Source organism: Strongylocentrotus purpuratus, unplaced genomic scaffold (genome assembly GCF_000002235.5).
Source record: "Strongylocentrotus purpuratus isolate Spur 01 unplaced genomic scaffold, Spur_5.0 spur5_scaffold_15, whole genome shotgun sequence".
Lineage (NCBI taxonomy): Eukaryota > Metazoa > Echinodermata > Echinoidea > Camarodonta > Strongylocentrotidae > Strongylocentrotus > Strongylocentrotus purpuratus.
The window spans coordinates 12,863,636-13,007,814 of NW_022145600.1; the positions used below are offsets into that span (position 1 = coordinate 12,863,636).

General features: G+C 36.2%; 2 protein-coding genes across 2 annotated transcripts; both read left to right on the forward strand.

The window, feature by feature from the left end:
* The first annotated feature begins 34,745 nt into the window (after positions 1-34,745).
* On the forward strand, positions 34,746-85,972 carry LOC115924030 (Kv channel-interacting protein 4-like). Its single transcript, XM_030985606.1, has 7 exons — positions 34,746-34,868; positions 59,469-59,538; positions 67,165-67,235; positions 71,826-71,933; positions 78,147-78,251; positions 80,124-80,186; positions 80,677-85,972. The coding sequence occupies exons 1-7, from the start codon at positions 34,767-34,769 to the stop codon at positions 80,722-80,724; spliced, it is 567 nt and encodes a 188-aa protein (XP_030841466.1). The 5' UTR covers positions 34,746-34,766; the 3' UTR covers positions 80,725-85,972.
* A 5,500-nt stretch (positions 85,973-91,472) lies between these two features.
* LOC115924031 lies at positions 91,473-105,979 on the forward strand. The gene is made up of 7 exons (XM_030985607.1): positions 91,473-91,905; positions 92,464-92,944; positions 95,374-95,555; positions 96,268-96,424; positions 96,849-97,031; positions 103,322-103,454; positions 103,948-105,979. Exons 1-7 carry the CDS (start codon positions 91,586-91,588, stop codon positions 104,166-104,168), a joined length of 1,677 nt encoding a protein of 558 aa, XP_030841467.1. The 5' UTR covers positions 91,473-91,585; the 3' UTR covers positions 104,169-105,979.
* The last annotated feature ends 38,200 nt before the right edge of the window (positions 105,980-144,179 follow it).

Genomic DNA, 144,179 nt, shown 5'->3' on the forward strand with positions numbered 1-144,179 from the left:
GGGACAAAATAAGGCAAGACTTGTGACTAGAGAGTGCAGAGAATAAGAGATGAGTTGAGAGATTAATATAGCAAGGGGTACACAGTTTGGATGTGGTAGTGTCATGCTCAATTAGAGTATCAGAAATCAGAAATTAAAATGCAGAACTTCAATTAGACTTTTTATCTCATTTTTTGATAACCTGATCAAGCAAATATTTATATTTCAACTTTCACAAATTTATGCCTTATAAATAATTGTTTGATTCGTTTACTGTATGTGAGGTGCGGGTAATTTCAATAAATCTGTCTTTTAATAAATCTGTAACTCCAAAAAATATTTCAAGAAATCTGTCAGGAAAGATCCATTTTAGTAAATATTTTGTCAGGTAAATGTTTATTATCAAAGTAAAACTCCTACATCATCAAATGCATAACTCTTAACTTAATTCTCTATGTGCTTTACATTAAAAGAGTATGCTTTACAATCTTCATCAACATATCTAAGTGGACAAGTACCACCACTATATGCACACCGACATATCCAAACAAGAATTGTTACACTACTGTAATACAAAGTGTAGGGGTTCAACCTGTTGCATGACACAGTCAATAGCCTCATGATGGTAAGTGTTGCCAACCAGCAAGCAAATGTAAATGTATTCTGTGATTACCAAGAAACCCAAGAAGATCGAGTGGACTTGAATATCAGGAGGAGGAGGCCTCACGTTCCTAATTCTGTAACTCTGTGATAGTTCTGGGAAAAACTGAATTGCGTTGTTGCTTAATCTCCATCAGGATTAGCATGAATATCCTTCCTTGTTTGAAATTTGAGATATTTGAGCTACTATACTTGTTGCTGAAATTGAATGATAATGATTTTATACGATCAAGTTTGTGACTAGAAATAGAACCGTTTTCAAGTGGTGACATGAAGATAAACTTGACAGATTGCAAGATGTGCATTCTGTTAGTAATTGCCATATGCCCTCACTGTTAACATATGGTAGGAATACTTCCCAGGGAGTGGAGATGGTGTACATTGTCCGTGATTAAATCCGATGACCGGGGTAATATCTGTAAAGCGCTTAGAGACGATATTATGTATTACCGGTAAGCGCTCTATAAAAATATAAATCCAGATTGTTATTATTATTATTCTAGTTCACAACTTAAAAACTTTTGACAAGCCTTTTCTGGACTAGAAATTCAACTTTTTTTCTTTAAATAACTACATAACAGGATTGCAACAATTTGAAAATCAACTCAAGGCAATTCAATGGTCTCACATTCATCTTTTTAAATATGCGACATTACGATGACATGTTACGTAATCAGAATATGATTTCTATGAGACCTACAATAGGGTATGGACAGGTATGTGTGAATGGGATATTGAATTGCACCTGAGTTGAATCTTTGAAAGTAGTTGTGACCGTGTTACATGTAGTTGGAATTAATAGATAACATGGAGTTCCTAATGCTATCTAGTTTATGTCCTTAGGAACTTATTCAACGCTCTTGCAGTAGGGTACAAACATTAGGGCAAATTGAGCAGATGGAGAGTGTAGTTATTTAAAAAAAAATGTAAGTCAGGGTTCTAAACATGAGGAATATGACACACTACTCACAAATGCAACAAGGAATTCAGATATCTTAGCTGATATAAACATTGGCAACAAACAATGGTAGTTTCTTGAATAGATAACAGCACGACATCATCTGCGAGAGCTAGAAGGACATTATATTCATAACAAGGACCAGTGCCCTTTGGATATGATGAAGCAATATGATATAGTTTCTATCTGTTGCTTCGATAGAGAGTGTGAGCTCTTATTCTTCTTCTATTTTTTACTTGTCATCTGTAAAGCATGAAGCAGCTTATCCCGAAGATGTAATTGAAAAAAAAGTTTGTGATTTCACATAATGGGGTCTATTCCCTGGGATATTGAATAATTCAATAATTAAATCATTTTACAAAGCAAAGCAAAAATGAATTTAGAACATGCCAGATTATCATTTGTGGATGACATGAGCTAGTGCATGGAGTCCATATTTTCTTATGGTTACTGGGGACATGAAAACTTGGTAATAGATTTTCAGGGAAGGTGTTTTTATTGCCACTTAAGATTTCATTACTTGGGTTCCAAAAGCATTGGGAATTGAATTGAGCCAATATTATTTTGGAGGTGTAACCTAATAATATAATGTTGATGCAAGGCGAGTTTGAGTTGTATAGCAGCAAGTCCCTTGTGATGGTGATTAGACTGAAGCTTATATTGTGGTGATAAAAAAGGCATTAATTCATTAGGGTGTCCATATAATTGTATCCTTTGGAACTTTCTGGGGCTCCCCCTCCCCCCCCCCCCCCCCCCCCCTCTCTCTCTCTCTCTCTCTCTCTCTCTCCCTCCCTCCCTCCCTCCCTCCCTCTCTCTCTCATCCTCCCTCTCTCTCTCCCTCTCCCTCTCTCTCTCTCCCTCTCTCTCTCCCTCTCTCCCTCTCTTTCTCTCTCCCTCCCTCCCTCCCTCCCTCCCTCTCCCTCTCTAAGTGATTAATTCTAATTTTCTCATTTCTTATCTTTGCCACTTTTTCCTTTCTCTGCTAATGTGTGTATGTCCATCTCTTTCATTTCTGATGCCCATGTTGCCCTCTACTTTATTTCAACATTCCTATTCTTCCACCCCCCCCCCCCCCCCCCATTTCTTTTAACGTACAATCCTCACAAGCTGTATGATCCAATCCTGTCTCTGAAATGTCAACTTTGAATCAACTTTTAAAAACTTTTGCATGATTTATCTTAACTGCTATAGGGAGGGAAAGGTTAAGCCTTTCATAAATAGATCATCCTGCTTCTAACTTCAATAACCCATGAATAATGGACTAAAAGATGATTCTGAAAAGATATTTGATCAAATGATAACATCTTTTCTTCACCATCAATCATTTAGCTCTATAAGCAATGACTTGCCAGGCAAGTTATTGCTTTTTAGATAATGTCATCATATTGTTCAACATTTTGATCCAGCTTCATATCCAACATCTATGTATATAAATGGGACTGAAAGCACTGCTCAGTTGTTTGGGAAATTATCAGTTTTTATTATTTTGCAATATAATTTGAATGAGTGATTTGTTGAGATTTGCAGTGTGGCTCATCCTTATATCTGAAAATGATATTTATATTTGGGAAATTCAGTCTTAAGTTCTTGGAGCAATTATATTTATCAGAGCTCAATCTCTAATCTACCTCATGTCTCCCTCAAACAAATGTTTCCCTCGTACAAATGCCTCTATCACTCTTTCACCCAATTTTTTTTGTTTTAACCCTTGCTGTGCTACAAAATTTCAAAAATTCATCACAAAGTATGATTAAAAAGACAAGTTTATAGGTCCCTTTTCACTTTTAATTTTGATACAGTGTTCCATCAAATCAACATGTTCATGCCTATTCTTACTGTGTTTAAACTTGACTTCAGCTTAAAGGGGGTGTAAGACTATGTGTCTTTCCAGTGGCCTAACTCGAGGTATAATTCAACTACGGACGACGCGACCTCAGAATTCACATGCGTGCAATATGCAAAACCAAAGTGTGAGGAGAACTTTGGTCTGACCATTAATCGAGTTCATTTGTTTACCTGCAGTTGTCCAAAAGAAGTCATACGATGATATTGACCTGTATTTGCTATGCTACACCCCTTAACTCAACTGATTGAAAAGTGATGTAATCGTGTATTGATATTCATTGCCATGTGGAATGTAATTAACAGATGAATTTATCCTGCATTATTATTTGAAAAATATTAAAATGATCATTTTCAAGACTGGAATGTATTTCTCTGAAAAGGATAATATATACTCTGTCTGTAGTCAATACCATATGCTGACCAGTTTTATTTTCTCTTTTCTCTTCCCTCCGCCATTTTGTTTCTGTCTGGATTCATCCCTGTGCTCAACTCACTTTCTTCATTCACAGCGGGTAAGTCAATACAGCACTTATATTATTTTTTATGATATGAAAGGTACCATAGTATTCTTTTCTCTGATACGTGTGATTAGGATAAATGTCATTATAGACTATAGACTTAGATGTCATGATTGATTTTCAATATCTTTTTTTTCCACATAAAAGATAGCATATTATTATCTATATAAGGCTTCCAAGTAGTACAATAAATCAGTGTATTCAATATCTTTAGCCCAGTACCCGGATGACTGACCAATATTGTTTTCGTAATGCTCAGTTATCCGAGAACTTCAACTATTGATATCACAAAAACAAAGCCATATTTACCAAAGTCAAGTTTTGTTATTTCGCTAGTCATGCAGTCTGATATTATTTTTTATTATTATTATTTTATTTGGCAGAAAACACATGATATCAAAATACAGAGTTGAAATAAATAATTAATAGCAAATCACACACAAAAAAGGAACACTGGGTGCACCTGGCTGTGCTGCCAGGCATTGGGCAAAGTTAACCAAATAACTATAGTCCGCAGACCGCCCTCACCTATATCTCAACCAGATGCAACCAGTGTTGCAGATTTATGTGACAAGGACAATATAAGAGATACATGTACCACATTTCAAATAATTAAAATGAATCAAGACAAAAACTTCAAATTTCCCCAGGGTTGCATCACACGCCAGAGACTCATGACCATACCAGCAGAAAAAAGTGGCACAATATGAATTATGAGGGGAAATTTTGTATCCGGAGTGTGATGCAAGCCTAGAAAATCATATAGACCTATACATACATTAAACATAATACATATATTAAAAAACATGCAAAATGTGACATTACAACAGTGATAATATTGCACAAATAAAGAAAATGCATATACGTGTAATTAAAGGAAAATTGCATGAAAGTTGAAAGAATCAACTCAGTCGAGGTTAAAATCACTGAATAGTGAATATTGTGTAGTGAATAGTGAATAGTGAATATACATGTATAGATAATAATAATAATATTGTATATGTCTTCGTCTTCGTGTGATTCAAGATTATATTGCTCTCGCTATGACAATATTGGACTCATCTCTGACTCGTTTAATATTGTCATAGCTCAAGCAATACATTCTTGTATCACACTCAAAGCTATCCAATAATATATAAGTTTTTTTCTTTTATCCTCCTGTGAATTTAAAAACCTGTCTTAAGTGGCTTTTCATTATATGTGAATTATTAAATGCACCAGCTCTTGCACAATATTTTTGTGACATGACAGCTACCATAGTATTCCTTTTTAGGGGAGTTTTAATCTGAAATCTCTAGTAATTTGCTTTACCGGGTAGACTGTTTTCATGTTAAAAATATGGCAAACCTTGCCCGTCTACAATTAGTTATGGTATCTAAGCTGCCATGAAAAAATGTTCCCCTCTCTAATATATTTTTTGGAATTGTACGGGGAAAAAGCTGATCAGAAGTGATGAAGTAATGTATGAATCATGATTCCAGCACTTCCATAAACTCTCCTGGAAGCTCACATTGGATTTTCATTTTCCCTCCTCACATTTCGTAATTGTAAAAGAGCTGTGATAATGGCCCTCACATTAAATGCTGATTTGTGTTGATGCAGCCAGGCAGCATTATGTGGATAATGATTGCGAAGGTTACCAATATGTAGCTTTAGTGATATGCTTTTAGAGAACAGGGATCAAATATACTTTTTTCCTTGTGTGTTTATCACATTGAGGTGTTGTAATATTACTCGTGCAGTTCATTATAGTTTCACCTATGTTGTGATGGATATATCAAGGGTTCGGTGACACAAAGACGTAACTCCGTATTTTGCCAAAATGAGTATTTGATATCAAAATGTTGAGAAAAATGTGGGCTTTCCAGGAAACACAATGACTTAACTCCACCCAACACTCCATTGAAGTCAATGACTAGTGAAACATAGACGTAACTCCTTAAGGCCCAAGTGCTCAGTGACACATAAACCACTTTTTCTCAAAATTGTCAAAATGGAGTTACGTCTTTGTGTCACTGACCCCTCGATATGAAAGGATTTCATCCAGCGGCATGGTCTCTGATGCGTTTTGTGTATTAATGTAGCACTATGCCGTCTGACTCGTGATTATGCACATAACATAGTGAACAAATTTTGTTTTCCTGTTCTCTTGTGCAGAATTGGTTATATCTGTGCATGCCAATTGTGATTTAATTTAGCAAAGCCATGTCATCATTAAACCAAATCATGACAATGTAATCTGTGGGTCATGTTCTTATGAGCTTCAGCTTAGTCTGCTCAGTTCATCACTGATGTGAAACCTCCAATGTATTTTTACCAGAAACTTGTTTTTTTCCAGGTGAGGGGGAAAATGTGGAATTTCCCTTACATTGCCTACAGTAATGAAAACATGAACATAGCTAAGAACAGATCTTCACATGCTTAAACTCCTAATATCGCCCCCAGCATCTCTCTACCTTTTCAGCCACCTACATAAATATTGTGCACATGCATGGTTCAAAAGCTCTGATAATAATCCTGATTTATCACTGAAAGCATGAGCTAATTGGTTCAATCCAGCTGAAGAGCAAACCTAATGGAATCAAAAAAGCTTTAGAAATATACCAGTAAACCCAAGATGTTTGTGTTTACTCCTCTATACATACTACCTAAGAATAAGACAATGTCGGTGTAAAATGCCTTAGGTCCTCTTAGCGATTAAAAAGGATTCAAATAAACCTTTTTGCCATGGCTGCCATAACTTTGGTAGATTCTAAACTTTGTGTTTAGTGTTGAAATACAGAATACAATCGGCATATGCTGATCAAAAATTGATAAAACTAGGGCTGTTTTTAAAGCTTTAAAAGCTTTTGACGAAGAACTTGAGTCAAGCAAAGAAATTTATTCATAAAAGAAAGAGATCATCATGGCATATCCAAGATAAACATGTTGAGGGAGGGGGTGACATTTAAATTAGCATTTTTATGGCACCCATGTGTTATCTTAACAAGTCTGCATATCAATAAGAAAATTCTCTTTTTTTCATGAGGAGAAATTAGCATTTTTATGGTGACAATTTGTGTATCCCAAGTCTCTAATAACTAACCCACTTTTTATTAATAAATTCTTCTTATCTTTGGGATTGAATTATTCATGATAGGCTTTCGGAAAGATGGATCCATCTTGTTCAAAAAGGAAAATGGTTCTGTCATTCATTCCCTGATATAAGACCTTTGTATTTACAACTGATGAACGTCTAAGATATATTTGGCTGTTAAGAGTCAGGAGGGTATTACATTGTAACTCTGTGTTAAAGTATATGAGCTAATGCCTATCTGGCTCCCAGAGATGGATTCCTGTGTGGACAATGAAGAGGCTGTTCTGTTGATGCTAGGACAACTATGCCCAGTACTACCATGCCCAAAGGCCTTCCAAACAAATATTCCATAGGACAACTAACCCTGGGATAACTAACCATGTGACAACCAAGCCTAGAAGAACCAACCCTGGGACAACTACCCCCGAGGACAAACTTCTTCATATATTGTAGAAGTAACCTCATGGAGATGGGTGATTTTTATGCAGATCTGAGCTCATAATCCACATATTTGTGTCTAATGTATCTAAGTTTGTAAGGAGGGAGTATGACATTACAAGCTTATGTGCCAAAGGCTTCATCAGAAATTCTAGAACATATTAACCAGAATTGTTTCAAATGAACAAAATTGAACTATGAATTAGTTAAAGTAAACAGAAAGAGCAGTTAAAAATGGAGTTCAGTTGAAATGATACATGCAAAATTGTGAATACTACCAGCAGAGAATATATACATTTAATCTCCCTCATTAACTTTTTTATACTTTTATTTATCTGATGTGGTTTACACTCTATACATGTATATACCTACTTTTTACTAGAATTCAATTTGCTTCCGTATGGCATATGTTTGACTTTCTCACCATGGCAATATCTTCTAACATGCCAGCACAAATATGCAATAAGGTCCCGCTGACTTGCCATTAAAAGAAACCTTTTATCATGCTGTCAGGAGCGAAGTAGCCTTCAAACATGATTCCACTTGTATGAGTGCCACCAACTGGCAGGAATGAGCAGCAACTGCTCTTAAGCCCTCTCAGGCTCATGTTCCAAACCCGCCCACGTTTGCGATATCACGTTAAAATGTTTGGCGGGTATTAGCAGCAAACAGTGACGCCGGAGATGCGAACGTCCCAGCCAGACGGTCACGTTTGTGCGACATCAACTCCGAACAAAGCGACGGATGGATTCACACGAGGTGCTGAAAAGTTAGGATACGAAATATAATCTGCCGATAATAAATATTTTAGAAAGCAGTTGTTAGAGCATGAAGATATGATTTTCACACTTTGGTGATAAAAAAATGGCTTTATGATGACAGATAGGTTTGGGGTAAGAGAGCTTCAAAACAAACACTCTTTCTATTTTAGATTCAATAAACACCTTTTTTACATATTTTGACAGAGAACGTAATTTGATGAGAGACATCTGTTTTGTTTTAACATGTTCATATATTTATATACATATAGATCAATTTGCACAATACAATACATTAAAAAAAATAAACATGAAATTGAAAGGGAAGGAGGGCCACTAAAAAGCAGAGCTTGTAGGGTGTAAGCCCCCCTGTAAAAGTAATTATTATGAATTATTATTTTATGAGAAGACAAAAAAAACAATAACGATAATAACTGATTCAGTAATATAAAAAATCACTTTTAAACGCAAAACATTGATAAATACATACATGTTTATAAAAAGAAACACTCAAAGTTGCATAAAGTCACACTACAAATTATATTTGATTGGGGAATGCAATAGCCTAGTAATTATTCAGGAGAAAGCTTGATTACATTTAGGGATATTAATGAAATTAGTTTCATGTTACCAAGCTGTAGACAGAGTGTTTAAAATTTCCTTAATATTCTTAACAGTGAATAGAGTAATGCTCTTCTTGTTACCCTATTTTTTTATTTCTTATTATAATTACGTTTGATGTATTTTGTAATTTGAACTATTAAATGTATGTTGACTTTTAATCAAGGCCCAAAGGAAAAGCAGTATTTTGTTTGATGATGCAGCTACCCTGTCAAAATCCAATCAAACCAAAATATGTTTACTGGTAGAGAATTTATTTTGAGAGACTTTCAAGCAGCTGTCTGATTTTTTGTATAGATTTTTTGTTGTTATTTATTTGTTTACATAATGTGTCATAGAATGTCACATTCTTGGTAAAAGAATCATGATCCTCCTTTTCTTTTAAAGACAATTTTCAATAAGAGTTAAAGGATATCAATACATACATGATCTCCCCTCTTTGTTTCATTTACCTATAATCAATATAGCTACGAGTTCCTCTTATAAACGTATTTTAGGGTTGAATGCTAGACATATATTTGTCGTAGAAATGATACACATGGATAGAAATAGAGCTTGTGAACATAGAATCGGGATGCTTTTACATGTAACTACTTCTCTTTCCGAGGAACCCTAGACAAATTGTATATCCATCATTTTAAATTGCTGTCATAATATCACACCCAATCCAAACAAATCAAATTAAACGTCAAAAGATGGTGTTTCAAAATCCCTCAGTTTACATCGTCAAGTGTGTCGCTTCTACCTCCTCCTTGTATCGTAAGGAGTGGCGTCAATGTTTATATTATCACAAGAAATGCTCCTGGATGAGATGCTGCTCGACGATGAGGTCGTTATAGATCAGACTTCTCTGCCTCGTTGAGGCCCCATCAATGAAACCCTGATTGAAAGCCTCAGGGTATATAGAGGCATTAGTTTAGAAGAGAACGTGATACTCAATGGAAATGAATGCATTTGTACCGATGCGTCCATTCCCAGTTTTTCTATGTTTTCTCAGAATCCATTAGCCCTATTCCATCAGAATTTGAGAATTTATAGATCAAACTAAGTGCAGTTTGTATTAAAATAAATACATAAAGTATGTTTTTACTGAAGGAATTACAGATTCTAAATTATGCATTGAGAGTCATAAGGGTATGACCTCTGTGTTTGGAATGACTTTTGTGCAGAATTTTTAACTCTCTTTCACTAATTTGATTAATTTCTGTTTTAGCAAGAAAAAAATTGTTGATAGAAAGTCAAGAGAAAATAATCCTAATCACACAAAGTATCTTCCTTACTCTTTACCATTTAGTTTGTTTCTACCCATATGGAAATCTTTTCTTCTTAAATCACCAAATGTGGAATTGTATTGATTTATTTATTAATCTAGTAAGCAATGATCATTTTCACAAAATCCTCTTCATTACTCTATCAATCATGTAGATTTTTGCTGTCCACATGAAAAAAATTTTTTTTTTGGGGGGGGAGGTATCAGAAAGCAGGGTTTTCTTCTTAAATCACCAAATCTGGATTTTTTTTTTTATCGAATCTGGTTAACAAATTGTCCCTATTTTCACGAAGTGACGGTGATGAATGAAAATCGCAAACAATTTGCGTGCGGATTTTCCTCACTACCGTCACTTCGTGAAAACAGGAAAGAAATGAGCATTTGCACAGAAGCCTCTTCTTTACTTTATCAGTCATAAACATTTTTGCTGTCCATATGGATGTTTTTTTCCTAACTTGATAAGGAAACATATAGATCTGGTTAGTTGAGAAAATTCAAGATTTTGTCTTAATTTGTCTTTTATTGAATCCAGATAAAAAGAGGTTGTGTGGATGCACTCCTGAGGGAACATGAAGAGTAACAAAGTTGCAATGAAACAAAATACATCTCTCATTGTTATCCCATCGCTTGGTTCGTGCATGCCTCTTGGGCATCGTGTCTGCTGTGAAAATGTCACAGCTACATTGGATGGTTTCTTCCCATTTCAACGATTCATCTTGTTTATGCTTTCTTCACTTCTTGATATTTATCCAGGAATCTTTAGAGGTCTTCTATCTTTTTTAATATATTCTCAATCTCTGTACATTGATATGTTGCTCCAAATGTACATATATTTATAATGGGGGGGGGGGGGTTAAAACTATTGACCTTGTTGAATTGTCTCAATCTTATAGGCTAAAGTCAGGAACACACTTTTCCCCGAAAGCAATAGATTAAATGGTTAAATTGGTATTCTTCTTTACTTCAATTCTTTTCATGTCTTGTGAAGCCATTTCTTTTACTGGGACCTGTGTAGTTATGCTATTTTAACCAATTTTTACAACATTTTTACATAATGTTGTATGCTTTCTTTCATTTCACACCATAAGTAGTTTCTGTTATTATATTTTCTTTTAAATCCAATAGCATCTGATCCTCTTCCCAACTCAACATATCTCTCTCTCTCCCTCTCTCCCTATCTCCCTATCTCTCTCTCTATCTCTCTCTCTCTCTCTATCTCTTTCCCTCTCTTTCTCTCTCCTTCTCTCTCTTTCTCTTTCCTTCTCTCTCCTCTCTCCTTCTCTCTCTCCCTCTTTTTCTATCTCTCTCTCTCCCTCTCTCTCTCTCTCTCTCCCTCGCTCTCTCACTCTCCCTCGCTCTCTCACTCAAACAACACACTCTTTTACATCTTGTCTCTTGTCTATACTATCTTTACCCCTCCCCCACCCCCTCCCCCACCCCCTCCCCCACCCCCTCCCCCACCCACTCCCCCACCCACTCCCCCACCCACTCCCCATACCCAGAGGCCCGTTGATGCATATTCCATATCTCATTGCAATTCTTTGGAAGATATGAACACATTCTAACATTTTAAATTTAGAAAAATAAAAATATATAGTTTCCATTCTACAAACGAGCCCATTCATCATCCTTCATTGCAGTCATAAAAAGACACAGACACCTATTCCAAATTCACTGACCCACTTTTATCAGTCAATGCTCAGTCTCAAGTGAGTTCCCCTAGTAGTGTCAAGCAACAAGTAAGGACCTGTTTCCCAATTTAAGTCATCACATTCAGCTTAGACTCCTTACTATTCCCCGAACACCCATCCCTTCCCCTACCTCCATTAATGACGCGATGACACCTTCGGAGCAAGCGAGGGCGCCTGCATGAGTGGCCACTCCATCAAGCCCACCTGGTGCTAGATTGGATAAGCATCCGAGCAAAGTCCAATGAAGGTGGCCCGTAATATGATTTGACAGACCGTCTTTATAAGGCGACGCCAGCAAGGGAGGGAAAATTAGTAGCAGAGAAAGGGATGGAAAATAGATAGATGGTGAGAATAGAGAGGAAAATAAAGCCAAGATAGTTAGGTTTAGAGCTTTGAGAAAATTTTCAAAAGGAGGGAAGAATTAGAGAGTGTATTCGTTGCTAGGTATTTTATTTTCTCGGTCTTCGATTTTCTTAACCTAAAATATACATCATCCATCCCCCCCCCCCCCCTCCCTTGCTGAAGAAGACTGATGGCTCTAAAATGTACCCTTACCTGTACTATCTAATTGTGTTCTGGCTGTAACAATATTACCCCAGGTTATAAAAGTAAGCTGAAAACCCTTGCGGCTGTAAAGTCCATAGACTTTGGAGAGATGTAGGCAAATTGTGATTCAAAAGAAAAGTTGAAGTCTGTTTCTATTCAGACAAGGTAGCGGGAAACTTCATTTTGAATAACAAGAACAACAAAATACCCTATTATATATCCCTTAGGAATCATATTCATATTATATAATTTTGGCACATTCCAATAGGTGATAGACAAGGCTGTTGCCTTTTGCCTCAGGTTGGTTTTTTTGAAAGCTTTTGTGACTGGGTTGGTAGAAAGAAATCACATCTAAGGCATCAGACATTAAAATCCAATTGAGTGACAAGGTTGTGGGGATTATCACCAGATCATTTGTTATAATAACAGAGATAATATTAATATTAGAGACATTGGTGGTTATCTCAAGTGCAAGACAAATAATGTGTCTAGTTAGTTTATTTATAAACTATCTTCTTGACAGGAATGATAACACATGTCATAGAGAAATGATAAAGAGAGAAAGATGAAGAGACAGAAACAGAAGAAATGATAAAGAGAGAAAGATGAAGAGACAGAAACAGAAGAATGAGTAGGAACAGAGGCATGTTGATTGACTGGTGGATAGACAGAAGAAGAAAGAAATACACTTGCCAAACATCTGCTGAGTGCCAGAAAGATGTGAACTCATAATAAAATGACACAAGTTGGCCCTTGAACAAGTTTGTGCTTTCTGCGGATTATACCGTAGATAATAGCTGATTAGATTAATTTTTCTACGTATTAATTTTTTTTTTAAAGTAAATTTTGATGCAATGTAAACATGCTATAAACACTCTAAGACAATAGGTTTTTATAGACAGGATACTTATGTCAATGAAGTGTATGATCTTAAGGCATCAAATCATTATTCTTGGCTTGTGTTAAAGTTGTGTGTTTTTAACAGAAGAAGCAATGAAGAGAATATGACACTATCAAACTCTGAAACCCCCAGAAAGCTTTTTAGGTTCTAGGCAGACGTCTTGTCTCATACTCATCATCTGTCTGTTATAAATGCCAGTTGCTATAACAACAAAGATTATAGATTTGGGGTGGGGAGTGGGGCGTCCTTTCAAGGTAGCCTAAGTGGTGTATTATTATGCCCGGTGGTTGCTCAAGTATTCTAGACACCTGCTTGAGACTAATCGCCAGACTTGGCTCGGTCGGTCGGGATTTAATTTAGATGCGTCGTCACGTTCCCTGTCTCGTTCAGATGTGAACATGTTATGGTTCCTTGCCGTTGGACAGTATATATCTCTCACTCCGAGACGGGAAAATAAACCATTCACGGGGAAATTACACTCAAGATATAATCATCGGAAGGCAAGAAAGCTGGTTAATGAAAATTGTATTTGTTTGTGTCAGATGTACTCCATATGTCCCTGGTTACATTGCAAACATGATTCCCTCTCTCTCTCTCTCTCTCTCTCTCTCCCTCTCTCCCTCTCTCTCCCTTTCTCTCTCCCTTTCTCTCTCCCTTTCTTTCTCTCTCAATCTTTTTCTCCCTCTCTCTCTCTCCCCTCTCTCTCTCTATCTCTCTCTCTCTCTCTCCTTCTCCCTTTCTCTCTTTCTATCTCCCTTCCTCTCTCTCTCTCCCTCTCTCCCCCTCTCCCTCTCTCCCTCTCTCCCTTCCTCCCTTCCTCTATCGTATCATATCTTTCTTTCTGTGCATGGTGCAGTCTCAGCCCATATTCTCTTTTTTTTTAATGTATTATTTCTCTCTTGTCAATATGATTCCTTTTACTAGTGTTTCCATTTTAACTTTTTTGTCATATTGACAGACGCTCTTTCTTCTTCTTGCTCATATTCTCTCCTGATTCATCGAAGTCATTCAGATCTTTAATATAATTTTCCCTTGACAACGAAGAAGGGAGGCAAGGTCCCTTATTTCAACTCTCAAATTCAGCACTTATGTCTAAACCTCGTTTAAAAGGACTGCTATGATGACACACGATTGTGAGACGAAATATATCTGATTGTCAAAGCTGGTAGCTGCGACATATCACCCTTTGTGATCATCTCAGCAATAGATAAAAAGTTATCCTCTTTGCAGCTATGTGGGCCCCTCTTTTATCTTAAACACCTCCCTCTCTTGGCCATACTTGTAAAATGTAAACACTCTTGAATCAGTGCTTATTATAATCCGCACACCATATGGAAAGCTTCATGCGTATACCAAGTTGTGATGTTTCTAAATCTTTTCTCCATTTCTCTTTAGTAATCCTCTCTCTCTCCTTCTATCTTTGTTTATGATTTTTCTACCTTTTTTCAAAGTTACTTCCCAGGTTTTGATGCTTTGCAATTTACATTATAATTGGCCACAAATCTGTGTGCTAAATCTTGAGAGTTCTTTCTGCGGACTAAAGCCTGTCTCTAATGTAAGCTGGAGAAAAGGATGATATGATTAACTTCTGCATTTTGAGCAGCCCTAATTATTCTCTCAAGAAAAGGTCATCTCAAATTGAGTTTGGTTTCAAACTTTGCTTAAAGGGGTGGATGTGTAGGCATGGCAGGATTTTCTGAAGTTTTTATATTTTTATATTTTTGTCTTTACTTGCATTAAAATTTTGATATATTGTCATATGCTTAAATGAACTGGAAGATTGTATCGTCACATGGCAATACTGTTTTCTGAAGTGTGCATATAAACTGAATAAAAACTTACAAATAGCTGATTTGAAGCAAGATTTGTTTGTTATCCGCATCAAACTTTAATTTTAACTCCATTCAAAATGGCAGACTTTCCAGGTCAGGCTTGCAAGTACTGTACAGTAATACACAGCTTATGCCTGGGGATAAAATCTAATCATATATCTCCATACAGAATCTGTATCTATGAATTTCAAGTGTACAAATTGTCATTTATCAGATAACAATGTTGCAATTCAGGCAAGATAATCATATACAAAATGCAGAATACACTTCTGGGTTCTTAAAAAGAGGCATTCCAGTGAATTTTCTTGTTGGTTGTGGTCAGCCCTCCCAGATGTATTTGAAATCTAATAAGAAGGACAGTTGTTCTGTTCCCATCTGAGTAGAAAGTGGGGGCTTTTGGAATTTCTTTGTACAATAATGTACAGTTAGCCCACACCTGACTTGGTAGAATTCTAAATTTATATGTTTTCAAATTGTGCATACAGCCGAAAGAGGAAAAGAGTCCTAGGGTGCGTTTAAGCGATTTTTTTAAAGCTAGAATCACAAACGTGAATCACTAATCAAAACACCGTTACAAAACACGGTTACTGTGGGAGATCGTTCAAACAATTTTCCATCAACGCTGATTCTCGCTCATTTCAAGACAAGCCACTACGCATCACACTGCGCAGTTTGACCTAGGAAGTATAGGTCAACTTCGCAGTGTGCTTTCTGAATTTGTTTACGGTCGACAGTCTGCCAAACCATAAGCAGGCCATGATAATGATGTCATGGAATCATGTTTGAGATCTCTGTTGCGTTCCAGCAATTTTTAGCGACCGTGATTCTGCAGAATCAAGATACAAAACAAATCTTTTTCAGCTTTTCATGTTTGCGTTGTGAACACTTTTATTTTTACGACCGACAAAAAATTGCTTGAAATCGCTTGAATGCAACCATGTTTTAAACTGAACGTCTTTGCAACTGAGTTTCTAGGGTGAAGAAGTGTCGCTTGAACGCAGCCCAGGAACATCATCCCATTCAAACTTCTTGAGGCTTGGATAACAAGACATATATGAAAGCATTCAGGTTGATTTGGGAGGATCAAACGTCCCTTCCAGGGGGGATCTTTGGAAGTCTTTAGGTGGAATCTGCATAATGTAAGGCCCTTCAGTCAAGTGATCTATTTAACATGTGTTATGTGAATACCTGCGCCCTTTTAAGATTATACTGTCAAACTAGAAACTTCATGTATGGAATGTTCGTTGATTTAGAGAGTGGTTCAGATTCACACAATTTTCATGCAATCACAAATTACAAACAACATTTAATTTTTTAAATTTGCAACAATTTCTTGCCATGTAAATGGCCATTCTTAATAATTTACAATAGCTTGTGGTATGAAACTATGTCTTTAAATGACATTATTCCTGCTCTTTAAGTGATTTGTGTAATGTATTACCTCGAAAGACAAGTACAAAGCAAATCTGTCTACATGATTGTTATTTTTTGCTTCAAAGTCCCATCTTTGATTGATCTGTGGTTTCTCAGAAAGTCTTAAACCCAAAAGTGTTTAGTCATGGATGTAATTACATTCCAATGCCTCCCGGTTTCGTATCCCTTATGCCTCCTTCATACATGAAGTTGTGAACTGCCTCAAAAATGACATGGTAAAATAAAATGATATAGGCAAGGTGTGCTCACATTTCTGTATACGTCTATGGGTGCGTTTATCGACCAAATTTTTGGCTAGAATCAGGTTTCTCAAACGCCTTTCAGGCAAATTTAGAAGGTGATAAACGCAAAGCCTTTTTTAAAGGTCTTTAGATATGGGCATATCTAAAGACGCAAAAAGGTGTGTTTTGAATGTGACATACAGTTTTGAACCCCACATACAAATCGGACCACCCAGGTTAAGGGTTCGGAGGCTAGCGCGCGCCATGTGTTGCGTACAAGCATGTGTGTGTAGTTGACCTCCGAGAAACTGTCTGCTTCCCGGGTCAAAACAGCTGCGCAAACACAAGGCCTTTATTTTAAATCGTGAAGAGATGATAAACGCGACATCCCGCAAATCACTTTCGTATAGTGAGGTTCGATAGTGGGTTATGATAGTGGGGTACGATATGTACATATCTAGTGGTAAGACCCAATAAACGCGCCCTTAGAATACACAGATATGTGGATATGCTATAGGACCTTTTTTTGCATGCATCTTCTTATTTCATTCCTACCAGTGGCCATTCCTTTACATATAATATGCTTTTTATGGGCCACTGTCGTAACCAACTTGAAGGCATATGTTTTTTTATTATTTCATTTACCTCTTACAAATATTTTGGATATTTCAATAATCAGAATGTATATTGCATATATTACATGTTTGTCTTTTCAAGCAATGAGATATGAAGTATTTGGAATAGGTGAATGAAATATATCATATTGAGGCACTTCACAAAGATGTATGAAATAAATTTGGTTTCATGATGAAAATGGCCTATTTTGTTACAACAGTAATGTAAGGTGGTTTACTTGACGATGTGTGAACGGAGCTTTAGTCCCTATGTGTGAACCAGGCTTTAATGTCCCGGGAGTCAACCCAATAATTGCATCATACGTCTTGTGCTAATCCTCGTTAGGTACCTAGGGTCAATGCCTTGTCTGCAGGGCTTTCAGGAGCGTTCAAAAAGATGCAAAATCCTTGATATACAAGCTCAGAAATGTCATGGAATACCAGCCTTGCTTTGGCATTGAGTGGATCTTTTTCAGTTTTTAAGAAAAAGGATTGAAAGATTAAATCATTGCATCAATTTAGTAATATTGAAAGTAGAACATTAAGGATTTTTCAACTTAAGGATTAATGATTGATATTCCATTTAATAGTGCATGGATCAGTTTATCCTGATTCTATTTAATCAAAGTTTCTTTAAGTCAAAGCTTTAGAAAAAAACAACTCACAGAATGGATGTAAATTTAAAGTTTTAGTCTCAACTATTTCTTCTCCAGTGATGTCATGCTGAAAGAGACTAGAATTTTGATCTATATTGGTTTACAATTCAAGAGAAAAAAGCAGTTTCAGATTTTGCCATATCTTTGCGATTAACATGGGGGCATCCATTTTGTTAATAGGTCAGAACTAGTTTGTAGTTCAGGTTAAGAAATTTGTATGTTCATCAGATCAAATTACATTTTGAAAGCTAATGTCAAAACAACTTTTTACTTTGAATTACAAGTTTCGATCAAAGTTTAAAATGCTCTTTTTGAATAATGTGAACTGAATTTCAAAATTGGTGCATCCGGCATTTGGAAATGCATTTATACCTTTCATAAAGGAAACATAAATTTCTAGGGCAATGGCATCAGCTTTCGATACTTGATACATTACCTCATATTAACAGATACCGTACACCCAAAATATTCCGTCTTTCTACATCATGCACATCTTTCTCTGTTTGATTGCGGCATGTATGGTATCCTCAAAATGTGTGACCCCAAAGAAAAACATCTCTGTGATGTGATATAAGATGCTATTACAGAGTGCGCACCTGGGGCGAGCTTTGCGGAATTGACATCCTATATCCCACGTAAACACCTGTAAGATGGCTAGCTTTCCTGGTGAATATTCATCCAACCAGAGGGTGGTTTAGAGTCTTAACCCAATTACTACCGAACTCTCTTATTTCTGTAGGCTCGATGTAGGAAATATTTGATTCCTGTAGGCAAGGGTTTAACGAATCTGAGACCGTCTCCTTAATGGATAGGAGAAGCAGTTGCTATATGGACTATATAGTAGTGATAATCTGATAAATACATAGTAGAAGTGTGTTATACGGTGACAGGATTAGTATATAGAACGATCTTGTCTACAAGATGGATTTTTGTGTGTTGAATTATGAAAGTAGATTGCCTATCTTGACGCCTTCATCCTTTAAGGCAAAACAGCCACAGTTCTCTTATGCTTGGGCAAGTATGTCGATGAAGAATGGAAATGTGTTGCATTTTGCTGACTGCCAAGAAGAAAGCCATTACGTTCATTAATAACACAAAGCTCTAATGGCCTTTTAGCAGGCTATCAACAATTTTGTTTTAGTGCCGCTTTGTGACTCACATTAGGCAATGATCACCCTGTTTTTACCAAAGATGACTTTAAAATGTTACTACAAGTTCCATTCTGAATATTTGACATTTTATTTGCATTTTTGTGGCATTAATGATTCATTTTGCCCTTAGAAATTCCTCTTAATTGATGCACATGCCAACCTGCTCCACACAGCCTAGATTTCAGGCAGAGGTGACTGGGTATAAAGTGGTAGAATTAATGTTTCACTGTTGCCAATTTGACGAGGAAGAAATCACAGATTCATTCAGGGCTTCAGGGTTTTTTGAGTTCCAAGGTCTCTCCCGGAAGTTAGTCATGTGTCTTCCATAGATGCTGCTACTGACTTGATGGAAAGACTTAATATTATGGAAGCAGGCCTGCCATTGATTGAGATAAAGGGTATTGCTGATTAGACATTGAGGGATAGAGAAGGAGATTCAGTCCTGCGTCTTTATCTCTTCACCCTCACATTTATAAGTATATTCACATAGTGTGAAGAAGTATGAAAAAGCAAATGAAGTTTTGTCTGCCGACCGTAAGAGGGATGTTAACTCGTATACTTTCACAATAAGTTGATTAACACCCTCATGACTTTGAATGCCCATCATAGAAAACAAACACAGCCACCTGGTTTTGAACTGAGGAACTTCCAAGTACCCAAACCACTGCTCTACCACTGAACCATCAATCCTGTTGCCATGATTAGCCATTTTTAATTTCAATCATTGCTTTTGTTCCTGTACCTACTTGAAATGAAAATACATTTGAAAAAACAAATTATTAGTCAAAGGAGTCATTTCTGTTACTTTTGATCGCATACCTTGTAGTCCTTGTTTTGTTTGTGCTCTATGTATTCTTAAGGAAAAGAAAATGAGTTGATGATCTACTGTGGAGAAGGTAGTAGAATTACTGCATGTTTTGCAATCGTTTGCAATGATTCTTGACCTTTAATCTCCTCTTTCCCCTTCCTCTATGTCTTCATATATTATTCAAAGGATGTGCATACAAGATACATCCCTGATTTGGTGGACTTTGACTAGGACAGGAAATTAAATTACTTCCAACCTCAATCAAGTGAATTAATTGCCTTGAGATCTTCCTTGCCTGCCTGTAGCAGTTCATTATGCATCTACAGACATGAGGCTTCATCCAAGAAAGGGTCACATTATAAGCAAAAGCATTGCATTTGAGTTGTTTCCGCTGACTTTTGTAGCTCTGCCAATGTTTGTTCCTTATAATCTATCAATCCAATTGTTTGATTAAAATTTGAGATCAAGTCTTTGGAGATTGGTTTACTAATTTGAGGATGAGATTGAAAAAAGGTTAGAATGGAATTAGCCATGAAGATCATCTCCTCTCTGAGGTCAGGTTTCTTGATTCTAATGAAAACCAGTTGGCCAGCTGAATTTAATGAATAATGATTTAAAACTGAATTTTATGCAGTTATGTCTGTGAAGAAAGTGAAATCACATGAGAAAAAATTGGATGTTCAGAATCTCAATGATGTGAATATTAACTGTAAATACTGTGGATTTGCTATATGTAACAAGGTAGAACAGGACATGCATTGCAACCTAATTCATAATCTATACTAATGTGTTATTATAGTTTCATTTACGACAAAATGAAGCTTCAAGGAATTGAAATTAGAGATCTTTGGAAGTTATATAAGATATTGAAATACTTTTAAATTTGATGCTCGAACAAATTAAAATAGGTTGAAACTAAAAGAATGGTTTCACTTCCATCAAGATGTAAAATGTTCCCTGTGACATTTTCAACTTTTAAAATGTGCTAAACACCTGCCCCCAGAAAATGGCCTATGGGATCTGAACACAAGCAAACCACTTTTCGTTGCCATGGTTACTCGCTTGTGTCTTTATTTTGAGGTTTTACTTCATTTCAGATGTGGTAAAGTAATGAGACATCAATTCCTTGTAGACTATGAAGCAGATCGACGGAGGACATATAGATAGCATTGTGTGGTTTGGGTAGACCCAATTTATTCCATTCCATTAAGATATACACCATGTCTTTCATGTAAGATGACGTTGTTTAATTGAATCGTAACGGATCATTTGAACCTTTTCAGTGCTATAGAAGGTTCAACCATCTCGCAATAAGTTCTTATAAAGTCTCTATAATTGTAATGGAAATATTGCACCAATGGGGACAGAAAGAAGCTCAATTTAGAGTCAGCCACAACTATTTAGATAGAAAATGGGTGAAACGAACCTACTCCTTATTTTGGAATTAAACATGAAATTTGTTTGATAAATTTGGATAAATGAACATAAAAATCTTTCAACAGAACTAATCTCTAGTCCTGTTCTGTTGTTGTCGTTGTTTTTTCCGCATTTGCTTCCAAGATTATTTAAACTCTAAATCTTAGTGGTTAAAAGAAAACCTATTAAATATAATTCTGGTTAAATTCATGTCCTTACACCTACTTTGTGAAAACTTTGTAAAACTTAATTCACTAACTTGTCATTATTGTTGGAGCTGGAATGACACATGCATTGTCTTCCCTTCAATGGCCATTGAGTTTTAGAAGAATAAACAGGTAGGTAGTCTAAAGTAGAGAGATATATATAATTACAAGCAAGAATGTTCATGAAAATGTCTTGCAATTTAGGAGGACCCAACATTTGTTCCCGGATTTATTTTGTCAAAAGGATGATATTTAGGGTTACCGTATATCAATTGGGAGTTAGTTTAGATGTAAGGTTAGTTTTAGGGTTACTTATAATGTTGGGTTCAGGGTTGAAGATAAGAATTCAGTTGGTGTAGGAAATCATTAGGGAGCATTAAGAGCTGATTCAATGTTATTTAATAGAAATCTGAAAGCAAAGCAAAAGAAATTTGGTTGACTCTGGGAGGTTCTTTTTTTAGCCAACACGAGTAGACTTCACACACATGTTTATGTCTTGTTATCGAGATTTGAAATTGCTTCTACATGGATGCAGTATTATCAATGTTGTTGTGGTTACCTTCTTGCATTTGGGTTGATAAACGATTCAATAAAAGGTTAAAGAGAGAGAACATAGATGTATATGTAAAAGAGCTGAAGTAAGAGACTGAGAAAATTAGTGGTGGAAAAACTGTAAATGCAGAAAATTTGTTATTGGTTGAAAAAAATCTAAATTGGCAGAAAAAACAGAAACAGAAGGTAGCAGAAAATCTGTAAGTGGCTTTTTCCAACTCTCCTGCGGTTGCAAATAGAATCGAGAGAAAGAGAGAGCTTGTGGAAAGAAATGTTTTGGCAATGGCAAAAATGGGGAAAAAACGGAAAAAGAGGCTATCAGCAGTGGAGGACTTGAATATTACATCTACGCTTTGCCACCCTTTGCACATGTGTTTACGTGCATTTAGGCAGAGCAGATTTGAGAGATTGCGATTGTGTATGTGTGTGTGTGTGTCTGTTTTGAAGGGGTAGCGGAACCATGCACTGAGGTGATGTACACACTACATCGCATACACAGTCAATACACACAGTAATGGAGAGACACGGGTAATAGCTGTATGCATCCAATTGTAAATCATATTAGTACATCTTTTTCTTGTTACTCCATTTTCCACATAAGCCTTGCGATTCCTGAAACCAAGATAGGAGAAGTGTCTCAAGCAAGAGGATAAGAAAGACACGTCATTACCATTGGATGTACCATGCTATAGTGACTTTCTTATAAGAGATGTTAAGATACTGAGGATTTAACCTGTACGAGTTTCTGTTGAGAAGACCACCTGACCGAAGTTGCTCGAGAAGACTTTGTTTTCGTCTTTTGGTCGGTCTCCCTTTTGAGGAGGTGACTGGGGGAAGAAGGAGCCATCCTTTACGAGGGGGGCTGGCTTGTTTGTTTTTCGTTGGTTGTTTGTCTGTAGCGGTCATTGTGGACAGCGGGCAAGGGGCCGGAACCGAACAGCCGACGGCCAGTTTCCTCCATGTAGTGAGTAAGCACGGCATCATGGGAGCATTTCTGGCAACGCTCGGACAAGGTAACTTATATTCCTCTAAAATGGCATGCTAGAACTTTCTGTTTTCAATATGGTAGTCGTGTCCAGCAGTTATCAGAATCTTAGTCGATTGTAGCGTGAGATTGCATGGTTTGTTTTGAGTGAGAGAGAGAGAGAGAGAGAGAGTGTTCTGTGGCACAGGCACATGTTGATGCAATATGGACATCATGTTCGAGAGTCGAGGAATAACGAGTATGCTGATTATTGTCTGAGGTCAAATGTCAAGGGATGTCACATGATATTCATGACTTCTTGATTCATAGCGCTCATAGATATCAGTCGGTATCTCATGCTGCAAAAGGCTCATCAACTCATTTTATAGGATGGTCCAATTGTTTTTGCTTACTGCATCTATGATAACTGTTTTTGCTTAGGCCTTTGCTATTGCTTTGAGAAAGCTAATTTCGCTCCCTTTTTTTTCTTGGTGATGTTTATAATAAACTAATGAACTTTTAATGATGGATAATTAGATGGAATTTAGATTCATTAAATGTTCATGATTCTGTAAAATACGGTAGATTTTACAAGGCCCATGAATCAACCATGCACAGCAACCCATCTGTCAGTGTAATGTAAAATATGAAAAATTTTGTTAATTATGTTATTGTAACAAGTTGCATACTTTTGAAACTTGATAGTGACTACACAGTTGTAAGAGTAAAATATTGTTTCTTCTATTTTCTTTATTTCCATTTGGAATTGAAACATAAAGATCACCAATTCAGTGTTTATCATGATAGAAGTAGCACCCTCTTCCACCTTTTCCTCTTTTATGTCCTCTTAATTTTCAGCCCCTGGATCCGAATATAAGTTAGATCTAATGAAGATATGAACCTAGCCTATGTAACATACATAACGTAATGTACACTTTGTAATATACACAATGTAATATGCACAATGTAATATACACTATGTAATATACACTAAGTGGGTGTGTGGTATGTTTTTAAAAGATACCAGTACACACATGTGATTTAAACTGGTACTTAGCATAAACAAAATCCCTAAATCATTTTAATTTTTTGTGTTGCTACTCAGCTTATCGAGCAAGGCCGCACTACTTTGTAGGCATGGCGATGGATGTGTACGCATCATAGAAATTGGTGTTGTCATTATTTTGCCATATGATGAAATATGTAAGATTAGGGGGCGCAGGAATTAAATGAGGGGGTGATGATCTATTATCAACAACTCCAATGGCAAGGCAAATTGGCTTAAGTTAAAAGGCATTGAAGGGATTTGCGCAGTGAAAATCTGAATACTTGTAAAAGGGCCAAAATGTTGTTTAAAATTCCTAAAATTATGCCCAATATATACATTATGAGCAAAATTACAGTCATTTTTCTCCTACTATGAATATTGCAGTTATGTACAAAAGAGAGCTTCAATTTTCACTCGCCACAAAATCCCCCCCCCCCCCCCCTTAACAAAATCCTGGCTCTACCCCTTTTTTCTGGCCCAAGAGGACTAACTGCTAAACTGCCCATCATATTATCTCATATTTTATCTTAGCTCAGCAAAACAGAGGAAATCAGTAGTAATGACTTCTTGGTTGTGCACCCGATTACACATATCTAACTTTAAAGTGCATCAGCCATTCAGGCGTGTTGAAATATTAAATCTCGGCAAAAATCAATGCAATATATCCTTATTTAGCGCCGACTAGAATTGATCTGTATATAAATCAGCTGCCTCGAACGAAAAGCCCTTCACACGCATCGCTTGTCAGGGGCTGTAATTTGTGCATTTGTTGAAAGCTGTCAGAAGCTACTCGGAAGTAAACTATTAAGGTACATAAACATGGACAGCAAGCAGCTGTATTGATTTTTTTATTGTTGATCTATATATACAACAACCAGGAGATTTCCGTTTATAGAGCTTAATTGAAGTAAATTGCCACCCCTTTGTTATTTGAAACAGTACCGCACCTTTTGACACCCGTTCTCGTAGGTTAAGGTGAGTCTACAGGTGTTATGATGCTGGATATGATGAGTATGAATGGAAAGGTTAAAGGTTTGATTCTCAAAATAAAGGGATGGTCAAATATCACTATTTGAACTTTACATGTTGATGTTTTTAAACCGAATAAATAAAATAGAATAAATAAATAAATAAATTGATTAGTCTCTGTAGAGAAGATAATGGATCTGAGAAAATTCATGGTTTAGAGTGTGTTTCTAACACAAATTGATACATGTTGTTAGCCGTTCGCTTAAGTGTACATTAGGTGTCCATATGCAACAAGTATTCATTTAACTCTAGTTTTAATGTAACACAATGAAATACTACTTTGATACATTTCATGACAAACAGGCTTATAGGCTACAAGTGACTTCTATTGAAAGTATACTTTCAAATTCAAATTCAATTCAAATCTTTTGAAGTTCGTTAAATGTCAGATAAATTATGTATTTTATTAAGCTAAGCTGAGCTAAAAGCTACATGTAGATTGAAAAAGATAGGAAAATCCCATCCAATCCAACCCCAGAATTTATAGAGCACCAATATCTAGTTGCCTAATCAAAGGCCCTGAAGAGACTAAAAAAAATACTGAATAAACAATTCTGAACATGATAAACAATCAAGCAGTACATAAACCATATGTTAAGCCCTTTGTAGAAGCAAGATTCTAGTCTTTTCCATTCCTTCTCCTTTTCAAGCAACGTCAGTGCAGATGCTCATAAATATACGTAGAGCAGCATGCAATTAAGAGATGACTTGCTGGATGATAATCATTGAAATCTTTCATCCCATTTCATCGTTCTGATTCCATAACTCTAAATAGAACCCTGACCCACTTTGCCTGTCGTATAGTCAATTCCCTCTTCACTAGCTACCTAATTGTTGAGGTATTTTGTAGTGCGGGTCACTTTTTTTTTGTCTGTGTTGGGCACAGCTGTTTAGTCCGAAGAGTAATTTGAGATGTGTCGCTCAGAGAGTTTAATGATGCTCTCTTTTTGTTTGGCCTGTGACCTATTTATTTAATTTTGTTGTCATTTTCATTGACTTTTTTTTGTCATTTATTGTTGTTGAGATTTATCAGCACTTATTATCCAATTATGAAAAATTGTTTGTTACTGTTTAAAAGACTGCTGTATAGCCTCTTTTGATTTTCACATTGTTCCTAGCTATTTCCTGCCTCTTGACCAGCCTTCACATATTCATATTACATGCATTTTAAATGTGTTTTATTTGCTAAAATTCTACATTACTTCTTCTTTGTTTTCACTTTGTAATAAAGATTCATACTTGTTTTATCTCTCTTATCTCATAAAAAGTAAAAAGAGGTTGAATACAGGGCAGTGACTATGATTTTGTTTTGTTTTCTTCAAATTATTTTCCAAAACCATTAGACCACTCGAACATCAGGGGCAGTTATAGGTCAACCGGCAAACAATTATTCTCTTGTAAAAATATTATTCATGGAATTACAGCACTCTTGAGGTTAACCTCATGGGTCATTTCCTGTTAGAATCTGATTAAGCGCAACATTTCTGCATTCAAATAGTAGTTATGGGTCCCAGATGTTATTATTTTGGGTGTTGAGATAATAGAGTTTTTTTCTCTTAACAATCTCTGCTCAAACAATTGGATGTGCGGGAGAAATGCATGACTTCTTGGGCGTTATAGGGTGATGTCTCACTCTCAGTATTAGAATTTGGTATATATATGCTGAGAGTCAGAAAGACTTTTTTCTATATCCTGTAAGACAATTACAGCTTCTCTTAACTGATGAAAAGGTTTTGGTTATTAATGTTTGTACAAGAGAAATCCATGAGCTCTCAACCATACAGAAAATGTCCCAATGCTAACATTTCCTATATTGCTTTAAAGGGCCAGAAAAGCATTAACTCATATAACATTAACTCATATAACATTAACTTATATAACATGGTTTATTGCCATCTGGCTCTTGGCTGACTGTTTCTGGTTATACATACAGGTATGTACAAAAGAAATTCATGAGCTCTCAATGGAAAGGATAATGTCTCAATGCTAGGGAGTATTCACAAAATCATCTGCAAAGAGCTCAAAGGGCATTCACTTGTATGTCTTTACCCAGAGTTTATGCCTTTCTGCCACCAAACAGACAAAATGTTTTTAGATATATGTGCAAAAGAAGTGCATGAGCTCTCAACCGTGAGGGCATGCCTCAATGCTTGTATTCAGAAAGTTGTCTGCTGAGAGCCAGAGGGCTTTATGTTGAATCATGAATTTATGCAAATTGAAAGTCTGTCTGGTCCTCAGGAGATGAAATGGTTTTAGTTATACGTACAAAAGAAATGCATGAGCTCTGAACCATAAGGAAAATGTCCCAATGCTGACATTCATGATATTGCTGAGAGCCAGAAGGGTGGTTACTCATAAATGTTTTTCACAATCAGTGCTTGTCTTGCTTTTGAGCAGAAAAATGGTTTCTTGTTCTACACACGGAAGGTTTTCTAAAGTCACGTTTTTCTTGTCATGCTGGTACCACGTAGGATTTCTCAACCCACGCCATGGAAATGAGGTTGGAGAACTTGATGTCAAATTGGAACACTGTCATAAAACATCCACTCAGAGCTAGAAGGGTGTTAACTTGTATCCATTGTCAAACCATTAGCACCTTTCTAGCTCTGAACTGACGATAGCAAATTGCATTACTTGACACATTAGGGAGAGGCATTCTCAGATGGGTTGTCATAAGGCATGTCCTCATAACCCGCTATTTTAACTATTTCGATCGCAAATTATCCTGCTATTTTGTGTCTTCATCAGCCCAAAGTTGCAATTAGTGGGATATTTGGTCAAGATAATCATCCCAAGATAATTATGTTGGGCTAGTTTGCAAAATATCCCACTATTTGTCTGGTGCGTCCTTACCAGCCTGAATTCTCACACTATGCGTGAACGCTGAGCAAAATATCTCGAGCTGATGAAGACGCGATTTGTAACTTCGGGCTTATTTCTCAAATCAGAAATAGCAGGCTATTTGGCAATCTGGAGCTGATGAAGACATACCTATAGAGGACATCCTTGGATTCACACATCTACCCAACCCCCTGAGGTGAATCGCTTACCCCCTCATGAACTGCATTTTAGGGGGTCTTTCGTCACCTCATCTTTGCCTCATTCCGTTGTGGTAATGGGCTTGGTTGATCGCTAGACACCCCATGTAAATCCATGCTGGCAGATGATCATTCTGAAGTGAGCTTTTTCAAGCATGTGGTGGTCTAGGTCCTCAAATGTGATGTAATTCCCTGTGTTAGGGGTGGTGCACTCCCACTGAAGAATTTGATGTACTTCACTGGACTCTGGTCGAAATGTCACCTCTAAAATCTTTGTTCTAATCAATGTTATACTGTCTGCTTGGAGCCTAAAGGGTGTTAACTCGTAAACTGGTTTGAAAAGAAGGTTGAATTCTGGGAAGAGGTGAAAAATAATTTGTGAGCGTCATCATTGTATTACCGGTATGCAAGTGTGGAAGAACATCAGATAAAAAAAAATGTTCCCTGAAAAGCATGGCTCTTCAAATGCCTTGATGTTCTAAATATGGCATGTAACATCATAAAAATTGGGACAGATTTTTATGCCACATGTTCCTGTAGTCCCATACACATCTTTGTGTGTACAGTGCTTGTAACTTTACCAAGACTGGGCCAAATGTTGATCATTTGAATGATTCCAGAACCTTGCAGTAAACATCAATACTTACATGCTAGATGATCAACCTGTTCTGATTGATTCCACAATGTTTCTTTCACAATGCAATCGCATGACCAGAACTCAACTTCATCTTTAAAACAGAAATATAATCTTCCAGGCTACAGATGCAATCTCACTTTCAAGATAATAATGATAATTGTCTTGTTTATCATTATAATAATTTGGTGTTATTTACCACATCAATAGAATTACTACTCTTCCTGCATGCCTAACAATGCCTGAAACCTATGTATAAGCATTGTGGTCAAGTAGTTTGAATGCTTGGCTTGAGATGAAAAGGTCATGGGTTCAAGCTGTGCCAGGGCATTTATTTACATTTGACTCTCTCGATTCATGTGTATAAATGGGTGCCTGGCATGAAGAAAGCTCTGGGACTGCCATTTGTGACAGGTAAAGCACTAAATACAAGAAACCATTATTATCATACCTCATGATCTGCCTCATTACGTACAAGAAATTGTAGCCATGTTTGGTCTTACCGAAATAAAATATAGGTTAAATACCACACAAGGAAACAAGGCCCTGTTTCACAAAACTTGTTATCAAGAACAAATGCTAAACTTTGCTTTCAGCCAATCAAGTGCCATGATTTCAGTAGCTTATAACAGTTACTGTAACTTGATATTGATAACAAGTTTTATGAAGCAGGGCCCAGCTATATCTGTGGGAGTCGGAACTTATCTCCCTCCTTACAATGTTTATTAAGTGTTTATCAAATTAAAAGGGTAGATTTTCTCTGCTGTTTTGCACACATCCTACACTTATGTTTAATGGGGCATTACTTTACATTCAAAATCCTGTAATAAAATCATATGCATCATGATTATACCATGTAATTTGTTACTGTAACCACCAAAACGTTTACCTTTAGGTCGTTTGCTTACTTCATTAGTACATGTAATTTGATGACGATTCGCTGAGTTGTGAACCCTATACAAATTATCAAAAAAATGTTGTTGTTGCAAATCAATTGATCATTTAGGAATCCAGACCTTTTCAGTGGCAATTGTATAATTTAATCTAGACTGGTGGTGGAATAAAAAAAACATCTAAATGTTCTAACGACCTTGGGGGGGGGGGTTTAAACCTTTTGGAGGGTAAAACCCTTTATCAAATTATTAAGGAATTGTATTTGGTGGAGTGAGTGAATACAAGAGAGTGATTTAATCAAAGGTCTTGTGACCTGTAGTATAAACATGGCCTATACTCATCCACTCATATTTTTCTTGTAGCATTCCTGGGGGTGTTTCACAAAGATTCTAAGTCGAACTTAACTCTAAGTTGGACTTAGATATTATGGAGAGCCATTTGTAGTCTTATAATGAAATATGTTCAAAAGCAAAAATTCAAGTATTTTAGACTTTACATAAATTCCACATCAAAAACATGAAATCTCCCATGATAATAGAAAATATAAATGATTTAAATCAACATTTTATGCCTTCAAAAATAACTTTTACTAAATATTTTCAAGGATGCTAATGGCTTTCCATAATTGTTAAGTCCAACTTAGAGATAAGTTTAACTTAGGATCTTTGTGAAACACCCCCCTGGTGCAAGATGATACATTTCATTTTATACCTTCTTCAGATGGGGACATAAAGAATTCATTTTTCACCAAAGTTTGACAGAAAATGCACATTTGAAGAGGAGAAATATTAGGGTATATTGCATTTACTTTGAATATAAAAATGGATCAAGAAAACCTTTGATTTTACTTGAGTCAAACTCTCCAAAATATGCAAACTTTTGAAAGGAGAAACACTTGGAGTATGTTTCTTTTTACATTATCATGATGTGATGATAAAGAGCCCTGTTGCATTTGACTAGTACTCACCCCCCCCCCCCTCGCAAAAAATGATGATAATGGAAACTTTGGAAAGGAGAGATATACTATAATTAAGTGTTGACTGCTCATTGCCATTTTTAGAAACATAGAATTCACGAGAGATGAGGGGTGTGTTTTGGACACCATTCAGTGTATCTAGCCTATCAGAGTTTATCACAGGGAAAAGTTGGCAGCAAGGATCATAATTGATGTTTTCAGATCATCGGGCTTTATGCAGTGATTTAGTAGAGTTGTAAACATATGCTCAGGCCATCTAAACAAGTACCAATTATTTTTATGACTTTACCAGCCAATGGTTTACGAGATTTAGACACCGGGTTGAGTGATTTGAATTTCTGAAATGCAAAGCTTTGAAAGAAAGTTACATTGTATGCTCCGAGCAAGAAGGCATTATCCAACACAGGATAAACAGAGTTACGCCCATCTGGCTCTCAACAGATATTGTTTGTTCTGGTATTGTTGCAAGTATTCAGGTATTCTCCACAGTGGATAAATTAGAAATCCATTTGTTTAGTTTACTGATTGTACTTGCAATATAAAACTTTTGGACATATTCCAATGATAAATGTAAACATTGTTGATTATTATTTTTCTGTTACAAGGCTTTTATACTTCATGATTTTTGTTAATGAAACAATAGTTTCAAAGAGTCGTTCTTAACACTAAACAACAAAAAAAAACATAGCAAAGGTGTAAAAAGGTATGAGTAATGTTCAATGCTCATAAATTCTTTTTGTCTTTTCCTCACAATGTAAGACTATTATAAAGTCATGTAAATGTCAATTACATGTCTTACTGAGATTTTAGTCACCATAAATCATGCAGAAGATTCTATAATGTCAAGATCAAGATAAATCAATCTTAGTTATAGAATTGTCCTGTTTGGTAGACTTGTATTGATTGGCTTGTCTCCTAGGGAATGATGTGAACACATATTATACAGTGGAAACATTGCCAGATATGGCAGAGGTTAGCTGGGATGAACCTTGGGATGTATGTTGTGAAAAGACCACATGCACTAAGACATTTTTTTTAACAAAAATTGGGAGAGAAACCATGAAAAAAAAAACATGATGATTTGTGCTTGATTATAATTTGTTGTACCGGTATAATTACAACTTGCTTTGATATATAAATTGGCAATTTGTATTGAATTATGTTGCATCTTTTAACAGAAATTAGATAGACTACTTCTTGTGTATATTCTACTTTAGCCATTGCTTGTCAAGTTTCTAAGAAACATTTCTTTAAAAGATATATTTGATGCAGAGAGTTATGTTTTGTGTAAGGACTTTGTTAAGCAAGTCTTCCTGTTCTTCTTGTTGTTGCACAGCTTGAGCAGTAGATAGAGCTGGCAAATGAATAAAAAAAGAAATACATATAAGATATCCATCAAATATCACACGTATGAATTTACAATTGTAGAAACATATCACATTCCAAATTGATCTAACAAAATTCTGTGAAAATGCTTGCCAGTTTCACCAATCACTATTCTTTTAAACTTGTTCTCTCTTATTGCTTCTCCAACAATTGCTTATCCCTATTCATCTAAAATTCAGTGCAGTATTCTGGTTATCATCATAAAAAGCCTAATGACTAATGGCAGTTTTTTATGGCAGTTTTTGTCCAAAGGAAGCACTCCATTATTTTCACAACTACCCCCCCCCCCCCATGAAAAAGGAGAGTTCTTAATTTTTTTAAGTTGCCTAGGGTACTAATGGTGTACAGTTTTTAGGGAGCATTTCTGGTGCACGTGGCTAGAATATTGATGCTAAATTTTTGCTCTCCTCGGCGACGCAGATCAGATTGCGTTACTGGACATGGAATCTTTCTTGCGAATATGAATGCGTAAGGTTTCGGATGAATTATTCGATGCGATAATTGATGAACCACGTACCCGCCTTATTTTCGACCTGGGGATAGATTTCATGCCCCGATAGTCGACTGATTGTCTTTCAGTCACTGCTAGTCACTGCTAGTAGAACGTACAGCTGCAGTAGATCAAGTTAAATTCAACATGTTGAAACAGAATTATAGTATGTGATAACATTGGTGCAGTCATTGGTTGTGCTTTAAGAATCTGTTCTGAGAATCTGAGAATTCATTATTATATCTGAGATAAACAAAAGTAGTATGTGCAACAAGCTTACTCATAATTGCTCCATCTGTCACTATGAAGGAAAACTGTAGGAATGTGGAGAAAAGTAATATAAATTTATCCATATGTCAGGGTATTTTTGTCTTGTATATTCAGTATTAGATATTCAAATCACTGTAATGTGACATAAGTGACATACGTGATATTACATTTATTTGGCAATACGCCATGCCCTTGGCTATGAACATTGGACGAGAAAGCATTGCATATACATGCACATACACATCCCCCAACCAACATCCATATCTATGCAGTGGGACTAACATGTCGGCAATCATGCATCCATGAACATATGATTATTCCTAATTCCCTTGATAATGATGCTACGTGCATGGTTTGCTACCCCGGAGCCACCAGTCCACAGCCAATGTCCTCCTCCTCTCTCTCATGCATGCCGTCTGAACCTCCCGTTAATGAAACTCACAAACCTCGGGGGGAAAGACCAGGTATCGCCATGGTTATCACTTTCGGTGGTATCGGTACGATAACAGGAGGGTCATGATTAGAATTCATTGATAGAGAAATGAGTGCAATGTGATTGCAATGACCATAAGCCCCTCAAGTGTCATGCCTCGTTGACACTTGCACGCATTTTGGTCCCGCACTGCCCCGCTCTATGGCATGCCAATGCGTGTCAATTAGCGGCACGCAGTCGCACGCAGGGTCTTGTCTAATTTACGAATAGTTTACACAATGCGTAACCACTAGGACACGTATTCGTAGACTATGCGCATTGCATGCGAAAACTGCGCGGGAAGTATGCGCAGCCAAATGCGCAAATTGTGTGCAATTAGTTGTTAACTAGTCATAAACATGCGTGCCACTAGGCATCGGCGCGCACTGGCACAACTAGGCAGCGCATAGGGTGCTCAAAGTTCATGAAGTGTTCACGAACGTTGCCAAACAAAATTGTCGTGCCAAAATTTTGAACATTTTCAAGCACGGCCCGCATCCGTTCGCATCCTCCTGCATGCTACCACGAATACTTCCCGCATTTGCACGCAAGGGTATGTGTCTATGCGCAAACTATGCGCAAATCGAAATGCGGGCAAGTGTCAACGGGGCATATGTTAAGAGAAATGGTCTGTTCCAAATCAGAAGGGTGTTAACTCTGTGTTGAAGTAATTTATATGAATAATAACACCCTTCTGGCACCGAACAGATGAAATGCAGATTGCAAAGATGACTGAATCTGACATAGTCAGGGGTCATATCCTTGACTTATAAACATATGGTATGTCAAAGCAGGTCACACTGTTCTATCCTGTTGCATTGGCAAGTTTGAATCTGACAATTGTGATTCTTAATGGATCTGTTGTTTCTTCTTAACTCTATGCCATATATCTGTGCATTATGAAGAGTATAGTCTGCCAATAGCAAGGAAGGTTTTAACCCAGTGTTGTAAGATATCAATCACCCCACCAACTACTGTATTCTCCTATTCTCAGAGGCTGGGTACAGGAATTACTTGCTTCCTGTAGGCAAAGGGTTGCCAACCTTTGTTGCTACCATTGTCTTTGTTAGATCATATGATCTTACATTTTCGTCTATTTTCACAATTTTCTCATCAAAATGTCATTATCTCAATCACAAGTTTCTTATTACAACTTTATTATCTTAAATCTTATTTGCTGAAGGACAAACTACGCTTCCTCAAGGTCACAATCTATTCAATTTTATCAACATTTATGATCTTAATTCTAATGATATTTTGTATATTATCTAGTGCTTTGTTATCACAATTTTATTATCTTAATTCCTCCCTGCTTTACAGGGCATATTTTTTTATTTTTTGTTATCAAAATGTTTGATATTTAATTCTATTTTTGTTTGTTTTGTTTGCAGACCATGATTTGGATGAGATTGATATGCAGACTGTACGCTACAAGCCAGAAGCACTAGACAAGCTCTGTAAAATGACCAAATTCTCCAAGAAGGAACTCCAGCTGATGTATAGAGGATTTAAACAGGTCAGAATTATGAACTATTCCTATACCTGCCCCCCTCCTCCCCCTCTCCTTATCTCCTTCCCCCTTCTCTCCCTCACCCCCTCCCTCTACCTCTATGTATCTCTCTCTCTGTCTCCCTTCTATCCCGTAACTCATCCATTAAAACAAATGTTATTCTTTACCATATACTGCTTATAACCTAGCCGTCCCCATCTACTAAATAATTGCATTGTTTTGAATGAGAAAGGAGATGGTGCACATTGTGGGTTATGCTTCATGGTGATTTGAGTGGCTTTTTTGTGATGATCTTCATTAAAAATGGTTTAGTTTAACTGTAGGAAATTTTAATGAAGAAAAAATATGGCTTACCAATGTAATTTGTAACACTTTAATATCTACTTTAGATTTTATAATGAAGTATTTCTATTCGTCAATTGGACTTTTGGAACAGTGGTTTTTATTCTGTTTGAATATTTAGAAAAAATGCTTTTATATCTAATTAAAATTGGAATTTGTGGAATCGGGTAATTCTGTGTGTTCTACTTGGATTTGTAAAATTTAGAGTATCTACATCTACTTTAGATGTGTACTGAATCAAGTATTTTGATATCTACTGTGGATTTTTTTTTCAGCTTCATGTATTATGTTATGATCGTCATTACCAACTATCACCACTTGCTGCTGCTACTACTGCATCCTTCTAACACTAGTAAAATGCAATCAATTTCTTCATTCATTAAAAGAATGTTATTGTACTACAACAAATTATATGACGTATGTATGTCTCAAAGAAAAGAAACAAACTCTAATACTCAAATACAAAAGGAAGCCATACATGTTGATGTATGTAAAGCATCTTCTGCAAAAATGCCTTTTCGATGTGGTTTGCCATTATCATGCTTTGCTGCCCTGGCGCCCTGTTTCTTCCTCTTTTTCTTCAAAAATTGAATTAGCAAGGCAAGAGCACGTGCCCCTGTATTTTTCCGCAGGCACTCAGTAATTGACTTGCATGGCACAGGTGGGAATAATGCATAGCAAGAAGCAGGAATTCATCTCACTTTCTCTCTCTCTCTCTCTCTCTCATACCCCACTTTATCTCTGTTTTCTCTTGTACAATCTATCTATGTTGTTTTTCTCTCTCTCTCTCTTTCTTACCTCTTTCTTCCATTCTCTCTCTTCCCTCCTAACCCTTATTTCTCAATCTTCTACCATCTCTCTTTTTGTCTCTCTCTCTCTCTTTCCTTCCCCCTCTCTATCCTCTACATCTCACTCTCACACTCTTTCTCTCTTTCTCTCTCTCACTCTCTCTCTCTCTCTCTCTCTCTCTCTCACTATCACTTTCTCTCCCATTCTTTCTCCCAATATTTCTTGCTCTTTCTGTCTCTTTAATTTCTATGAACCTATATATCTCAGTTTCTATCTATTTTCTCTGTCTCTCCCTCTTGGCTTTCTACTTCTCCATCTTGATTTCACTTTCTCATGATTACGTTCATGTCTACCATGTCTAATACTTTCTGTCTCTTTTTCAAGAAGTGTGATGTCAGAACATCTTCCCCTCCTGTTCTATGCCTTATTATAACCGTTGAATTTCACAGGACCCCTCTGCCTTCCCAATCATTATGCTAGAACATTTCTTCTGATTCATTACCTCTGTAACTTTTACACCCCTCCTCCTTGTTTCCAAATAGCATTCTACCAGACTTCCCCTTCCTTTCTTCAACATCATTACCACCATAGCATTCTGTCCCCTCTTCCCTCATCTCATCATCATCATCATCATGTAGCAGAACATTTCATCTTCCTCTGCGTCACTACCATCACCATCATGCCAGAACATTGCTCCTCCATCATCCTTCATTTCCCCTTCTCTAGTCCATCCTGTTTCCGGTATACAGTAGTGAGGATGAAAATAACCCGTCGATTGTGACACCACTACATGAGGGTGTTGTCTCCTCCCACTAAACCAGCCACCTGCTTCCTTACCATTAACTATTACATTGCCACCATATTCAACATATATATTTAAAAAATAAATAGTGTGAGTTTTTTGTCAGAATACCTTTTTCATTGTTCATGTTTGTATTTTCAATATGTGTATTTTGACTTGAATGTCATTTCCTTTCACTGCTGTGAAATCAATTTCTCTAGCTCACCCCCTAAAACTATTTCCTTTTCTCTCTCTCTTTCTGTCTCACTTCTTTCTGACTACTTTCTAAAAAAAAAAATTTTTTAAACATTTGTTTAGTCTCTGATTTTCTCCTTCTTTCATTGTGGTCTGTCTGCTCTTAAATTGAGCGTATCTCTCTCCTTTTATCCTTCCAGTGATAGCTTCCTCATTTATTCTTAGCTCTGTCTTTCTCCACATTTTGCAGCCTTGTCACTCCATACTGCTTAATGGTCTGTGAATTGTCACCAAATAATGAAAAGCAAATTTGTCGATGGTGGAACTATGAAGTGTTGCATAGTGCCAATATGTATTTCATTCTAATATTTCCAATCTATTTATTGTCTGCCAATTTAATTTTTGTTTGTTTACAGCATTCTGATATTCAACCACTTATAATAATGATAATGATAATGATAATAGCCTAATAGTCCACTCCAAATTTTATTAAACCGAAACGGAAATTCTTTTTGCCCAATTGATCGTGAGCCCGAAAACAAAATGAATACAAAATTATATTGATTGACACTCAATAATTCAAGTGGGTTGCTTTTACTACATTGATCGTGAGCCCGAAAACAAAATGAATACAAAATTATATTGATTGACACTCAATAATTCAAGTGGGTTGCTTTTACTACATTAATGTGTCGTCTCCTCCCCCAAACTAGCCACATGTTTTCTTACCATTAATCATTACATTGCCACCATATTCAACAAACATATTACAAAAATAAACAGTGTGAGTTTTTTTGTCAGAATACCTTTTTCATTGTTCATGTTTGTATAAATACCCTTTGGCCTTGCCAGTTTTACATCAGCTTTATAGCAGTTATTGTTATTTTCAATCTTTGTATTTTGACTTCAATGTTAGTTCCTTGAACTGCGGTGAAATCGATTTCTTTAGCTCACCCCCTAAAACTATCTCTCTTACTTTTCTGTCTCACTTCTTTCAGACTCCTTTTCTGTCTCAAACTATTATTTCTTTTTTTTGGTCTCTGATTTTCTCTCTCTTTCATTTTGTCTGGCTTTGCTCTTTACTCACTAAATGTCTTCCTGTTTACATTGTGGTCTGTCTGCTCTTAAATTGAGCATATCCCTCTCCTTTTTACCTTCCAGTGATAGTTTCCTCATTTATTCTTAGCTCTGTCTTTCTCCACATTTGCAGCCTTGTCACTCCATACTGCTTAATGGTCTGTGAATTATCACCAAATAATGAAAAACAAATATGTTGATGGCAGAACTATGAAGTAATTGCTGTGATATGAAGTGTTGTATAGTGCCAATATGTATTTCATTCCGATATTTCCAATTAATGTATTGTCTGCCATTTGATCTTTTTTTTGCCCCAATCTGCTCTTCAACCACCATTAAAAAGAAGTGAATTAAAATCAATTTGATTGACATTCATTAATTCAAGTAGTTTTTTTTACCAGCTAAACCTTTGCATGTGGTAGAGAATAGTCACAGCTTCAGTGTAATTTCCTTCTTAAAGAAATTGTATATACATTAAGTAGAATTGTTGATTACGTAGTAACATTTATAATATATTTTGTTGTAATTATTTATCACTGTTTCCTTTTTTTAAAGAAGAGTATTTTCAATCGCAGTAAAAAAATTAAGAATAATTATAAAAAACCTTGTATATAGTGTATTTGCCGGCGTAAAGGATGCAGTATTTTGGGAAGAGAAAATATAAAAAAGTCTGGGTGCGGCCTATGCGCAACAACAGTAAAAATCGGGTCACCTCGAACCCTGAATCAGCGTTCAAAACAGCATGAATGCATACATATGGGACTACAATGACCATACCAGTTAATGTACTTACCGGTATATATGTAACAAATCCTTCTTGCTTAAGTTACTGTGATCTAATTTCAAAAAGAATCTCCTCTCTTGCTGTCTCTATTTCCCTTCTGTCCACTTAACTAAATTTGCGAGTACAAATGCATGTCTGATTTGTATTCAAGATGGCTGTTTAGAATAACCTTGGAACGGTGATCATACAAGCACAATAAGGCTCTGAGAACCAACTTAATAGTGTAAGCATATATCATGAAAACACTATGGAGTAATGTGCGTGGGTGGAATGAAGATTACTTGTTACTTTTTCATGCTTTGTAAAATATGAGATGGAACAGAGTGCTCTTGGTAGTCATGGCTACGACAGTTGTAACAGAAGTTGTTGCTCTTGGAGGTTTTGGGGAGTGGATTTCAAACAAATTAAAGAAAAGGGGTAAAAAAAAAGTAGAGTAAGAGTTTTCTTCTTTAGGTTTCAGATAAGAATGTAATGTTCCTTCTCTCTCTCTCCCTCTCTTTTCTGCTGTCTCTCCCTCTCTTTTGCTGTCTCTCCCTCTCTTTTGCTGTCTCTCCCTCTCTTCTTCTGTTTCTCCCTCTCTATGTCTGTGCTTTCTCTGTAATTGTTCTCCATATCCTTTTGAAAATATAACATATATGGATAAACATCATCAACTCCACCTTAAGGTGAGAAGATTAAAATTACGTCATAAAAAGATTTTTACGTTGCGATTAAAACAACCTCACCAATAATGAATTGATTCTGCATCTTTTTTCATCCATTATATTCCACTCCTGAACAAACAAAAGATTGTTGTCATCTTGAGACAGTAAGCCGAGATGCTCCTGTGCCCTGCCGTGTTTATTCCCTTTGCGCAGACGTCCTTCCGTTGCGTCCGAAGGGGGCTTGTGGGAGGGGACGAGGAGTATTTTTGGAGGTCCATCACAAACATTTCAGGAGTCAATATTTGCCTTGCCTTCCATCTTCCGACGTGCTCCCTATGTTTATGCTCCTCTCTGCATTAAGTCTTCAAGGAGTTGCTCTATATCACATTTTCACTTTCCTCATCTTGTGCTGTCCACATCTGCATGATGTTATCTTATTTTTCTTTTCTTAAGCTCTCCCCTCTCTGGCAGGTTAATTCGTTCTCAACTGTTTTGTTTTCTGATATTTTTCTTTTCACTCCTCTTTTATCTCTTTTATCTCCATCTCTTTCTGTCTTTTATTTTTCTTTATCCTCTCTCTGTTTCTGTCTATCTGTCTCCCTCTCTCTCTTCTCTCTCTCTATCTCTCTCTTTTCTCTCTCTCTTTTCTCTCTCTCTCTCTCTCTCTCCCTCTCCCTCTCTCTCTCTCTCTCTCTCTCTCTCTCCCTCTCCCTCTCTCTCTTCTCTCTCTCTTTCACCCTCTCGTTTTCACCGGATCATGATTAATACCAAAATCTCTAATCATTTTTCAATACATGCTAGAAATATCTTGTAAGCATCTAATTTTCTCCTTAAAGCTTTGCCTCTGGCAGTCCATTTATTCCAGCTATATGGTGACATTTCATGATTTGTGAAAATAAACAAGGCAAAACTTTAGGCTAGCAAATATCTTCTCTGTCTTTGAAATTGATCCGATAAGATATTTATCTTTTTATCTCTCACAGCCGGTGGACTGGATGAAAATCCATCTTGAAATCAGCCTAGATTTTTAGACAATTGTGGGCAATTTACGAATGCTTCTTCTCTTCACTAATCTGATTCCATGGTTCTCATGTTGTCTTTTGTTTCCTGAAGTACAGTGCGAGGGTAACATGGTGGGGAAGTTCAGGCAGTAGGGCCCAAGGGATGTCATTTAGAGACAAGACAAAATTAAATATTGATGGGGGCCTTCTTATCTTTCACTTCTATCTTGCGAGTCTCTTCTTCCTCTCTCTCTCTCTCTCTCTCTCTCTCTCACTGCATCTCTCTTTCACTGCATCTCTCTTTCACTGCATCTCTCTAACTCTTGTCGCTCTCTTTCATTCATTTACACTTATTTTCTGTCTTCATCTATTTTTCAATCCTTTTCATCATGTTTTCTGTCTTTTTAAACATTTCTTCTCTTCCCATCTCTCTCACCTACCCAGGTTTTCTCTCCCTCAATCTCACTATTTCTTTTCCTTGCTTTTCTTTACCTCTTTCTGTGTACTATCTTCTTTATCCGTCGTTATCCCGTTTTGAATGATTCCATCTCTCTCCCCCATTTTTTTTCTCTCTCTCCTCTTTCTCTCTCTCTCTATCCTCTTTCTCTGTCCGCGATAAAGCACTGATTGTCAATGCGTTGACCGAATACTGGACGAGCGATACTGCATGGCAAGGGTATCGTATAAATACCTCTTGCACATCGGCAAGTGCGTCATTTGCAAATTCGCTGCGATGGAGTGAACTCGGAAGTGATTCTCTTCACACACATACTAAATTCATTGCGACAGCCCACGTAGTTGTTTCGCAATAGACTTCTACATATGGCTATGCATGTTAGCGCATGTGCTAACAGAACGCGGAAGTGAAGAAAGTTGTGCGACACTGAACAATTTCGAGCTAAGTTGGAGATCTTTCCGGGGCCCTATATCTGATTTAATTTTGAGAGTTAAGAAAAGTTGTTCAGCTGCCTGATTTGTGCAAGTTTCGTGGCTCATTAATTATTTTTTAAATTGTTACAGCTGTTGAAACGGCTGTCTGACCGAATACTGGGAACGGACCGAATGCTGGGCGCGCTACCCTACAGGAGATAAAAAGACTATTTAATGGTCAATTACTATAGGAAATGACTTGTTTTAAGAAGCCTTTATGACGTGCTGTGGAATATAATTGTTCCCTGTCGTCTATACCTTGAAAACATGAGGAAATTTGAGCTGATGCCTTGTCACAATGTATGATGAGAAGCAAAAGAGAAATAATTAAGTTGAATATCAAAAAATGAAATTGACTTCCTATTTTACAATGTCATAAAAGTAATATTGTCTTTGTGGAGCCAGAAGGGCATTAATCCTGTGTTATAGTATATGATGTAATGCCCTTATAGCTCTTAAAAGACAATATAACAGTATGGTACATCAAGATGAAGAAGATTCCAAATTTCATTCCATTTTTGAGGTATGACAAAAATCTGGTGAGAATGTATGAGTTAATACCCTTCTGACTCTTAGCAGAGGAGAGAGTGAGGGAAAGAGAGAGAGAGAGAGAGTTAGAGAGAGAGAGGGAGAGAGAGAGAGAGAGAGAGTTAGAGAGAGAGAGAGAGAGAGAGAGCTGTAAAGGCCATTTCATGCATTTTGAAGCGTTCAAGCTAATGATGTCTTGATATTTCTTAAAAGAGATCATATAAAAAGGAAACAGTAATTTACATTTTGATATCAAAGTCTGATACAGGACTTATACTAAAGAATTGTCACTAATGAGCAATTTCTTTTGATTTGAAGAAGCTTTTGCAATTTTCGAAATGAGAACCTTATCCCCCTCATCATGGTATTGAACATCAATCACTCTATCAAAGTATCATAAGCCTGGATTTGTTCTCTTTTTGTTTGTTTTTATGGTTCGTGGCTGCTTGAAAGCCAATCCACCAAGTTTTCATCAAGTTCTTTTGAGCCTTCAAAAACCTTGTTCTGTCAGTAAAATCTATGACAACTTCTTAATCCTTTCACCATCATTCCAATTTTGTGTGTGCTAAGCTTAAATGGTGTTTTGTGTTTGTCGTCCCCAGACTTGAAAGTTGGTTGGTTGGTTGGTTTTACCGTAATGAAAACACATAGAAAACATGTGTATTCTTAATTGTAAGCAACCAGTGGACCAGCAGCTTTGAGTCCTCTCCAAGGGACTTGGTAATGAGGATAAATGCCTTCTCAAAGGGCACTAGCTCATAGACATCGAACCTGGGGTGTCCATGTTATGAAACCACTGCTCTACCACTGAGCCGCCAAGCCTTTGAGTGTGAGGTTTTTATATTAATTTTATATTTATTCTTTATCCGTTGATGTACCTTCATCCCTTTTTGAGTGTTAGGTTAAAGAGCAGAACTGAAAGTTTCTTTATCTCAATTTTTAGTTTATTTTGCATTCCTTAAAAGTGAATCATGCATATAACTCCAATCACCAAATATCCGTAAAGTGCTTAAAGAGATATATTGTAGCTGTATGAAGCAGTCCTTCTGTACAGGTGGTTGCTAAAAGTAAGTTTAACTGTAACTATCTTTCCTGTAGTTGTATTCCTTCAGTACAATTTTACTCTTGGTCCTTGCTTGGCGCATAGCCAGAGCATACAGAAAACAAAGCTTCAAGCTTTATCCATGAGTTCAAAGTTCTTCTGCAACTCTCTGTAAAATCTGATCCCTGTTTTTATATAATCTGTCCCAACTCTCAGCACAATTGATTAGATTATCCTCCATTCCATGTTTACATGCTCTCTGTATGCTCTCATGTGAGAGTAGTATCATGTCGGCCATCTTGCTTGGATTCCTCGCTTCTATTCTCTCCCTGTCTCCCACTCTCTCCGTCTCCCACCCTCTTGTACCAAAATCATGATTGCAATCTGAAGGAGCGATAGCTACCCAAACAAGTCTCCTATTTGATATGTTAGGACAGTAAAGACAACATAATTAGTAGCATATGAAACGGTTTGTATTACGTGTTGTTTACTGGTACATCCCAAGTGTTATTTGATAGGATGGTTTACATTGTTTGTTATGCAACTGTATCGCTCCCGCTGTGAATGCAGAATACACATTCTTAACCTGCTTTTTCAGAGTTGTATCATTTGTTAGCAAGGTGTCTTGCTTGCACTTTTAGCTTTAATAGTTACTCTGAGTGATTGGTTTTAAGATTCAATGCAGTTTGCAACAATATGATGTTCAAGTATTTATTAAAACATTCCAACATGATGGTTATCTCCATGTTGAGTACATACTCAAGGTAAAGGGCATCTCTTTCCACCAGTTAACGTTCATATTGATATAATATTTCAATTTCATGGGGAAAGGTAATGTACATGTAAGCTAGATCGAGTGTAAGATTACAGTCATTTTTGTTCATATAGTAGAAACAGAAAAAACCAGTGCATTGGAAGTATGAACTTGGCCATGACATTATGGTTGACACATTTCTAATGATTACTCAGAAACCAAATTAAAGCAGTCGTCATAAACATGGACCGAGTTGTACATCTGGTAGATATTAATCAATGTGGAGTTCCAGGTATTAGATAATGTCATAACAAGACAAGTCATTAGCAGTGTTTCTTAGAATCCTCTCCCCTATCAATTCCAAAAGGAGGGCTTTGGTCAAAGAGATATTATCCCACATCTGTATTGAATCAACATACCAAAGACTAAACATTAACCAGAAATGAAAATGGAAAAAGGTCAATTGAGTTTATACAACTCTGATAACAAATATATAAATGGTCATCTGTCCTTCTCCCTCAATAAACCTTTCGGACCCATCTCCCTTGCTTTTTGTCTTTGTGGTGGTCTTCCTGAAGAAATACATATCAATGCAGTGATTTAATTTCTTTTTCCACATCCCAACAAAATTTGATTAGGTCTCGTTGAGAGAATGCGATCCTCTCGTATTCCAACCCCAATAATCTATAGCCAAGCCCTCGCTTGTTGCGGAACAAGTTAAGCAATCATGTGTGTCAATATTGCACGATTGCGAGGTCGACCGTTCATTACTTTTCCCTATTTGGCATTCTGACTTCTTTGTTTTACTGTTTGCCGTTCAAAATAAAGAGTTCCTCTGTTGATGCATTGTGGATCTTCGAGACCTTGGGTAAACTATTTAGAGTTGTATATTTGTGTAATAAGAAATCCAAATAAACTCTTACACTATCCAAAGTAAATACCATAAATTCTACAGATAGCAGTAGCAGGAACAAGATAAGTAATAAAGTAGCATAGATAAATCTGCCTAGAACAATAATGTAATTTGCAAATTAAGAAGGATCAAATATCATTTAAGATGTGAACTAACATTAAACCATGTAGTAAGAAGTAAAGAAGAAGATTCTGTGACAGAAACTGCATTTGAAAGTGATTCAATCTTGCAATGTCTAAGCCCATATCTATGAGCACATATCTATGAGCACATCTTCTTATCTTGATGACCTATACAGCTTCGCTATCATGTCTTTCTTGTCCATACAGATAAGATCAAAATATCCTTCCTTATGATTTTTTTTTCTTTCCAATATCTTTTATTACATGACAGTGATGATATAGAGCCACCATTGAGAGATGCTTATGACCATGTTGTCATGGTTACTCATTTATATAGCCCCTTGTGTCTAATTACCTTGGACTCGCATGAGCTCTAATTTGTTTTGATAAGAGCTAGGATGCAGGTCTTATAGATGGGTTGATTCATAAGTAACCTCAGGGGAGGACTGGAATGAAAGATGGGTTTTAGAATAATCTTTTATGAAGAATATAATAAATAAACTTCATGATTTATGAAGCTCTTGAAATTTCAAGAAGAAAGACAAGTATTTTGATTGTTTGAAAATTTTAATTATTTACAGCAACTGACTTTGAAAGGTTTATATGAATATAGCAGTTAAAGGATTAAAATTACATTGACTGATCTATTGGATATACGCTGATTATGGTATAACATGCATTTTCCTTAGACTCCAACCAAAGTTGTCTTAATACAATTCAATGGGTGGTTATACACTTAAATTATAAAGTTCTATGTATTTGAATAGGAATTGCAAGTTAAAATTCTACAAATAATTAAGGCATGGCAACTATGGTATGGTATGGTCACTGAAGTATGGATGGATGTTATTCTAAGTGTCACTTCAAGAAATGTATAAAAGTTGATTAGTTTTCCAAGTAGAAGTCTGTCGACTCTTTATATACCCTAATTATTCATCACGTCTGAGGCGTACGGCCGTGAATGATTTGTTTATACATGAATGTGCCCAGACAGGATAATGTATGAATTATAAACATAGGTCTACCTTCCTCTTAAACACCCTCCCCTCCCCACCTATGTCATGGGTTCAATGCTTAGTTGTTGTTTGGATAGTATAATAGCTTGATTTTTTGCATTTAAAAATAGAAATTTCTATTCTGAATAGTTGGATTAATTTTTGTTTTGTGTTTATCATGACATTTTGAAGTATCAACATCACTATGAAATGACATTATAGTGCTAAATATCAATAGATCAGATAATATGGCTTCACACAGATAACAGAGACATACCTGCACATAAGTTTGACTTGAGACAACTAGTGATGAAAATTACTTGGCTGAAGTAGTACTAATTATAATTAGATTAAGTTGGTTAATTACTTATATTTGAAATAGTACTTTTCCTTATGTTATTCAATTTTAATTGTTTGATTCTTCTGTATAGGAATATTAGAAAATAGATGGCCGTGTATCTGCTCCCAATTACGATTAGGCCACTCGATCATCACATCCTTTAAACATGACGTTGATCATGCTCCTGTTCTATTTTAAAACACATCTCGATATCCCCTGTCGCCACGTCTAACCAAAGTTACACATAGATGCTTAGGGCTGTGTAGATACTGGGGTCCCCATGGGGTCCTATATGTTCCTATCGCGCTATCAACGTTTCTTGAAACACCCGTCAATATCCCCCATCCCACGAATGTTACACATGAACTCAACTCACTGCGTCAATGCTCCGATCCCCCTGCGGGACGCTGTATACTCTTAATGCATCTTCAATGTTTCGTGAAACCCCCTGGGGGTCGAGTAAACGAGCGTCTGGGATGGAGAGAGAAGGGGATGGTGTATCAGACGGGAGCATCCATGTTATTATCAAGTAGGCTCGAGTTAGAAGTGGGTGCGGATATATACAGGCATGGTAACATAGTAGTTCCATGTTAAATTTTCCCCAAAGTTGATTCCGACACCATAGATTAGTATGATACAGCTTTTGTCCCGTTAGAAACCATTTTGTTATCTGTTCTGAGCAAGAGAGGCATTAACTCATGTACTTTGACACAGGGTTAACACCCTTCTGGCTCTCAACAGACAATTTATTTATTTAAACAAGTCGGGACAATTTTATGATAGCAAAAGCTTTTAATTGATATAATCATCTCATATGAGGTGAACCATGATTAGATCATCTGCTAATTAAGTGCAAGAAAGTCATTAATACTATGTTAAATAGTGTACATCAATGCCTTGTTGGCTTTAAGCAGACAAGGTTGCATACATGACATATTAGCTCTTGTGTGGGTTAGGGCCTTGGACCATAAAAAATATTCAGTCATTAATGAGTGCCATAATAGGATTCACCTCTTTGCTAATGTACATGTTTCCTTTTTCCATAAGTAGCATGATACACAAATTGGTGGTGGATCCGAAGATCAACCTTCTCTAACCCCCAAATTCTCCTGTAAAATGTTTTTTTGTGAGTATTGAGTATGGCTTTCATCATGTCTTTATTGGGATATTTATTAATCAAAGGTTCTCCAAGAATAAGCCAAACTAAGACACATTGTCAGTTCGATTACAGAACCCTATCTGTTTGGATAGACTTTAATTTTTTTCCCACCCTAGATGGTGCCCAATTTATTTTGGTTTAGCACTCACAGTACAGGATCAATGCCAAGCGTGTGCGTCAGAGGAGTCGTAAATTCGCTTCGCGCAAGAGCTTCTCAAGACATCCTCGTCGATAACTGTGGTCGTAATTCAGAGATCATCTTCCGCTGTCAACATAACTTGTTCATTTGTTTTCGCGGCATAGCAGTATGACCTAACTATTAACATATCCACATAGGACGTGTAGTACTTGCATATTGTAGGATAGATATGATAAATTTGACATTTAAGCATTGCAGAACTAGAAATGTCATACACTGCATGATCTGTTCCTGCAATTTAACAAAACACAATGTCATCCCTCCAGTTATGCCTGGTACAACTTTTTTTTTTATTAGATTACAAATTTTCACAGATTTTTAAAGAGCTTGTATGAAATTACATTGCCTAATTATGTAGTAATAAATCCATTTTAACCCAATCCATTTTAGATGCTAATTAAACAGAAATACACGCTTGAAGTAATTGAAATACAATGAGCCATTTATAGCATCACCTTGTGCGAATAGTAATTCTCTCTTGAATTATGAAGCACAAGTTTTTAATATATCAGAAATACTTTTATTTTAACTGATGACCCCACTTTACTGTCTCTTTACTATGGAAATGGGTGGTTTGCGAAAGACAAGTAGTAGGCAATATGCTCATGGGTTAATATTTAACTGATATTAATGGGTTTTCTTTCAGGTAGCTTGATTACATGGGTGGTTAATGATTGGATCTGTTTGCTCACATCCATTAGTCAGATTATCAAAAGAAAGCTGGTAACAGAAAGGAGAACGTGTGTGTTAAGAGCTAGAAGGGCATTAACACTGTATTAAAACATGTGAGGTGCGATGGCTCAGTGGTAGAGTAGTGGTCTCATAACCAGGAGGTCCAGGTTCAAAATCAAGCCAACGCGCTAGTTTCCCCTGGTAAGGCATCAATCCTCATTGCCAAGTCCCTGGGAGTGGACTTTAAGCCGTCGGTCCCCTGGTTGCTTACTTTAAAACAAGCATACACATGCTTTCTTAGCAGTCAGGTAAAAAAAATATTTAAAAAATAAACATATAAGTTAATGCACATGTTGCTCTAAAATAAGTAAAATCGGCTTCTGCTAAGTTAAGTAGAAGTGTTTAACACTCTCATTAATGCAGGTAAATCATGATATCAGTTATTTTAAGAAACTTTTGTTTTAAAAGTGGCGATGAAGTAAATGCAATTTTAATAAGCTCAATCTACAGAAAGAATACTTGTTATTTTGAAATGTAGTATAGATTAATCCTATAATGGTAGAGTCCTAGTTTTAGTAGTAATGTAGATTATTTAAGTGCCAAGAAGTTTCAGTTGTGTGAGAGATTCATCCATCCCCCCTCTCACATTGTTCAAAGAAAAACCATTGCTTTTAACACTCTTGGATTTTGCCTATAGCACCAGACAGGGCATTAATGCAGAGCACAGCTGAGGCCCTTCTGGCTTTCCAGGGAAAACGTGTAGAAGGAAACCACTTTCTGCATGATCGTAACGTGAGAGCTTGAAATGTCAAAAGGAAGTATTCATGCTCATATCCCTCAAAGCTCTAAATAGTTATTAACTAAATGTCCAAAGTAAAGGAGAAAACCAAAGATTTGAAATCATGGCTTCTTTCTTTTCATTTTACTAAGATCAATAGGAAATATTGAACTTGTTTCAACTGTAGGCTTTCTTCTTGTAAGTGCTTGCTTTCATTTGAAAGTACTCTCATAAAGCATATTGCCTCCAGAGGGTACATGAGGTTATAAGTATCCCGCGATTAAACTGTCATAGAACCTCCTAGAGACAAGCCCAAGTAAATATGAAATTGCCAGGCCGTCAGAAATTATTTCATCCATACTTTGTACATACATAAGACAGGTTGCTGTCCTCCAGGCGATGGGAGTCCTTCCTTCCTTCCGCTGATGCCTCCATCTTTCTTTTCACCTACAAAACGCCTTACCTGGATTTGACAATCGCCAACCTGCCGTTTCCCTGGCAACGTCTTCGCAAGTAGTCGTCAGTTACCATGACAACCTACCCTGATAGGTCTATCAGTAGACTTTGAGTGCGCAGAGTGTTCAAGTAACCACAATTTTCTCTGAATCAACAAGTCAGTTTCCGCTGGCAGCTTTACACTTCTGTTTTATGTATTGCAGTATGTATTGTTTCCATATGTTGCATAAATCGTTTTGATTGTGTTAAAACAAACAATTAAATAAATTCAAAACCACATTAGGGTTTTTTACATACCTGTTCTTTTTTGCAAACTTTATAGTGTCCGTCCTAATATTATATTTAGGGGTGTATGTGTGTAAACATGAAGACAGAATTCTTTTTAAGTTGATCTGAGAGTGAGACTAAGAGCCTTCAAGGACCTTATTGATCTTGATACAGTCTGAAAGTCTGTGATGTGGGACTGATAAAAGGAGCTCTCTTTTTTTGTTTCAAGGTTCATGTTGTTGAAAGCTTTTCTTGTCCACATCACTGACTATATACTTTGCTTTTAGGATTCTGAGACATTTCAGCTTGACGTCACCATTGTATGTCATAGTTTAAGGATAAATTTGTTATTTGTATAGAGTAAATTCTTGCAATTTCTCATATGTATAATGAATTGACCTTGTTTATATAATCGGCTTTAAGAAGATTTTGTTTAAATTATTTTCTATTGATCTACAGTAGATTGTAACACACTTCAGGGATTATAGTGGCATTTCACATTCCGTGAATAACATGATGGCATAGGAGATAAAGATGTCAAACTAGCAAGAGAAGTTATCACAGTAGATACATGTAGGCATAAGGATTTACCCTTTTACACTGATTGATTTAGAGCCCACCCCCACCCACACCCACCCACCAGCACCCTTTTAAAACCAATCGCCCATACCTTAGGTATACAAAGAAAAAAAGCTCCCCTACTTTTAATTCTAATCATTTTTTTTTACAAAAAATGAAGAATTGAGCCCTCCCCCCCCCCTTCTTTTTTTAAATAAAAAGTCCTGTATCGATCTACCCTGAATATCAATGATCACATCTCTGGGCCCAGTAGAAGGTTGCTGTATGCCCTCTTTAGTTTAGGATGAAAAATAGGACAATTAAAGGGTATCTTCATGTAGTAAATTGTTTTATCTAGCCAATCAGTTCTATCAACTCCTAGCTTCCTTCCAAGTCAGTATCACAGTAGTGTAGAATTGATTTATCGACTAGAGTCGAGTCGTGTGTTCCTAGGCTTGGTTGCCAATCATATTGTCCATCCACAAAACCATTCTAATACCTGATTTATTGAGATGGTTTATGTCCAGTCCCCTCATTGTTATGCTGGAGTATGATTTAGTGGGTCAGAGTATTCACTACATCCATCTGAAAGCTCATAATTTAGCCACTTGACTGATGAAGAGAAGATGCATTGTGGGTCGGAATTAGGAGAATGCTGAAAAGCCATACTGTACATAGAGACAAGTCACTCTAAACGAAAATGTTTTGGCTATTTATCATTCATATGACTGCTGAGCAATTAAAATAAAACCTTTCAGTATGTTTTTAATATTTTTTTAATGTGGAGCAGGTGGGTAAAACAGGTCTTTAGATTTCCTTAAGATATGATTTGGGAGTTGATCTAACCCAACAGTGATATGTATTTGCAACTCCATACCTCGGAGACAAGTTATGTCCTTTTAGAATTCAATTTATCTTGTTTGCCTTAAAAATAGTCATATGGTAGTCTTTTGGGGAAATGGAGATTTATTCTATACAATGAAACGTTTACATACAATGCATCAACAATCAATCATAATTATAGCTTGAACATAACGTCCTTGTTTTCACGAAGTGACGGTAGTGAGGAAAATCGTCACGCAAAGTGAATGCAATTTTTTTTCACTACCGTCACTTCGTGAAAACAGCGACGATAAAATCAACTTTAATAATAACGACTGTGTTTATCCACAAACATTGATGGTGATTATCCAGAGACATTAATTGGATAGATATCGAGGTTATTAACCCCCAAAATTGCAAAGATGTTGATGTCCTTCTGGATCTCAGCAGATGAAATTTCATCTTTTTTAAAGATGACTCAATGCTAATGAATAGTTCAATCATAATGCAAAGAGGTTTTTTATTCAGAAAAGTGTACCTAGGAATCCAGAGTACTTTACTCATCGTGCCTTGGGAACGTGGAAGCTTGAATTACCATGGCAACATTATGTTAATATTTCATAACCCTTCTTCCATATGGTGATGATGAGAGGCACTCACTGCTAGGGTGTTATACAAAGAAAAACTAGTTTTTCTATTGATTCTAACCTCTTTGTAGGAAATATTTGAAGGTTTTTGTCTTGTGGTGACTTGTACTGTTCTTTCTCCCCGTAGACCTGAAAACACACACAGAGAAGTCTAATTAGTAGCAATATGCCAGAGGAAGTATTAAGTTTGGTGGTCTAATTCATAAAACTGTAGATTGAGGTTTCTTGCTTTCAGGCGAAATCTTTATTTAAACAGTTTTTTGTTTTTGCTAATTTAATTTGCTAATTTTAGGATGTACAGACAAGTTTACTATAACTTCCGCCTTAACATGTTCTTTAACAATTTTATCTTAATAACCATATTTTCTTTGTAAAGAATGATGAGTAATCTGTATTGTAAGCTTTTTTTATCTAAGAATATCTTCAACAATTTATGTTTGAAGTTACCTTTAAGAATTACCATCTATTAAAACAGATACACTCGTCAAACGAGAGATACCATGCTGTAGTCACACCAGGATATCTGTACTGTGTATACTGTTTTATTGTCTTCTCCAAGCCTGTATAGCTGATCATGACATACAGAATACCCCGTCTGCGTGCGCATTATTGGCATACCTGATGTGTAACATTCAGCGTAGCTTTTCACATCGCCAGTATGAGGCTACATGACATTGCCGCCGCCCCATGAATGTCGATCTGGATAGACGAAGCACTATGCTGATGAGAGAAGCACGGTTGTCAGACTCTGGTCAGATGAGCCATGATAGATGATGATTAATTATTCTTCAAGGTCTAACCGGGTGTGGTATTCAAAGCACAATTCCGTAAATAGTTCATGTGGTACACTCAATGTATAGCCTTCTGATGGCAAGTCCCCAGGTTCCAATCTTCAACTTTAGTACTTTCCCAACAAAGTTTGAGTTTGTACTTGTTTAAACAATTTGCATGCTTTAAAAGTCCATTACTTGAGGAATATGATATTCTAGAATCAACCATGTTCAATTTATTAATTCTAACCATTTATCAGGGCTAGAACATATTGACTTGTTATCATTAAAAACTTCCAATCAAATATGATACGCTGTAAGTTTTGTCTTACATTAGGCAACAGTCAGAAAGACGTTTTTCATTTCCTGTACAGTAGAGAACGAAACAAAATATTTGACATTTTACAGCACCTGAATGTCAGGTAATGATAAAATTGAACATTTTTCACAGGGGGAAACCCAGTAACCTTTTTCAACGTATCATTGACCTATGTGTGCTGGCACCCCGGAGAGATATACAGTTGGAAAGCAGAAAGCTAGAGGGAGAAGGAGAGGTAGACAAATGAGGGAAGAGGGGGAGGTAGAGTGGAGAGGGGGTGAAATTGGATTTGGAAGGGATAAGGAAAAGAGAAGTGGAGAGAAGGGGTGTGGAGGTGAGATTTAAGGGAAAGGGAGAGTGACGAGGAGAAAGGGAGAGTGACGAGGAGAAAGAGATGAATGAGGAGACAAAAATGGAGTTGAGGTGTTAGAAATGAGATGAGGGATGGGGAGAGGATGAGGGGTATGGAGGGGAAAGGGATAGAAGGAGACGAAAGATAGAAAGGAGGGATGTGTAGATGAGGGGAAAGTGAAAGAGATGACAAAGGACTAAATGGAAGGAGATAGTGGAGAAGTAGAGAGGAGAGAGAAATTGAATGGGCATGCAAATAAAAAAAAGGAAATACTTTTTTTAGAGATGAAAGCCAGATAACTGAGACCCAGGGCAAATTAATTTGATGGAGAGTGGCATTTAGGAGGTTGATATCAATAAAATCAGGCTAATTTGACACATCCAGCATGCCTTGCAGGGTGAAGTTTACTGGAATTTATTCCCATTGATTTTATCACTTATGCAGTTTCCATGGTAAGATGCATATGTGTGTGTGTTGGTTTCTGATTTTTTTTAATTGGTGAATATTTTGATTACCGGGTAGTTATTTTTTAAACATTCCACAAAGTAAAACTTTCACAATATGAAACTCCCAGGATTTTTCGATGACAGCCATGGTATATGGCAAGGAACATATTGCAAAAATTCATTTTTGTGATTTTGATTATTTCATAACATGAAACTTTCACAAATTTGATCCTTTAGAAATTTACAAAAAAATTCCTTCACAGTAAAAAATTAAAAGATATGTGTGAAAGATAGTTAAGTTACCAGAGGGAGAGAGACAGAGGCAGTACTTAAATAGGAAAAATGAGAAAGAAGAAGAAGAGTGAGAGAGAGAGAAGGGGTAGTTAAAAAGAGAAAAATTGAGAAAGAAGAAGATAGAGGAAGAGTACAAGAGAGAGGATACAGAGAAAAGTCAATAAAGTGACCTCCAGAAATTCATCTTTAGAAATCAATAAGCTGGAGGAAGGAGGTACCTGTTCCCATGGCGATACATGAGGCATCCATCATGATGGTCCCTCTCAAGGGGGGCTCCATGAGCTCGCTTCATTTACCCCTAGTTGGAAAGATTGTCGGGCCCGGCCGGGAGAGAGAGAGAAGATGAAGTGCGAATACATGCTGGACTGACTTTGGTCTTTTATTAAACAAATAGCAAGTGAGAAGGGGTGTGTGCCTGCGTGTTTGATGCAATGAAGACGGTTAGATCGAGTAAGGCTCAAGGGATGTCCTTGATGTAGAACGAGCTCTAGCTTGTTCTACATCTTAATGGCGAATTACGCATGGTCCCTGGGTCTGAATTGTTTTGTTTTCCATGGCATGCAGTGTCTATTTAACACATCCACATTGCTCTCATCACTTTCAAAGGAGGTTTATTTAAGATAAAATGGTGGGAGTTATAGCTTTATAGGGGACAGGTTGTTGATTTACATTATTCCCTCTTCTAATGTGACCTGTACGTTTTGAAGGGTTTTTCAAGCATAATTATGTTTACAATGATAACAAATTCTTTGTAACTTTTCATAAACTTTTATGAGATCACCTATTGATTTTTTATCTTACTTAATTGTTCCCTTTGCTCACCCCTTCTTGCCAAGTCTGTTTCCTATGGATATGTCTCTCTCTCTCTCTCTCTCTCTCTCTCTCAATCTCTCTCAATCTCAATCTCAATCTCTGTCTCTCTTTCTCTCTCTCTCTCTCTCTCTCTCTCTCTCTCTCTCTCTCTCTCTCTCTATCTCTCTCTCTCTCTCTCTCTCTATCTCAATCTCAATCTCAATCTCAATCTCAATCTCTATCTCTATCTCTATCTCTATCTCTATCTCTATCTCTATCTCTATCTCTATCTCTATCTCTATCTCTATCTCTATCTCTATCTCTATCTCTATCTCTATCTCTATCTCTGTCTTTCTTTCTCTCTCTCCCTCTCTCAAACTCAAACTCACTCTCACTCTCCCTCTATCCCCTCCTTCTTGCACTCTCCCTTTCTCTCAGTCTTTCTCTGTATCTCTCTTCCTATCTCATTCTTTCTCTCTTTCATTCTCCATCAACCCCACCTCCCTCTTTCTCATCTAATACACTTTTTAAAACTGTATATACCCTATCTATATCCATTTCAGATGTTCCTGTTACCTCCCTGAACTAAAAAACACCAATTTAAATCCCTATTACGGGCCCCTGATTAGCCATCGGGCATTAATGTTTGAACATAGATGTGAGAATGATTTTCTTGGAGCTATATAAGCCTCATTACTATGGTGTCTTTCACGACAAGATCCATGGTCGGAAGTAAAAATGCGCCGATGAAGGATTATCAAAGAAATGCAGAAGCAGGGAGGTGTTATCAGTCGTTGGGAAGGTTTTCTGCCTTCCTTCAAAGAGCTTGTATTTCAACACTTCTGCCTCATCTTTGATCTAGATTTTAAATTGCTTGAAGATGGAGGATTATTCTGGAACAGTAGCCCAAGGTAATCAAAAGAGATAGACAGTCATAATGGAAAGTATCATACCGGAAAACAAGTTGAATAGAAAAGTAAAGGAAATTTACTTTTCCCCATGTTTGCTGCCGTTATGTGAAACAGCTATTTTTTTCTAGGGCAAAAATAAGTTTTGACTTGGTTTTACTGTTGGTCAATAAGTTATTACTATTGAAAATAAGAGAGGTGACATCTTTACGATGGTATCAAGTTTTATAAAATCCTCAAACTTGAGCTAGCATCTTTCTGTGTAGCAGCAATGTATGCAAACTTCACATCAAAGAGCCTCCGTCCTCTTACCATCACACGCACAAAAATGGGAAAGCACTTGCAATTCCATCACCTCAGTTTAATGTCGGCATCTCTCTCTCGGTTTCTATCTTATTGCGTGAGGGAAGGGTATGAATTCTGACACCCGAGAGAGGGTACTCAATGAGAAGTTTCCTTGGCTGCCATCCAAATTGTGTCTAGGAGGCCCACTGGAAAATTTTGATATTTGGGGGTAGACGATGCATATTACCCATCACTTTCCTCTCGTAAGGTATGTCTTCATCAGCTCAAGATGGCCAAATAGCCTGCTATTTCTGATTTGGGAATCAAGCCCAAAGTTACAAATTGTGTCTTCATCAGCTTGGAGATATTGTGCTCGGCGTTCGAGCATAGTGCGAGTCTTCAGTCTGGTGAAGACCGAACAAATAGCGGGATATTTTGCAAACTAGCCAAAGATATCTTGGGATGATTATCTTGACTAAACATCCCGCTAATTGCAACTGCTGGCTGATGGAGACGCAAATTAGCTGATTAATTTGCGATCGGGATAGTTCAAATAGCGGGTTATTTGGCAATCTCAAGCTGATGATGGCAGGCCTATAGCCTGTCTGTCCATAGGAACAACTTCTCAACTTTGCAAAAGTCAGGCTTGATTAAGACATGATATTCATGATTTAAACAAATCTTGTTATTTTGACTATTTGTAACCATTTAAATTTCAATATTTTGAGGAGTCTTTTTTTCACTAAACATTCATTTCCAATGCTTTTGGCCTCATGTTATATCAGGCTATGTCTTAAATAGATAAGAGCAACATTGCTGCTTTATCTATTTTTTTAATAATGATAATAAGCGGCATCTCCCAAAACAACAGATGTACCATCAGGATCTATCTTTTTGCCAAGGGGGGGGGGGGGGTTTGACCCAGTGGCGGATCCAGGATTTTCCAAAATCATGCCGTTTTACTGTTTTACTTCTTCTTTTCTTTCTTCTTCTTCTTTTTCTTCCCCTTTTTTTTCTTCTTCTTTTTCTTCCCCTTTTTTTTCTTCTTCTTCTTTTTTTCCCCCTTTTTTTTCTTTTCTTCCCCCTTTTTTTTCTTTTCTTTTCTTTTTTTTCTCACTTGGCTGCCCAAGGGGGGGGGGTGGTTAAACCGCCAACCCCCCCCCCTAGATCTGCCCCTGACCATTGGTGGTAATCTCTCATTATCCAGAGAGTACAAGTGACTGTTATGATCATAATGCCTCTCCACATTGGCACCAGTTAGCGGTCGTGCGGTGGCTGACGAGCCTAGATTTTAATTTTTGATGTTGTCCGAGGTACGTTTGGGTAATATGCAGGGAAAGGAAATGAGTTTCATTCTAAACCCGTAGGGATGGGAGGTTGCACTAGAATTCTAATCACATCAAATTTGAGCTGCAAATGATGTCAAGATATAGAATGACATCACAACTCATTTGAGATGAGGATCCATCATACCACTTCATTGGTTGTCGTTTCCCAGACTCAAATATTTTATAACCATCTGCCCCATTTTCTTATAAATAGAAGAATGTTACGTTTTGAACTTCTATTGCAGATGTTGTCTAACAAAAATAGAGTTTCATTTGTTAAGTGATATTAAGATATTTTTAATCCAATTTGAAATGACTCCCTGTTTTACTTAGTTGGATGTATTACAACACATGCAGATGCATTTCCCCCCTTAAAGCCCCTTTAAAGTGTTGGGATCCCCAATTTCTGCAAAATTTGATGGCAAAATTTCACTTAAATTGTATCATAAAGTGAAAGAGGATGTTGATCATTTAAGACACATTTCTGCAAGGATTTTGTATCCTTTCATCAATATTCGACTTCAAACATACTTGTTTTGAATCCGACTTCAAACAGATTTGTTTTGAATGCGACTTCAAACAGATTTGTTTTGAAAATCCTTGCAGAAATATGTCTTAAATGATATCCTCTTTCACATTATAATACAATTTAAGGGCTTTAAAGTACAAATTGAAAAGACCAAGTTTCTCATTAAGTAAAGTTTGCAGGTTCCTATGTACTATGTTGATGTATCCCCAAATACTAATTGATCTGACTGGCAATCCATTTCTTACTTTGGGATAAGGGCATTGTCAGGCTGTTTTTTTTTCCCTCAGGATTAATGATGTGCTACTCTTGTACATTTGATCTGCCAAGCTCTGAAGATGCTAAGAGGTTAAGTCTTTGGATGCAAGCAATGTTTGAGAAATGTCTGCAATGTGATGGAATCTTGTCCTTTTTCAAAGTATTAATACAAATCACTACTGTGATTGGTTTGGTTTTAGGTTAAGTTTAGAGTTATTTAGAGTGTTCTGTCCCTGGTTGAAGATTAAAATGTGGGTCGCATTGAAAATTGAGCATGGGAAAATTGTTGCCGGTTCATAGATCATGTGTCCTGACTGGAACCATTGTTATGGATTGTGAATGATAAATGAAACATTCAATTGATGCATGTGAACATACTATCAACCGAGGCGGAATTAAGGCTAATAACGTTACTTTATTACGTATGTCATTCAAATGCCATGTTGTCGCTGCAGGCAGTCAATGTCCTGAATTGGTATCATGGTACTTTTATAGCTGGATGCAGTGGACGTGTCGTAATCTTTTGAATCTCAAAGCACCAGTGTATTTTCTCGCTCATGTCAAGAACCTTGTTCATCGCTCCTTGGAGTAGGAGTTTCTTGAATATTAATGAATAAATAATGAGTTCAGGATGGGAAAATCTGGCACTTTTGGATTTCTTTCCATTGCTTGGGGATTTAGAGAATTCTAATCTGTCTGCTTTTTGTTGTTTGCATTTAAGTAGGATGCATTATACTGCTATTCTCTTCTTCTGCATCCTTTTATGTCTTCCTCCCCCCCCCCCCCCCTCCTCCATTTTCTTTCTCTCTCTGTCTCTAGCTTGCATCCCTCTCCGTCTCTCTCTCTCTCTCTCTCTATCTCTCTCTCTTTCTCTCTCTCTCTTTTTCTCTCTTTCTCTTTCTCTTTCTCTCTCTATTTCTCTGTCTCTCTCTATTTCTCTGTCTCTCTCTCTCTATTTCTCTGTCTCTCTCTCTATTTCTCTGTCTCTGTCTCTCTCTATTTCTCTGTCTCTCTCTCTCTCTCTCTCTATTTCTCTGTCTCTCTCTCTCTCTCTCTCTCTGTCCCTTCCTCCCCTTGTCTCCCCTTCCCTCCCCTTCTCTCCCTTCCCTTCTTTCCCTCCGGTCTCCCCTTCTCTCTCTCCCTCTCTCTCTCTCCCTCACTCCTTCTCTCTCCCATAATCATATCATAAAATCATAATAACACAACAGTAACAACAATCCGCTGCGCATTTCCATACTTAATATTTACATACATGAATATGCATAAGGTTTGTATCAGTATGGTACAAAAAAAATTTATTACAATTCTTTACTACTGCCAGTGATTCAATAACATTGTATATGTATAAAAAGAATATCATAATCTTGTATTTGTGTCAAAATGCTTGATTAGCAACACTTTGAATACTGAACCAGTTATGAAGTGTTGTTGTGTTCAAAAGAATCTGCCACCAATTGACGACTGCTCCATAATTTCTTCACCTTTTGTTTAATCTTTTGTTTTATTTCTTTCTTCTTTCTCTGCATCTTGTAGGAATGTCCATCGGGAATGGTAAACGAGGATACATTCAAGAAAATCTATTCACAGTTTTTCCCTCAAGGAGGTAAGAAAGATCCGTCTTTACATTTTCCTCTTTTACCCCATCACTACCAATTTCTCTCATTCACGTAGGTTTGATACACAAGCCATTCGGTTCCCATAGACAATCATAGTGCTCAGAGAAAATGAAGAATTATATGAAAATATATATATATTTGAAATTAAAAAGAGAGAAATATTATTCTCCAACTTAATTGTGGATTATTTTGTAGTTATCAGCAGTATTTTGTTAGGTAGTGTTTTCTTATCAAGTCTTTATTTCAAATAAAAGAACTTGTTGGCACAATAAACCAGTTCCATGATCCTACTCTGGACTCATAGCCGGTCACATGATTCTTACATCACATTGCAATACATTCGTCGCTGTTTTCACGAAGTGACGGTAGTGAAAAAAAATTGCATTCACTTTGCGTGACGATTTTCCTCACTACCGTCACTTCGTGAAAACAAGGACGATATGTATCATAATTTACATGTGTAATGTAACCTATAAGAATTCCCCCTTTCTGAAGCTTCATGCCCATGTTCTGACCCATATGCATCTGTCCAGAATGACATCGCCAAAAACAACAATGGAATTATTTGACATATCTTTCATGATGGCTGTATTATACTCTCAAATAAAGCCATTCCAAAACAAGAACACAATTCTAAAGTATAAGGGAAACAGCTGCGTTGTAGAGCTCTCAGGAATCTCCTATTTATTGACGATAATCAAAATAAATGGGATGAAATTGGCCTAATCAAGTTTCATTAGGTCCCAAGTACCCACCAAAGCCAAGGCCTTTTAGACACGTATTCTCAGAGTCCGTAGGATCGAAGGCCCTTAATAAATCATATTTATTATTCTGGGATCTTCTCCGAATATCTGATTTGGATGCCTATTGGAAAGCAATAAACTGACCATACTAGGCTTAAAGAAGAATTGGATTGGATTGTTGTACTGCTCAGGCCGTACATCAATCACTTGCATTGTACAAACTCCTCTCTAAAATCTCTTCCCTACATACACATAGTTTATATTTTTTCCTGTCAATGCATACAAAGTACATCAGCCATTTTTCTATGCCATGAATGAAGTTATTCCCAGTGATGTATATTTTATGAATTGGAAAAAATGAAGATTACTAGCTATGTGTATATAATTTGTATTTACTTTTTTTTTGGGGGGGGGAGGGACTTTCAAAATAATGCGAAAAAAATTGAATCAGTTCTTTTGAAATTCACATGGTCTGTAAACATACATCGGAATATGGGAACAGTCACGAGTGGCGGGGAAAGTTTGTCCAAACATTTCAATTGTTTTTATCATATTTCGAATAACGGCCCATTTGAAGAGGAATCCTCAGGGGACATTTCTCCCATTATATTCTTCCAAGCTGACATGAAAATAATGAGAAAGCTTAGAAAGTAATTTCAACTTCATCAGATCTCTTTTATTAATTTTCCCAGGTAACAGATAAAATCACAACGTGTAATCATATCATATTTTTTTAAGAGCCATCCAATCTCTTGTATCGTTAATGGCCACTTTAATATTATCTCATCTCTAGAAGATCAAAAATACCCTGGCCACCAAGCCATAAAGGATGGAAATATAATTCTGTTCTCCTAAAATACAGAACAGAAATGGGACATGAGGGATTACTAAGAACACTTATAGGAAAGATTGATGCCTGTAGCCCACCTTAATCACTTTAATAGTCATATTTTCACTCAAATTAAGGGTGGTTAATGACTTTAGAGGATATCTTGACCAGTCATTGAGTCTTGGTTGAGCTCGCAAGATCATTAAAGAATCCCAGGAACTTTTTTAATGATGATGGGAAGTATTATTAAAACGTTTGAATCTAGATAAGCTTATGTCACCTACCGGTAATCTTTTGATGTGATTGAAGTTTATGAACTCATTTCATGCTATGGGGGGGGGGGGGAGGAGTCATCAAACCTGATCTAAGAGTATGTGTATTGAACAATATCTTCAGACTATATAAACATGGTCATATTTTCTTTCTGAAATAGGAACAAGTAAAGTAGATTATTCCCTTGAAAATCTTTTATTTTCTTCATACTCTTAACCGTTTACCTGTAGAATGCTAGGTACAGTTTTTTTAAGCTTAATTTTATACATTCTCCCTACACACAGGTGAATGGTACACTTTAAGGAGTAAACTTGCTTTCATTCAAATGTAAAAAAAAGTGTTGAAAACATTATCTTCATTGATAATGATGAGCCCATCATGTTCAATGGGGAAATTTGATCTGGTACAGGTGGCATTACCATCACTGTACCGATCCTAATGTGTCCTAATTCTAAAATTATGTTAATGATGAAAACTGATACGAGTAGATATCATTGGTAGTGAGGTATAACGGGAACAATTGGGAAATTATAATACTATCTCAATGTCTTTATGTTGGATTTATTGTTATTATCTTGCTTATTTCATAGTTACAGAAAAGAAAAAACAAACAAACATGTATTGTAATTCAGCATGGAAATAGTTTTCATTGAGATTTTTTTTTTGTCTCTTAAAAACATGAAAACTAAGTGCTCAGTAACTATTGAAATTTCAGAGTAAATGCCTTTTATATAACTTTGCTTATCTAAATTATTAAAAACTAATGTTAAGAACAAAATGTAAAGATGATAATGAACACTGTGTTGCAGCTATATTCTATCACTCCTGCAACTAGTGTGGTACGGTATGTCATTGAAACAGCTCCCGTAGGATTTTTGTGGGAAAGTTGATTTTTTTTTTTTGCATTTTTGGATTCATTGGGGTCTAAGCTATCAGAAATTAATGGGGGTTCAAATTTTCCTGAAGACACCAAATTTCCCTATTGCGCATTATATATGTCATTTTGGCGCCCAATATGGACCCCCCAGGAAATGAAGGAGGGGTCTGAAAATTTGAACCCCATCATTTTTGGCCAATTGGGACCCTTTTGAAACCAAAACAGCAAAAAAAAAATCAACTTTGGCAAAAAATCCTACGGGATTTCATACAATACTGCACTAAACTCTCTGTACAGAGTTTTGGAAATGTACCATCTATGACTCAGCTCTATTCTTGGCTTTTTTTATGAAAGAACACATGAATTTTAAAGTAAGACGGAGTATCTAATTGTAAAAAACCAATTGAACCACTTATTTTCTTTTTACTCAAACTAGAAAATAAGGAAGTGGATTCTGAAAATATTCATGAATGGATGGGGGTAATAGGCAGTGAATGAATAATTAATTTTAAAAAAATCAAAGCAACCTGTTTTATTTCAATGAAGATATTGAGCTTTGTGAAGACATACAATGTCCCATGTATTGTTAATCATGTGAGACAAGAACAGGTTATTCAGCCACTGACCAAATAATGGATGGATGGATGCCATAAATTACCCATTTAATTACTGCTGTCATCCACTATGAAGATGAAGCTAATAACATGAATGCGGAATTGGGGCTCTTGATTGAGCAAGATTAAAAGAAACAAAAACGGGGTAGGAGAAAATTGGTTGCCATGGAAACGCCCTATAGATTGGCAGGTTAAGATAAGATGCAGATGGAACGTAGCTGTTTGCATCGTCGTCATTAGCATAGCACGATATTGTGGGGTCTTATTACAAGCTCGGCGAAAGTGTTGAGATCTGAGATAAAAAGAGATTAGGCAGGATGAAAAAAGACGGGATATCTTATTCTGATGCGAGCAGGATTTTGCATTGAAGAGAAACACAATTTTATCTTGAAAATTTTCTTTTCCATCATTATTCATATCATTCCTGCTATTGCCTCAACTTAAAGATAAAGACCAGTTCTGGTCATGCGATCGCATTGTGAAAGAAACATCGTGGAATCGATCAGAAAAGGTTGATCATCTAGCATATAAGTATTGGTGTGTACTGCAAGGTTCTGGAATCATCAAAATGATAAGAAATTTGGCCCAGTCTTGGTAAAGTTACAAGCACTGTACACGGAAAGATGTATATGGGACTATGTGACACGTGCGCGACACGTGCGCGATATCTATCAGGTCAAAATAGATTTAATAATTTACCAAATATATCAATTAGTAGGTGGTTTCTCAGCAAAATTTGTATCATCACGTATTAGTCAAAACATATTCTTTCACACGATTGGTAATAAGAGCTTCCATTTCATTTTTTGAGAGGGGGGCATTTCCAAAACTGATCTTTACCTTTAATGTTGTCTGTTTAGAGCTAAAAGGGGGTTAACCTTGTGTGAATGACATTTGGCAATGTTCTTCTTGCTCTGAAAGAAGACAATTTACTAATGACTTGACATAGTTCTGATATTTAGTACCTGCAGTACTTGGGGTGAAATTCCAATTTGAGATAATCTGGTTTAGAAGTTCTAGTTAGAGAAATTTTACAAATTCTAAGTGAACTTATAATTGTAATGATGTTTTCACTAGGCAGGAGCTTTAATCTTAACCACATATAATCCTTCCAGCTAATGTTGAAGAGATAGAAAACAACAATTCTAATAATTGTTTTCGTTCTACTAGGCCTTCTGGCTGTACGCCACTTAACGGGTTTGCTGACAAATGAACAATAATAAGGATTTGTTGACATATCCTATTTAATCCCTTTTAATTAGATTCTTTATTGAAACAAAACACTTTATAAATTCTGCTGAAAATGATATAAAAGGTTATGTCAATAAGGACATTTGGACAATATTCCATGCAAGTCCTTCTCAATTAGATTCTTTGTTAAAGCAAAATAAAAGTTTATTTTACATGTATTTTAATGGCACTTGTAATGTAAAGTCTGCTGAAACTCATTAAGGATGTTTTGACAATATTCCATACAAGTCCTTGGACATGTGATTCTTAATTAAAGCAAACATTTTTATTATAGTTCTATGATACTCTGCTAAAAATATGAAATAAAGGGTAATGAAAATGAGGACTTTTGTCAATATTGAACACAAAGCCCTTGAAATTAGATTTTAAGATACTGTAAAGACCTAGAAAACTTGAACTACACTATAAATACGCAAAATATAATTCCCTAGAGTACTTTGCTTGTTCAAAACGTCATACAGTCAGAATCTACCTGCATCAATTTAACTAGTTCATTTGGCCAATAGCCAAACAAGATTTCTTGAAAGACGACATCTTCATCTCCAATCACTTCCTTTCCGCCTTGTTCATCTTACGTTAACCTTTCTAACAAAAAGAAAAGTACCATCGAGATGGCTTTATCTGTTTTCTCATCAACATCTCCCTGGCCCCCTTCCTCTGAAGGAGCTGATGCATTATGGGTAAGTGGAGGAATCGATGAGATTCCTATCACAACATTGGTCTTCATCCTGAATGACGTCTTGATACAAACATCGCCTCGAACACGAGATGAATTATTCCAAATTGATGAGGAGGAGGTCGAGTGCTGGTTAACATAAAAAAAACACTTTGTTCGGCTTTCTCATTCTTTTGATTCCTGTGCAGAAGAATAACACAGGAAAAATGCCAAATGGAAAGAATTCTTGAAGAAATCAACTTTAAATAAAATGTATGTCTGGTTCATGGTCATGCTTCCATAACAGAGAGAATCCAATAATATACAACCATTTTATTTGAGTAAATTGAAGTTTGTTTTTCATTTTAAAGGAACAATCCGATCCTATCAAGTTAAAAAGAACAATAATATTCAAATGAGAATGGAGATACACATCAGATAAGGAAATAGTGCCTGAATTGCAGATTGAAAATATTCTGATTGGAAACTCTTTATTATCACTACTTTGGAAGAAGAGTGAGGGTATACAAATATTTATTTATTCAACATCTGCCAGGTTCAAAAAAAGCTATTTTACCTTGCACTTTCCTTCTTTCATTTATAATCTAATACACCAAGTATACATTTGTTATTCATGATTTTGAAATAGAGAGAATGTCATCTCCTGGTGGCCAGAAGGGTGTAAACGTGGATCATTTTGACGTAAAGTTAATGCACTTCAAGGTTAGAGACAGATGGCATCATGGTACTTCTAGGGAGGATAGATCTATTTATAGGAAAAAATAAATAATCTCAAAAGTGAAGAAACGCAGCTCCAGCTGCCATTTCTCTTCTTTCCGACTATCCGTTATTTTATAATGATTGAAGAAGAGAATCTAAAAAGCCTTGTCACATTAATGTTGTTCATGCAGGTGTGAATCTAACTAGAATGGCATTTGGAGATACTCGTAACGAGAGGAATACTTTAATTGGACCGGCGATGCATGTAGAAGGCAATTCTCCAGACTTCAAAAGTGCCGGCCTGTTATTGTATATCTTCCCTCTCATTCTGCCGACCATGTCCATGATCACTCCTCCAATAGTTACTAATGATTAGCCAGATGTGTCATTAATGATGGTTATTGAAGATTACTTTTATTTGAAAGAAAAAATATTGACTTGATGGGGTTTTATCATTTTTATTGATGGATAAGAAAATTGAAATAAATACCAGTTATATTGCAGATGTGTGTGAAAAAAAAAGGAAATACAAGATATATAATGTCAAACCTTGTCTCATTGGCTAACATGCCATTAATGCCACCTGTCGATCCATAGTGGTTCATTGTGATCGTTTATATTGTCTCCCTCGAGGAAGATATATATATATATATTGTAGAAACTGTCTTGAAAGCATTCCGTCAACAGAGAACTTTTTGTCTGTTTCCCTAGGATGGCTTTATTGACAGACAGGTATGAGAGTATAATTGATTTTTTTTCCATTCTTAATGTCAACTTTCTTAATTTTGATATTTGGTTACAAGATTCATTATTTGGAGTTGGGGTAACTCAAAAGAATTCGAAAATACCTTTGGGACAAGGTACTTTTAGTAATAAAGGGATATCATAACATGAAAAGGACATTGTTTTTTTCTTGTAATCTGGTGTCAACTCCTTGAACAACTACTTGTGGATGGATATTCACACACCTATGACAACTGCACCCCCGTCTTTTCAGGTAATAGTTCTCCAGGAACAACTAATTCCTGCCCCTTTTGGGGATAATAACCCTCCTGAGACAACTAATAACCCAGATCAATTACCATACCATTGAAGGTGCCCCCTGGGGGATCACAAGGACACCTACCCACTTGACTATCACCTACAACTACCACTACCACTTTTTTATTAATTGTGTGAGTGTATTTAAACTTGCTAGATCTGTTTTCAGAATTAGTATTTGAAGCTAATATTTTGAATAGAGTATTACTACATGGGACTACTAACATATACAGAACAAAATATTTATGGGTGATTGATACGCTTCAAATCAAGATCCCTAGACTGAAACTGGTCCAAGTATGTTAAACTATTGACAAACAAATTCTCTCAATCCCCTTTGGACTTTAATATAGAAACCACTTGGTTCTTCTAGGAATAGGTTTTCCAACTAGGACAATTACTACCTTATCATCTACCCCTCAGAAAAATTCCCACCTGACACTGATATTTCTGATCATCAAGAATATGTCATGAATCTGATAATTGTCCAGATTTCAGATGGTCATGTGGTAATTGTCAAGGGGTAGGTGTCCCGAGTGGTTGTCGTAGAATTATTATTGTCCCTAAGATGAGATAACAAAGTTTGTTATTCTGCTTTTTTCTTTTCTAGATTCGAGCCACTATGCCCATTATGTCTTCAATTCCTTTGATACGGACCATAATGGTTCACTAACCTTTGAGGTAAGTTTGTTGAGTTCTCTTCCGTATTTTATCTCCCTCTCCCTTTCTCTCTCCCACACTGTTACACATAACCCAGGATCGGACCACTATGCTCATTACGTCTTCAAATCCTTCGATCTCGATCGTAATGGTGAGCTTTCCTTCGAGGTAAGTTCGGACAGTTTGTGCGCCCGCCAAATCCCTGCTTTCCATTCCCTGGCATGCCATCCCTCCTCTACATAACTCTCTCTCAAGAAAGTTTTAGATTTCAAAATTCATTTCTTGTGTTGAGCTTCGTTGTGATGCCCTTTACCTACTTCAAAAATAAACGGCTAATGACTATTGCAGTGATCCCAGAACGGTCGGAATGAAGACAAATGAACTCTCCTCTGTTTGCTTGGCTTGTCTTTTTTCAATAATAAACTGAACGTGTGAGGAAGTAGTAACATGGACGAAAGGATGACATCACCATTATTACATTTATAGGCAGCTCAGGGCCCTGTACTATAACGAGTTACAATTGATTTTAATAAATCGCAACTCTTTATAGTACAGAGCTCTAGTCCATAATACAAATTGATGAACACAGAGGGCTTAGTCAATCTGTTACAACTTTTACATCTACCATAGATCTTGGGGATGGGGCATATCAACATTTTGATAGCTGACCTTTTTTGATAGAGAAAGAAAGGCATTAATCCATTGACTTCTAAATTCTCTCAGTCCCTTAGGCTTTAGTTTAGGACCATCCAGTTCTATTAAAGACCCTGTCGGAAGTGAAAAATGAACTAGATGAATAGGTGATGTAAATGAGTACCTGGCAGGAATTAATTCCTTGAAATGCGAGAGCGCCGTAATGGCAGCCGTGCTAAAGCCAGGGTAATAATCGGGAGCGCCTGGAGTGTCAAGTCTGACAGACATGAGCGCTATACAGGAACCCACTATTATTATTATTATTATTATTATTATATATCAACGGAAAGGTATTGAGCCATAGATTACAATGATATCAATTATATGCTATTTCAATGTCTCAGAGGAGTAACAGCTCTCTGAAATCTAAAGCTTTGAAAATCAGAAGTTGTCGACCTAAAAACTAGCTATCTACTTGATGACATCATCCAAGGTGGAATATGCATATTCACAGTGACTTTGCATTGATTAAGCACGGCTCATCACAAGTGACTGCTGCAAATTGACTGTTGTTGATCTGTAATATTTGGAGGGGTGCAGAAAATTAGGTTTTGATTTGCTTCTGTGCAATACTGATATGGAAAAAGTTTGTTATTCCTTATATATTTGTATTCTACATTCATCCAAAGCAAATTTTTTGGGGGTGAACATCTGATGTGTATAAAATTCTCAAATTGTTAGTGGTTTTCATAAGCATTTCAACATTAATGTCCTGAGTTCCATGAGGAAGTTTCAAGATAGAAAGTCAATGCCACAATGTCCGATGATTGCAGATCATGGTTCTTTGATTAAAGAGATTCTCTTAAACAGCATACTAGGTCCATCCTAGCTGTGTAAAAACACTCTATTCCTATGTGCACTTCTTAGTTCCAGGCACTTTCCTTTCTGCTTGCCCCATCTACCAAACTCTCTGCTTGTACTATCGCACTAACTTGCATCTTCAGCCTTGTTCATACATAAGCCGGTAAACCATCTTTTAGAAAATGTGAAGTGAAAGATAAACCCATTTTCAAGTAAATAGAACAGTGCTACTACGGCCTCTAAGTGTTATAATTCATCTCTTTGTTATAAGAGTTAGCAATGTGAAGTGCTGTATGCTCATATCATCTTGTTTTTGCCTGTGGCATTATTTTTTAGATGGTTTACCGCATCATGTTTGATCGAAGCTTGAAAAAAAAAGCAATTTTCTGCTTTCAGTATGTCATGTTAAAATGATTTCTTGAAGTATATATATGCAGTGTTTCTCTAAATCATTTGTTCTGTAAAAGTAGTTGATACTTTTCAACAATGGTATCCGCTAATTTTTCTAAATAAAAGATCTCTATTAATTGTTAGGATATTGTCATGTTGCATAGGTAGGCAAGCTCATGTACCCTGTCCTTTAGAAATAGTAGTGCGATAGTGTCTGTTCAGAGCCAGAAAGGCATTTAAGAAGAGCTCAATCCTTCCATAGAGTAAACCTCCCTTCTGGCTCTCAACAGAGAAGATATGTTAATGTATTGATTAGTATTCCCCTGCACCATCTTTTCTTTGAAGTGATCATGTTAGAATTTGTCTTGAAAAAAATTGTTTTCCTGTTCAAAACGTAGTAAGACAGTAGAATTCTCAGAAAATCTGTGACATGAATTCAATAATCGTCAAAGAAACACATTATTTGGTCCGAGCAAACAAATTTGCGAGAGAGGGATAGTGACCTGTGAAGAAAAGTGGGTTGCATTTCATCATTTGACATCAACATCCCTTGAACGCATCAATCATCCAGAAAAGAACTCTTTTCTGTCTATATTTGATCGCTAGAAATTGGAAAGGATCCCACGCCCGCATGTTGTTTGTTCAACCCCGTTCTATCTCCGCAAAACCTCAGAAGGCAAAGACCCCCTCTCTTGTTTTCTTCTTTAGATGTCAAACATGTGATAGGAGCATAAGATGCAATAACCTGACAAACATGTTAGAACTGATTGTGTGTGCATGTTTCTTTACAATGATGGATAACCCGAGCACTTGTAATTCAGATATAAAGGGGAGGCAACGCCAAGAACCTTTTGTAGTGTTTTTACCGACATGCTATGAATCAAGTATGTCCATCTATAAAGCGCATTTGATTGGGAAATGAAGCGCTGGAGTGCAGAATAGAAAATCTTGAAGCGAAATCGTATTGGTGAGGAGAATAGCCAATGTATACATCAACTTGCAATTGTGCAGGTGATATAAAACGCACTGTATATCATTGATGTTTCCAATCAACAGGTTTTCTGTGAAGTTTAATTTAAAAATGTGTTTCATATTTTGGACAAAAGAATTTTGTTTTTAAATTCATGGTTAGATAGTTGGACTAACTAGAGCACCATTCCTCTTTCAGTCTGCTGAAAGCCAGAAGGGTGTTAACTATTTATCAAAGTGTTAAAGGATACAAATAAAGTCCTTTTGCTTCTCAGCAGATGATACATAGAATCAAACCTGTTTATAAAGACCACATCAATCTATGTAAACGCCACTTCTACACTTTTCATATGGTGGCATCTATAATTTTAAAAAAAAAACATTTATGTGGTATATAAGTGGAATTTGGAAATGATTAGTGAGAAATTATCCCTGACACCCATTATGCATGGAGACAGAGGCAATGTTCTGAATTTTCATAAATAACAAGATTGTTATTTATCAGATTTTTGCCGCAATATCATTTTCAATTAATATTTCATGAATGTTTTCTTGCAGAATTCAAACTGTAACTGTGATATTGAAATTATAATTCTTACAGTGTTTAATTGATTTTCATTCGTGCTTGCTCCCTTCCCATCATGCCTTGCAAGAGTTGTGGAGGAAAAGTTTTAAATTGAATGCTTGATTTTGTTTTCATGATACACCCTGTAGTAACAGAAAGGGGATACATCCATATATTGCTGTAATATCCATATGGAACCATTACTCTTTTAAAACTAACATTGACAGTAATGTGGGGAGATTTATCAATTAAAATCAGAACAAAAGATACCTAGATGCAAGGCATGGGGCTTATATATTTGTCTTATCTCTATTTCAGGGCGCTTATAACCCCTGCATTAAGTGAAATTATGGGGTAAAAAAAATACATTGTTGGGAGCAACAACGGCCCATTTTTGTACTCCATAATCTGTTTGTTATATAAGGTACAAAAATATGAAGAGTAATGTAGGCCTGTCGTATCATTTTGCGAATATTTTTTCTTCTCGCTGTTCACCATTGCACCTCATGTTTAAATGAACCTTGAATAGCATCCCGTAGTTCCTTTGCTTGCATCCAAACCTCATCACAACCTCTAGAATGTAGTCTACTGAGAGCTAGAAGGGCATTGACCCCTATCATCCGACACAGACCCATTGCCTTTCTGACTCTCAACAGAAACAGACCATTTCTTCTGTTGAGAACCAAAAGGCATTAACTCCCATCAACTTAGTTTGAATCAAGACCCTTCTCTTTGTTGACAAACTATATCAGTCTGCTGGCAGCCAGAAGGATGTTCAACTCAAAACAGAACCTATATCTTGAGGGTTCAGTGACACAGACGTAACTCCATATTTTGCCAAAATGAGTATTTGATATCAAAATGTTCAGAAAAATGTGGGCTTTCCAGGAAACTCAAAGCCCAAACTCCATCCAACACCCCATTAAATTCAATGGCTAGTGAGACTTAACTCCTTAAGGCCCAAGTGCTCAGTGACACATAAACCACTTTTTCTCAAAGTGGCCAAAATGGAGTTACGTCTTTGTTTCACTGACCCCTAGATATGCCCTTCTGGCTCTCAACAGACATCTTGTTCAATCTTTCTAGAATCACTGTGGCTTTGCTTTTAATTGCATCATTGCTTGATTGATTGAGATAATCTATTTTCTAGCATTGCGTCTCTCTACCTTGGACTAATCTTCTCCCCCTTGCAGGAGTTTGTACAAGGCTTGTCAATACTGGCAAGAGGGTCACTGCAAGAAAAACTAAACTGGGCATTCAACCTATACGATATCAACAGAGATGGCTACATTACGAGAGAGGTAAGCACATCTTTTTCAAATCTAATTTTGGTAGCTTAGTGAACTGCAGTGGTATGGTCGACTTATTTGGAATGGAAAAGGCATAGCTGTCTGTGAGATCAAGGTATTGTAAGTTGTCATTTGACATATTTTAATTGACTTTTTTTTTTAATTTTCTTTAAGCTAATCAAGTTTATTAAAAGAATGTTACCAGCTCCATGTCAAAACGATACGGCTCTGCCTATGTGCCATAAAATTGAAGATTTTCTACAATTATGCACTTTGCTATCTGGACATGACTTTGTGTACCACTGCATTTTGCAAAGTTACCTTATCAACCCTCCTGTGCAACCTACATTTAGGACAATTGTCCTAGATGGATAGTTTTGAATTGTAATACTATAATTGCATTGTTAGATAAGCCAACAAATTTCTTCTATAGATACAATTTCTAGAATGAAGTTACCTGTTAGTTATTCAGGAGCTAAAACAGAGACATTCTTTTTCTAATCACATTTTACAATACTCCACTTATTAGGTGGTGTTTGCAACCAAAGACCACAGAAGGGGTTGATAGAAAAGCCTAGGAGAGGCTGAAGGTATATATGTGAACATAAACCTGATAACTACTGAATTCTCTGGTTCCCATATAGGCTTAATACAGGTATCACTTGGTTACCATAGACAAGTACAAAATGAACATATGTGTCCATCCTTCAAATACTTATACTTTCCATACAAAGTTGAGTACGATGGATAAGATAACTTTTAAAATGAGAGGAGATTAAAAGAGGCACTGAGGAAAAGAGAGAGTATAGGATGAAGGAGAAATAGAGAAGAGATGAGAGGGAAAGGCAAAGACAAGCAGGTAAAGAAATGCCACATTCTCTGAGCAGCAACTTTAACATACACAATCAATTTCAAAATCTGTCATGTGTGTAAGACATTAATTTCATGTCTAATTCATCAGATTAATTTCATTTCATTGGAATAATGATGTTTTATAAGCAGAATGAAAGAACAATTTTGCTGTTTACAAAGCAACCATTTATACTTTTGGAAATTCATTTCCATAGTGCAACAACAATACTAGGAACTTTGTAATTTGGGCTTGCATTCAATCAACTCCTCTCCAGAAATGTTGTGTTGTGATGTATAGATGATTAGAACTTGAAAATGAAGTTCATCGGCGTTTCCTATGAAGAATAATTTTTTCCCAATTACGTCATTTAAATGCCCACTGTCAATAGGATTTAACCGCTAACACAAACTGGGTCACACTGCCTCCCAATTATACCTTTTGATGCCAGTATAGATCACATTATCTAAGCTAGGAGCTTGAATGAATGATTAAATGTAAGTTCAAAGCTTATCTAGAATGTAGTTGCATTATAAAATAAATTGCCTTGAATTTATTGTAAATTTGTGATTGGTTACTGGATGAGTAAAATACATAACAAATTCAAACTTGCTGGAAATTACATTCACTAAAATGCACATACGAGATGTACATGGATTGGGACTACTAGCTCAATTTCCTTATCTTCCTTTGCTCAAATCTTCTGCCAAAATTATTAAGCACATATCATATTCATGTATTTACAGTCTTTTATGTGTAGTGGTTTTCCCCTGTTTTCTTCTTCTTCTCATTCTTCTTATCCTCCTCCTCCTCCTCCTCCTCCTCCTCCTCCTCCTCCTCCTCCTCCTCCTCCTCCTACTCTTCCTCCTCCTACTCCTCCTCCTTCTCCTCCTCTCTCCTTCCTCCTCCTCCTCCTCCTCCTCCTCCTCCTCCTCCTCCTCCTCCTCCTACTCTTCCTCCTCCTACTCCTCCTCCTCCTCCTCCTCTCTCCTTCCTCCTCCTCTCCCTGCTTCCTCCTCCCACAACTCTTTTTTCTTCTTCTTTCTTCTTCTTTTTCTTTTTCCTTCTTCTTCTTCGTCTTTCTCTTCTGTTGGCTGTCAGTGATCAATAATTTCATTTGAATATGTGGTAAGAGAACTCAGATTACCTCTACAAAAAAAAAGAGAGAGAAAAGAAAGATGGGCAGGATGTCGAGGGCGGGATGACATCGCTCACGGATACAGATCAACAAACTCTGTTATCTAGTCGATAGGACAGGTGACGATGGGTCGGACTGTAATTAGAAAATCAGAGAAGAGGCGTGATGGAATAATGATGACACTAATGAGATGAAGAATTAAAAAGACATCCATGTTGTTCTCTTCCTTTTCCCAGCTGAGGATATTTATCTCACATTAGTCTTCCCCCTCATATTTTTTTCATCACATTTCAGGGATTTAAAGATAGATTACATCAGTCTTGGTGTAGAAGTTGATAATTAAATATTTACGTGCTTTGCATCTGTGAAAGTTGTTTACCTTAACTAACCAGCCGTTGTATTTTACATAAATAACTGAGAAATGCTTTGGATAATAGGTACAGGTATGTGTTCAAAATATTTGCAAAGAAAAAAAGTAGAAGGTCTCAAATTTAATGGAGGGTGGCACATTTCTTTGAATTAGCTATACCGTTATGTAGATTTTGGGCCACAGAAGAGGGGGAGGTATTAGATTCATGTTCAAATTTCTAACAAGCAAAACAAAAAAGAGAAGGGTCTGAAACTCAATTGTAAGAGAGGGGGGTACATGTTTGTATTTTATTATAGTGTAGGCGTATTTTGACGGGTAAGGGGCACATTACCCCCCCCCCCCCTCTCTTGATACCTCACTGTGTAAAGCTTTAATACAAGTTTCAAACTCCCCTGCCCATCTCCAAATATCAATCTGTTTAGTATCTGTTGTTTCATCGTATCTCCATTGGGACTTTTTTTATAGCACTGGCGTGAAAGCATTCATTCCTCCGTAGAAATTATGGTATCTCCTTTCATTATAAATCAATTTCATAAATGTCAATATATTGGTTTAGATTCTTCCCTTACATCCCAGGCGTCGGCAAACCCAATTATTCCATCCACTGTTTTTCTCCCTATTTCATTTTTTGTTTAACTTAAAGGTGACGCAACTGAGTTTTTAGTTTATGTCTTTGCAAAACAGGAGAGAATGAGAGGGCTATCCAGTGTCGTATTCTGTCCTAAACAAGAAGAATAAACATAGGATCTTGTTAGGGTTCGGTGTCTTATTTATTGCTCGAACTTTGTGAATTATTTGAAGGATGGGAGGGTGGATATAATTTACAGGCTTTGTAGGGGGAGCCGCTTGTGAGTATGATAAATATTTTGAAGAATTCACATTACCAATTATACTCTCCTTTTACTTCTATATCAAAGGAGGGAGGCAGTCAAACCTATCTTTAATTGCCACCTCTCTAATGGTCAATCGCCTGTGTAGTGGGCACTTATATCATCTCCCAGCTTTAGGAGAAAATATATCTTGTCGAACCTGTCAAAAAAAATAGCGCCCCTTGTGTTCTTCCCTATAATATCCTGATAATGAACTAGAGCAATACAGTTAGACATTTCTTTAGGTCTTTTTCCTGGAATATATATATATATATGCGATTTGCCAATGGAGCTGTCTTAAAGTCAAGATATGTTAACCAGCCGAGATTCTCAGTATCCATCCACCCACTGCTTTATATATGTGCTTGATGTAATTGTCAATTGATATTACATGTGTTTAGAGCCAGAAGGGCGTTCACCCTTATCATCTTATGTCAAAGTGTTGCCCTTCTCATAATTCACCCCTGCTCGTTTCTCATTGTGTGACATTTAGCTGCAAACCAAGTTAGCATTCATGTCCTGGGGGGTGTTTCACAAAGACTAAGATCGACTTTAAGTTGGACTTACCTATGGCAGGCCATTCATGCAACTGGTTGCTCTCACCATTGGTCTCTCAAATATGATCTTTAGATAATATTCTTTCCTTCAATAATGTACTATAAAAAATGTAGATTTGTGATCATGATTTTTACTCTCCCTTGAGAAACCAATGCCAGGAATGGTTAGAGGAACTAGTGGCATGAACAGCCAGTCATGTTTAAATTCAACTTACAGTCGATCTTAGTCTTTGTGAAACACCCCCCAGGGACGGGTTGCAAACAGGTCTGCCCATCACAGATAATCGCTTGTCAGCAGGGGGGTGTCCTTTTAAACTGGGTCATCCAATGGCAGTTCATTTGGACCCCCTTTGTGCTATCAAGCAGGACTATTTATAAATCCTTTTACAAGCCATCTTTTTCTTGCGAGCGCACTTTCAAACACTTGAAAATGCTAGCGATATTTTGATGAATAGAGAGTGGCTATGGCCCATAGTTTACGATGATCCTATGAGTGACAGTATGACCCTGTTTCAGTTCAATTTCATTCCAATTTAGACAAACCCATAAATTATATCAAAGTTCCTAAGAACCCTTTTACATTGACAGCCTGTGTCCTTTACACATATCTTTAAGAGGTAATTGGTCTCACTCGTTCATATACTGTTTCGTTTTGCTATTTGTTATTTCAGAGTATGGTAGATGCTTCAAATATCCATGATAGATTCTTACATTTTTAAAGACAATTTGAATTGATGGATGAATTTTTAAAATGATACACTGATAAGCTGAACTTCATCCTAAGATCTGGCGAGTTGCGTCAGGATTTTTAATGAAATATATTCCAAAATGACTTCCACATCTCATGACTACCGTAAAGTAAGTTAGATGATTGATTTTTAATATGATTGACATATCGTCCTTGTTTTCACGAAGTGACGGTAGTGAGGAAAATTGTAACGCAAAGTGAATGCAATTTTTTTTCACTACCGTCACTTCGTGAAAACAGCGACGATATATACAAAATAATATTTTTAGCTCTTCTCTTCTACAGCAATCACTACCCCATCTTTTCTCTCAACTTAACTCTCCATACTCCCTCTTACAAACTCCAGCCTCTTGTTATTGCTCAGACAAAAACAAGGTTATCTTGCTCCAAAGCCGAGGCCCTATCGAAGGGTTCAATGTGTTCCACTTTCCAGCACCTTATTAGCTCTTTTCATTAGTTTGTCAAGTTAAATGTGACAGAAGGGATCTCTGGCACAAAGCGTGCCGTTGACATGATCTAGAGCCATTAGGGGAACGGTGTCCTACATGCATATAAATCCGCTTGGAGATTGGATGTAAGGTGTAGAGTTACAAACAACATTATTATAGCTGTAGAGATGCTGCCGGCTTGATGACATTAGTTTACAGACATGCCGCTAGAAGGATGCGAAATGGTAGAGAGGTGGTGAAGTGAGATAGAGGAAAAGAGAGAGAGAGAGAGAGAGATTGATGAACAAAACAAAATTGAAGTGTTTATCTTTAGGTGAGGGTTGGACAAAACTAGTTTGTGTTACTTTCCCAACTGAATTCACTTGCAACCATTTCGTGTAAAGTTGCTGCAGATGCATTTGTTTCTTCAAAATAGTAGTCATATGTCAAGAAAAGGCCTTCATTCCTTGACAACAACAAATTCTGTAAGAAGCTAACTGTATTCTAGTGTTTTGTTATTGTATGATAGTGAGGCCTCCTTGTCTCGCTAAAAGTATAAACAAGTCTTGTGTCTGTCTTCTCTGGGTAGTATAGGAACACAAGAGGGCAGTAGACCCTTTTAGAAAGCAAGTACTATTCACTTGCAATGAAAATGGTGCATACAATACCTGTAATTCAATTCCATTCAAGACTTTATTCCAGACTCAGCTGCAAGAGCAGAGGTCCATATAACATATTTACATGTATATATATATATATATAAACAATGAACAAGAATAAGAGGTGAACATATCATAAAAAACTGACATATTACATGTACCGGTATATAATATACAATGAACAAAAATAAGAGGGGAGCACATATATATCCAAGAAACAAAACTAAACAAATTTGTCATTTGAATATTTTCAAAAAGCTTGGTTCATTTGTTTGAGTTTGGTCTCTTTTTATGACAGTCTAATGTTACAGTTTTAATGTACACTTGCCAGATTATGGCGTTGACTCAATAACTAATTTTTGCAACAATAAGTAAATTTTGAAGGAAATTGATGACACATGTCCAGATGTCTGCATCAAATATATGCATCCTTTGGGGATAGCTGTTCAGCAACCCTAAATTTGGGGCATTTTCAATTCAGTTTTCATATGATTTTTTTTCCATTGGTTCTATTCTTCCAATTATCTTTTGAGAGATGATAGAATTTCATTTTTGTCGTAAATACCAGATAAAGCTAATAAACTTTCCACTCTTTGTTTCTTTCAGGAAATGTTAAATATAGTACAAGCCATATACGACATGATGGGCAAATACTCCGAGCCAACGGTTGAAGATATCTCACCGGTAGAACACGTCGAAAGAGTCTTCCAGGTTTGTTCTTCCTTTACTGTTCTTTTTTTTTTTTTTTTTTTTTCAAAGTGTTTTCTTTTTATTCCGATTTGTGGTACCGCTTTGGTATTTTTTTTGTTTTCATAGGTTTTTATTAATTTCTCTCATAAAGAAAAATTGTACATTGTTTATAACATTGTATATAAAATAACAAAATAATTTTAACATAGGCCTTAATAAATTTTCCAATGAACACATTTACAGATGAAAAATATTCACATAAACAAAATTATATTTTCACCAAAATAAAAAATAAAAAATATATATATTTTCTCGACCAGTTTGATTATAAATCTCAAATTATTTCTTTTCCACAATATTCTGTTAACCTATATTCCTCTTCAATTTCCTTTAGAGACAAAAAAAATTATATATATAAAAAGAGAAAAAGCTAGAAAACACCTACTACCCCCCGCCCCACACAACATCTAAACACATAACAAGTACAACAGTATATAAAACACACACCAACATAGAACGAACAAACAAACAAAAGTAAAATAAAAAGAAAAGAAGAGAAAAAAAGAAGAAGAAAAAAATGAGAAAAAAAAATAGAGGAGGGTCAGGAAGTTGTATATTGAGAAAATTAAAAACTGAAAACATTTATTCTAAACTTTCCAAAGCTTCCCATTTCCTTAAATGAATTGATCTCAAGATAATACCAAGAATTCAGTTACCCATCGGTGCAAAGAGCTTACTATAACAAATTTAGCATTTTATCACTTAAAGTGACTTGGTAACATTGCCTCAGATTCTGAAACAAAATCCTGGATTTAGCTCATGCTGCAATCATAATTATAAACCTTTAGGTCAGTCAAGAATCCCATGACTTTACAAGCCGATTGCCTGTCTGATTATCAAGATATTTATGATTTGAAATCGAAATTTCATTCTTCGTTTTTCCTAACGGCTTTTATAACACAATAGTCTATTGGAGAAAAGATTTTTTTTTTGAGGCACTTCATGATCATTTTGAAACATAATTTTTTTAGGGCTTCAGTATTACACCATATCACAGGCACTGATACCATGTAGGGGAATTCATCTCTGATTTAACATCATGAAACGATGCCTTTAAAAGATAAGAACAGATGTTGGAAATTGTCAAAAAAAAATCTTGAATATAAAGCCCCTGATCTTAAGGATTTTCTGCTAAAATTCACATACCCTAAGAAGGAATCCTGGCCTTACATCTTTGAGTGCCAATCTTCTCCTCCCCCTCCCCCCTCTATCTTGAAGATAGGGCATGGTGGGGGACTCTTAGAGTAGGTTTTTCTTGTATTGTTTGCTTTTCTAACAATTCGTCCTTTTAAGTGACTTCCTCCTGGAACGTTTTCAATAATCTTATTTTTATTTGTTTTATCATGATGAGAGACCAATAAATATTTATCTATACAGCATAAGAATAATCAAATCATGTAATGAACAATCAATTTAATTTAGCTCAGTTGGTAGAGCAGTGGTCTCGTAATCCGGTGACCGGGTTCCAAACCAAGTCGATGTGCTAGTGCCCTCATTAATCCTCATTACCAGGTCCCTCAGAAAGGACCTAAAGCTGTCGGTCCTCTGGTTGCTTACTAACAAGCATTTATACTTTCTTAGCAATCAGGTAAAATAACCACTACTACAGTCAAACCTGCTTTAGTGACCACCTGTCTACAAAGGCCACATTTGTTGTTTCCCTTGAAAATGGTTTCTCATTGAATCATGTACTAAAGGAACCTGTCTACAAAGGCCACTTTTTGTGTTTCCCTTGGGTGGTTGCTATAGACAGGTTTGACTGTACTAATATGTACATGTACGTGTAAGATCTCTTGTTAATGCTCTCTCTCTCTCTCTCCCCCGTTCCTACAGAAAATGGATCTGAACAGAGATGGTGTGGTATCCATGGATGAGTTCATTGATTCATGTAAAAGAGTGAGTATGAAGTAACCATGGCAACCAGTTTCAGGATTTCTCCTAAGTAATATTTATACTCAAACCGCATACTCCAAACCTAATCTAAAACCCAGTGACATCCCTTTGAAGAAATGAGACATGGAGCAAATTTTGGATCACTTTATAATCATGTATGAAGTAATCAACTCCTAACTAAACCAATTCATAATGCATTAAAGTGAATACTGTTTACAATTATATTCGGTATCATGGATATTGCTTCCCCAAACACTGGTAGCACAATAATCTTGTATACACATGTCACCTTCGTAGATTCATTTCACCTTGCAAGTAGAATGTGCTGCTATACTAGGTAACCATCAGACAATGTTTCAGTTTGTGAAAGGCAACTATTATGAAAGAAATATGTGTTAAAATCTGATCTCAGAAGTAAGATGTTCTAACCAACTAAGTTCATCCTCTCACATTGTTTTGTCTTGTTTTTCTTTATTCCTGTCTATCCTTCCAGGATGATAACATCAAGAAGTCCATGCATGTGTTTGACACGATCTTATGATCAGCGTTGGTGCCCTCTACAGTTCAGCTGATGAAATGTTTGAACGTTGGATGAGCAACTACTAGACTTTATCCTCTAGACTTATTTTTCAATAGAACATTAGGAGCACAAAACTTTACTGATTAAAGGAGCGACTCTTCGGAAGATATGGAATGTTTTTTTATAGCTTCGTCCCTTCAACCTGTTGATCACATGACATCATATTCTGCTTCTGATGGGTTGGCTTCACTCCTGTGTCAAAGGTCGAATTCATCCCCTGCTGTGATCGGCCAGTCAAAATCAAAGAAAAACTTTTTTGCTTGAACAAAGACCCCATAATTCATCTATTGGTCAAGATTTGTCTATCTAAAATTTAGCCCATTAAGCTCATTAGAATTGAGTTTGGTTTATTTGATTTTTTTTTTCTTTTCTGTAAACATCATGAAACTTGTGTATTTTTTATAATGGATATATCATGCAGCATAAATTATATAGATTATTTATAAGAGAAATGCATGCTAATTATTTAAATGTATTTATAATACATACGTTTACTTGACCTCTCTAATATATTAATATTATTGCAATAAGGTGGAGCATTCTAAGTGAGTCCATCAACAATTTGAGAACATTATTAAACTTCCTTGCAAGTCATTTAAGATGGAAAAGGAGAATAAATGTTGTGTTACAGATTGAATAAAGGCTTTAATAATCCTTCATAGAGACATGCTTCTGATATAATATTGAAATCAAATATAATGGTCATTCACATATTAACATAGATCAAGAGCCCTAGAGAATTGCAAGATTTTATAAAATAATTTTTACCACAGAATATTTTTTACAAAAAATTCCCACTTGAACCCCTTTGAAAAATATTTTCCCACAATATGTTTTTAAAATAGCATGAATGATATCACTCTAGTTACAAGTATTACAATCATTAAATACAATGGTGAATTAAATTGTTTTAAATGAATAATTCATGAAAATGTTTGTTTAGGGGCAAAGTAAATGAAAGATTTATGCTAGAAATTAATTTCAATCAATTTTGTCTTTGTATTGGTCAACCAGTTATGCTGTCATTTTAGAGAGTTGAAAAATTAGAACTTGCTGAGAAATAATAGAAATTGGTGACTGGTACTGAGCAACTTGTTCTAAATGAAGTTTGAGAGACAAAAATGACCCCCTATTATCCGTTGACTGTCAGAGCCTGAAGTGTCCTTTCTTACTTTGTATAAAAACCTCTTTGCAGTTTTCTACTCCCAGTGCTGTATAGACTGCTGTACCAGTCTTTTCTTTGAGAAAACTTGCCTGTTTTCTGTGAGGGTAATGGTGAAAATGCATTGATAGTGAAACAAAGGGCATGGATGCCAGTCTAGATTGAAAATGTTAAAGGATTGAAGGTCTGAGACAGAAGAAGATTGATTTTGTCTCGATTTATTCCGGTGCTATAATATCAAAGAAATTCATTCTTTAACAATGGTGAAAGTGGTTTTTACTGCGTATATTTGTATTTATACAAAATAAGGGGTGTTATCTTTAATAGAGAGTACTAGTTCAATGAACTTTGTTTCCTTGTTTCAAGGAATAGATATGAATAGCATGCTAGGTGTAGGAAATAAGGAGTTTTGGAAAGTTTCGCTTTATCGTAGTGCATTGTAATGTCTTTTTGAATATGTTGCTAATGAGCTCCAGATAAATGAAATACAGTCAAATAGCCAAATACCTTTGCAAGATAATCCAATATAGCATTCAATTCAGCATTTCTGCTAGCATTTTTATGAAACCAAAACATAAACTATTTTCTGCCACTTTGCCCCAAGTTGATTTTGTTATTGGTTATGAAATGTAAAGGTATGGATGGATCTTTTCTGCATGCTAAAAATTTCTTCCTGAAAGTTTTTCTGTTTGTTGGCATAAAATAATGGTTATATAGAATGATGAATAAGTATTCACTCTTGTCTTGCCAACATTGTAATGCATGTTCCTTTCAGGATTGATTTAGGTTTTTTTTTAACCACCTTCATGAATTGTTTTTCCCTAATACTTTCTTCCTTTTTTTGTGAAAGATATTTACATATATCATTTGCTTGCTATCAACAGTCATGATTCTAAATGATGTAGAATTAACTTTAGAAATTCTGACTTTAAAATGCCACCTCATAAAAAATAGGAGTTCCTCTTTAAAGCTCATCAGTGAAGCGTCTATTTCAAGAAGATTCAAGATGATGATTGTGATGGACTTTGATTCTTTGTACATTTTGCATTCCATTTCTATATGTAACATCTAAACATTTGAACTGCTGATTCTCTGTCTTAACTTCCTGTGTACAAATATTATTTTGTTTTATTATAACTTCTTAGTTTGATATGTTAATCTATGGTGATGTCAATGTGTTATTTACTTTTTTGGGCCTCTGTCCTCCTCTACTTATGATCACATTTTTAACAAAGTGCCTTTCATATTTATTGGTAGCTTTATTGAGGTATGTAAATAAACAAAAAACATTTATGCATTTCAGAAGTTTTATCATTTGAAGTACTTCAACAAAGTTATGGTATTAAATCAAATTATATTCAGATATATTTGATTAAGTTTGTTATTGATATATCAGAAGTCAGAATTTTGCAAGTTTTATTAGAACTGGTTGCTGTTTAATCTGTTCGATTTATTTTTCTTCTTCTTCAAGCTGATAGTTATATGAATGTAGTGCTTCTGTATTATTCCAATTGAGAATCTGCGTATTTGATTGAAATCTATGCCATTATTAGTATAAAATGATTGGATACTAGTATTTGACTTTGTAAAGCAGGTAATTCATACGCCAGACCTGTGTAAGGATGACCAGATGACACTGCCCTTGTTAAGGGGAAAAGTTTATGAAATGACCACTACGTTCAAAATTATTTTTGCCTGAGCTTTGAATTATGAAATCTTTATAAACTATTTATATCTATATCGTTTGTGCCGTAGAAAATAATCAATTATCTTATTCAAAGATTTTATCTCTTAAAAGTTGCTATTTGATGGGAGGAGTGAATCTGTAAAACACTTGGAGACATGATAGATATATTAAGCGATATATATACCCAGAATCTTATTATTATTATTATTATTATTATTATTTTTAACCTTTTATTTTTGGGTTCACTTCTTAAATGTAGATGAATAATTTGGCTACATTGAGGTGGATCGTGCAATATAGAAATGGTGTATGAATATTCCTATTTCTAGTCAACTTAATGGAATATATTTTCATTTGATTTTTAAGATATGAGGAGAATGTTCTTCTTTTTAAGTGTATGATATGAATAATTGTAGTATTTATTCTAGCTGTTCAAGTAAGAATGGTATTTTTTCGCAAACATTAGTGAATGCATTGCAATTCATGCCTGTTGTTTGTATACTTCTCATACCAAGATACCTCTATTGAACTTGTATTGTCTGGTATATATTCTGCATATTGCATTCAATTTTTATCGTCATCCCAACTTTATTTGTATAAAGCGCATGTATATTAAATCCAAACAGAAAATATATAAAGAAAATTGTACCCTTTGTATGAAATCTAATACTCAATCCATTTTAAGAAAATATAATATTAGTAAGAGGACTATAGCATATACAGTATTATATTAAATATACAACACATGTGCAGTATACACACATGTTCATTATAGATATACAGGTATTTAAACGATTCAGAAAGAATGTTTTTCTGCCTTACAGAATAAATGTGCATACTTTTGTCTTTCTTGAAACGATACCGAGGGATACACGATTGTGCTTTTACTTTGCACATTGGAGAAAAACAGTGAGGAAAATATTTAATCAAACTACCTTTTAACGAGTTCAGCATGAAACTTAGTATAATTTTGTTCTCTCCTGATTTTGACAAATATTTCGAAACAGGATTGTATGTGTGCATTCATTGAACCCCAAATTTAATTTGATTTACTACAAATCACTGACCTTTTGGTTTGTTTAAGTGGTCCAAACATTGTGGAGCCTTTGTGCAGGGCTTTGTAACTGCAAGGAAAAGGCGCTATATCAAACATCTTTTGGATTGGATTGGATTATTGAAATCATTTGGGCCCTATTACTTTTGTAATGAGTCATGTTGAACCATTTCATCACCATGTAATCCCCCATTTGATACAGAGAGTTTTATTAATATAATTCATTTTATATTAGGCTGTGTAAGGAATTCCTGACTTGACTTTGCTTTTACAAAATGTCTGTAATGAAAAGTTGTTCTTGGAAACCAAACAGAAAATGCTGTCTTTAAATGTGTCTCAACTATTTGCATATCAGCAGAATCTAATATTTAAATGTTATATTGCTATTAAGAAGGTATAGAGATTTCTTTCTCAGGCTGTAGGCATGATTGCATTAAGATATGTAATTAGGAATGTGTTACTTTCATTGCAAAAGTTAAATTTCTACACTTTTTTTAGCTTTGGGAATATGTGTATATGTGAGCAGCAGCAAGCTTCAAACATAAAGTTAATTGTTTTCAAAAGATGGGAATTAAATTGGTCCGCTGTCCGTACTTGTATCTTTTTGCTTGTATAAAAGTTTAAGTGTTCTCTCTCTCTCTCTCTCTCTCTCTCTCTCTCTCTCTCTCTCTCTCTCTCTCTCTCTCGCTTTCTGTCTGTCTGTCTCCCCATCACTTTAAAATAGAGACATACAAATAACACTTTGTTATATGGAATGTAATTTCTAATTGGATGGAATTACTTACATACTCGACTTATGCACAAATAACGTTGATGTTGGCAAATTATACTTGTGAGCAAATAAATCAATACACTGTTTTGAGTACTATACTTATCAATACAAATGTGTATTCCAATATATGCAAACAAACACTTCTCAAAATCAAAATAATTCTACCATTTAAAAGTCTAGTCTGTCTCTTTCTCTCTATCTTTCTCTCTATCTTTCTCTTTCTTCCTCTATGTTGTTTTATAAGATTGTGTGTATTTTCATTGGGTGTATCGTACAAGTATTTCAAGCATCATTTCACTGGTCTAGAAAAGATAAGGAAAACAACATGGGCTCTCTTCCCATTTTCTGCTGTATATATTTCTCTCTTGTTCATTCAATTCATGCATGGATGGATAGCACTGCTCATTTTTTATGAGGTGCTCCGTGCTGAGTTCGGATGATGATGAATATTATACAAACATAAACATATTATGATATTTGTACCAAACATTATGAGACGTAATTTCACAATAAAATGATGACTGGAAACAAGCACAATCTGGATTGCGATGTGGTTTTATTTCTGTCTTTATTGTGCGGGTTGATGATGTGCAATTTGACGCACTTTAGTGACACATATTTCAACAATGATTGCGGGAGATTCCAGTCGACTATACAAGAACAACACCGGTGGACTATATGGTGAACTCTCAAAAAGCTGAGTTCTGTTGGTATCTTGCCCCCCCCCCCCCCCCCACTCAGTTTTATTTAGGGTACGCATATGCATGTTCCCTCTCTTTGAAAGCACCCCTCTCTCCGGTGTGTAAAATTGATACGGGCCGGAATTTGTTGCCTAAAAAGGGGTTACCAGAGATTTTGGGAACACGAATGCGGCCCTCCGACCACGGAGTGGGGGGGGGGGCTGGCTTGCAATGGCCGGGTCATCAGTTTTGATGGTTTAGGTTGCCGGTCTCTGAGGCTGTCGGTCTTGTACTGGGGTGAAGCCAACAATTGCTCCATGATCAATTTCCTACAGTAACTGTTATTCATAACTTCAACCTTGGTCCAAACATTATATCTAACACTAAACCTAAGCTAAAAAACAAAATGGCAACCACTAAAAGGAAAGTCCCCCTGATATTAAGTGGATTTAATAGTAGCAGAAAGGAGAGTAATGAGTCTGTAAAAGTGTGAGAAAAATTAGTTTGAAAATAAGAAAGTTATGAATCTTTTAAGGTGCGATCTATCGATCAAAAATTGGCAACTCTGTGACGTAACTTGCGAGCTTCCCTCCCATTTGCCCTGTATCTAATACTGGTATTCGTACATTCACCTTTAATATAATCATTGCAAATATGTTTTTATACATCCCCTACATGAAACAAATATATTTCGTCATCAATGATCAAGAAAAGGAAAGCTTATGACACTTTCTGTACAGATCAAATATGGAGAGGAGCTCGCAAAATACGTCACAGTGTTGTTAATTTGTGTTTAACAGCTGACAACTTTAAGAATTCATAAATTTCCTTGATTTGAAATTGCTCAAACTTTCACTAATTTGTTTCCTTCATTCTCTGCTTTTATTAAAAACCAACTTAATATTACGGGGGATTTCCCCTTAACCCCCCCCCACACACACACACACACACACACACACACACACACGCACGCACACACGCACGCACACACACACACGCACGCACCTGTGCAGAACAAAATGCCTTTTTGGGATTAAAACCCATGCAGATTACCAGTTGGGTGGTGTTTCTAACGGATTAAACTCCAGCCCCAGGGAGTGCGCGTGGTTTTCAAACATTTCGACCACAACCCCCTCCCCTCCTTTCCTGACCCTGAGAGTCTTCGTTTAGCTTCTGTCTTCTGTTGTTCTTGGACAATAATTTCGACCTATATCTGAACTTCTCTCCAGAACATCACTTGAAAATTTCTCTCTCCAACTCGCCAATACAATTTTCAATACGTTTATTGGACTCTCGTTTCTGGGCTTGCAATACGATGATTTCATAGATCAATAATAATATATGACAATAACAAATTTTAAAAATAGATCTCTATACAAAGGGAATAAGATGTGGGTGTGAGTATGGTACACTCTATGGTTGCTTTGTGTAAAACAGTGGCATAGGGTGGGCATAGTTATTGAGGGGATGCCATGGGCGGGGAGGGGGTAACGGTCTTACTAGATGTGGATGAAATGTGAGCATTGTGAAGTACCAAGGCCATCGATTAGGGGAGGATACTAGAATGGGTCCTATCATCATTTGTTAACCTTCCCCTTTACCCTTTTCCTTTCCTCCCTCCGGCCCTCTCTCTTTCTCTCTCGCCTCTCTTTCTCTCTCTCTCTCTACCCCCCCCCCCCTCTCTCTCTCTCTCTACTTCTCTCTCTGCCTCTCGCTCTACTTCTCTCTCTTCCCCTTTCTCTCTCTCTCTTTACCCTCTCTCTCTCTCTCTCTCTCTCTCTCTCTCCTTCTCTCCTTCTCTCTATACATATTTTTTCACCGATTTTGATCAAGGGCATGTGCCCCCCCCCCCCCCCCTCTTGCTACGCCACTGCCACTAGCTGGCAAAACATACACACAAACTCATCATTACAAAATGAGCAAAGTAGGACTTGTCTTATTTTCGCTTCCCTGATCATTGAAAACAGAGCACTGGTAGAATATAGAATGAGTCATCATCGTTTGATTGTTGGTCAAACCTCGCCCTACTAATCAAACACCATTGTGCTGGTAGACCTTCGGTATTGTGTGATCTTTGGTGACGTAATAGAGCAGTTGTGTGTATTTGCTGTCCTAAATATATCTTTATACAATACTAGGGAAAGTACAGACCTCGTATTTATTTTACACATTTTCTCCAAGCATATTTTTTTGCATTGATCTCTTAATTTTGACTTTTTTTCTTTTTCTTCTTTTTAAAGGATATTCTACATACGTTTGTGACGGTGATGATTGGATGTGATATTGATGTATTGTAATGTGCTCCCTCAATATTTAACTTAATAACACGACGGAAAAAACACGAAGATAACCAAGAATACAAATACCAAATTGAATATAAAGATCGCCCCATAAAAATGTGAATGGAATAAATGGATTATACATTAACGTTTGGTTCATGCGTGTATTAAGCTGAAAATATAGGGGTAAGGTGAAGCTTATCAGGGCCTAGATTAAAAAGACATAGAAAGATAATAATACACAATTTTAATGAGTCAAGGAATTTAGTCGTCGATTACAGCGTGTCTTGTTTTTGTTTTTTGGGGGTGGTCTTTTTGTTTGTTTGTGTTAACTATGAATACGTCATGTCGATCACAGTACTTTGCAATTCTTTCATAAATTAATATTTTACAAATGTTAATATAGTCTGCACGTACCCTCTTCAAACAGGTACTTAGTACTTTGTACTTTTACCCTGGAACTGAATAAAGGCATAAACCAAATCTTGTTTTTATTTCCGCCACTATGACATCATTCTGTCTGTTTGCTTTAAATGCATATACAAAAATATAAAGTATGACGTATAGGCGTATAAACAGGGGTCAAGACATCATGGGGCACGGGCATAATGGGGGTGATAAGGTAATAATTGATTAGGGGTATGCAGTAGAAGGGGTCTTATCATTTTTTTTTTCACTTTCCCCTCCGCCCCTTTCCTTCTCTCCCTTTCTCTCTCTCCCTTTCTATCTCTCTCTCTCCCTTTCTCGCCATTCGATTTGGTGGCACGTGCCTCCATGCATGCCACGATATAATGTGGATGTAGTATATATGTATTGAGATTTTGCGGTTTGATTTACTAAAATTTGTAAAGCTTAAATTTAAAAAATGGTACGGCTCTTTTGAAGAGAAACAATCATAACTAAACATTTTGAACGTGTATGAAGTGTTATTGTGATTAATACTTATCTTAATAACGATTTAAGTACGTGACTACAGGGGCTTACTTTTTAGGTGAATTTTTATACTAAAAAATAACAATAATTCTAATTATTATTTTACACATGGAAGCCTCGTAAGCATCAGTGCTGTTATCTCTCTAAGGGCCATGCAAAAGGCTGCAATTATTATTATCCCATCAATTGCCAGATACCCATTTACACCTGGGTAGAGAGTGGCAAATGTGGATTTTTTTTATCTTGCCAAAAGCTGTTAGTGTTGGGCTGAGATTTGAATCCTTTTCTTCTAAATGGAAGCGTTATTATCAGACAATAAGGACACTTCAACCATTACGTCTTCTCATTGTTCTAATAACGTGAGTGTATGTCACAAACATTAATAATCATACGTCAAATTAATAAAATGCGTTGTATGAACTGTATTAATGTTATTTGTTGTTGTATGTTATTGTACAGTGGGGGATTCGCTTCTGGAATATTTAGTGACAACTGATCTGACAATCTTATCGCGGTGAAAGAAATTTGACGTTTGAAAGGAAATTGTGGAAATACGTCAGTATCCGCGTATGGGTTAGCAGTATCTCCCTGGTTAAAGTGATTAATTCGTCCTGTGCTCGCGATAACATGGAACTATGATTGTTCTGTTATCTATAGGCATACGTGTATTATATATTAGTCACTGAATACATTATTTGAAAAAGATAAGTTCATATATTAAACATGCAATTAGCGGAGCGAAGGGAGGGGGACAGGGGAAGTTGTCCTAGGGGTATGTCTGTCTGTATATTGAACACCAGCCTATCAATCTTTTTGCACTTGCGGCACATTTGTCTTCCTTCCAAAAGAATAAAGAATACGAAAAGACAGATCTTTCTAAACACCGTAATGTGAATTGAATTTGAATTGAATTGATCTTTATTTCATTCATCATAAAAACATAACAACCATATAAAATACAAAACATAGTGTACAAGCTAAAGAGAAACATTTACAATACAATACAACAACACAAATATTAATGAATGTGGAGACAGCTAGGAAAGCCAAGGGCTTTATTGGTGCTGCCACCAAAATAGTGATAAAGTATAATACAGTATTATATTGTTGTTTGGAAAGGTGATTAAAAAAAAAAAAAAAAAAACTAAATAGAGAGGGGGGGGGGGGGGGGGGGACAAAAACAAAACAAATACCAGACCGTGTACAGAATCAATCTTCATTTATTTTGTTGGATTAAAAATTATTTATATCTCCTTTTCCAAACGTTGATTGATGGACTAGATTTTATATCTTGAGGTATATTATGTGCATGTGTTTATCATGAGTGAACAAAGGGCGTATTATGCAGCTAACAGCATTTTCATTACATAATAGTTGTTTTTCTTTCTCTTACATAATGTCTGAGAATAAATCCGTTTCACGTTGTTCTCAGATGTAATCACATTGCACATCAAAATCTTTGGTGTTAATTTTACAGCTATAGAAGTGTTGCTCGAACACTATGAATCTGATTAAAATGTGATTTGAAGACTCCCTCACCCCATGAAAAATGCCGACAAACATATATTTCTTCAGTTTAATGTGCCATACTTCCAAGCAACGCCTCTAAATATATTCTATTCTCCCGCCCCTCGCCCCTACTCCTCCTCCTCCTCCTTTCCCTCTCTTCATAAGAACTATTATTTAAACCACCTTGGGGGAAAAAAGAATCATGAGAAAGAAATGTTGATTTGAAAAATGTAGAAAAGAGGAAAGATCCTAATGAAGGGTAGGAATCAAGAAATTTATGAAGAGAGAAGAAGTAATAATCTATAGTAACATTGATATTCCCAAATCCACTGACTACCAATACTGAGACCAGAGAATACTGTTCGTACCACATAATTTTTAAATTCCGGTACTGGGTATATACATGTAGCTTGTTATTGATTTTATCTGCTCGCCTTGTCTGGCACGTTGCGTTGTCAATGGAGCTAATCCGCGCGCCGAAAATTATAACGATGATGTAATGGTACTTCCCAGTGATTCAACCAATCAAAACACGACCTGTCCACAGCTTGGAACATCCCCTAATCTATTTTTAGTTCATTACATCAACCTACCGTATTTTGTGTGGCGAGAGGTATATAAAGGCGTGTAATCGTATGCGGAAAGCACGGTACGTTTACTGCTGTGTTTCGAGAAAGACGGTGTTGAATTGCATTTTTCATCCTTTGATGTTGATTTAGATTATAGAAAGGTATTATTAAACAATCATGCAGTCTGCAAGGAAGCTGTTTCGACGTGCTAGCAAGCGAATTCGCCGTGTTTCCAGGACCGTCGAGGAGACAGATTTGGCCAGGGAATCCTCCCCGGAAAATGTGGACCCCAAAGCAGCTGAGGCCTCTAGTTCCAGGGCGGCCACGGCAGAGAGCCCCCTGGGGGCCAGTGAGATAGCAGCCGCTGCAGCCAAACTGAGTGATTTGGATAGCTCAAGGAGTAACTCCTTGGATAGCTCGACTGAAGAAATACAAGCAAGTGGAAATGGAAATGGACAACAGGATTACATAGATAAGCTTTTCATAAATCAACGCAGGTATTTATAAATCAGACAATGACAAAAGTGTGTGAGAGAGAGAGAGAGAGAGAGAGAGGATAGGGGGTAGGGATCAGAGAAGGGTGAAAGATGATGATGATGATGAGTTGCGATTGATCCAAATCAATCGCAAGTCCTCCAACCAATCGCCAGTTTGCAGTCCCCTGTCTCCTATGTACATAGTTGCGCTTGATATCAATCTCAAATAAGTTGCAATTAACATCAAATCTTTATATAAGACAGGGCCCTGATCACAATTTTGTTACCTCTACAATATAGTGAGATCATCATCGTAGATGAAATGGGTAGTAGTACGCGCATCACCATCAAATATTTCTACTTAAAGAGAAACAAATTAATTAAAGTGAATTGAAAATCATTTTAAAAATATAAGAACTTTAACTTAAGAGTTGCGCCTTACATAATGATTAAACAAATGACTCTCATAAACAGATCTAATCATTTTTTAGCTTATTTTTGTTAAATCAAATTGCTCTTACCTTTTCTTTCAAGAACGAAGTATGAAAATATTTAATTTTCAACAACTTTCTTCCCTAGGGAGCTGATGCATGAGCTACGCCAGATCCAGGACAGCCATCGCCCAGTAAGCAAAGGAGACCAGCGACGAAATATTGATCGCTTCCTTCGACTCCATCTCAATGGAGAAGTCTCGGACTCCACCAGCGAGGGCTCCAACGAGGGCAACCACCAGTCTCCGAGAAGAAGGAGGCGGAATGGTATGGTTGTGCAGGAGCTGGAGGGGTTGTCACGGCAACGGTCCGTCACTCAGCGTCTCCAGTGCCCGACCTTCCGTCGTGACCTGGAGAACATGGTGCGAGGGGTCGTCGTGAGGCAAGAGAGAGAGGTCGAGGCCGTGCTGAGGTTGCGTGTAGCTGGTCTCCCTGGTAACAGGCCCCTCCCTCTTGCAGGTGAAGCGAGTCGAGTGGATACCGGAAGCCATGTCAGTGGGGTATCATCAATCTCTAGTGGCCATTCTCTCCTTCCATCAGTGTCTACATTAGGACTCAATGCTATTCCGGTAAGTAACACTTCATCTGAACAGACAGCTCAACACATATAGGGGTCAAGGGAGAAATGGCCCTGTAAAAGTCAGTATTTTTCTTTAGATGTCAATTATTATACCATTTAAAAATATAGTTCTAACTAACCCACCCACCCACCTTATTTTTGATAATATCCTTACTTAAAAATTGCGGAGACCATACTTCTTAACTGGATGACAACAAATTATTAGACATTCTCTGAAAAGAGGATTGATTGTTAATAATGATCGTACTTTAGACCTCTCTTCAATATGCAAATGTTTATATATGTGTGTATGTAATATATACATGTATATTCATAAACCAAATTTTTTAAAAGGCTTTTATGCCATTTTGGGGGTTTTCACATTCATTTTATATGTATTCATGTAAATATATTTATATAGGATTTTCTAGAGGGATGCACATACATTCTTTCTCTAATTATTGATGCATTAAGTATCATTAACAGTACTAAAATGTATAGCAAAACAAAATGCTTTGAGGCTGTTCAACTTATTTCCATGGGGATCCTTCCATAGAGAATGACAAACAGACTGACAGAGGAAATTCAATTCACCTACGTAGGAGTTTAAAGAATCAAACAACACTATTCCCACTTTACCCTCCTAGGCTTAGTTAATGCAATATGAATGTCAACATCCTGGCGTTGTGACAAACATGTAGTAGCAATTGTTATGACTCATGCCTTGCGCAACACTTTGTATACGTGTTGTAATGCTCCTAAGATAGCACCCATATCTCGATGACAGATTGTACATACAGCTTTAGTATTTTACTTATCGTGACAAGGATTGGGGGGATCATGTCATGTTCTTGAGTAGATTCATGGCAGTTAAGTACCATATTATATTTAGGGTTTTTAGAAAATATATAACATGCTTTTACATAGATGACCCTGAAGGGAGATATACATGTAGGCCTATTTAATTTGTACTTCCTTGTATACATTTAAGGTAGATAACTGAATTTGACCTTAACTCTTATCACTTTTGTTGTTTTATGACTGTAAGCGGCTATAAATAAGGAATTAAAGTTCAGAGTACAGACTGATGAAAATATGATGAGATAGAGAGGGAGAGAGGGGGGGGATTCACAATTTTCAGTGACTACAAGTAAAATCAGTGCCTCAGTAAAATCTTTAGAAACTAGGATTTTTTTTTTTTTTTTCACTACCGGTATTGACTCTGCTCCTTATTCTGATATACTGCTCACTCCGTGGAACTTGCAAATATGGTTTCCCTTTAAAGAAGAATAAACATACTTCCTAATGATAATAATCAAAGCAATGATTATGCCATAATAAGAGAGCTACAATCGATCAAACTTGAGTTTTCATTTTTGTTAGGGGTTTAGGCTATGACACATCTTGTTATAAATCCTGTTAGTCCGGACGCACCTTGTGTTAAGATAGTGACATTAGAGCGTTTTGACAACAGCTTGGTTACTTGTGTGTGTGGTAGACAGGTATCCTTTAACACAGGGAAACCCATGCATACTTGTTGAATATGTAGGTTTGAACTTTCAATACAAGTAGGAAATAACAGACAGATGACTAAACACCCTTACAAACAATGTCAGGATTTGCTTACACTAAAGGGGGCCCTACAAAAGGATAGTGTATACAAATTGTTGGCAGACTCTCATATCTTACCATACTTGTCTTTTCTAGTCTACTCAGCTATTATTTCCCTTCTCTATCTGTTCGGTGCCTCCTTCCCCCTATCTCTCTCTCTCTCTCTATATATATATACGGTATACATAATTATATATATATATATATATCTCGCCCTCCCTCTAGCCCCTCACTCTCTCTCTCTCTCTCTTTCTCTCTCTTTCCCCTCTCTGTCTCTATTTCTTTTTCTCTCCCTCTCTCTCTCCCCTCTTTGTCTTTCATCCTCTCTCTCTATCTCTCCCTCCATATTCTCTCCGCCTTGTTCATTTTTCTCAATGCATCTTCCTCTTTCTCGAAGCCAATCCTCAAATTCTCTTCCCCTATTTCTTTAAGTCTCGCTTTCCATATCTGTCTTTCTGTTTGCCCCGATGTCTACTTTTCCTTCACTTTATCCCCCACTCTCAATGAATTCAAAATATTACAGAACTTAAATGGCTGTATACATGCTATGAGTTGAAGACAATTTGAATAATATATATTGGGACAGGTCAGATGGCAAACATAGTTATTGCGTAGAAACATGGTTTTGGGGTGGTTTAAAACTATAAATGATATCATAAAATCATCTTCATTGATGAAGTCATTGATTTTGTTGCTTTTATACATTATGCTTTTTGTATTATACAAGGCAATGCTTGAACATTGTGAGCATTTCTGAAGTATGTCTACACTGGAGATCATAAAACCTTGTTAAATAATACTATTAACCCCCTCTGTTTGATTCCACAGGTTGCACCACCCCTACCTCCACTAGGGGGCCAGCACCACCTTCCAGCCCCACCCGCATTCCAGCAACCCCAGCAACACCTACCACAAGTTGCACCTGTTCAACCACCTCCACCACCACCACCACAGCCCCAGCAAGCCAACAGATGGCCGCTGCCTACAGCCCCATGGCTGGTCCAGAACAGGTGAGGGTTCAAAATGATCCAGTTTCAAGTTTAGGGATGTGAATTGTGCATTTACCTTTACATCATTTTATTGACAACTATTTCTATTGATTTGGATTTTAGAAATGTTGGTAAAAGATATGATAAACTTTTTAAAATACATGAAAAATTAGATGGTCAAAAATAATGTAGAGACAAGAAAAAAAATTGTAAGAAGTTGAAGATGAGGTTTGTAAGTAGTGATAAAATTACTTTTCACTGTAAAGCACCTGTTCATAAAGTACATCGTTCATAATGTTCATAACCAGAAATAATATCAAATACAGATAGATTTGAGCAAAATTACAATGATAAACAAATTTATAATCAATGATACATACATGTACTGTAAGGAGTTTCTAGTCTTTTGGGCAGTAATACACAAAAGCCCTGTCATCTATCCGATTGATGATTCAACGGACAGCATGATATTCATTTCAGTTTCACATATTTTATTAATAATCATGACTTAAAAATTTTAATTTCAATTATCAGTGCCAGACCAAGGATAATTTCTGGAGGCACAAGGAAGTTTGTTGCAAATTATAAACAAAAGTTGTCAAGTTTAACAGGGTTGCAGGGAAGTGGGGAAGGGGGAGTGGGGAGGGGGTGAATACCTCCTGGTTCCTTCATCCTGTATATTTTCATGAAAATATTGAGTAAGTTTGAAACTCTTTTCTATGATTTCTCACAGTCTGAATGGGAACCAGGGTCCTGCTGACCGAGCCCAGGTCCTACAGCAGGTCCACAGGGAAGCTGTGGTCTCTGAGATCAGTGAGTTAGTCCATCGTCAGCTGGTCCATGAGACTCTGGAGAGTGACTTCAGAGGACGCCTAGAATTCCTGATGATGGTAAGCAGAGATTCAAACCCCTCTCAAAAATGCTTTTACGAAGAATTGTTAAAGTCCTTTTATGATTTATCTATACATTGGTTGTTAAAATAATTTGATTGATACAGGGTCAGATCCAGTTTTTAGTAAAAGGAGTGCAATTTACAAAAAACATCTACATTGAAAATGGGTGAGATCAGTCTTTTTTTCTTTGGTGCACTTAAAGTACACGCTTTCCACCACCCCCCCCCCCACCCCCCTTCCTCCTCTAAATCTGGCAAACACTGATTTACAAATCTCAGGGATGATCATCTGTAGGTATTGATCTTTTTCAAGGATCCCCTGCTAATCGATGTACTCACTTGAAGAGCATAACAAAATTAATAATGTTGACTGCAAAAGTTTCATTTTTGAAGGGAATGTTTTTCCTGTTTTTCACGTTTAGAATCGTTTAGAGACTATCGGACCGGAGAGCGGCGAGCGGGTCATGAACTTTATCAACACTATCCCTCAGAGCCAGCACATCCGTCGCAACGATTTCTCTCATCTCGGTATCCATGTACCATCTTCACAGCAGGATGGTGCACAGTCCGGAGCTGTAGGGGGCGCTGCAGTCCCTGCTGCTTTCGTAAGTAACAATGAATTTAAGATGATTGAGAGAAAGAGAGAGAGAGAGTGCTTGGATGATGAGTTTTGCAGTCAGGAATGGCCCACATCTCAATATTGCATGGGATTTTTTTTTGTGAAGGGGGGGGGGGTCGACTAAGGCTTGCTTCTCTTCTTAAATTGAAAAATGGGTTTAACAATTGTGAAGTGAGATAATATGGAACACTCTCAAGATCTTCAATGGAAAGAAAACTGCTAATTTAAATTGGCCTCGTGAAACTTAAGTTTGGATACATGTTTTAAAGCCTGTCTGCACTAGTTTGGCCCGGAGGGATTAGACCTCCTGCATGGTCACTGGCAGGTGGCTATCTCATCAAATCAGCTCTCAATTAACATAAGAAAAAGGGATCATGGGGAACCAACGGATACCACTTAGGCATTGTTTTCTATATAGAGGGCGCAAGAAGCTACAAGTAGTGCAGTTCCACTTTAAAAGTTGACATCACACAAGAGTTAAAAAGGTGAAACTATTCAAGCCCTGTCACATTGCAGGACTTGTCAAGTAGTTGAAATATGTGAACATCTGAAAGCAGAAGGCATCAGGAAGATGTTCTGTATTGAAAGGAAACTAAACTGTTCTAGCCCCCTCTATTGGTAGGGTTGTATTTGAAATCAAAGTGCAACGATACACAGTGTTATTTTATGTAGCCCAAAGTCAATGAAGACAGCCACTGGTTTGTGAAAGCTCAGTTCAAAGCAACCCAAACTGTCATAGCCCCCTCTCTTGTTAGGATCACAAGAACTACACACAGAAGGAAGTGGAAGTACATGAAGAGAGAGAGAGAGAGAGAGAGAGAGAGAGAGAGCTGGAGGGGGAGGGAGGGAGGAGAGAGAGAGAGAGAGAGAGAGAGAGAGAGAGCTCCCTATAAACTAAAGTAGTCTAGCCCCCTCAATTGATACAATAGTTAAAGGTGGATGATTATTTTCCCCTGGTACATTGAATAATGTGTATATAGCTGTTTGGTGTAATTGCCTGCAAGTCTAATTCCCAGTTTGTCTAATACCCCTTTTGTCTACTATCCACCAGGTCTAATGATCATTTGATGATTATCATTCTTATGATTAACAGATTATTGAATGATGGATGGTATACAAAACGGTTAACAGACAAAACTGGGAGTTAAACTGACTCGCAATTATTACACATGAGTGATAGACCAAATGACTTATAGCCTAAATGATGAGTAGATGAAATGATTATGGGACCACGTAGATAGTAGACAGGCTGGGTGTAGACCAAACGACAATCCACCAAATAATGTAGTAAACGTAGAACTATGAAATAAGCATTTCACCTATTGATGCATGTAGGTCAAATATTTCTAACTTGAATCACTCCATTTGGAGTCATTCATCCCCAGAACAAGACAATGGACATGGGAATAGGAGTGCATATATGTTTATCAGGCAGTAACAAAGTGAATCGCTGAACTCACTCAAGCATGTTTGGCCTCATGGACACTTTCATAAAGGATATTTGTGTATCCTGTGGAAATGCATTGCCCTAAAATTTCTGTGCTGTCCACTTGTATTCTTTCATGAGGGTTACGCTCCACAGTCTGAACTCATTAGTTAGATTCACACGAGAGTCCATAAACTTAAAGTGTTAAACCATGGTTTTACACTTCAAGTATATCTTGTAGTGACCAAAGTACAGGCACTCGAAAAGTTATAAACTATGAGAGATCTTGTGGTTAGCGCGATAACTATAGGCTACAGGGATTAGCCCAGCATGTAGTTACAATAGCTGCTTGCCTATAGCTTGCATTTTAAAACTTTGAACATTGTTGTTTCCCTACAGTGTCAACCCTTGTTGTTAGGGGATCATCGTTTGAAACTTTGAGGTTTTGCAAACTTAACGTTCCAAACTATGACAAGCTTGTGTGAACATATCTTGAATGAGGAATAATAAAGATGACCTGTGAAGTACAGTTAGGTCGTGTTGAGTTGAGAGCGAAGGTCAGATTGCGGTATGAATGTATCAGCAGTAATGGCCAGCTCATCCCATATCCTCAACACTAGTAATATGACACTCTCTATGGACATGACCTGATTAAAATACAAATAACCTCTTTCACGTTTGAAAGTTGAACTTGTATTCAAGTGAGGAGTTTAAGAAATCTTCATAAACAACCTGTCATTGGATGATTCATCACCAAATTTGATCCTAAGAATGAAGAATAGGACCCATCCTTCATGTACCCTGTTTCTCAATGATTTGGAGATGAGGATTAAAGAAATAACAGTTTTGAAACAATTAGATAAGTCCTAACAAATAATTTTGATAAAACTATTACCGGTAATTAGCGTAGCGAAAACAAAGATTATATGTGAGAGTGTGTGTGTGTGTGTGTGTGTGCGTGTGTGTGAGTGTGTGTTTATATGTGATGTAGTATATATATATATACTTTGCAAACCCTATACAGTAGGTCTGGGGGTGGAATAATACAATTTGTACCCATGATAGTAGTAATATTAATGAAATATTAATGACAGATGTTATGTCCAAGTGCCACTATTAAACTTTAAAAGTTCCTAGATTAGGAAAAATATATTTTGGGACAAGCATGCCTCTTTCTGTCCTGTGAACTCATGAAAAGGGGCACAAAAACATTTCAGAATTTAGCCTCCAACAATAGCATAGTGAACCAGGGCAGGTCATGGCATTTAGTCATTCTACAGGATGATGTACCAAACTTTTTTTTCCCTCCCCTCTCTCCATTACACTCCCTTCCTCTCCAACTTTTTCCCTTCTCTTTCAAAAGGTCTAAAAATATGAGGGCAGGTCAAGGCTTAGTCCTTAAACTCCAGACTGATGTACTTTCTTGACCATTGGCTAGACTAATGCACTGACCATGCCTTCAGGTTCTTTTGTTATTTTTTTGTTATTCCGTGGTCAAATGTAATTTCCATGTAGACAACGTGTTTCCTTTTTGGATTAAACATAAAGGCATGTCATTTAATTGCTTCTAACGCTTAGGGTCAGGTCATGATTCAGATAATGATCATAATCATGATGCTATATGCTCAACGGAATTTTACTTTTCTATACCCTACTTGCTAATGTGCATATAACTCTTCAAAGTAATAGAAAATAGTTTCTTTGGAGAAAAAAATCTAGAAACTTTATTAACTCCTAAAAATAGTTGAGCTTCACTCTTATTTCAAATAAATGGTCAATATGATTTATATATTATGTTGGGAATGAAAAGGGATTTTAAAAAAATATGAAAGGTACGAATCATTGAGCTTAGGATAGGCCTTATACTGACTTTGAAATGATACACAAATCAATAATTTCTCTGGATTAAGCATTGGAAAAGAGTAAGAAAACAACTGCAATGTAGGTTGAACTTTGTAGGCAATATGAAGTAATGCATTCAAAAGGTTAACTCATAATTTATACAATTTGTAATCGTGTTATAGCGAATGAGATAGGAAAAAGGATGGAAGTAATAGAGGGAAGAGAGGGAGAGGAAGAGAAGTGGAGGGACATAGAGGGAGTTTAGTAGAGAAAGAAGGATAGATGGACAGTGATAGAGAGAAAAGGAAAACAGAGACCAAGGGAAAACAAAGAAAGATAGGGACTACTGTAGAGAATGATAGATGGAAATTCTTGCATATTCATATGCAAAGGAGAGAAATAGGAGAAAAGGGGAGGGACACAGACAGACACGTAGATAGATAGAAAGAAAGAAAGATAAATAAACAGAAAGATAGAGATAGAGATAGACCAACAGAGATAGAGAGAGAAATACGAAGACAGAGAGAGAGAAAAGAGAGCCTGACTGAAAGGAGTCTGAATCCTGTCTTATCGTCCATTCCCCAATCATATTTGGCATGCTTCATCATGCCCGGTAGAGAAAGGTCGTGGTCAAGTTGAGTGTACCTGCCTGGAGGGTAATGGAGAGGATTATAAGGGGGTGTCCATGTTACCCTCTTTGACCCACTTCACACCGGGGGTTACAAGAAAGAGGCCCTCTTAGAACACACAGACAGGTGAATGAGGGCTCTCAATTACCCCTCATACCTACTTCCACATTGGGTATATGATTTGGTACTCCAATACTAGATGTTAAATTCTTACAATATACAGTTGGATCAAAGTTTTATTAACAATAACAATTTAAAGAATTCTTGAAAGTAGAGTTGAGTTTTTATCAATCTCCATTAAAAAACATCTTTAAAGGTTTAAGAAAATCACTATAAAGTTTTGTTTAGCATTGTTTGAAAAAGGAAAAATAGTTTTCAAGAATGTACATGTATTTGTATTGGGGTATTGACAATCATAGATTAATATATCATAACGAGACATATATTTTCAAATACATTCCTTGAGGTTTTTGCCACCAATGAAATCTTTAATGGCATAACCTGAAAATAATTTAGAAATAAAAGTATGGTAACAACTTTAATTTAGGCTCAATTCACCTTGCATTGGTACACCATTTTTATTTCCTTGATAATAATTTACAAACTGTTTAAAAACTCAAACAAATTACTGAAGAAAATTCTGCAATGGGCAGTATACATATACATGTCGCGTTATACACTAAATAGCTAGATGTATATCATATTAAAAAGAATTAAATACAAAATATTCCACCGTGACCAATCAATTCCGCACCAATCAACTATTTCTAGTCAAGGTGGTTTGGTCTTTTGAGTATGTGCATAACAACATAGCAGGAGCTACACTGTACTCTGCATGTATAAAACGCCATGGGCATATTGTGTTGTTTGTACCGGTCATTTTGTATAGGCCCAATTTTTTCATTATCCATGCACCATTCAATTCAATGTATACCTCTACCAATGTATCATAAATAGTGGACAATGCTCGCAAACACGCTTGCAATATTTGAATAATAGATATGCCTAATGGGTCGACCCTGGTGCGGGTGTATGTAAAATGATGGGTGGTGTGAGATCTCTCTCACAAATATTCCACGTTTGAAGGTCACTTTGCGAGTAGAGAGAAAAATGAAGCGTTGGATGTGTCTTCTGTAAGATTACAAATTAAATGTTTTGCTGACCAATGTTGGTTGAATGTAGAGGTCTCCTTTTGTATTTCTATCTTTATGCATACTATTCATGCATTAGAACAATGCGTCATGATCATGTTTGAATCCCCTCTAATTAATTATGTACAGTTTTGTTTATACAAATGAATCAACAAATACAAGGGAAAAACTTAACTTGTAAGAGTTTTTGAATCATTTTGAGACAGATTTATACACAACACAACACTTTTAATTCCATTAGGAACGTGTTAACCCTTAGATTTAGTGTTTAATGACAGTGACTTATTCAGGTTATTCAATTTAATACAAACATCATGTCATGATATCATAGTTCACATTTTATGCAGTAATTTGTTAATACCAAATATGGATTTGAATGAGATTGATTTCTCATGTGCTTAAATCATTCTTCATAAAAGTGTATGGTATAAACTCAAAATATTGCACTTTCTGCCCCTGAATGATGACAGAAAAGTCTGCAAGAATCTTGAGGATTGACTGAGGCAGATGTACATGATATCAAAATTATCCTGGAGACTAACAAGTTTTTATTTGTCCCGATTAAAGGGGAAGTCCACCCTGAAATTAAGTTAGTTTTAATAGGAGTAGAAAAATGAGAGAAACAAGTCAGTGAAAGTTTGAGCAAATTCCGATTAAAAATAAGGAAGTTAGGATTTTTGAAGTTGTGATCAATCAAACACAAATTGGCAACTCTATGACGTATCATGCGAGCTCAACTTCCATTTGCTCAGTACTAAAAAAATCTCAAATTTTCATTTTCCCTCAAGAAAAATTTCAACCATACATGCACCCTAAATATAATAATTGCAAATATGTTTCTATACTCCCCCTGCAAGGAACAAATATATATTCCGTCATCAATAACGAAGAAAACATGATTTTATGGAATATTATGCACAAAGCAAATGAAGGAGAGCTCGTATAATAAGTCACAGAGTTGCCAATTTGTATTTGATTGATCACAACTTCAATAATTCATAACTTTCTTATTTTCATTCAGAATTTGCTCAAACTTTCACTCACCTGATTTTCTTATTATTCTGCCTCTATCGAAACAAACTTATTTTGGGGGTGGACTTTCCCTTTAATGAAACACAGTTACAACATTTGGGTGGTTTAAAATTTAAGAATTTACAGGGTTTGAGTAGTCATTTTCAGGTAATCAGTTGATAATTTTTATCCACCTTTTGCCCCTTTATTTGTTCAGATGCATGAGATGGATAGCTTGAAATCTAAGATGTCTGAGCTTCATGAGATGGTACGGATGAGTATGGAGATGCAGCTAGATCTTCAGAGGGCCATCAGGCAGGAGGTAGCTGCTGCTCTTCATCAGCAGAATGGTAGGTGTAGTCTTCCATCCCGGCTTTGAGTTGGTAGGAAGCCCTCAACCAAAAACACCCTGAATAATATCATGTCACAAAGTCTGGGAAGTTGTTCCTATTTGGAATTTGATAAAGGGAAATAGATTTTGGAAGACTTTTTAATATTACTTGGTTGAATCAAGCTCTTTTAGACCCTTTATATATTTGGGGGAAGAGATTGTTAAAAGCTGATATTCTTATCAAAGACTTAAACGATTCTGAATGTTCAAGGATTGTATGTTAAGATGTGGAGAATCATTAGATTAAGGGTTTTCGAAGAGGAAGATTCTGGATTCACAACCTCTTCTTTGCATTTCATGTAGTATTCTTGGAAAGTGTCATAATCCTTGATTGCTTATGAGAACATGATTTACCTTCTAAGGAACCTCAGACGATAAGCCAAAAATGAAAAAACCCAAAATGAAAAACAGTCTTCTAACGTACCATCTGCATCATTCTTGAATCCTCTCAGGTACTACTGCTTCTCCTACTGCTCCGCTCTCAGATCCAGCTTCCGAGGGTAACTGTATCATCTGCCTGGACAAAGAGGTGGATTCAGTCCTTTACCAGTGTGGTCACATGTGTGTGTGTATGACCTGTGGTCTGCGTCTCTCCACCATGGGGTCACACTGCCCTATGTGCAGGGCACCTATCAGGGATGTCATCAGGGCTTACCGCTGTCAACGCTCTTAAAGGTTTTCTACCACCATCCCTTCCAACACCTTCTGTGCAGGGTCTCTTTGGAGCTGAATGCTGTCTCCTAGAGAACTTCCACTGTCAGACCTACAAGATCTTCTGCTATTGATTCCCCTGATTCCCTCATTTATTAATCATTGTCGACTGGCCTAGAGAACTTCCACCAAGATCCCTTCCAAAACCTGCTCCCACATGTCCCGGATATCATCAGAGTAATTGCAGTGACTTGAAGAACTTCTGATACTTGATCCTACCAAATCTTCCTCTGTTGATCCCTTTGCATGATGTACATTGGATCCTGCAAGGGATGCCAATGCCATCAATGCATCCACAGAACTTTACCATCATACCTTATCAGATCCTTAATGGTAATAATTATATTAATAGTAATAATAATAACAATGGAGTCTCGCACACGCCTGGCACATTGCTACTGTTGGCGCTCTTTTGTTATTACCCTAACTTTAACACAACAAATATATATATCAAATCAAATTAGAATGTTTTTTGGGGTGCATTTTTAACCTAAAATATCTTGTGTCACTGTATCCTCCTTATATTTGGATTTTATTTAATGGGCGTCATTTTGTCATTAAAGAAATGAAGAAATGAAGTGGACACCACTGTAATATACAGGCTGATGAGTTTTGCAATATTTTGATAAAGGATTAATGAAACGATGTAAAAAGTGGAATTAAGTTTGAATATATGCACTTTTAATAGATATGTCAGCCATATTTAAAGAATAACTTGGCCAAATGCATTAGAATTATTAACATTTGGTTATATTTAAATACATGTTTTCTTCTGCTTACTTTAAAATTGTTCGTAATTATTTTACGTTCTCTTATCAACAAATCTCAGTTGATTTTGTAATACATTGACTTGTATTATAAAAAACCTCACATTTAACCAGAAGTGTTGTTATATGAAAAGAGTTTATGACTTTAGAGTTTTTGCTAACTTATAATCAGTAACTTGTATGTTGCTTATTCCATTGCAATTTTTGTAAAGTAAATACCTGCAATATTACTTCTATGAAAAGAATTTGCACTTTGGGCATTCAAATATATACAAATTGTAAATAGGTAAAAATATGAAAAAAAACTTGGTTACAAAACCAAAAGAATGTCACTTTAAATTGTATGTATATTCAACATTCTGTTTTATCAATGTATTCTGTAAGATAATTATAAATTGTTTATGAAAATATTCTACATGAAAATATATAATTTGTTATTACACACTGTTTCTTAAGATATTCATTTAAGATATTTGCAACTTGCTTACATATTAGATTTCTGAATTTTATGTAAAACAGATATCGATGCTATTTTCTTCATATTGTACATACAGAATATAATGTGACATGATATAGCAATATTTGTATGAAAATATATATGATATATATAAATAGAAATATTTGTTTATGAGTGTAATTCTTTTAAAGTCTGAAATGTATCCATAAGCGGAGTATCAGATATATTTGAGAACAATATGATAAATGTGTGAGATTTATTTTAAACATCTTCATAACGGCAGTTGGTTCATGCTTTTTATATATATATAAAATATATAAGCCAAAGTTTTGTATCTAACTGTATACTTAACAATTTCATGTTTTTCTACCTACATGTATACTAAAAAAGTGACCTTTACCAGGGTACCTCCCTGCCTTTACTAATCAAATAGCAATATTGATGCATTGGACCAAAGACATGCTTGACTCTTTCCTTTCACACTGTCGTGAAAACCGTGTGTATCATGAATATAAAGAGGGCTTTATAGAAAGTGCAATTTCAAAGGGATTGTGGTATATTCATTTCTTTTCTTTCATGGCCTGACCAAGAGCTTCCTCGTTGATTGATAATCACGTGGAATGTGGAATAATCATGTTGTGATAGTGTAGGAGAGGAACAACTTGAATAATTGATAGTTATATTTGATTATTTGGACATCGTGATGAAATAAGAGACTGAATGTTTTGTTGGGAGTGTTGACGTTGATGATATTGACAGGAGTGATAAATATGACGATGAGGATAAGGAGCAGGAGGCAAAGATAGTGATGGTAAGGGGGTGCCTTAAAGGTAATACAAAGTTTTGGGAAATTTTGAAAATTGATAATGATTCTTTACAATTTTGATATATTTGGATGCCCCTGTGGATGTATTATAAGCACTAGAAAATTTAGCACCTAAAACACTTCTGCTTTCGAGAAAAACTGAATATAAAAATTTACCGGTGCTCCCGGTAAATCTTGATAAATTTCAAATAGCGCCTACGGCCGTACAATGGTAGCTCCGACCATGAAAATCTCAGAATATGGAGTTGTGAAATATAATTTCCAAACGGGAATAGCTAATCGGTCGATTTTAGTCAAGAAATATTTTTTTATAGCTTAATTATTATCTTGACCTTGAGAGGGAGCTTTACAGCATAAAGAGATTATTATTTACAATTTCATAACTTAAGACTCGATTTCAACCGCGACAACGATCACTGAATATTGTAGGATCGCATAATGCTTCCAATATGTTCATTTGGACCAAATCCATGACCCCGTACCAAAACTTTGTATTACCTTTAATGTCATATGTCTCCTTTCCGCCAAGTATATTATGATATTATACGAATAATAATTGATCAATATATCAATGGCTTCACCACGAATTCAGAGTAGCATTCTTTGGAGCGCATGACAATGACTTTGTTTGTACAGTTTTGCTTGTTTATTTTTTTCTTCATTTTGTTTATCTTCATTTTTTATATATTGTTATGTTTTCAGGTTTGGGCGTAAGGATTTTTCAGCTTTATCTGCGATAAAAGCTATAAATCTTAGCTCAAAGCACCCGACATTCTTTGTCTAATGTGTGATTTCTTTTCATTACCAATAGTGTCTTTCCCGCTGGATGGATACTTCCTCTTTAAAATATTAATTTTTGTTTGTAAATCTACGGTCATTCGTGCTGCACTGGTACGGATTCATGTTTGTTTCACAACCTCTGTAAGTACAGTCCCAGGTACCGCAAAAGATGTCGGGGAATTAGAGCAAGTTAATTAGGTTTGTTATATTTCACTGTCTGAAAAAAAACTCTCATGGACATTGGTCAATGGAAACAGAATAAAAGCATTCAAAGATTATGTTACGGATCATTTTGCGTCTATTGAAAGAGCTGTGAAGCAAAGAAAAAAAAGTTCAGTTTATTGCGCACTGACCCAAAGACAAGAATTGAATCAATTTTCCCTGACCATTCGTTTATGCAGGCGAGGTTAATGTCTATAGCACACACATCACATTTTGTCCGATTCATTTCAATTCATAGTCTGACCAATCATGACAATAAAGAGGCCATTTTGTTTACTTGAAATGGAATCGATTGACCTTCACAGCATCACGTTCACAGCATCATGATTGTGGGAAACTGGACTTTCAGCTAAAGAAAAACACAAACGAAATGGTCATCATATTGGAACATTCTCACGTACACATTATCAGGGTCAATTAAGGTCATTATGAGAGGCTACTTTAAGAGGTCAATGAAGTCTACATTCATTGCCCTGGGCATAATGCAACCCATACATTATAGACCACGCCCACTTTGTGTATGTGCTGAGATGGAATCAGGCCAAGGCGGGAAAATGAGATTTTACAACAAAGGATCGTACTTCCACATTTTGCCACATTGATTATCTAAAAATTGGGCGGGAATAAGTTCCGAAGTTTGCGTTCCCCATTGCCTCTTTGCACTTCCACCAGAACTCAGCTTTCCAAAACGTTCTAACATTTACACTAAACATTGTTTAAACATTTTTTTTAATACTAAAATATTGTTTTACTTTTATCGCCTCATTCATTTTGATATTAATGACTTCATGCTTCTTTAAAGTAGATAACATTAAATGGAATACGTGCATAACGAACTCAAACAGATCTGTATGTTAAAAGTCTTCAAACTTATTATAGTAACTGTAATTGGTGTATTTAATTTCAACATAATATGCACTTGTTTCTCATAAATAGTAATATCACTGAAGCTCAACTAAATGACATTATTTTAATGTTTGTTCTGGGCCCCGTCTTACAAAAAGTTGATATTAATCGCAACTTATTTGTGATTAATATCAATCGCAACTATGTTCATAAGAGATAGGAGACTGCAAACTTGCATATAATACATATTCACATACGTACTTCCGTCAAGTTAAATAGTAGAGTAGCATTACAGTAAACTTACCTATCATTATAATTATGCACAATATCTGTCACGTCTTTCTAATAGGAATCAGTACAGTGAAGTTGTAACTACTTCCCCCACACATACACACACACAATTAAGTCCAAACTCACGCGCACACTCACATACACACACCCACGCACAGCCGTTCTCACCTGTCTGTTTTCCTTCTCTCTTGTAACTTTTATTAATTTGACTTTGCTTTTTGTTGTTATTACTTCTTTTAAAATCAGATTGCGACTAAAACCATGTATATGGAATATCGCCCGTCTTAAACGTGCAGATCATACACTTTGTGATAGTTACTTTAATTCGAATACAGCGTTAGATAATATGACCTGAAGGAAAATATGGGGAAAGCTCTTATGAATATTTCTATAAAGTTCTCTTAACCCCTGAAATATTTCTTATTGTTCTTCATGTATTGATGAATATAATCAAGTCCAGTCACGATAATTAGTAGCTTTCAATTAGTTGAATTGTTTCATAATGCTTTCTAATTTGCACATTAATTTTGAGTACTTTTGACAAGTGAGAAACACGTAGATTGATATCATTATCAGACATTTCCATATTGTGTGATCAATGGGTTTTATTATGCGCAAGTAGCTGCAAGCAGGAACATTATATTATGGGAAGTACTTATATGTGGTAAATGTTGGTCTCAAGTGGCTTCGTGTCATTTTACAAAGACATCTTATTAATTATTCTTAATGCTAGATACTTCTGTGTTTCGGTTTCGGGTAATCATAAGAGCGAGAGAAAAATAAACTGGGCAAGATTTCCGCAGGTCATGGCTAGGTTAATTTTCCCTTTCAAAGGACGGGAAACATTAGAACATGATTAAAGCCCGAGTATAGTTTTGTTGTTTATATCGATATATACGGTTACATTACGCTGTAGCTTCCTTGGTTTCTGTTTTATGAATAATCAGCCTAAACTTGTTTTATTTTTTACTCATGCTCAGTAGGTTAGATTCTGGTAATATCCCTGAAAAGTAATTCAACTAATTTCTTTGCTCTCAGTTGGTTAACATCAATATACATGCCTACACGGGTGTATAACTTGTTTCTTGATTTCTCCAGCTAGTATCATTTTTCATAGAATGATATTTGTTTCATTGATTGAAAAAGAAACTATATTAGCATGCAAATACTATATTATCGTAGTAAAGTATTAAAATAGCTCCATCTTAAAAAGGAATTCATTTTCAGTATCAGAGCAATACGCATAATGTCACAAATTGATGACAAGATAATCTTTATAATCTTATTTACTCTTATAAATCACCTTTAGAAAGTGCAATTGATACCCATAACATTCATAAGATTTTTTGTGTGTGCAGACGATACCGCATTTAAGAGAAACTGTGATTTTGGCGATACTACAGAAATATCGAATTGTGTGCGATCGGTCAAAGAGTGGGCTCAAGTAAATCGTTTGAAACTCAAGTATAAAAACTGAATTTATTCATGTTTCTTCGCGCCACAGATTAAGAAACCCGGCAATGTTGACTGACAATGTACTGAATTTAGATTCCACTCTTGTTCATGCAACCAAAACATGTAGAAATCTAGGGGTCACTTTTGATGATACCTTCACGTTCGAAAATTGTATTTGTCACTCAGCAAAATAGATAAAATTCGCTTCTTTTTTTTATTTTTATCTTTTCAACCGGACTACCAATGAATGCCTTAATCATGCTTTTGTTATGTGCTATTTTGATGTTCGTAATAGTTTGCTTCTTGGTCTTCCGTCTTATCAAATTCAAAGACTACAAGCTATTTAAAACTCAGCAGCGCGACTCGTAACACGAACAAAGAAACATGAATTAATATCCCAAGTCTTAAGAAATTAATATTTGCTATACCTATCCAGTCCCATATCAAGTTTAAAGTACTTTTATCAACTTATCAATTTTTCCATCAGTTTGCTCCATCATAATTATGTCTCATTGAATTTTTAATGCATTATAAACCAAGAAAGAATGGTGCGTTCCTGTAAAAAAAGTCTATAAGTTGTGTCCCACAAACTGTGACAAAATCTTTTGGGGAAAAGTCATTTTCGTATGCGCCCCAGTTTTATGGAAAAACCTTACCGGAATACCTTGGAAATATAGAAACAAAGTTCAGAAGTAATTTGAAAACATATCTATTTAGCACTTTAAAAGATCTCACAATAATGAACCCATTTCCACTCTTTATGTAAGGCCCATGGAGGCATGCAATTATTCCTATAAAGCGTTATGCGCTATACAAAAACGTTTAAATATTTGTATTATTATCATTATAATCTCCATCGGAATCTCCACCGGACAATCTTCAGGTAAATAAGTGGAGTAATTGTTGTTGTGATATATGCGTGTATAATATTTACTTTTTTACATTGAGTGTCTTATCTCTTACCTTTTAGGCCTATAGGTTGCATTCTTTTATTCTGATTTCCTTCGACCATTTCGTTTATGTTGAAGCAAGAATCGTCATCTGTATTTCTGTATCATTAGAGTTTAATGGATTTTTTCTTGTCGGCATCAATAAAACAAAGGAAACGAGCATTATAGTCACGACATTTTAGTAATAATAATAAGCCAGTCGAACTTTGAAAAGAAGGATCAACTGTGGACTATTACAACAAAACAAAAAACACAAAAGCCCAAGGAATGCAACGTAAGAAAGTGTCTCTTCGGCTAATACATTACCATGGTAACATGGTTATAATACTCGTTATTGTCATGAATAAAGTCGTTATCTGTCTGCTCTCTAGTGACTAATTTAAAATGGGGAAAAAGAAGTAGGAAGATGGTTATTATAGGTGGACCAATAAACAAATCTCAATATGCATCAAATATTTGGATATAGCATTTTTCACTGGAAAAAAGAAAACTGAATTTATCGGAAATATATGGTTGGAAGGAAATAAAAGATCCATAATTATAATAACATGCTTTTTTCACAAAAGAGTCAGCAAATTCAGACAGGAAGGATGGACCATAAACATAAACATATCTTTATCGAAATTATATGAAATATTGGTTAGATGATATGGTATATATTGTACATCACTTTATTCAATCTTTTCTCTTTTTATGAAGTTTCTTGGATCTATGACAATTTTTCTAACGTACATGGTTACAAATGCAGTTTTGTATCTAAATGTGAACGCGTAAACCTATTTATGGGCATAGTATCATGCTAAAATGAATCATCCTGACCAGGCATTGAGTCTCTGGAACACTTGCATGACATCCCAACCCGCGACAACAAAAATATATGTCTATGAAATAGGGGGGTCCGGTTATAAATGATTTTTGCAATGACGAACCTTCGTCATTGCCTTGTTTTCGTTCACATTCTGCCCCATTAATATTCTCCTCCTTAGTATCGTCAGGAAATCGCATTCGTTTTGCACGTAGTGTTTGTGATTCCTAGTTAGGTGCTTTCCTCATGTCCTTTTCATTTCAAATTTCATAGGCATAGTCTCTAGCATCTCATCAAGGTCACCTACTTTTTCGATTTTCGAAATCACTCATGCATAACCGTCCAGGCGCCATTTTGTCCGTTTCTGGTGCATTTTAAGGCCTTTCTATCTTCCTTCCTATCTCCACTATCCTAGATCCTACAAACTTCTAACAAATTCCTCTAGATAGTCTGAGAGATGTTCTTTCATCTGCGACATATGACTTGACCTTCAAAATGCCATCTTCATACTCAAAATTCAAATCTAAAACCGACTCCGTCAAAAATCTCTCAAGTTCTTGAAAAATGGACCCCTAAATAATCTAAAACTGCCATAACTTTCTCATATAAATTCCGTTTTGTATTTAAATCTCACAGTATCTTTATCTCATAATTGCACATAGCCATGCCAAATTTCACGCTCCAATGGCTTTGCACAACATAAATAGCGCCCTCTAAAGTTCTGGGAATTGGCTTTCTGTCTGTGGCCGTATCTCCATAATGGCTTGGCAAACCCGTACCCTTTTTTGGATTTAGATACTTGAAGATATGCCCTTTCCAGCCATATACAAAATTATATACCCTATCACTGACCAAATTTGAGAAAATTGCCCTCCAAATTCGCCATTTTCAAGAAAATTGAGAAATAACTTCAACTTGCTCTAAAATGGCGATCGTTATACCTACATCAATGAAACTTTGCAGACATATGTATCCATATACGTGATAACTGTTTACCAAGTTTGGTAAAATTCGAATATGTCAGCGCAAAGTTATCGCCAAAAATGATGAGTTTACTATGGATTACGTAATAGCGCGTTCAATGCGCGCAATACATTGCGCGCAGTTAACAATGGTGTCAAACTGACCGCAATGAAGTGCCCTTTCGGATGATACCAAGTATTATATATGTTCACACAGAAAATTGTGAGTAAATCGCGTTTGAAGAAAGATCACTACACGAATTCCGCCGAGTTTCCGCCCGAACCTAACACGTTTCGGCTATGACGTCATTTTTTCAGACTGCTTTTCGCCCCTTAAACGTCCTTTTTTTTCCTTGAAAATTTGCAGTGACATGCCGAGTTCCAATACGCAGGGCACCTCTTGGCCGGATTTTTGAAATTGGTCAAGGGGGCCATTTAAGACGCCATTTTGTCCTATACATCTATTTTACATCACGTGTTTCGATAGGATTATCATAGAAAAAAAAGAGAGTGGTTTACAATAACAACCATGAAATTCTCTTTCTAATGATACCAAATACGGCCCATAAAGAGACGTAAAGAGAGAGAGAAAAAACAATTTAACTCCGGCCATAATACAGATCCTGCACGTTTTCCGCCCATTCATTACACGCATTGTCTATGGGGCATATCGGGTTCACGCTTTTGGCCCCCAGAACGAACTTGATTGCAATGTCAAACATGCACCAAATCCCATTGGTTTGTGCACGCAGTGCTTGCGAGCCCTTTCTAGGTTCTTTCCCCTATCCCAATTTCTTTCAAACTTCGTAGGCATAGTCACTACCATCCCATGAAGGTCACTGTTGATGCCTTTCTTTCGCCCTACCTATCTCCAATATCACAGAAGCTACAGACTTCGTGCAAATTGCTCTGGATAGTCCGAGAGAAGCTCTTTCGTAGAAACACGGCGTCATTGCACGCACATCGTTCCGACACGATTGCATTTCTAGTTTTTTTTATTCTTCGTCGAGTTGACCTGAGCGACCTTTGACCCCCAGACCGCCATTTTCTTTCAAGATCACTGGCTCACGTCAATGAATAACTGTTATAAAGGGAGTGGACATTCCTACCGACTGCCCCAACGATCCTTGTCGCCAGCACTAGCCTGACAAAGGCATAATATATTATTCATTTCTTTACATATCTCTGTAAAGACAGGCCACCACATATTTCTACACAGTGCTTCAAGAAAACTTGAAATGTATTGATAATCCTACAAAGTCGTGACGAGATCGTGTTTTGCTGCCATGACAACTGTTTCTAGAGCTGTTCAACGAAATAAACTTTCAGTTTATGGGCTACACAAACACAATCATGACAAAGTAAAAATCCCCTTTTATGTACATAACCTCCACACACAAAAACATCTTTGCCAACGAAACAAAAAAGGGCTTCTATGCGTATTAATCACTTGACTGGAACACAAATGGCAAGGTGTAGTTACACAGCAGTTTCTATTCGCACACTCTTTTTCGAAAAAGAAAGAAAATCACATAGAAAATCATATTTTTTTATATACCCAGTGTTTCAGTAAAAATAACATGAGATGTAAATTGTTATGATGATGGTTATGATTGGATATCAAAAAGTTAAAAAGCCTTTAAACTAAAGACTAAAAAATTGCAATACACGTTCACCCATAATCAAAAGATCACCCCACTTCCATACCCGCACCCACACTAACGCCCACACTCGCACCCACACGCACATCCACACCCACACGCACACCCCCACGCACACCCACACTCATGTATCGTAATTAGTAAAGTATTATCCCTTCTAAATCCATCTTAATCAACCTACTTTCTCTCCCTTACCTTGGATCCTTCCCCCAAGAGTGCACCGTCTTGCCCCCTTTTCTTGCTCACCCACTCCGATTCCACAGACCCTTACTTCCTCTTATGTCAAACTTTGTAGACTCATTTTCCCGTGGTGGGTGGGAAAGAAGGTCATTAATATTTGCCCCACTTTTTTTCTTTTGACTTTCTTTGATAATCTTGCCCAAGAAGCAGGCTAAGTTCTTGACCATATGTCTCTTTTCAAGGCTCTCGTGCTTTCTTAACCTTCCACCGTGTATAACCTAATTTGCACTTTGTCGGTATCAACTGGTAAACTTACACCCAATTCGAATCAATGTCTCGGTTTTCATCTGAGCTAGGAATGGTTGGAGAGGATGTTTATCTTCAAGAATGCAGAGGATAAACCGATCTGAGTCAAGTACAGTCGACACCGTGGTATCAGGAATATAATAATAATAAAGAAATGCCAATAAACATGGGAGAAAACATGAGTTTCCTTAAGTTTCACAACATTATTAATAATAATGATTCATCGCTTACATAAGGTTTGATAATCATTTTTTGAAAATAATAATATGATGACGATGACGACGACCACGGCGATGTTGGGAGGGATTGGTGAAGTTGACGATGATAAAGTGGTAGGTACAGTGGTAATGAGACGATGCTGATGATGATGACGTACGCTGATAACATTGCCGAGGGAGAGAACAGCGATGTGCATATAGGTTAGTCCAATGTAATATTTACATATATCCAGGATTGTTAAGAGTTTACATAATTCACCTCATTGACTTCTTAAATATTCTTTCAAACATCTATTATTTATGACAAGCCATCAACTTGGAACGATGGTGACGAAGATCATGATGCTGATGCTGATGATGATGATGACGATGATAACATTTGACGAGGGAGAGACAAGCGCTGGCCATAAAGGGTAAATCCATTTCAATATTTACATATTTCCAGGATCGTTAGGACTTTACATAATTCACCGCTTTGACTTCTCAAATATTTTTTCAAACACCTATTATTTATGAGAATCCATCGATTAAGTTACATTTATACGAGTTCAATTTGAAACCGAAAAAATCCTTGCTATCGACTTGCAGCAACATATCCAAGACATAGTACCAATCTCAGATGAAATGATCAGTTTACAATTATCTAATTTAAACATTGCAAGACCTGGGACCGTATCCAGTGTAGGCCTGCATACGACATACGAACCCCCACCCCCCTCCTTTCAGGGGAGCCTGAAAGCCCAGAAAATGATATAACGAAAACTTGGAGTTATGCACAGTAGGGCTGCCCAAATACCACTACTTTTAGCCCTCTTATCGTGTTCTCAATACACCATGGTAGATAAAATCCAATCCTGATAGATCTAACCCTGATGTGGATACCCGCTAATCCGCCATTAACCGAAAAGAATATGGTACTCGGGAGAGACGGGATAGACTGTAGATTTTGAGCGCCACATGAGAATTACATGTATAGCAGTTTCATTTCTCTCTCTCTCCCTCTCTCTCTCTCTCTCTCTCTCTTCTCTCTCTGTCTCTCTCACTCTTTAGGTGACCAATGCCCAGGGACTTTCAGATTCAATTGTTTGACCGAAAGACATAATTTTCCGCTTCTTCCTCTCCGATTAAATACAGTCTTCATCTTTCAGACCCATTATTTAGATGAAGTTGACCTCTAGAATATTCAATGAAAAATACAAAATAATGAAGTGGAAACAAAGACATGATAGTGATTATTATTGACCATTTAAAAAAATTGCCCACCCATTGTGATGAATCATACAAATAATGTTATGCAAGTAGTCTTACAGTAACTTTTAGTATCATGTCTGGACAACAAATATATTCTACATGTAACATATTCATAGAAAGTTGTTCTTATAGGTACTTTATGGCCAGTGATAAATCCAGGATATTAGAAACCGCTTTTGAAACCTCCTTTGAAATAGAAGAACAATATGAAGCTTGTGGAGAGGCGCAGAGAAATGCATTTTAATTAAAACACAGACTAAAACAAAACAAAAGCAAACAGTACCCAAAGAAAGAGGGAGAAATTATAATAATAAAAATAACACTAATGTCCGAAGGCTAAAGAATAGAAAAAAGAGAAACAATTTTAATAGCTTTTATTTTAAAGAAAGAATACAAAAAATACATTAATTCGAACCAGGTTTAAAAGAACAGACTAATAACAAGTTCAATGCGATGTGTTATTATGTGCAGCTGCTGCATTTGAACTGACCGCTGGTTTGAATGGCCAAATTACAACTGACCGAAACTTCGCCATGCTACGGAAATCACACCCCTCCCCTCTGGCGCTGATCCTCGCTGTGTATGTCATACCCTTGTCATAACATCAACTGATCGTATTTATTGAATCCTTTACTCGCCACATGAAATCCATGAATCAGCATAGAAAACACGTAATGATCCTACTTCAAACCGAATGTAGCTTAAAAAGATGTATAATCATTAGTCTCATTCTCGCTGAATATGGAGTATGGAGACTGTCTGACTGTGCAAAGATTACTTCTTGAATCCTAAACCTATAAAGTATCAACCGATTTAATCCAGTCATGGATGGCATTACGGATAGATTCCAAAATGCACCACCCCCCTCGAAATTCGTTACCAGCAAAAGAAAAGAAAAAAGAAGATTTGTATTGGAGGGTTTCTTAGATGTGTTAAAGACTTGTACTCCAATAAAGTGCTCTGGCGTCGTAAATGGAGTCAATGATATATTTAAATATCAAGAAGGAAAGCAATGCTATAGTAGAGAGTGGAGCGCTGGCAACTTGCTAAACATATTCACATATTATTATCACACATCACCATATAAGCATGGATTATGCGTCCAAGGACAATACACGGGTCCAGTGAAATAATATGCGTTATTGTTTTGGAAATATGACAACAGGCCTGCTCTACTTGGCAATATATCGGGGGACTCACTGTTGCATGAAACTTACCATTGATGGTAACTTCCATGGAAACCTTGATATGATAGGGTGTTGAGTAACGTTGCCGCGTTAGTTATCAGTGGCAAAGTCTCCTAAATTGGATTAGATTTTTGGTAATGTTATTGATGATTTCATGATCACTAAAAGAAAAATGTGGAAATTAAAACACCTCTAAAGCGTTGGGGGCCCCAAATTCGCCGAAAATAATTTCACTTAAATTGTATCATAATGTGAAAGAGGATGTCATTCTTTTGCAGAGATCCCCCCCCCCCCAAAAAAAAAAAAAAAAAAAAAAAAAAAAATTGTTTAAAGACAAATATCGATAAAAGAATACATAATTTGGGCTTTCTGTTGTACGCAGAAAATCTTAATTTTGTATTCTTTCATCAATACTCGACTTCAAAAACATTTGTTTTGAAAATCCTTGCAGCAAAATTTGTCTCGATGGACATCTTCTTTCTTATTATGATGCAATTTAAGTGATATTTTGCCAGCAAATTTGTTGGGGCTCCCAACACTTTCTAAGAGGGGCTTTACAGAATGAAGAAAAAATGAGCCAAGGTAAAGAAGTTACAAAGAAATCGACGATAGTATTAACAATAATTATGACAATAGCCTATACGTAAAGAAGTCAGTTTCATTGAAACAGGCCAATATTGATCTTTGAATGGCATTTCTAATGGCAGTAATGATGACAATGTATTAATGATACGTGAACAATAATCTTCTCTACACTTGAAATTTGGTATACCGCAAGGGTTTATTATCGGGCCTCATTCGATGCATCGGTATTAAACATCATACGTTTGAATTCAGTTCCATATCATGTATATGCAGACGATGTTTATATTATGTTTACCATATTTGACGCTACCAAGCCTGGGGATGCGGCATATGCATTATTTCTGTCTTTCAATGTGTCTAGAAGACACTTGCTTCTCAGTAATAAGTTAAAGTTGAGTTCTAGCAAGACAGAACTTTTAATTGGTGCATTACAAAACCTTCTGAATCGGCTTAGTGACATTTCCTTTTCCATTGATAAACACATCCTCATTTTCTTCTACAATTTTGGATTTGGGTGTAGTGTTTGACAGGGAAATGAAAAATATCTGACCACGTTACCTATTTATGTCGCATCCTAATCTGGCAAATTTATACTCTTAACGTATCATGGGCTACGAGGATCGAGATACAATCATGTCGGAAAGCTCTCAGACGGTGGATTCTTGCTTGGGGTATCAGTAAGCAGTATCAGTAAGCAGAATAAGTGTACTCGACTAATCTCTCAAAAACGACTTGGTCTCATGCTACCCCATTGTTAAATGAACTACACTGGCTTCGAGTTACTGACAGAATGCAATACCGGAAACTTGTACAAAGTTTAAAAGCTAAGTCAACCACTCTTTATTATACGGACTTTTAGATTTGCACGTCGCCATAGTGGACTGCTACGTGTGACGTCCTTTTAAGACACTGATGGTGCCTTAAAAGGACGTCCATTGACTTCTTCAAAGCATCAAAAAACATACCTCTACAAATTATTCTTCTTAATTATTTGTTTTGTATGAATAAGTGACAGCGTCTTGTATCCTGTGCAAAAAGCGCTTTATAAATCAAATTATAATTATTATTAATGTTTTTATTATTATCATTATTATCATTATCATTGTTGTTATTTATCTATTTGTATTATTTATCATACATATCTTGTAGTGTTCTCCACTCAAATAAGTTTATTAACCAAATTAGTATCTATGGTATAAATGTATATTTGTTTATTTATGTAAACATGTCATGTATATACCAAAATGTTCCCATGCTGAGGGCATGGATAAACCTTAAGACCTCTATGGTAAAAACGTAAACATGAAAAGATTGATGAAAAAGCCTTTAAATCCCTAACACAAAATGCAGTCATTCTCAGTCTAGAATGGTTTTCCTAGTAGAATTACATGAAATGATACTGTCTTTGGAGTCGTATACCATCATGAGCATTCCGTAGAGGCCGTTTCCGAAGGCGCCAACGACCAGTGACTGCACAATGTATTAAAAACGGAGGACGAAAGAACGGATTAAAGTCTCATGTATTATGCAAAGGTGTCGCCATAGTGGTATTCCCCTGCCCCCTTTAAACTTTCAGTTCGACAATTTGCGATCGCATTAGAAAATATGTAAACTTGAAAACCTTATGTGTACCCTTCAATTATTCAATTCCCTTTTCTCCATGTTGATAATTTTTCCTACAGTTGTTGGAAAAGTTTTATCTCTTATAACCTATTTTGTGCCTTCGGAGAAACACCCCCTCCCCCTTCTTCAAAAAGTATCCCTGATAGGCTGATACTGCGACGATCATGAAGTTATTTGATTGAGATACAGTTAAAGGAAGAGCATCGGTGACCAAGACCTTTTTTTTCCTTTGGTCGAGATCACATCGGGAGATGAGAAAAACTTATGACATCGGGGAGATTTAGTTTGTTGACAGCCACTTCTGTTCATTATACTGTTTTCCACGTTGATGTCCACCTTCATCAATAATTACCATCATGTATAATTTGTACCAACTAAAGGTAAACAGATAATTACACTTTATTTATATGGATAATATTAGTTTACATTATACTCTAATTCATATACTTACACAATATTACAGGATTATGGCTAGAGATTGACATTTTTAACGGAGTAGTGTGACATCTTCGAAATTGCTTTTGGCTAACAAAAAACAGAATTTATTTTTTAGAAGCTATTGGACATACTAACAATAACAATCTGCAATTTATAACGACGACTGAAGAAGCCATTAAAAGAACACGACATTTTAGTGTAGATCCTTATAACTGAAAGATTTAGGCCATTACTGTATTTGAAGTAATTTTGAAGCAAAATGTCGATGAAAGTTTTGTAAATAATATAAAAGTGCTTATTCCATTTGATTCTGTAAACAAAATTGTTTTCGCCATGAACAGAACTCAAGCTCACGTCCATACATGGGCCTGTAATTCGCATGAAAAGCCAATTCCCGAAGATTTCAGATGTGATAATAAACCTCGATTAAACATGCAATACTCATGACTTAACGACGGAAAGACGATATTATATGTGGTGATCACCAATAATCATAATAATAACTTATAAATGTGAAAATAATTTTAAATTGGTGTGCTGAATTTTTTAAGGAAAAGTATTTAATACCGATGTTATTTTGATCAGGAGAACCATTTCCTAGAAGCTTCCAATGACTTTCGACAAAGCAACTTGAGGGCAATTTCCACCCTGTACTGTGAAATCATTATGTAACGTGTCATCGTACTGTTCGTGCCTTTCGAATGGCCACGCTAAAGGCTATTGAAGTGGCGTCAGGTTTTTTTTTCTTCGAAAGTCTTTGTGATCGTGTTATACACTTATCGTTGTTGGTGATTTGAGTCCAGCCTCTAACGAGCCGACATCTCTCTCTCTCTCTCTCTCTCTCTCTCTCTCTTTCTCTCTCTCTAACTCTCTCACTTTCTCTCTCTCTCTCTCTCTCTCTCTCTTCATCCCTCCCCTTTCTATCTTTCCTTCTCTCTTTATCTATCTTTCTCTCCCATCTCCCCCTCTCTTTCTAAACAAACGAATAATGTATATCATCTATAAGAAAAGACGATTAATGAACAGGTTATTATGACCATTGACCTATTATCTCTATGGAGTGACCATGAAGAGCATATGTGTAACAGGTGTCCTTCTCTCCTCTACGTGTGAATTACGGAATAGAGGGATGGGCAGACAGGGAGGGAGAGAGTGAGGGGGCGGGAAGAATAGGAGGAGAGGATAAAATATTGACCACTTTGCTCTTTGGAATGAATAATTTAAAGCACATGTCCTCCAATCTCCGGGAAAGGTCATCTTTTAGCATGTGTCATAAAGAAACGCATCTCGAGTTGGAGAAAGAAAGAGCAAAAACCACATCTCACTATTCATTTTGTAACACACTCCAATCTCTTTGTGTATGTCATGATGATGCGGTCATCATTGCAGGATGACCAGATGGACTCAGACCACTCTCTCTCTCTCTCTCTCTTCATCTCTTCTCATGATGGTCAGTGAGAGGGATGAGGAGAGGTTACAGTTGATGACCGGTTATCTGGAGCAGATGTGGACATGGTATCCGGTTGTACAACAAATGCTCTGGTGGCAATTGCTCTGCAGCGGTCAATATTCTACATTAACCGACTTTATTAACTGACTTCTATAATACCGGACAAAATACTATACTGAAGTTTAATCTTAACCTTAAACCTAACCAAAAGCAATTTTCAACCCTAACTCTAACTGCGACTACTTTCGAAAATTCAACTCAGGGACGTTTTCAATACCCTGTTGTAGGTCTCATGTTCGGATTATGTAGTTGTAAGCCATAATGTTCGCATATTTGATAGGGTCACGTACAAAGCCAATGAGATTGCCTTAAGTTTTTGCGATCGTCTTCGCAATATCTTTCTTATGTCTTATGTGTATCATAACTTCAAAATTTATTTTTATTTGTATACAACTTGCCATTTGTTGTATTACTAGTTATATTCTTAAATCAAATATTATAAGCTTCAATGTAGGTTTTCCCGGCCAATTTCGATTGTTTTGTTTTTTCTTTTTCTTTTCTTTCCAGTTCATTTGATAAAACTTTTATACAATTTAATACAAACATTTTTTTCGGCGTACATTCAAAAGTGCACTTCATTTATTAAATTTATAGTATCGGGCAAGGGATTCATTCAAATTCATTCCGTTTATAGCGCGTATTTACCAAAATTCATTCAAATTCATCGGCAATTGCCTAAAGGTCATCTTTGTATACGAATTTGCGAATGGGCAGTCATTATGGTAACATATTGTTTCAATTTGGATGGATGTTGTTTGTGTAAATCCCTGCCTACATTTTTGTATTAAGTGCCTGAAAATGAAATGATTTTGATTTATTCCGTTCTATTGTCGATATCGGACGCACTGTAAGATGATCGAAATGAAGACCATGTAAATAACTTTCATGTATCCCTATTTTCTTCACTTCTCATTACTACATTTGATAAGATTGCCTCTAAGTTCCACCCCTCCCCCCCCCCCCTAAGAAAAGAAAACAGAAATTAAAACAAACATAGCTTTTTTTTGGTGGACGTCATTACAGGTTGGAAGATTTGAAATCCCCATTAGTTTACGGGGTGCATGACAAAGTATCAGTTGCTATTACGTGCATATATATTTGTTTCTACGTGTAGATGATTATGAATTCCCAATAATCATTTTCATATCACTTAATAATACGAGAGTGTACTTTATTTTTAATGAACTTATTCAAATAACATTGACCCCAAAATTAGTAATGCGCACCAAAAAACCTCCCTTATTGCATAGCCTACGTCTAAATCCCTATGATCATCATTATATACGTTTCACTTCAAAGCAAATTTGAAGAAGAAAAAACACAAAACTAGCTTAACACTTATTTGCAAAACAAACTTTGCATTTTTTAATATTAAATCATTAGGAAAAGTAGAATAATTTCAATAAATGAAATGCTAAATTGGTTGCTCCAATATGAATCTAAATGTACTGCTAAACTGAATGAACACTTGACGAAAAGCATACATAAAACATTAATTTGAACGAGAAACATGTTAATTAGACTGACTAAAATGCGAGTTTGAATGCAAAGATCATGAATTTGAATTATTGAGCAGGAAAGCAGAGCTAATTTGGGCTAAGTTCAATGCACATAAAATGAATTGGATTGGCAGAGTTGCGAAACTGGCCGTGAGAAAACCGAGTATAATTTTATTAAAGTAAATCGGTGAATGAAATGACTTTTAACTTTTACCATTCCATTCTGTATTTAAGAAATTTAACCTTGTATACAGTGCGTCCTAGAAAAAAAAAGACTTGATGCGTGGCTGATCGTCAACGAAACGGAAGTCTTTTGTCAACTCTGTTTGTCGCTACGGCAGGCAGCCAGTGAAAACAAATTCGTTTAATCAAATTATGAAAATACAAGCATTACTCTAAACAAACAGAATTGTGTTATTCCTGGCTCATTTTTCCTGATTGAGGTGTCATATGAAAGGGAAGAAAATGAACTTTCTAAAAATGCGATTGTTCTCTTTCAAATTAAGATACCTCCCGCCAAATGCCTTTTTGGTACTCTCTCTTCAAATTATTTTTTATCACTCATGCGAGAAATGTGCATCATATGAGTTGCATCAAATGAAAGAGGAGGATCTAAGCTTTACAAATATGTGTCATTTATTATTTATAATTGTGATTAAGCTATGATAAAACATCGATAATTGTTTCATTTTTTCTGGGACGCACTGTATTCTCTCTTTAAATACTTTGTATTTACTAAATGAACAAATAAGTGATTTTTTTAAAAACATGTTTCTCAAGTATTGTATTGTTAAGTCAATATAATTTCTCATTTGATCTTGAATGCAATTTTTAATCAAACAATGTAAAATGAAATGTTATTGAGATATTGTGAAAATGAGCTATTCAGCCTCTAGCTGCAAAGCAATGTCAAATAAAACCATTATTGAATTTAATTCAATGGAATAGAATTGACGTAAATGGTCAAATGTCAGTCACAACCATCGTTAAAATCAAACAAACAATAAACAACTAACCAGAAACCGTGTCAACAAATCGGCAACAAATTACCTCTTCATCCATCATCTTATTGCGTCTTGGAAAATTATTATCCAAGTTAATCGGTTATTTTGAACAGGTGTATCTGGAGTTATTGAGGCTTTGGGACTTTATAAGTATTTAGGTTGAAGGAAAGTATGGATATCAAGTTGATGAATAGTGACCTCCAGATATTTAACCTTTATTTGGTGTGTATGCCGCATATTGCCTGGAGTTACTCCTTAGTGCTTGAACATTATTTTTACTCCCCGATAATACAATCTCAAAAATTAAATAGATTTTCTGATAAGCGATGATTTATTCATTTGTATTACATGATAGGCCTAACTGTAATTATTTATGCACAATCATATGCATATATATATTTATATATATATATATATATATATATATATATATATATATATATATATAAAATCAAAAGGATTTTAGTAGTTGTTCTAGTTCTCATTTTTGAAAAGGGAAAAGAGATAATCTTACAATCTTACAATATATTGAGACTCAGGATAAAGCATGATCAAATCTTTTTCCTCTTGTATTTACTCATTATTTCCAGTGGCGCATATTTGATCAAGCTCAACACATTTTCGGCCCATTATAAAATAAGATATTGTATTGTACTTTTTCTTTCTACTCCTCAGCCATTCGTTGCATTCGAAATTTAGAAAAAAAGAATGTTTGACCCTCACTAATGCCCTTCAATCCATTCTCTCTTCACTCCCCCACACTTCAACGCTTTTTTCCCATTGTTTTCCCATGTTATTCCACCTCTCTCCATCTGATGTGATTGGACGAGTCTAATTTACATAATGGTTGTGCTATTTCATCAGCTTATAGTATGACGCATCCGTATCAATTCCATTAGTGCACCCACTCCCTCTCCCCCACGTCCTCTATTGCCCCACCCCTTTAATCCCAGAAATACAACATCTATACTACGTCAAGTCGACGTGGATAGCATCTCCAAGTCATAAACAACCCTGAATATAGTGTAACTGTAGGCTACTAGCTCTCCTTCTCATTTCCATAAACGAATAGCAAATATAAGTTATGTAAATATAAGTTAGAATGCTTCTGGATAGGGTTTGGGATGGAAACACTCCACCCCCACCCCACCCGGTGATGATAATGACTGGCTATGCCTCCACACGCGTCTCAACATTCGTGCAGGGATGCCTAGCTGTCTCATCGATCGGTAGCGGTCCGCTGTGCCTGCATCCAGGCTCGCCGGGTCACTGACCGCATACTGACATCTCAACGCTCTCCATCTCTCAAACTCTTCAGCTCATTCCAATAATGCCCGGGGGTGCGCTTATAGATTGGCCTGAGCGAGACTTGACCCTTCCAGCCCTGTGGATTGGTCAACCCTGGACAATGTCCACAAAAAGGAGCTGGACTTGGAGCATTACGCACACATGATCGAACCCACCTTTTCTTTCCAACCGCTTTGAAATTTAATCAGACTCGATCATGTTCCGTTTTGTTTTTCTCCTCGATGTCATTTTAACTCTCGCATGATATTGCTTCGTTTCTCCCCCGTGCGTGCTAATTTGTTTTGGCGCACGCATGCTTATTGTTTCCCTTATGCCACATTGTCGAGTAGTTTTATCCGGTCAGTTCGTGCTGCTAATAATCATTGCATGCCTAAATTGAAAACATATAACGGACCTTAGCTGTCTAGCCAGCGGTGATCACCTCCTTGTATCATTGTAAACCTTCTCACTTCGACTTCCTTCACTTATTAAAAGATTTCATTACTTTCCCCTCTAGTTTAATATCGCTTTTCTTTAATTTTCGTCATTATACTACTCCTCGAACTTCCTTATAATAATGTTTTTCTACTTCTCTTTTTTTGACCTTTTTTATACTCATCAGGAGATAAAATAGCTGAACATGTTTGTTACCTGAAATTTATCCGACTCATATTGTGATAATTAAAAAAAACTGAAGATAAATATTTAATGAAAATGGTGAAAAACATTTGCATTTACGAGGATAATGAAAATGGGATTACTGAACGGAAAAATATGCTTTTTCCCATGTGGTAAAAAACCCACATGAACAGCTACCCAGCTGTTCATGAAAAACAGAAGGTAAATAAAATAAATGAAGAAAAATGTATATGGATTGTGATGGTTGAAACAATGATTAATATTGCACGGATGTGCGATGGTGGGGAGGGGGGGGGGGGTAATTGAGAAGGGAGGAAGGGGATAAAGAGAGGGGTATAAACAGTCGAGGTCAAGGCTATTCATCATCCGATCATTTTCCGTAACCGAGTTGATTGAATCGTGACTGTGCTAGCCTGTATGCATCGTATATTACATTGGACTACACGTATACGCCAACCATGTTATATGCATTATTTATGTGTTCTATACATTTTGAGGTCAATGCGAGAACGTGTGTCTCTAGCACACTGCCACTGTTCTGCACAATACTGCCGTGTAAATCTTACACAAAGAGACGCCATGTTTTAGTTGAAAAAAGGTCATTATAGTGTCATTTTGCACAATGTTTACATGAATGTTATAAAAGAAACGTTCGCTATTGCTTTTTCCTTTGATTATATTATTTTAGTTTAGAATTCAACGAACTTTTAATTGATTTTAATTGATTCCTATTCACATTCTTTCATGTAGGCCGCCATGTGAATTACCTCCCAGTTCGTAAGATAAAAATGTAAATCATATTCTGAGAATTGTTATTGTTTTGGCCTTCGATTGTATTAATTTAGTTTAGAATTCAATGAACTTTTAATTTATTTTAATTGATTCAAATTCACATTCTTCCTTGTAGGCCTCCATGTGAATTACCTCCAAGCTCGTATAATAAAAATATAGATGACGACGATTTTAGGCGCTTTAAAGATACAATGTGGCGACACTCGGGAATTATGTAGCAGATCATTTTGCGTGAAATAAGGAAAAGGATACACTGGATTGAAAGCACATACAAAATAGAGAAGCAAACAAATCTAGATATCATACGCTATGGCCATTGTGTACACAATGAACAGGTGGTCACTATCGGAACTTTTAGATTGTTCGAAACAGCCAAACAAACAATTAAACAAGATAATAGAATAAAGAGGAGCAGAACCAAGAACCCTCGATGGAAACAATGTCAAAATAAGAAGTTATGGGAATTCTGTAACTTATACGTTTCTTCAAACAAAAATTCTAGAAAGAGAAGAACTCCTCTCGCTTATACAAGTGCATTGCTTTATAATACATTCAATCTTACATTAGATGTAAAGTGCTAATATCCATTGACGGTGGTGGTATAGAGGCCATTTTATAGTTGATCTATAGTCCAGGGTATATTACAGGAACATAATATCGAACACTTACAAGTAATCAATTTCAATATCAATATCATGTAAAAATAGGTTCGGATTATGCAAAACGTCATCACCACGTTCATCCACTTCTGAAGGTGATGGGTTAGGCTTTTGACATTGCCTAAGGTCGAATTCTCGAAAGCCTTTGCGATCATGTTAAGGATAATAAGCGTGCCCAAGTCTCTGAAACCGTCACCATCTTCTTTTATAAACTTAGCTTAAATTGCTCATTTTGCGGTGAAATGAAAATCAAAGGAGAATCCGTTATCTTGACCGGACAGGTACAGCGGGGCACTTAACATACAGGTAGTTGTCCGGGGTGGTTCTCAGGAGTTAGAAAGAAAGAGAGAGAGAGATAGAGAGAGAGAGAGAGAGAGAGAGATAGAGAGAGAGAGAGAGAGAGAGAGAGAGAGAGAGGGAGAAAGAGAGAGAGTGTGTGTGCATGTTGGAAAGAGAGTGTGAATGTGTATGTGGAAGAGAGGGAGAGAGAGAGAGAGTGAAGGAAATAGAGATGAAGAAAGATAGAGATAGAGATGGAGGGGGCATATAGAAGACCTACAGAGCAACAGGAATTCATAGTTACAAACTACTGCTATATGTACAACTGCTGCTGCTGCTACTACTACTACTACTATACTAGCAGTAGGAGTAATGATATGCATATTGAGAATAGTTTATCTTCTTTTTTAATAGGGCAGTTTTTTCAGTGTCAGCATTAATACTGCTCTCCCTTGGGGCCCCTTGCAATCATAGCAACAATTATACAGAAAGAGAGAGAGAGAGAGAGAGAGACGTAGAAAGAGATATAGACACACACCCACACAAACACCCATACACGCACAAATCATTGTGGGGTACTGAAAATGAATGACTTTGCTTTGAACTATGAAATATATTGAAAAGCATTTTCTTTTTATCCACAGTTCCCGATTTTGATATTCATTTAAAATAAAATTAATTGAATTCAAAATGTGTTAAAAACCAATTAGTCACCAAACACGTACTCACACACACACACACACGCGTGCTTAAAAGCCCACACACTCGTTCACAGAATAAACACTAATATAGTGTTACTATCCATTTAAAATCGATTAACTAAATTACATGCCACTAAAAGACCAAAATACTAGAAGATTAATCACAATACGACTGAAATGATGGATAATTGAAAATAAGATATCATGATTTGGGGGATCAGTTGCATTTGTGGTTGACTAAAAAGGCGAATTTTCATTGAAGGGATATTCCGATGACTCAGATACACACAACAACAATGTCAGTTCCCGTTGACACTTTTTGATATGACCCGATAACTATTTCATCAAATTTGATCATTTAAAAATTAATGTAAGCAGAATTTTCTTATCAATATATTGAGTGGTTATTTGTACCAATTTCATCATGATTTCAAAATGAAATTACGGTTTATTTTCTTGCAGTCGGTGCTCGGAAAAAAGGGTGCCTTTCCGACTGCCTTTGCAATATTGGGTGTATTATATGTTTACGCTTTTCAATTCTCTTTGAATACATGAAACTACAAAGAAAACATCGAAGAAATAGAGAAACTGAAGCTGACTGATCGACACCGTTATCAATGTCGTCAATTTGCAAGACAACATCGCTGATGGAGCAGACGTCGTTGAGCAAACGTCCTCGTCATTGACGAATGCAGTTTTTCCTCAAAAACTCCGATGGAAAAGTAAGAGTTTGGAGGAAGGTGTGAAACTATAACAGAGACTGTATACAAGATGTGCACCATTACCAAGCTTCAAGTATTATTGAGAACATTGATACGCTGATATGTTTTTGTCTATCTCTTCGTTCATATTGCCAAATTGAGGACATTGCATACGTATGATGATGAATTTGTTTACTCCCTCGATAATGCCACAACAGAAATGATGTTAGATTGTCTTACTAATCCAATTTAGATTGATTGACCTATATTTAATACTGTCATGCTCAGGCATTTAAAAAGTCAGATTAATTGTTTGTTCGTTAATGGTCCTTTCCTTAGAAAACTGGCATGCACGAATGAGTACGTTAATGCTGGCCACGAATTATTCATTACAACAAATGAAAGCCAGGAACGAAACTATCAATGAAAGGTTTGTTTATGTTTCACTTCATAATTTACTAAAGTGCATTTTTCATATTTTTTAGCAATCTACATCATTTGTCTTTTAGATAAATTAAAGAAATCAAAGATGCTGGAAAATGTTAGTACTTTGCGGCTGTGACACGCCTTTCCCTCTAGATATACGCCTCTTTATACATAACTACTTCTCAGTAGAAAATAATTGTTCTACTTCCATACTATCAAAGGCTTTACATCCCATAGCTGCTAGCTTCACAGATCGGGTAGACTCGGGAAGCTTAAGCCGATATAAGCTCGTATGTCAGCGCTCGGGATGATATCAAAGTAGCTCCCTATTTTGTTTTCCTCAGCACGAAAGTTCTTCTCATTTGGGTCACGATTTCTTTCAACGCCCTGACCCCCTTCCACCTGGCACACTATGACAATGGGAAAAAGAATGTCTACACAGGGGCGTCACGAGAGCATTTCAAATAGGGGAGGGGGCAGTCCCCAGGTTGGCAGCAAACTTATATACCAAAATGTACCACCAAGTAACTATAATAAAGGCGATTAATTTGTTGCATTTACCAAAATGTGCAAAACAGCGTGAAAAATTTGTCAAGATCAAGTACGGATTAATTGGCAGATATTTTGTATGGGGGTGTCACACCCTACCTTATCTTAAAGATACACCCGTGTGTATATGGCCCCCGGCTAGTATAGGCTATCGGTTATAGGGGGTAATATCATAAACCGCTGACTTTCTCATAGTCATAGATCTTCATATATTTTTCACCACAATGACCTCATGTCAGTGTTGTGACTCGATAGGGGGAAAAACGACAACTTCATTTAATTTTGAATAATATTAAAATGACCAATGTATTTTTTATGATTCTTTAATGCATATGATTGATACGAAAAATAATTTTACAGTTATAAAAGATGACAATATACCCTGTCACGTTTAGTACAAGTATATTATTGTAAATTACATGTTTTTTAAATGCATGTTATGCGATTAAAATCATTCATGTCGTATAACGTCCAAGTTAATTTATAAACAATATCACTTGTCTACCTGTTTCGCTGTATTTTATTAGGCGGTGTGTCCTGTTATAAATATCACCTCTTAAAATTGTCAGATTCTTTTTCTTTCTGTACATTTCTTGTGGAACAGATATCTCAAGAAGGGCAATTTTTTCCCCTCCAAAGCATACTTCTGGAAGACATACGCAAATACGCAAAGATAGATAGAGACAGACGGACAGAGAAAGATACAGAGAGGGATGGGGCGATTAGGGGGGGGGGGCAAGGATAAATGGGAATGCAATTGAGTTGATCAGGGATAAAACATATTTAACATTTGCCAGTGTCAAGATACAGGGGCGCTTTTAAACTCTTGCTATTTTTAACGAGGCGTTGGTGAGCGAAATTTATTGACAAGTTACCCGAAAATCTGCCAACACCCCCCCCCCACACACACACACACACACACGCATACACACACACACGCACACACGCACACACACACACACACACACGCACGAGTACATTAAAAAGGAAACTTTCCTCTAAACTCGTACGGATGTGCTGACAGAAATTTGTAATGAAGGAGGGAGCACATCTTACCCTTGCAACACCCTATACAAATTCGTAGCGTTTACGGGGTTACAATTACCATTGCTCATAATTTGTGCTAACATAAATTATCAGCTTATTTCTGAAAAACAATGTTTGGTAGATTATGAAAGTAACAAATAGCCGAAGGAGGTCACTACGAAAAAGTACAACACGTGGATAGTTACGGGCGAGAAGGGAAATGACTTTTCTATGATTTCACTTAGTGACGTCACACAGTCACGGTCAATGACAGTGACGTCACATTTTCTTTGCCGGACCAAATCAGGTACAACACTGTCAGTTCTAGGTACAGTATTATTGAAATCTGGTTGAATTTGTTGAATAATGGTGGATTCGATTTTTTTTTTTTTTTTTTTTTTTTTTTTAAGGAATTAGTATTTAAACTGACCTATACTTTGCCTCTTGAAAACCTGAAATATTTAATCATTAGATATCAATAAACAATTTCCCACAATAAATGTATTCTTTATTCGGTTCGTTATTTGTTTCTTCCTTGTTCATCTTTTTCCCGCCTATATACTTAAAAGTTTTTATCCGATGCAGCTGGAATTTGAATTGTTACTTAGCTTATGTTATATGATTAATTCATTCTTATAAATGCTTATTTGATATCTCCGGAAAATAAGAGCATAACAAAAAATATTATCCGCCTAATACCTTGAGTAGTCCATTGCAATACGACATTTTAAAAAAGGATGAAGAAGAATAACGAGAAGAAGAAGAAGAAAAAGAAGAAGAAGAAAGAAGAAGAGGAAAAAAGTGGAAGAAGAAAAATAAGAAGGAGGAGGAGAAGAAGAAGGAGAAAAAGAAGGAGAAGAACAAGAACAAGAACAAGAACAAGAAGAACAAGAGAAAGTAGAAAAAGAAGAACATTGCTTCTGAAACTGTTTTAATAAGTTCTGACGTTTCCGCCCTCACCGATGGCACCTTGTACATGTACTATGTTGACAGTCTTGCAATGCAGCTAGCTATTCGTACATTCATGGTATGCATTTTCAGAATTGGTGTACTGGTGCCCCCCCCCCCCCAAAAAAAAGGAACGAAGTTAGCAGCTCAATATGAGAAGAAGAAATAAGGAGGAGAAAGGGGAAAAAATAAAAGAAGAAAATAAAATAAGGGGATCATCGATTAAATGGGAAGGTCTCTTCCTGGAAAAAAAATGTTCGAAGGGGTCGTCCCCCAGATATTTGAGAACCGCAAAAAATGTCTAAATTAATCATTGAAGTTTTAACGCTGCATACTCCCAAATTAGATAAGAGATCATGTGGCGTAAGCTTTGACTTATGATGAAATTGCTCCTTAAAAAAAAAAAATCACAGGGTGTGTCTATTGAATGTGAGGTTTTATACTGGAAAATGCAACACCCTTTTTTTTGGCGGGGGGGGGGGGGGAGGGGTCAGAGTAAAGCCCACATCCCCTCCGATTCAACGGATTGATAGTGTATTGCCTTAGTGACGAAAGAAAAAAAGTCAACCCCCTCAAAAATTGTCGCTCATTACGCCACTTATGAGGAGCAAGTAGAAACAAACAACAATGAATTGGTTTTATGCGCAGTAAAATCAACCCTCAAACTAGTTTTCCATTTGATGTCAATTTTTAATACTCGAACTAGATTATAGGCGATGGTATCTAGGTTTCTTAGTATTTCAAGATACGGACCTGGCGTGATATTTAAGAAACCCGGGAGCTAGTTTTGTTGGCATTAAAAACATCCATTTCACCTGCTGATTTTTTTTCGGGGTAGATTATCAGTGGAGAGAGAGAGAGAGAGAGAGAGAGAGATGAACTTTAAAAACAAAAATGATAATATGTTTATCATTATTAAAGCTTAGTTGGCGACATATCTATACCGCTAACATTTATGTATTTTTTTATCAACAGCTAACCCTATATATTTCTTATGATTACAATCATGTTTCCATCAAACCTGTCCCAATTAAGATTTAATTTTCATAAAAATTGGTATGAGTTTCGCTTTGGGGCACGCAGAGAGAAATCATTAGCGTAGCACATTGGGTAAAGGGCATGTTCCCCCAATCCCACAACGAAAAGAAGAGAAGAAATTAGGAGAAGAAGAAGAAAAAGAAAAGGGAAACCGAGAAAAGTAGGGAGAGAGAGAGAGAGAGAGAGAGAGAGAGAGGATGGAACATAAGAGGAAGATGATAGGACCCCTCCCACACCCTCCTATCCATCGATAATTGCAATTGATCCACCAAGAAAGCGCGGTGCCTCCTGTGCCCCTTGCGCTGGTTGTCTTTTTAACATGCTCTCTAAAAAATCTAATGAATATAAATTATGATGGCATACTGGCCTTGATAACTAGGTAACTGTAATTCTTTGATACTTAAGATGCGCTTCTTTACACGATTCTACACCTTATAGTAGATAATAATTGTTCTACTTCCATACAATCCAAGGCATTAATACTGTAACAAGGTTTATATGTACTATCTTCTCCCAGTAGATACACAATAAAATCTTCAAGAAAATAGGCATACTGGCACAATCTTCATATGGCTCCAGTCCCCTGATAACGAATATTAGTTTATTAATGTATTATACTGGGGTAACAATGGAAGAAACTATGTTCACATAGTTCTAGCTGCAATGATCGGTCTACAATTCCCAGTCCCTCATAATTTATTGTTTATGTTGATGATATCTATCGCATGTGTGCATTTGTGACTGAGTTTTCAAACTACTACTACCAGCAACCCCATAATAACATCACAAGTGTTGCATAAACGAGACCGATAATCCCAAGACCATGATGATTAGGAAAACTTTGAGTTACATTCATTCAACAGTAGGTCTCAGGTTCGAGTCGAAGAATGAAGCAGCAGCAACAACGAACATAGTAGCAATAGTAGCGATACAAAAGCATACCCAAACGGTTGCTAATATACCCGACCCCCCCCCCCCCCCCACCCACTCAGTGTTATTTAGGGTACGCATATGCTTGTTCCCTCTTTTTGAAAGCACCCCCTATCTGAGGACTGCCAACATTTCCGAACCCCCCTTTCGCGGGCTTTTCGCGGGCTTTTCCTGCCTTGGAGACCCCCCTAAATCATGAAAAATGCTCAATGTACCCCCCTAAATTCGGAATAATTTCTTAGGAGTCCAAAGAGATGAGAGGAAAAAAAGAAAAAACACCCTTTTTAAAGAAATCTCCGGGTGAAAAGTTATTACACCCCTTTTTTTTTACAATTCTCGGGCCGGACTTTGTCGCACGAAAAGTACCCCTTTACCGGACATTTTGGTAACACGCATGGGGTCCGTCCGTTCTCGGAGTGTGGGGGGGGGGGCGGGATAATATATAACTGAAAATCAGGGCTCTTTCTCACATGAACTAGAATACTCTTATAAAGATAATTAGTTTGGCCTATAAAAACACAGTCAGATCTCCAGGGTATAACCTATTTCTAATCTTAAAACCAAATTATCTTACCCTATAAGTACACAATCCAGGGCATCTGAAAATGTGAATCTTTTCCCAGTTTCTTCCGTTTTACATATCGCCTCTGTCCCATACATATATTTCCATGTAATTACCAGAACTTAAGGGTTGATAATTATGAGACCATCTTGAAAATTAGGCTAACGTTGCAGTTATCAAAGTAATATCTAATATCTATCACCACAGTGAAGGCTCGTATTAAATGTGCCAATTATGCTACCCGGTAATTTCCAAAGCTTCAAATATAAAGTTGTCAGATTTCTTTTATTTCATTTCTATCTAGTCCTGTCAACAAGTTCTATCAAAGTGGCAAACGGTTGCAAACTGTGTGTCTTTCACAGAGGAGTAAAAACTTTAAAAGAGACTTTGAAAACGCAGTTAAGTGACCACCATCTGAATAAGAATTGACCTTTTTTGCAATTTACGAGGTACATGGATTTCAAGCATATTGCTATTATATTGAAGACGATGTATTTACATAATGAAAGGATTAGTTGATATACTTGTATTGCTTCTACCCTCTATAGCATGACCTTGGTATAATGATATTATTACGTCATAATTTGGAATATATTAAACTGATACCAACGTTCCGCAAGACTATCAATCAGACTAACCAAGAATCTTTTTTGTAATATTTGCCTTAGAAACTCACTAATATCATCATTACTAGAAAAAAAAACGAGGTAATCTTTTTTACTCAAAGCCTATATGATTTTCTTTTGCGTCACTTTAAACTCTTAATATATGAAATTAAGAGCTGGTTGTTCTATTTCTCATTCCCATATGAATCGTACTTTATCAATATTTGGTTCTTTTTAGGATTACTGTATAATTATAGGCCTGTGTGATTTTCAGAAAAATTATGTATTGTTGACAAATTCATAGCCCAAATTATAATAGGAGAATACCCTTTGAACTGAGGATCAACACATTAGAACCTCGGAAGGACAAGGTTTCTATTTCTTCATTTGGTAGACTTGCAGAGCAGTCATATAAAAGGACAAACACAAAATATGATAATAAAAATAGGGCGACAACTTATCTAAGAGTCCATATCAAAACCAACACATCAAGTTCAAAGCATTAGCTTTGTGTATAACTCCAGCTACATGAGCCTGTTTAAACAAATGATATATGGCATCAAAACCTGTATGATTTACGTGAGGCTATATCATGGTAAGTTTTATTGTGGTCTTAGAGTAAACATGCCCTCGAGTTTTTGTTATCAGGATTGACCACTGGTCCAAGTCCACGATCATTGGACTTCATACAGGCATACATATATTGGACAATATACATGTACAATAAAAAGCGAGGAGCGGTCTTTCGTATGAAATATGATGATGGGTAGAGAGTACATTATTGGAGTACTACATATAAAATATAAAATATGACCCGTGTTAAAAGCTGGCCCAGTTTAAGTTATGAGGTTGGATATTTATGATCATGATTTTTTTTAATGTTTAAATAAAATTCACTTTAAGCACCATTATAGCCTATATGAATGATACACATGCAAACAAAAAAAGACGGAGTTCTGGCGATGATGTAGAGTAGATTTCTTTTAGACGCCCCTGATTATCCCACAATATAGCTGAAAGTGTGAAGATTTGACGATGACAGGATTTGATCAAAACAATTAATTCTGTCACATGTTTATTTTGTCAGTTCAACCAAAGCAACAATTATATGAAGTCTTATTTAATACATGAACAATGTCGAGAATGACCTCCAGGTAGTTTTTGTTTTAAGTACGTTTTTTATCACCAGGACTCAATATTAAGCTTGATCATGTTGGACTACATGCGGGAGACATTACATTTTCTAGTTCCATTGATATGCCCCGCCCCACCCCTTCCCATTATGTTGATTTCAATGCATTACATACGTCTACTAACAGGATTGTTGAACGTTTGTGAATCGTTGCTTCAAAACGTTACAAGAACCAAAAGATAATATGTTATTAACTCGTCGTTGAACAGCCTCTTTAACATTTTTTACAGGTAGATTTTTGCGTCGTGAAGATAAAATCCATGCATATTTTTCATATTCAATTTTAGAGGTACAGGATAAAACAACACTATCAATGAGTACAAGACATTATGATATTATATTTTTTGTAGAAATATCAACCACACCATTTATAAGAGGTTTTGGATTACGATAAAAGAATAACGTTATAACGTTTAATCGATAAAACGTAGAATATAGTCATTGGCCTCATGTCATGTACTTTGACCACATACTTATAACGCTGAGTCAATATTGTGAGAGCGATGAATCTGATCAAATAAAGAAATTGGCCATTTTATTATTTATGGCACCGGCCATTTCTATTAACATTAACCTATGCGCATTTAGTTCCTTGTATGATGTCTTAATATTGATGCAGGGAAGCTGGTTTCAAACGTGGAATGAGATTAATTGAAAATGATATCCTTTCGTATGTAGAAGAATAATATTTTAATTAGGGGTTATTAATGTGTATCAGAAATTTGAATTAAAGAAAATAAATCATATTAATAAAATTTAAAAAAACATCATACACAACACAATACAAATGATGATGTCATTTTATACGATGAGCATTGTACTATAGCCTAATATATACTTCATTGGTATATGGGTGACTTCTTTTATGATATTCTGTTGCATTGATGAAGCTGTATATTTCGTATGTTGTGATGTAACTAATTAACAATTTATGTTGACACTTTTGAAGCATGATCGATATCATCCTTGGCAATTATTTTAATCATCGGTAATTGTAATTTCATTTCGACCGTGATAGATTTAATCATAAAACGTAGGAAGCCAAAGCAATGGGTCCGTGAGTTGATTAAGGAGGATAGCTGTTGAATGAAAAAAGAAAATGCTTCGCTGATTAGTTTTAAGCAGTATGTTACCAAGGAACATTGTTATTAGATGATTAGTGACATTGGATTGGAGTCATTGAGGAATATGTCGAGGTTAAATAGTGAGACTACCGAAGGTAGAATCCAACATTATTACATGGTCGTGAAAGCATGTTAATTGGGGTTTTGCTTCAATCCATCTTTTAGAATTATGAACAATTATCCTTGAAAGTCTCAAGAGTAATGGGGAAAAAAGGGGAAAGTTTAAAATTAATTTTCAACAGGAAGAGGAAGAATTGTTTTCTGAACAGTATTTGAACGGTACAAAACTATCCCGACGTCATGGATATAATCATTGATAGCATAATTTCAAAAGAAGCAAATTCCAATTAATTCAATACTATCACCATCCGAGTAATCTGCTTCCCATAACAATTTTACCTTCATTTCGTCATATTCGTTATTATTATTATTATTATTATTATTATTATTATTATTATTATTATTATTATTATTATTATTATTATTATTATTATTATTATTATTATTATTATTATTATTATGTATTTTTTTATTTATTTATTTATGAATGCACGTTCACAATTTTACAGTTCATTGGAGTTAACATCACATGACAGCAAATATATTATAACAAATCATTTTAAATTTTACAATCAATTTGGATTGGCATCACATGAAAAAGAATATAACAATGTTTTATCACAAGGCAAGTTGCAACGAGTATACAGTTTAAATAATTAACACACATAGGTGATGAAATATATGCATAGAGCTTGAATCGTAACAACACCTTTCAAATATATAATATAAGACGAATAAAATTCCTAAAGGGTTGTCAACTATTTACACTATTTACAAAAACAGATTAATGCATTTAAGAACAAACATTTATGAAGAAGCTTATTTCATTGAGGCCAACTTCCATGTACGTACACAAATGGGCGGGTGGCTCTTGGGGGCCTAAGATATGCACGCCCCCACTATTTGAGCATCTCCCCCACCATGTACATCCACAGTTTGTTGGGCGTCGTCGTGGGAGGGGGGCCCTAAGATATGCACCCTCCTCTTCTGTCTGACCCTATTTTTAGATATTGGACTGCCAAAGTTAGGTGGGTGTTGCCAACGGGAGGGTGTGCGGTATACACACCCCCTCTATTTGACTGTAGCTCTCGTAGCATGTACTAATTATAAAGTTAGACAAGGGTGTCGCCTGTATTTCAAAATCCTGATTCGGTGACTTACTGATGGAAGGAGGGAATAAGCGACTTTGGGAATAAATCATAAACATAAACATTACATTCTTAAATCTCTCTTAAACAAAATGTCTTAACAACTTTATCTTAAAAGCATTTAGCTCAAAAGATTTACCCGATCGGTTAAAAATATTCTATTCGAAAAACAATGGCTTTAATGAGAAGTATATATGAAAAACTAATCTTTCGATGAGGACTGAGGGTTATAGATAATGAGTGAAATGTGTATTTCAGATTCGAAGGTTTTAAACGATAAGTCTGAACTATATTCATAAAATAATGTAGAATGTATTAGAAAATAATCAGAAATATATTTGACAGTCCTAAGGAGCTACATCGATTGGCTTCCCCCATCACAAAGACAGAAAAATGAGATTAATTATTATCAACAAAGCATTTTAACAATGTTAACATCTTTAACACACGCATTCGTAATATCTAAAATATGTTGTAGAGTTATACAAGAACACCAAATACTAAATGAACTTCTAGGGTTCGTTTCTTTTAGTGAATACTTGTTTGTAACTATCGATATTCACTGTTGGACTGTGTAGGGGTATATTATGTGATATTGGAATGTCCTACATAAAAGCCTGTTTTGCAGAATAAAAATAGAAGTTCGTTTCAATAGCTGTGAATACCATTGTACTAGTTCTAACTTAGCAATATTTACATCGTGTAATATCAATATCGAACATTCCTTATACAATATGTTGCATAGGTAGGGCATTTGTTATTTTAAGATTTGGCTTTGGCCACTTACTTTATTAGTAGATTTTTTATGTAATATATATATATATATATATATATATATATATATATATATATATATATATATATATATAAAGAAGAAATGAAATTGAAATCGGTCATAGTAAAGAAGAGAACTCTCATGGATTTTTATTTAAATTGTTTTAATTATTATTTATATAAAAGATAGGGTAAATTATAACAAAGCATTCCTCGTTCAAATTATTCTCATGAACAATTATCTATGTATTTATATATTATGTATGCATTCGTATGTCTTTCATCTTTTTATGGAGTTAACAATAATCTTAAAGCTGAGAATAGAATATTGTTATATTATAACAATGTTTTTTTTCAAAACACGTGGAGTTATTTAAAATGGATGCCACATTTTGCAATGTCACTCTCGAACTTTGAACTTTATTATCATTATTCATCTGGCCTATTCATTCATTTACATTGACCAGTCTTGCGTGTAAGAATCAGATACACACCTCTTACCTATGATCTCTTAATATTTTCACAACACGAAATCACCTAACTTTGATAAAGATAGTTACTTGACGGCTGTCCACTGCATGCACGGTGAAGGGGGTATACACACTGCGGTACACCGAGGTTTAACATGGTGTCATAAAGTTGACAAAGATCTAGAGAAGGACCTACCCAAACATGTCACCAGATGTAGGTCATTCTAAACTACTTTTGTGGTGAACTCCGGCCCTACTTGGAAAGCTCGGATATCAGGACTGTGAACCTAACTAATCACTGCGTCCTTACATTTCTTTCTCTCCATAAATCGTTCATGCCGAAGAACTTCCTCTCAAAATTAATGAACCTACATAGGGGATAAATTTTCACAAAGGATATATCTAGAGATGTTTTTGTTTCCATGCAGTAATGGAGAATATTTGTGGTTTTGCATGACCCGTTTTTTCTTTGTTCCGCACAGTTCTTACCCTCTCATTACAACATGTTGAAGCGTCCAGCTGCCCCTATATGAATGTGCAAGCGTACGTTTGCGGCTACAACGTTGTCCGTCCTGATCGGTGTGACGTCACAATGTCAAGTCCATGAAGGGAGTAGTGTACATATTCTATTTGCTTTACCCCTCGAATTCCAATGTCAATCGTTATAGCGATTGACCACAGACTACATTCCAAGTATTCTATACATAAAGCCTTTCTCTTTGAAAAGACCTTCCTTTGTATGTATTATTTGCTGTTAAAGATTGGCACATGGAAGACAAAAAAAAGAGATTCAGGAAAAGGAAATGAAAGTTGAATATTAGGTTAAGTCAATACCTGTTTATTATTTCGATCATCAACAGCTTGTCCATCACAGTGCTTGTCATACCATTACAATATAATAAAGTAACTGCTCACCCCACCGGCCTTGTGAGAATTAACAACAAACACTCGTAACCACGTAAAACATTTTTCAGTTGTCCAATTTTCATCAGATACTGACCTGTTCAAAATTTATTCAGAGAGATTATCTTTGATGGTTGCGTGATTGATTAATTTCATTTGTCAAGTACATGTAGGCCTATATATATATCTTGAATATCATGAATTATACAAAAGAGAGAATAAATGTACGTTGACAGGATGACCCATAGAAACTTTTATAGCTTATTTCCAAAGGGGTCCTATCTTTTGTTTAGACTTTCCGTTCAGATTTCTTTGCCTGATCAATTGCTGTCAGTTGTATATTTCTGTACTTTCTCTTTGCTCTTTTTTAATGGGTTGTTTAATTTGCGCCAGTTGAACCCCAATGCCCCCAAAGTCATCATTTCTCAGTAGCCCCCGTTTCAAATGGCATTTGAAAAATCTATCCAGATATCTCCAGGTCTTCAACCAACTTATATTAAAGTGACTCGGTAACATTGTTGAAGTTTGATGAAAACTGTGCAATTTTTTGTAAAATGTTACTTATCATATTCCTTTTACTGTACTTACCCTCTGACATGCAACAAATCCTGAAAAAAATTCTCAAACCACAAAGATATGTATGGTTTTCTATGAAAGCGTCACTGTGCGACACCCTCTTACAGTAAATTTTCCAACCATTTTTGAATTTTCCCAACCATTTCCCCATCAATATAAGGCATAACACAGGCATTTGACAAATCTGTCATCACTTAAATGTCTGGAATGGTATATAGATCCCATTCATTCCTTTTTGGCGATTTTCATTCACCTGAAATGTAATTGAATTGTAATAATACAGTTGGGAGGATTATAGAATCGATCAGATTAGTTTTCCCCAATTTGTATCATTAATAATGGTCTGTTTTCACACAAACTTTCAGATTATCTTTAATTGTACATCTACTATTGAAGTCACATAGAAGAACATTAGCACCATTTTCTCTCATCTGAAAAATGTTACCAAGTCCCTTTAATGTAATTTTTTTCAACGATCGATTGATATTTTAAACTCATTTTACTGTAATATAATATTACTTAACTATTTAAAATTTACACCAATATATATTTGAAATTGTTTGAAAAAATGAATTCCTTAATAACATTTTTAAAACATTGTATAGATTTATGCAAAATTGTGTATAACAGGCAAAGGTTTTCAGTATGTTCGATTGAGCTATTAATAAGCATTTATATCAGTACTGAAATGGTACATTATGGCTAAAACGTATGTATATAATTTCAAGAGAGTTATATTTGCTCTATATGATATTGCTCTGACGGACCTGACTTGTATAAGCTAAGCTTTTAATAATTGCCAGCTTTAAGGTCTCCTCGTCTTTCTACTTCACGAAATTGCATTATATGAATTTCTTGTTCCTTATAATTGTTCCTTTTTATGTACTCTGTAACATGTTGGAAGAAAGACAAATAAACTCGAACTTGAACAATATGCACAAATATGAGTTACAAGCTTACAATACTCATTTTCAACTTAGTTCAAAAATTTAATTTCTCTGTATATGTTTCCCTTCGTTTTCTCTTTCTTCTTATTTTCCTCGTTTCCGGCAGATAATAGTTATTTTGATTGGTTTGATAATGCCTCATGTCATTTTCAATGTAAAACAGAACTGTAGTAAAGGAAAAAAGGACATCATACCTTCATGGGCCAGGTCACAAAGTATTCAAAGAAGCCATTTTTGTCTGAAGTCATCAAGTAAAGATACTTTTATATCTAACTGTTTTTACCTTATAATTACAATATCTTATTTTAAGCAAATAGTTTAAAAAACTTTTTTAAGAGTCGGTCATGAAAGCAAGGATATTGGGGGAAACGTTTGCTACATTTTTCTTGATGTTTTGTCAGTTTAGTTGCGTCTTGATTGTTTGTTTCTTTATTTGCATGAAAATATGAATTGACCTTTAAGGTCAATTAAACATATGTAAGAGTGTGACCGATAGGAGAATACAGCAATGATAAAAACGAGATAGTTTGGTACGGATATTTCAAGACAGCAAATAGATTGTTATAATTGTTGTTTGAACTTGGATAAGGATAAGAAGAAGGGGTAAAGCAGCGTGGTAAGTTTAACAAGAAAAACCAGATGCTAGACTATTCTCTGCTGACATCAATCTGCTATGACACCGAGGCCCTTGGCTCGGTGATTCATTCTTAGAAACTAGCAAACCATTCTGAGCTGTTTTTGCGCTTACTTCCTCTGCCCAATTTCACGAATGTCTGCCCACATCTCGAATGAGCCGCTCCTTGTATCCCCCTCACCCCTCACCCCATCCTGAGGTCTTGCTGTCCTTTCTGAGATTGACCATCCAGGATATTCAGCTGGACATGTGCCTAGCGGTGTTGACAGAAAAGTGACCGTCGGTCAGTTGAAGCTCTCCGGCCAAGCGTGATTAACATAACTCGCCTTGACTATGGACTTGCACTGTTGTAGGGGTAGCTTGACCACTGCTGACCATCGCTCCGATGAATGTAGCTATAGCTCCGGCCAATTTGGTCAGACAACCTTGATGACTTGCTTCAGTGTGTGCTAAATGTAACTGAATGGCTTTCTATGCACACTGCTTCCTTTTTTTTCATTCCTGATTTTGAATATATAATGAGGTCAAGTCTGATTTTTCTAATGTCTGAATCTACAGTATTTGCAATATGGCTGTCTGTGGATTATTCCATGTAACGCTTAAAAGACAATTTATTCCACTGATGTTTTTAGTTAGGCCAAACTTTTACTGGAATATGTTTATACAGCTTATGTGTAATTAATTGTATACATATTATGAATTCGTTCCATACTTTTTTTGGTTGTTTGTAATTTGTATTTATTCCTCCAAATATATTACAAACAAGAACAACATATACAATTGAATAAAACAAATAAACAATATTAATCTCGTATACATCAATATGATTAAACAAAAACTCATTTGCAGTATATATATATATATATATATATATGAGCAATAAAGTAAACTTAAAGGACATAAACATAATCTATGAATCAATTGTAAATGTTATTCACTCTATACAACAAAAAAACTTTAACAAACCTGGAGGTTATTTTACTGTTAGGAACAAAGTCCTGCTCCTCCCTGCCCTCTCCCTCGCACAAACACACACCCACACATACATATCCGCACAAATGCACACCCACACCCGCACATATCCACACCACATGCTAATAAGTACGTAATTCATGTAGATTAATTATAAATTAAACAAGTAAACGTGATGTGAACTTGGATTACTTGAATATGATTATAC

Excerpts from the sequence above, each read along its gene's own strand:
- LOC115924030 (XM_030985606.1), top strand. The coding sequence starts at position 34,767 with ATGCAGACTGTACGCTACAAGCCAGAAGCACTAGACAAGCTCTGTAAA. Across the intron at positions 34,869-59,468 it reads TGTATAGAGGATTTAAACAG|GAATGTCCATCGGGAATGGT; the intron begins GTCAGAATTATG and ends TGCATCTTGTAG. Across the intron at positions 71,934-78,146 it reads ATGGCTACATTACGAGAGAG|GAAATGTTAAATATAGTACA; the intron begins GTAAGCACATCT and ends TGTTTCTTTCAG.
- LOC115924031 (XM_030985607.1), top strand. The coding sequence starts at position 91,586 with ATGCAGTCTGCAAGGAAGCTGTTTCGACGTGCTAGCAAGCGAATTCGC. Across the intron at positions 96,425-96,848 it reads GCCTAGAATTCCTGATGATG|AATCGTTTAGAGACTATCGG; the intron begins GTAAGCAGAGAT and ends TTTCACGTTTAG. Across the intron at positions 97,032-103,321 it reads CTGCAGTCCCTGCTGCTTTC|ATGCATGAGATGGATAGCTT; the intron begins GTAAGTAACAAT and ends TTATTTGTTCAG.